This window comes from Amborella trichopoda, chromosome 6 (genome assembly GCF_054954075.1).
Source record: "Amborella trichopoda isolate Santa Cruz 75 chromosome 6, AtrichopodaSantaCruz75HAP2 v2.0, whole genome shotgun sequence".
Taxonomy (NCBI): Eukaryota; Viridiplantae; Streptophyta; class Magnoliopsida; order Amborellales; family Amborellaceae; genus Amborella; species Amborella trichopoda.
The window spans coordinates 52,826,837-52,969,833 of NC_142341.1; the positions used below are offsets into that span (position 1 = coordinate 52,826,837).

Consider the following 142,997-nt stretch of genomic DNA (forward strand, 5'->3'; position numbering starts at 1 on the left):
ATTAAACCGATTCAACTGAAAATCAAACTAGTTGTAATTTCATCTTACCCGTTACTAATTCGGTGGCTAATCCATAATTATTGCCCTAAGACAACAAAAAGGAGGACTTCAATCGACTTAAGGGAAGAGAGAGCGCGACCTCACTCAACGAGAGAGATGCGAGGGCTCATCTCATTCGTGCGACACCTAGCACGCAGCACGTGCGAAGGAGGGAGCTAAAAGAACGAAATAATCTCGGATTAAATACAGGAGCGTATATAGGAACTGGTCTCTCTCTCTAGACTTATACTCTCTTTCTCTCTCTAAACCTTGTCAACTGCTTTCCTTTCCTTCCCTTCCCTACCCCAAGCAAAGCATATCTTCCTTCCTCTCTCCCCTTCCGAATCCCCATTTCTCTCTCTCTAAATTCCATCTCTATCTCACTGCAAATTCCACCTTTTTATCTCTCTAAAAACCCCTCTCCACCTCTCTCTAACTTCATCAATTAGACGCGATGGATGAAGAGTATGACGTCATAGTGCTCGGAACTGGCCTCAAGGAATGCATTCTCAGTGGTCTTCTCTCTGTAGATCGACTCAAGGCAAGCTTCACTTCACCATTATTCATTTGCTTTCTCTCTCTATTTATTTGTATTAATTGATTGCTGTGGCATTCATAATTTTATTTCATCTGTTTATTTATTTTGTGTTTTCTATAGTCATTGAATCTCTCTCTGATCATCAAGCTAGCATGCAAATTTACATTGCGATATCTCTCTTACTCGACTGATTACGCATTTTTTTGCATCTGTTATCTGTTGTTTCTTCAAAAAATGAGCATTCCAGCTGTTTTAATGCCATGTTTGACCTCCATTTTTCATTTAGGGAAATATGTTTCAATCCTCAGCTTTGATTCGGTCTGGATCATGAAGTTTGGATTAGGATATCATGATGCTTGTTGCCCGAATCAATAGTGTTTTTTTGGGGTTTTATTGATGATTTCAAAATGGGTATTGCCTGGTTGCTTTCTTGTTCGATGCTTGATAGGGTTGGATTTGTTTTTTTTTTTCTGAAATGAAGAGAATGGAAGCAATAATGAATAATTTTGATCGGATTTTAGTGTCTTGCAGAGGTCCCATTTAACTAATTTCAGTTAAGAGTTTAATGCGTGCTAATGGATGTTAATTTGCAGTGGGGCTATATTACATGCTGCTTTGATGATCCATTATTAAATGCTCTAACAACGTTCATGATGACCTTTTTTAAATTGACTGAGATTTTCAATGTTAATTTGGTTGAAATACTGATGGTCATTGAGATCTGTAACTTTTTTAATTTGGGTTTCTCAAAAATTAGGTCACAATACTGATATAGTGATTCATTCCGATTCTTTAGTTGAATCACAAGTGGTTTAGTCATTTATGGATTGATAAAATCTTGCTCTCAACATTAATAGTTAGATGTCACAATGTCACTTGCATACAAAAAGGCAATGGGTAGATAAAATGGCTGCAATATCTAATTTATATACTCTTGTATCATATTATTTGTGATGACTGGTATGCTAAAAAAAAAGGGAATTATTCCTTGTTTAGGCTCAGCTTAGATTAGGAGTCTGTGTCTTTGCTATTGGTATATTTAATTATAATTGCCCTTTACGTCTGCTCAATGTATTTCACTATTTCGTTGTCTTTTTTTTTTTTTGTTGTTGTTTTGCTATGGGCGAATGTCCGTAGTATATGGACTTAGTTTTTATGAAAATTGTGGTTGATTGGGCATGAAACTTGGGTCAAGGGTGATAAGAAATGAGTCTCAGCGACTGATGCATGGCCTCTTCCAGTTTCTTGACTAAATGTGAACTTCTGTCTAATGAGTCTCAGCGACTGATGCATGGCTTCTTCTAGTTTCTTGACTAAATGTGAACTTCTGTCTTATGTGTCACATGCTTTCTCACTATGTGGTTTGGTCAAGCAGTTATTTTATGACGTTGAACTATTTCTTTGCCTAAAAAGTTTTGCTTTGATCTAATGGATCATGCTTACTGCTGAACCAGGTATTGCACATGGATAGAAATGAATATTACGGAGGAGAATCCACCTCATTAAATCTCAATCAGGTGATGTATTCTTGGATATGCTTTTACATGCACCTAATGTAGCTTGCAATTGTGGTCTTCATATTTATTGTTATGTTCCTTTGTAGCTTTGGAAAAGGTTTAGGGGGGATGAGAAGCCTCCTGTACATTTGGGCCCCAGCAGGGATTACAATGTTGACATGATCCCTAAGGTATTCTTCTTCAGTTGGTTTACCCCATGGTTTTGTTCTCTTTATTTATTCATTTGTCTCTTTTTTTTCGGTTGGTGGTGTGTATACGAATGAATGCAATCTAGCAGGCTAAAACAACCATTCTTCTTCCTATATAACTTATTGGACGGATATTGATGTTCAACTACTTTCATTGCGTTAATGATTAAACAAGTAACAATGATATCATAGAATGTGCACAGACTTATCCATTTATAATATTAAAATTGTGCTTCACATAAGGCATCCATGTTGAAGTGATTTGGTCTTGAGTTGATCTTGGTAGGGGTATTGAGTCATACAAGTAGCTTCTCGGTTCCTCTCTTTTGCTCCCTATCTGTTTCTATTTCGCTTTCTCTTGTGTTTGGCGTAATATGCACACACAAGCACACAAAGGACACCATAAAGTTTTTATGACTTTGGAAAGTCTCAACAGATCCAAATCTAAACTGCAGTTTTGTCTTGTATCATTTTTTTCCTTGGTAATTTATAGCATAATCAAATAGGATATGGTGTCCGATACTCCAAGCGGCATGGATCCCATGTTCCTAATGATGAAAAATGGAGTTAACCATGATGGGACCTACAGAGGCATTTGTCCATGTACAGTTACCATCCACTGTGCATCATCAGGAATTGGTGATTGATGCCCTTTGGGTATTGTGTACTCTGATCCTTTGAACTGAGGTATGCTTTTCTTTCCTTATTTGGATGTAAAGTTAATTTTGTGATTGGTATTTTGCCAGTTCATGATGGCAAATGGTACTCTTGTTCGTGTTCTCATCCACACAGAAGTTACAAAATATCTCTCCTTTAAGGCTGTTGATGGTAGCTATGTCTTCAATAAAGGAAAGGTATTTCTTCATTACCTGGTTCAGTGATTCAATCCTAAAGAATTCAGTGGGCTTCGTCATTTGATAATTCAAAGATAACAATTTTTTGCATTTTGTCAAATTGATTATTTGGTAATTCGTAAGTAACACTATCTATTTATCAGATTCACAAGGTTCCAGCCAATGACTTGGAGGCATTGAAATCCCCTTTGATGGGGATATTTGAGAAGCGTCGTGCTCGTAAGTTCTTCATGTATGTACAAGACTATGAGGAGACTGACCCAAAAACACATGATGGGATGAACCTTACCAGAGTAACAACAAGAGAACTTATTGCGTATACACCTTATCTCAACTTAATTTTTTTCATTCTATTAGTTAGTCATTGTTTGCGGGAATGTCATGAATAAAGGGTTCATCTATGGGCTCATAGTGAGTGTCTTCTTTGTTTGACATGATTAGATATTATTATACTGATTTCTTTTGATATTTTGTGGTACTCATGGTTAGAGAAATCAGGCCCTTTTTCTGGCTTTTTGAGTAGAATAATGTGACTTGTCTTATGGACTATGGTGAACATGTTACCAATTTGAAAAATTGGAAGTTCTATAATCTAATGGACTATGGGAAAACATTGTCTATTGGGGCCATCAATGCCCAACGGAATGATGGATGGTGACGGAGACAAAGTTTGACCTATTAGAACAGGATATGATCCCATGTCTGGGTCCTTTCTATCCCATGACCTTCCACCATTTCACTGGATGATACTGACCTCAAGGGACCATGCTTTTGTGTGGTCCATTGGACTTGGTATCTTCTCCTTCAAAAATTATGCACCTTCAATATTTCGAGGCAGTTCATGCCATACATCTCTATCCAGTTACTGCCTTACTCCATAGTGCGATCATTGGTTTTTGTGGTTATGTTTTGTTTATGGCCACATTTATCCTCGTTCTTTACAGTTCCTTGCTCCACTGACTATATTCGTCCATAAAGATATCTTATAATCAGACTCTGTGGTCCTTTCACCTTTGGCATTTGGAGGATGCAAAATTGTGTGTCTTATATATTGTGGGCAAGTTGGGTTGTTTTTCATTTTGAACGTATTAAGAAAGAAACTAGTGTTAGATTTATTTTAGCTTGTATCATACAGTCCATGCCATACATAAAATTATTGGCTAGGGAATTTTTTTTTATCTGTGGATCCAGGAAGTTTGGCCTTGATGACAACACAGTGGATGTTATTGGCCATGCTTTGGCACTCCATAGAGATGACTACTATTTAGATCAACCTGCTCTGGATACTGTAAAGCGAATGAAGGTAGGAGTTCCATAACTATATACAATCTCCGTTCTTGTTAATCTAATATGATTATTATGTTTTAGCCCCCAATCGTTTTAGCTTGTATTAAAAGGTTATCGTTATTGCTATTGTTCTTGTGTTATTGTTGTTATTACTATCATTATCATCGTTATTACTTTTTTTAAGAAAACATAATGTTTTTATTTGTCAAATGTACTTCTATATAGGGAAAATTACTAAACACTCCCAAGACGACACTTTCTATGCAACTTACCCCCAACCTTACTTTTTCTTGTTCTTTTTTCCTCAAAACAAATTTTCTATGCAAATACCTCCCAAGGGAAAAAGTTCAATTTTTTTAGACGGAAATGCCCTTCCCGTACATAAAAATCATTTTGGCTAGATTTGACATTGAATTTTGGACCCTAGTAGCACATTGCTGGAGCACATAAGTGCCGGACTGCCATAAGACAAACTACCTACCGGACCGAAATTGAGTACTGCTAGACCGTCCTTTACATAGTGCCGAAGCCCTGGAATCTAGTAATATCTACTGCTGGGCCGCCCTTTGCAACTGCCGGACTGCACTTTACACAATGCCGGAGCCCTACTACCGGACCGCACTTTACACAGTGCCGGAGCCCTATTGCTGGATTGCACTTACATAGTGTCGGAGCCCTATCACCGGATCGCACTTACATAGTGTCGTCCGTATTTTGGTGGGATAGAGGAGAGAGAGGCACGGTAAGGTAAACGTAAGGGAGGGTAGTTTAGGCATTTTTTTAAATTTTTTATTTGGTTGGGGGTATTTGCATAGAAAGTGTATTTTGGGGAAAAAAGTGTGAGAAAAAAATTAGGTTGGAGGTAAGTTGCATAGAAAGTGTAGTCTTAGATTTTTTTTTGTAATTTCCCCTTCTATTTATGTGTCATTACGTACACTTAATTCTTTTTGTACTTTTACCTAGCAAAAAATGGAAAATATTATCAGCAGTGTAACCGATATCTTATGGCTATTGTCCTATACAACGTGGTAGTAAATGAAATATTCTTAATCCTCTGAATGAACCATCATAACAGATTCATTGACTTGTTTCTTGTTTGCATGATCCTGAAGTTAATTGTCTGATGTAGTGCTTTTAAGTAGTAAATGCAATTTGTTGGAGGTCATGTGGTACTTTACTAGTAAATCATTAAGTGTCAATGTTCAAAAGAAAAAAATTCTTTATGTGTCCCTTAGAAATATTTCATATTTCATTTTGGTTAAATAAGTTGAATCATATCAAGTAGCTTCTCTAGGTATCAAGGAATTTTTGGTGGTTAGTTATTGTTTACGCACCTTGTTTAAATATCTAGAGTTTAGGATTTTCTTAAGGCAATAAGTCTTGTAAGAAGCAAGGCCCTTATGAATTCTATTGAAGGCATGTTTTAGATGCAAGAGTTAGAGATAGGGCTTGTAATTTATCCTATGGTACATATCTCCTTTACTTGAAACATTTCTTTTTACTTTTTGTGTAGAATGTTGGTTATAAGAAACCAGGTGCAACATTATAGATTGGGAGGTGCTGGTGATTTAGAATGCATCCTCTAACTCATTCTAGGATTATTGCTTATTTTTTTTATTAATGTGACCTTCTCTTCCAGAATTGTGAGATCACTGAACCTGTTCATTCTATTTAGTGGTTGGCCTTTGCTTCTTATTGTGCCTCCAATAGGTCTTATCTCATGGTTTTATGCCTGACGTATTACTTCCTATTGCAGGCAGTATTCTGGTTTTTGACATAATGTGCCATTTAAACATTTAACATGATGGCCACTTTAAGGAGTTTAAGTACATTAAAATGCATTGAACCATGGTAATATCATAGTCCATTAGGTCATCGGCATTCATTAAAATGGAAGGTTATGAAAAAGATAGTGAGAGTGCGAGACCCACTATTGGGGTAATCTCCTGCCATTCTCTTGATCACTCTTTGTTTTCCATTGCCTAAAATGACTAAACTTTAATTTGTCCTTAGGCCATTGTATTACAATGTAGTTTCCTACATAGAATTTGACAAGAACTTTGGTCTTTTTAATCTCCGAATTCCTTAGCCAATGAGAAAGACCCACCATTGGAGTCATGCCCTGCTACTCTATTGATCACTTCTCTTTCAATGGTGGGAGCAACTAAACTGACTTTGGTTTTTCCATCATATATTACAATATATTTTCCCTAACAAGAGTTTGACAAGAACTTTGGTCTCTTTAATCTCCAAATTTCTTAGCTGAATTGTTCATGGGAACATCTATGCTCTCGACTTACTGGATTTTCTTTTCTCATAGTTGTATTCAGAGTCTATAGCCCGCTTCCAAGGAGGTTCACCGTACATTTATCCACTTTATGGCTTGGGAGAACTTCCACAGGTATGTTTCACAATTTTAATATTTGAAGTCTGTACAAGTGGAACTTTCTTCACTTTTTCGTTTTTGGGGATCGACTAGGACCTTCTTTACCTTGAAATGTTTCTTGATGGATTTTTCAGGCATTTGCACGTCTCAGTGCCGTCTATGGGGGAACTTATATGCTTAACAAACCTGAGTGCAAGGTAACTTTTGTAGTATTTTGAATCATATATTTTAATTGATATTTTTGGGTTAGTAAGATACCTGGTGCTGAAACCTAGACCAAGTTATTTTTCTATCATCATGAAAGAAAAAGAAAAATAAAAAACTGAACCAACTTGCTCTTGCTGGATAGCTAGCCTATAGTGCAGTTTAGTACATGGTTTCCATGGGACCCATGTACAGGTGATGCCAAAAAAGCTTATAGAGAAGTAAATACAAGTTTATTTTCAGCATTTAAGCATAGCAACATGTACTATGTGTAAGAACCAGTTTGCATAGCCTCAAAAGTAAAGGCTGAATTGGTACATTCATCCATATCCTTCTGGATGTATCATACCTATCCTTGAGTTGCTCACAAACCTGGCAATCATGGGGAATAAATATTAGTCTTCCTGACTCCGGCTTACTGGTTCTAGTTCTCAAGTTTTCTGTTTTTCTTTCCTATTTAGTAGGGAAACTTTTACTGTTAAAAGTTGAGGCCTAGAATGGATCCTTCTAAGTTACAAACTTGAGTTTACTGAGCATGCCTTTCTTTTCTTGTTTGCACTTACAAATATTGTCTCGTTTGGTAGGTGGAGTTCAATGAAGAAGGTAAAGTATCTGGGGTGACATCAGAAGGAGAAACAGCTCGGTGCAAAAAAGTAGTCTGTGATCCTTCCTACTTGCCCAATAAGGTGAAGTTTATGTTTTATAACATATTTCTTCTCAAAAATGCTTTTATCCTTAGGATGGAAAGATAGATTTGATACTTTGATGTTTTTAAGTACATTGTTATACTATCTGATCACTGATTATATATGATTTTAAGGATTTGCTGCATGACTATCCAGTATTTCATAACCACTATTCATCATAAAAAAAGGTTATATAATATTCATAGAGCTTCACTGAATTTACGCACATTCAATGACGCAAAGTTGCCAACAAAAAAGAAAAAGGAAAAATACTTTTATTGAAGTGTTACATAAAGGGAATTAACAACTGATACGCATGGTTGCCATCCCCCCATCTGTCTGTTGTGATGGATGGTGGAGATCAATCACTGTTCTGCTTGAAGCCTGCCATTGTCCTTAAAAAGTGGAACCATGCTGATCTTCGTGATCTTCCTGCATTGTTGAAAAGTGGATGGTGTTTTGTGTAGAGATTGCTACACTTCATTTGTTTAATATACTGACCCTAAATAAAATGCTTCTATATGTTTTGACAAGTTTTTCAGTTTCAATGCAATTGCCCTTGAAAAGAAACTTCAAGGCTTTGATCATTTAAAAGAAAGATGTAATTTGATTCCTATAATTTGATCTTGTGTTCAAAACTCTTTTAAGATTTAGTATATTATTTTTATTTAATTCATTGGATTCGACATTATTTTCTACAATAATCATTGTCTGAAAAACTAGAAGCTCTTTTTATTTTGTTCTTCCTTTTTTTGGGATAATTAACTAGAAAGTTTCATCAAATGTAACAGGTGAGAAAAATTGGAAAAGTTGCGAGAGCTATTTGCATTATGAGCCATCCCATTCCAAACACGAATGACTCCCACTCGGTGCAAATTATTTTGCCTCAGAAGCAGCTGGGACGCAAATCGGACATGTAAGTGAATAAGCTGTTTGTTAATCTTATTTGTGAAGCTTTATTTACCTTCTTTTCTCCTCTTTCCATTATTTCTAAAAGTTAGTGTTTTGGAAATTTCCCCAGAAGGGTTGTTCAAGCTCCTGCATTTTCTGCAATGTAGTTATCATCGTAATATTGATTTTTTTTTACCTATTCTCATTTATATCAAGTATTTGTGTGTGTGTGTGTGTGTGTGTGTGTGAGAGAGAGAGAGAGAGAGAGAGAGAGAGAGAGAGAGAGAGAGAGAGAGAGAGAGAGAGAGAGAGAGAGATTTTTAAATCAATATGATATCTTATAATGTCTAAGGAGCATTCTATTACGATAATGGTTAAAATGGGCATAACATCTATTTGTCAAAATATTGGCCGGTATTGCTGTAATGACCTATGGCCTTTATGTTTTTTTTTTTGAGGAGGTTAACAGTTTGTATTAAAAAAGAAGTGTACATCAGTAAGAGTTGAGAGTACCCACCGACCGGGTCTCTCAACCAAAAAATGGCCACCTAGCAGTGGACCTGTACAAAACATGAAGGCTAATAAGATACCCCCAAATAGAAGAGATAAACTGTGCAAAAAGGAGGGCTTATAGGACACGCCCATTACAAGAGATAAACTGTGCAAAAGAAATAAAGACAGCGACTGTAGAGGTCCAGAGCAAAAAAGGAGATGGACTAACGACCAAACCACAGTCTAAGTAGCTCAACAAAAAGTCGCATCTATACGGTGGCTTCAGCTTGGGCCTGAGCGGCATCCTTAGCCAGAAGATCTGCGAAGTCGTTCGACGTCCTCCAGATAAGCGTCTAGTAGACGTCTATAATCTTGCAAATATGCTCAATTTCGTCAAAAAATATGGGCAAGGTACCACAGAAGAGTCGCCTTTCCAGAGGCCCAAGAAATAATGTTTTTGGCGTCCCCCTTGACATACAACTGCGAACCCCAGGTTAGGTCGAACTTCTTAATGCCCAACGAAAGGGCCGTATCCTCTGCAAACTGAGAATCTACATGACCTAGGTGATCTGAGTAAGGGGCCAAAATATTGCCATTATGGTTGCAAAAAACCCCATCGGCTCTAGCTGGGCCTGGGTTACCCAGGGAGCATCCATCGAAATTGAGCTTGATGATACCAACCGGGGGAGGCGACCAATTGTTGGCTCTTGATACCTGAGGGGGTACAAGGTGTATGAGATTCTCCCAGTCGTGAAGGAATGTAGTAGCCGAGATTCCAGCGAAAGCCCTATGGTTGGAAGCTCAAAAGATTACCAGCGAAGTAATCTTATGGAATAGAGCTGGGACGGAAAATCTTGGAATTTCTTTTGAGCCAAAGGACTCATAACGTTGCCGCTAAGGAAGCTTTCCATAGGATTCTGCCTGACTTCACTCAGTGAGAATCGAAGGAATAGTGAGCGTGGGGTAACTCAAGAAACTCCAAAAAGTTGGATAGTAAGGCTCCAAAGTTCAAGGGCTAGGTGGCAATGGATAAACAAATGAGAATTCGTTTCTTCCTCGCAAAGGCACATAACACACCTATTGGGGATTTGAATCCCTCTCCTTTGGAGGTGGTCTACGGTAAGAGCACGTTCAGAGCGGGCAATGCAGTTAAAAGCTTGCACTTTAGGTGGTGCGACGGTGGACCAAACTTTGGATAGAACAAGAGTCTCTTGTAGAAAGAAGCCACCAAAAAAGAGCCTGTGGGGGAAGGGGTCCAGACTAGGGTGTTAGTCCTCGAAAGGGCAAGGAAAGTAGAGTGGAGGGAGGCTGAAAGAGAAATGAAGTCTAAAGTTTCTTTCTCAGAGAGCGAACGCCTAAAGGAGGGGTTCCAGACCTTACGATTTTCGAAGATAATCATTTCCTCAAAGATTAAGGAGGATTTGTTAACTGCCAGAGAGTAAAGAGAAGGGAAGAGATCTCTTAGTGGGGTGTGGCCTAACCAAAGGTCGGACCAGAAATGCACCCTAGCTCCTCCTCGCACATGAAAGCGAATAAATTGCTTGAACGGATTAAGGGAGGTCAAGAATGATTTCCAGGCACCAGAGTCCCTGTTCGCAGGTTTGCCCTCAGGCAACCAAAGATCAGGCGAAATTCTGTATTTGTAGCGAAGTATTTGGGCCCATGGCGAGCTGTTTTGGGTGGCCAACCTCCACCAGACCAGAGGAAGTTCCTCATCAGTTGGTCGAGACGTTTAGCTACTGAGGCTGGCATGTGGAATAAGGACATGAGGTAGACTGGAGAGTTGCCCAGGGTAGCTTTGATGAGTGTAGTTCTCCCTGTGAAGGATAGGTATCTACCTTTCCATCCTACCAATTTCCTGACCACTGCCTCTTCTTTGGCTTCCCTAGACCCAGGGGCAAGCCCAGATATGACGTGGGGAGATCCTCTACTGTACATTCCTAGCAGGGGATAAGGTTCATGGTTTGAAGATTGGATAGGCCTACCCTTATCATTTTGGACTTTTCCATGTAAACTTTGAAGCCCCGTGGCATACTCAAAGCAAATAGAAAACAACCTAAGGTTATCAATATCCTCAGGAACTACATCTAGGAAGACTAATGTGTCATCTGCGTGCTGCAAGTGGGACATGCACGGGCCATGCATACTGGTTTTGAAGCTAGAGAGGATACCAGCTTGATACAAGCAAGAGATGGATTGACTGAAAACTTTCGTTGCAATAAAGAAGAGAAAAGGTGAGAGGGGGTCTCCTTGGCAGAGGCCCCTCGAGTACGAGAAGAAACCTTTCGGGGACCCGTTGATGAGTACTGAGAAGGATGGGTTGGAGTAGCAACCCCTCATCCACTTCCTCTAGCGCTCACCAAATCCCATCCTTGACAAGGTTTCGTCAAGGATTAACCAGTCCACGTGATCGTAAGCCTTCTCCGAATCAATCTTAAAAATCAAGCCCGGCTTTTTGCTGAGGTGTCGAGAGTGCAAACACTCATGTGCCACCAGCACTCCTTCAAGGATTTGATGAAGGCGGACTATGAGGGAGAAATGATGAGGGGAAGAACTTGTTTCAGCCTGGAGGCCAATACTTTGGAGAGGATCTTATAAGAGGAATTGACCGAACTGATTGGTCGGAAATCGTTCAATTCCTCTGCCCCTTCAATCTTGGGGACAAGCGCTAAGAAGGTGGCATTGATGGCTTCATGGAGGATATCACGGTGGAAGAATTTCTCAAAGAAATGCAGGATGTCTGTCATGAAGGTGTCTCAGAAGATCTTAAAAGGGGCAATCGGGAAGCCATCGGGGCCAGGGGCTTTGTCTTTGCCCAAGTCCTCGATAGTTTCTACAATCTCATCTTCAGAAACGGGGCATTCCAACCGATGGACCCGATCAGTGGGAAGCGTTTGGAATGGAAGATTGCCCATACTAGGTCTAGGGACCGAGGGGGTAGAGTAAAGAATCTGGAAGAAGGTGAGTATTGCTGATTCGATGTTTGGGCCTCGGTTCAGAATCGTACTTCCCTCCTTAATGGTGGAGATGGAGTTATCTCTTCTTCGGCAGTTTGCAATTATGTGGAAAAACCCGATATTATGGGCCCCAGATTTGAGTCAGGTAACTCTAGACCTTTGGTACCAGTACAACTCTTCTTTTTTCAGAGTTGAGAAGTACTCCAACTTCGTTTGAGATCTAAGACTGGCCTTTGAAGAAGATAACGACCTAGATTCCTTAGTTAGATTGAAAGCTTGGATAACATTCAATTGGGTTTGCTTAATTTGAGAGAAGTTCCCTGGGATAGATCTACTCCAGGTTTTAAGAGAGGCTTTAAGTAATTGGATATTTTTTTTGCAGCCTATAACCAGCTCTGCTTGAGACTTGGGATGAGAAGGAATCCCACCATGCAGGTATAGGCGAAGACAGGGTGTCTTCTTTGAGCCATGCAAGTTCCAACCTAAAAGGTTTAGGGCCCCTTGGGATCGCTAGAGTGTCTAGGAGGATGGGACAATCTCTTCCCCGGAGGAGGATATCAGGAACCTGTCCAATTTAGATAGGGTCGGTTGAGATGAGTGGTCAGACCACGTGAAGATGTTCCCTTGGAGAGGAATATCTATTAATTCATTACGAGAGATGAAATCCGAGAAGTCCAACATTCCCTAGGAAATATTGGAGTTGGAGTTTCTCTCGATTGACCATTTGGTAATGTTGAAGTCCCCGCCCAAGCACCAAGATGGTTGTGGAAGGGTAGCTAGTTGATCTAGTTTTAATCGAAGACGGGTTCGAAGCTGCACCGAGTTACGACCATAGATGGTCGAGAATTTCCAAGGAAAGCCATTGGAAATTCTGGAAAGGAGCACTGTAATTGAGAATTCCCCAACGTGGGAAGAGACAAGATCGTGCTCAGAAGGGTTCCAGATACCCATATGCCCCTGAGGGCCCTACGGCAGGTAGGGACAGCCACTGGCAAGGTTTTCTGCCCTAGACTTGACGAATCAATTGAAGAGTAGGGGCCGGTTTTTTGGTTTTAGTAAGAGCAAGGATAGTGGGGCAGTGTTAGCACACATGTCTCAAGCAGCATTCCATTTGAGAGACTGTCCCAAATCGCGGACATTCCAAGTAAGGATTGTCATGGCAACACTGGTGAGGGGAAAGGAGGAGGCTAGTCTAGGGGACCTCCTTGGAATAGATTCCCGAGGGGGAGAAGGAGAGGGGGACATTGAGGGGGGGCCATGAGAAGACTGTTTATCATAATTAACAAAGGAAAATAGGTTGAGGATCTCTCTTTGACCTCTGAAGCTCACCTTCAAGCGGCTCTCGGCATCCGAAATGAGAAATTGGTGGAAGAGTCCTTCTGGTCCATCATGGGGAAAACCCATGATTCTAAAAATGTCCTCATCCTGTCTAACTCTCTATCAACCTGGTCTCTTACTAAGCCCTTTGCTTGTTCTGGCGTTTGAGAATCACCCATCGGTTCTGATGGCGTAGAGTTAGAAAACTGTGGCTCCTCACAAGGAGGTGGTTCAGGGAGGTCGAAAGGATTGGACGGTTAAAGGTTGGGGGGTAGAGAGGGAAGAGGTTCAAGGGTCAAGGGGCTCAGAGCAGAGGGACAAACCACGGAGTTGTCTAGGTCAGAGGCAGGGATACTAGGGGTTGAGTTTGGGGGGCGATGAGGTGGTCGAGAAGGGTTGTGGGCTCAACCAAGGTGGAGCTAGAAGACAAGATGGTGGGCGAAGAAAAGAAGACCAGAGGTTGAGGAGAAGACGGGAAAGAAGGGGGAAAGTGAGGAGTGGCAGAGGGAATCTCGAAGGGGGAGAAGTGGGTATTATAAGGATGAGTCAGCCCAAGGATAGAGGGGTGGAAGGTGAGGTAGTGGTAGGGTTGAGGAGAGTCGAAAATAGGTTGTGCCGAGTAGGATAGATGGGGGTGTCCAAAGTGGTGGTAGAAAGGTAGGCGGAAAGTCCTAACGCGACAAATAGGAACCACGTGGGGGGGTGAAGGGGAAATACATGGCAAGAAGCGAAGAGAGGCATTCAGGGACAAGGGGTGAGGGGTCCAAAGAGTGCACAACTACCATCCCAAAGGGGTATTAGGTCCAATCCATAAGGTTAGGGTTCGGAACAGTGGAGGACGGTGAAGAAGGGGGGGTTTTGCTGTCGGGAGGGGCGGCCTGAAGAGGGAGGAGCAGAGAAGGGGGGAGGTCCGAGGAAATAGGAGTGCCAGAGGTAAGTGGTCCACTGGAGTCGATGATAGGAGCAGGTCAAATGAGGAGGAGGCTGGCAGAGGGTTAGTGTCCAAGGGGCGAAGAGAGGGTGGGGAGGGAGACAAAAGGGTTGTTGGAAAGGGAGTAGGCGGAAGGGTGGGTGGTCAAAAAATCAGGGGCCAGAGATAGGCAAGTGGGGGAGAGAGAGAGATGGGTAAAGGCAGGAAGGGGGCTTCAATGGGGGTGGGGATCTCAAGGCAAGGAGGACTCGGAGGAGGACAAGTGTCTCCAAAGGGATTCAGAGGGACCGTCGGTTCCACTTCACACTAGTGAGGAAAGGGGGCGGGTGAAGCTGGGATGATGAGAGAGGGCGGCGATGTGTCTGAGGTGGCTGCAACGGTCGCAGAGGTGCATGTGGGAAGGCGACTGGGCACGACAAGTGTCGAAGGGCACTCAGGCTCCCGACAGTGGGGAAGCCACTTATGCGGCAGGCTGGACGGAGGTAGGTGGCCGACATTAAATGGAGTCGATGCATGTGCAGAAGGCCCAGCAAAGACCGACTGAACCGACAACTGTGGCAGGGCACGTCGTTCGTCGGCAATGAGAACTCCTTTGCTGGGGTGAGAGGGAAAAGGGGCACCTTCCCCGGGTAGGCCCAATGAGAGATTGGCATCATCGAAACTCAGAGGACACACGCTAAACTAGGTGTGGCTACAGAAGACGATGACGGCTGGTTGGATACATGGCGACGGAGCAATGAATCTTGAGGAGGGGCAGTTTTACTCTGACAAGGAGTCCAGGTGGCAACGGGCCCCGGTTTCTGACTGGTCGATAGTTGACTTGACCACTTGGAGGGAGCAAGGGAGGAGGTTTCTGGCTGTTGGTGTCCCTGGAGTGGTGGCGTTTCCCAGAGACCTTAGTCTAGTCCAACGGGTTGGACCGTTGGGGTTGATTATCTGTGGGAGGGTTGAAGAAGAAGGGGGAGGGCGGAGATGCCAAAGCCCAAGAGATGGAAAGGGGAAAGAACAGACCCTCAACCTTCAGCCAAATGATGGGTGGGATGAGCTATGTGTCTAGAAGCTCAGTGAGGAGACGCATGGAACCAAGAGGGAGAAACTCTAGAGATTTCCAGTGGATAGCTACCAGCAAACCGCAGGCCTCAGCCACTTTGTTGAACGTAACGGGAGACCACGCGTGGAGGGGAATGTCTGCAACCATGACCCAAACCTTTTGCTTCTTGAAAAACCCATCCAGCGGCGACTATTCCCGAAACTTTAAGCTTGCTCCTCGGAAATTGTAGGGGACTCTCTTCGAGAATACGACGAGCACTCTCGCCAGAGGGAAGACTGAAGAGGATGCCCCCCTTCGACATGTGGCAGCATCCAAGCTGGGGTTCGCCCCAAATTAGTTGTGCCCATTTCTCTATCCCCTTGATGTCGTCCCTCCGAGGATAGAAAGTACCCACGAGCGAGGCTTGAAGTTTAGATTTTAGGGGACCAGAGATCTCAGCCGGGGTGGAGAGGACAAAGGGTAGGTATGGGGCCCCCAATCGCAAAGCAAAGGACGGCAAAAGAACGGTTACGGGTGGTTCAGTGGTAGCATGGGGAGAATGATACATGGGGGTGGACACCACCTGAGCGAAGGAAGGTGAAGGAGAAGGCAGTTTGCTTTCCCGTTCTACGGCGGGGGAGGGGTTACAAGATGAAGGCTTGGGGCAGAGGCTGGAGATCTTGTTCCAGTCAGGAGGAGGGGGTCGGGGAGGATGAGGAGGAGGAAGATGATGCAGTCTCCGTCTCCTCATGTCTTTTTTTAATGGCCATTATACGTGTTAATTTAAGTTTTTAACAGTTCTTAAAACCTTGTCTTTTATTGCTAGCTTTTCTACTTGGTGGCTATTCCAATTGTATGCGAAGGGTATAAATTCTTTATCTGAATGTAATTGGTGACATTAAGGAAAAGGAACAAGAAAAAAATTGAAGATGATTATTAAAAAAAAAGAAATTAAAAAAATTGGTTGGTTTGCAAATTACTGAATTTTTCTTGGGGGTAGTTTGGAGAATTTTGCTGATTTTAATTGGCCATTCAATGGTTGCAGGTATCTCTTTTGTTGCTCTTATTCACACATGGTTGCTCCTAAAGGGAAATTCATTGCATTTGTTGCGGCAGATGCGGAGACTAACAAACCTGAAATTGAACTAAAACCAGGGATTGATCTTTTGGGACCAGTTGATGAGATATTCTTTGATGTTTATGATAGATATGAGCCTGTCAACGAACCTTCTCTTGACAATTGCTTCATATCGACTGTAAGTCTATATGCCCGTCATCCCTTTTATCATTGTGAACCATGTTGTTAGATTCGCTTTGAAGTCTTCTTCGGTTTGGTGAGAAAAATGAAGAATTCAGTGCTTCGGCCGATTCATGGGAAAACTTCAGACTTTTTTTAAATTTAATATACAAAATATATAAAAATAATGGAAAAAATTAAAAATAAAATTTTAAAAATATGTTTATATAGATTTTTATTTTCTTCGGCCGCATCAGACCGAAACAGCCGAATCTGATCGAAGCGGCAACGCCAGTTTTCTCTTTGCTTCATTCTAGGCCTAAAATCTGGAGGCTTCAGCCTCTTTGGCTGAATCGAAACGAAATTGAGAGCACTGCTGTGAATCTTCCACTACTCTCTCTCTGTGCATCTTTTTCTCTCACACACATATGGATGATGGTTTTATACTGCATATAGGGGTGTGTTGGACCCCTAATTTTTGCATGTCTAGATTTCATTCAGACAATCAAAATAGAAAAAGGAATTATTCACACAGAAAAAGGGAAAAATGAATCCGATATTTTTGGTATATGCTAGCCATTGATTTGGTGGACTATGGATCCTGGCTTTCAAGTACTCAAATTTAATATTTTGAAATTTTTTATGTTTCTAATCAAAGATATGTGCAAAAGTTCAATGCAAAGAAATCCCTTTAGCTGCTTGTTTTGGAGCTTGGCTTATACTGTAGCTATTTGCCTATGGACTTAACAGAATCTTTTCCTTATATGTGCATATGTGATAACCTGCGAACAATTAGGGCTGGCAATGGGGCGGGGTGGCCCAGCCTGACCCATCCTGGATGGCTTGGCCCTAAAAAACTAGGGTTTGGGCCACATATGTCACAAGGGCTAGGGCGGGGCCACAGCATATCCGGCCTGGTTCGGCCCGGCCCGCCCCCCCCCCCGCCTGGCCATCCCTTTTTCTTTATTTTTCCTTGATTTATTTGCCTTTTTATCTAGCCCAACCCCACCGGACTAGGCCCAAAGCCAGCCCGGCCCATTGCCAGCCCTTTTGAACAATTTCTCTTGCTCCCTCTCTCTCTCTCTGTGTGATGACCTACAAACTGATCTCTCTCTTTCTCTGACGAGTTGTGAACAAAACTGTCCATACCATTTCAGAGTTATGATGCAACTACACACTTTGAATCAACTGTGCAAGACGTGCTCTCTATGTATACTATGATAACTGGAAAGGTATGTGATTGCCATTTGAGCTTTCTCTACTTTATTTCTTTAGGATTTCTTTTATGTGATATAGATAAGGCAACTACTGCTTGCAACTATTTACTCAGTCCGTTCTTAACCTTTACTCGCTCTCTTCTGCATTTTTCTTTTATCAAACTTCCTATTAGGAAACCTCTAGTTTTTCCTAAGGATTCTATACTATGAGATCATTACCTTTTGTACACAAAGGCCATAAACAACCCATATGCTTTGAGATGTAATATTGGATGGCTTGGTGTGTCATTTCTCGGCACTAATTTTTCTTGGACTTTAGAGTGTGGGTTAATGACATGATTTTATATATGGCGGCCAGGGGCGGTTGTGACAATTTTTGTACTAAACCATTTAATTGCAGTGAAAACAATTTGTCTACCTAAGGGCAGACTGCTACAATGATCCACTTTTCCCTATTTTGGGGTCCTAAGGGCATTTGTTTTGCCCCAAATTTGGTACACAAGTCTTTTGGACTCAGCTAGAAAGCCCATGGAAAAATTTATAGAAAAACCCAACTCAAGAGTGGCTAGAACTAGCTCTTTAAGAACTCAATTTTTTTTTTTGGAGATTATCCAATTGATGATGATAAGCAATTTACAAAATTTGTGGTTAAACAAATCTCTCTTAACTGTCTTGATCTCGCTCCATCTTTCCTTTCCTAAAATTGGCAGCCCATACTGTTGCAATTTCTCTCTCAATAAAAATCATTCCATGTTTTTTTGGAATTCTTTTTGCGATATTCTATGCAAGATCTAATAGAAAATGTGAACAAATTTCAGCTCAAACAAATGCACTTTAAGGCTCCAAAAAAGGGAAAAGGCATCGACTGCAGACAAAATATTTTCCCTTTATAGTGTACCTTCCCTGTTTCTTCCGTTATTTATTTGAGTGTGGTTTCTGCTGTATTGATTTTGTTCCTAACCAGGTGCTCGACTTAAGCGTGGATCTGAGCGCCGCAAGTGCTGCCGAGGAATGATACCGACCACTGAGAAACATGATTTGGTTTGCTGTTTGGTTTGATCTTTATTTGAGGTCTGTATTTTGTTAAGGATTGTCCATTTGCTTTGTAGTGTCCTTGTTATAGTTCTTGTGTAATTTGCTGACTCCATGACTTACCCCACATGCTATCTAAGAAATGGTAAGCATTAGTTACCCAATCCACCAACCATATTGAATGTTCATCTATTCGTATCTCGTGTGCGGTTTTTTCCTTTTTGGAGGCTCTAGAAATGTTTGGAAACATCTGCAACAACCCCATATAAGGGATTGTCTACAATGACACCATTACCTTTACTATAACTACACAAAGGTCACAAACACCTGAAGTTGTGAAATGAAAATTGGACTGCTGGTTGTGCCATCGCATTGTACAAACACTGCAAAAGGGAAAACAACTTCAGACTTTGAGGGTAGTCAAGGATATACCTTTAACTGCTCAATTTTACATTTGACGGCTTGAAGTGATTGTGATTTGTTTGTACCAAGAGTAATTGTAAATGGTCTTTCATTATTTCTTAGAACTAAATTGTGGCAGCTTTATTTTTGTTTGTGTTCCTGCTTTTGGGTGTGCGTGGGCATGCATCGCGTTGTAAATTTACTTGCCATTTACATGAGAGCAATGGTAGGAGCTTACCAATGTGGGGGTCACCTTGGTAATTATCATTTGAATATTTGTCAGTTTGGTTAAGGATTCACTCTCTATATGGTTTATGCAATAGTATTTTTTTTTATGAGAGAGTTCATAAAAATGTTAGATAACTTGGGTTGGGTTAAACCAACAAGTAGAGCTATAGGGAAATTTATCAAAATAACCATTAGAGATGGATGTCTATCATTTATCTTTTTTACAAGGAGGTTACAATCGTTATGAGCTGTTAGTAACTATGAAATGTCAAATTGGATGGCTTGGGTTGTGACAAATTTTGAGAATTTTTTTTGTATTTTTAGTCTAGTCAATGGCATGCAACCACCCGATTTGAAATGACATACAACTACTCGATTTGAAATCTGACAAACATATTGAATGTGATCTCCTTGTATTAAAAGTATATGGTCTTTTTGTATACATTTTCGGAAAATTTTAAACCTATAGTTTGATTTAATTTCAAAATACCCATAAAATGCATGATTACAAGAACTTAGGGCTATTTGTGTGATCTATTTTTTTTTATATACACTCTTTTCATTATGATGAACAATCATAAGAAAAAAAAAAATTGAAAATGTAAACTAAATATTTTAGTTTTTAACCTAATTAATATAGGCCGTCTATTTGATGAGATGTTTGGATTTAGGCCTTTAAAGGGATTTTGTGTCTTTTTTAAAATTTTATTAATAGGGAATTATCGAAATATATTTTAATTTTCGACTTATTGAAAAAAAAAATCCCATACTTATGTAAATGACGTCTATAATTTTTTTTTTCCTCTCAATTTCAGTGTTTTTCTTATTAAAATAGCTCGTATTACCGTGAAGGCCGTATGCATCAAGGTACTTAAATGTGCTGTAATGACTTTAAAAAATTATACATCATTTAAATGAGTACTTGAAGGTGTATCACCATACCCAAAAGATCCGTGTGTTGGTACTCTGTTTTTGTTTTTGCCAGATTTCTTCTCCGGTGTGGTTGGTGGAATAGTTGGGGTGGGCCTGATGTTCGAGATCACCTCTTCTTCTTCGAGGTCACGTAAAAGGTCAGAGGTTTCGAAATCTGTTAAAGATGGGTTTCTGGGTGCCTTGGATATTTCGTCTTCGTACAATGGGTGTGGATTGCAAGGTGGGTCTTTGGATTTCTTGAACACTTGTTGTTTACACAATGGGAGGGCATTGCAAGATGGGGGGTTTTTTGAAGAAGGGATCATCCCTCCTACTGCCATTCAACTGCAGCACCCACCCCTCTAACGATGTTTTTAGGGTTGTAACCACAATGATCGTCAGGAAGGCCCCCTCAAAGATTTGTAATCACCTTCGTTCCCTTCATATCAACAAGAGGGTGTAATTCTGAAAATTGTAGTCACCTTCGTTCCCTTCATATCAACAAGTGGGTGTAATTCTGAAAATTGTGCCTGGAATATGCTTCCTGGCTTTGCGTGTGCACTCACAGCAACGGAAGAGGCAACAACGCGAGGAAAGGGCAAGAAGAAAGATGTGGGAGTCCTCCGCTACTACCATCGCGGTCTTTTGAGTACGGTAATATACTTTTTAAGTCGTCACGGTATTTTGAGTGCCGTATAATTTTTGAAATTCATCACAACACTTTAAGTACCGTGATATGTGGGGGCGTTACGGTAATACGACTACTATTAAAGATATTTTGGTAAAAAAAAAATGTCAGAATAAGAAAAAAAAAGCGTATCGAGGAGGTTTACGAAATTTTGGGTTTTTTTTTTTAATAAATAAAAAATTAAGATACATTTTTTATAATTTCTCATTTATTATCATTAAATGAACAATATAAAAATAAAAAAAATGATTATGAATTTGTAAGGCCTAAGCCTCGGAGTTTACCAAATTGATTAGACAGTTTCCAAAAGTTATAGATCGAAAAAATACTCCCAAGTAAGCTTTATGATAGAGGAAGCATGTTATACATTCCAATACAATATATATATATACGCAAAAAAAAATTTCCAACTCCTATAAGCGAAAAAGAACAGTGATTTCGCCTATCTTCATCACCGTCAAAAGTTTATTACACGGTCACAATTGTCAGGTAGTGTTTTATTTTTTTATTTTTTTCTATAAATTAGAATGATCTGAAATTTGGAACATGTGTACATATCAGTGATGTGCACTTAATAAAAATGCAAAAAAAGTAATTCACGAAAACATTTTTTGGGGGTATTTTGATCAATTTATTTTATGTAAAATAGTATTTTGATATTTTTCATAATTTCGCCTATTTTTGATGAATAGAAAAGAAAAGAAAAATGAAACACTACTGGACAATCGTGACCGTACGATGAACTTTGGACGGTGATGAGGGTGGACGAAATCACTGTTCATTTTTTACCTATAGGCGTTTTGTAGTATCTTATATATATATATATATATATATAGGTGCTGTTCGATTTTTTCGAATGGTGTGGATTCAAGACCGTCACAAACTTAACATGTTCGTAGTGGTCTGTCACGGACTTGCTAAGTTTGTGACAGAGTTTTTTTCACATAAATTTGAAGTAAAAAATATGGAGGGATTGCCACGGCTTCATTTTAGGCAAAACTGTCACGAAAATACGACGAGAGGAAAAATTGTAGTACTTCACCTATAGGTGTATTAAGATTTATATATATATATATATATATATATATATATATATATATATATATATATAGATATATTTTTTTTTTTGAAAGAGAGATACCTCGCCTGAATAGGTTTTAAAACCCCATGAAAGGTGATTATCATGCAAGCGAAGGATTTGTTGTTTCTTTATCCGTGCCATTGATAGACATTTTAAGATATTTTGTAGCATATCCTCTATTTTAGTATTATATTTGAAAGGGGAATTTATTATTAAATTATCCACAAGAGATGAGGAATTTGACATTGTACGCGTGTTTCGATCTAATTTCAAAATACCCATAAAAACATACGATTTTGAGTTGGAATAATTATAATTTGGCAAAATATTAAATATGCCCTCTTACATGTATTTTGACAAGTTTTCATGTCTGAAACCAAGACAAATAAAAATAATTATCTTGAAATAGATTTGGTTGTTTAGTCTACTTCAAATGTGAGAGAGAAGAGTGCGCACTTAAAATCATGGGAAAGTAAATAATGAGGCCACATGCAATGACTGTTTATGTGAAGACTAGCCCTAGAGCATATAGCAACCTCCTCCAGGACCATACTGTCAACAACTCCTAGCCCTAGAGCATATAGCAAGCTCCTCCAGGAGCATACCGTCAACAACTCCCTCAGGCAAAGTATATAGCATTTGGGATTTAAGTATGAGAAAAGTTTATATAAGGTTGCAACTTTGAAATGTAGAATCATATATGCACCTCAAAAATCTATCGGATATATTGTTTTAATGTTGAAAAAGCCTTCTAATCAATCATCTCAACATCGAGATCTACGAATATGAAAGAACACAGTTTTTGGATATCGAAAATAGTGCATCTTACAACACATTATCTAGACCGTCCATTTTCAAGATTTTCATATATTTATAGATTTACTTGATTTTAACCATTTTTGAACTTTAAAATTTTCTAATTAGGTATGAAAATAGATTTTAAGATAATACCAATAATTTTAACCATGTTATGATAAAATTTTAAGATGCTCCTTGAAGGTTGCAACCTTATAGAAATTGCATCTAGTATTAAGTATTACTAGCTTATTATTTTAAGGAAAACATAATTGAATTTTGAGTTCTTGAAGATGTAAGGCTTTCTCTCTAAAAATTGGATCTCAGTTCAAACTTGGGGCGTCATCTTTTTTAGGCACATAAAGATCACAAATTAATTTTTTCCTTTGAAATTGATATTTCTTCTTTTTGTTCTCATAAATAAAATAAAAGAATTATGTAGATATGAAATCCACCATCTAAAACATGAATCAAGAAGGCTCTTTTCCATATTTTAGGGGCAGAACACCTTATTTTCTTTTTAATTTACCGATTTTAGGTTAGGATTCTGCTTACAAAGAAGTGATTTTGCCTTGAAAAATTGAGATTCCCATCTTTCATGTTTCACTAGGGAAGGAGTATTTTCTATGCGAGGGAGCAAAGGGACATATGCTCCTGCGGGCATTGTTGAAACGACCTAGTAACGGATCAGTTCTATATCACAGGATTTGCTTCCTCTGGCACAACCGTGAGAGTGACTGTATTATTGTTTGATCTCTTAACAACTGCCTTCATGGGCACCCCAACCTTGTCCTCCAGAACTTCTACAACCTGTTAAAAACCCATGAATCGTATTTTTCAGTTTAGGAATACATATATATGGAAAAAATTTATATAAAGGTGAGATCCTAAACAATCAAATTAAGCTGCATCTCAAAAATTCACTAAAAAAAGTTGTTTTGATGCTCAAAAATCTCAAATTGATCATCTTGACCTCAAGATGCATAAACATGAGAAAAAATGGATTTCAAATCTTGAAAATAGAGCATCTTAAAAAACGCATTTTCTAAACTATCAAAATTTTAAGATTTTTCAGTGTTCAAAGATCTGCTTGATCTACACTATTTTTGAAGCTTTAAATTTTATAATTAGAGATGAAAATAAAATTTTAGGCCATCATAAATTTTTCAAAACTGAAACAACATATTTCGATATCATCTAAAGGTGCACCTTACTTTGATTGGTTAGAGCTTCAGCCTTATACAAACCACAACCCATAGATATTACTTCAAGAGACAAAAGATTGATGCAGTTTCTACCTCCTCGACACTTCCCACTGGTTTTCCGTCAAGTTCGACAACCACATCTCCAGGGAGAAATCCAGCACGATCAGCCGGGGAGCCAGGAGTCACCTGTATCAGCAGTTTGTGATATGCAAACTCTCTCTCTTTTACACAAGCAGCAACATGGCTAGCAAGTAGATCTATTGAAGGTAATATATGATCCCAAATAGTTGGGATAATCCTCAGATGAGGATGATGATGTTGTGACACAACATGCATGCAACAACATACTTATATGTATTTATCAATTGGGAAATTGTAGTTCGGATTTCAAATAAAACCCCCATTTTTCTTTGTCTTTCCTGAATTGCATCCCAAATTAAAACTTAAAAGACCCCCTTCCATACAACTCAACCCAACTCCATTTTTCTTCTCAAAATATATCCATATAAAATATCTCAATTCCTCCCCTAAAACCATCAAATTTCTATGTCATTCTCCCACACTCACTCACAAAAATCCTCCCTTTCCCTCACTAAAACAACTCTTTACCACTTAGAGAAAAATAAAAAATAAGTAGAGAATCAAAAGCAATAAAAGTGAATTGTGGGTGTGAGAGAGAACCACGAGTTATGAAAATATAATTTAGGACACAAGGTTGCTGAGAGAGAGAGAGAGAGAGAGAGGGTTGGGGGGGGGATAAGTGAGGCGGAGGCAGAGATTTGTAAAGGAAGAAAAAAGGAGGAGGAAGGGGAAAAGAAAGGGGGGGGGGGGGGGTGTCTTATTTGTAATCCTGAAATTCGGGGGGTTTTACCAATTGAAAAACTATGAATCAAACCAATTGAACGAATAAGAATTAGATTCAAGGCCCTATGAGGTATGAAAATTTGAGGTTCAATATTTAGCAAAGCCATTATGGAAAACTTACCAGTGGCACAAGTACCCCTCTGTTCACATCAGGGAATGAGGTATCTCTTTCTTTAAGCTGAGCAACGATCATATTGTTAAGATCAAGCATTCTCAAACCAAGCCAAGGCCGAACAACTCTCCTGCAAAGCTAAAAACCTAGTTAGAATCTTAAAAGTTTGCAAAAGGCCGAACAACTCTCCTGCAAAGCTAAAAACCTAGCTAGAATCTTAAAAGCTTGCAATAAATAAAAATATTAAGATAAAAGATAAAAGGTGGATATCCCTAGAAGTTCCAAATAAATGGTGATATATCATAAATCCCCTTTTTTCTTTTTTCAGATGTGAAAAAGGTAGGATTAGAACCCTTGAAGTCATGTTGTGGCTTTACCACTCTGACCAACCAAGCCAAGGGTCATCCCTTCTATTTTAGAAGATTGCAAATAAACAAATTTAGAAATACAACAAAATTGGTAATCTTCAGGTTGAGACTTAAACGGGGCTTCACCTGCTGCTACGGTGTAAGGGTCACAACCTAGTGTCTAAGGTTCAAATCTCAGCCTACCCACCTGCAAAAGCAAAGAGAAAGGGAAAAAAGAGAGGAAAAAGACTGCCAAACGACAAAGTGATCTTAAGATAATAGGAGTGGCAATGGGTCAGGCGGCCTGGCACTAAAAAAACAAGGGTTGGGGCCACAAGGTGGTAGCCCGAGGGCTAGGGTAGGGTCCGGCAACCACTGCACGAGGGTAGGGCTGGGCCGGGCTTGGGCCAAGGCCATGATAAGGCGGCCCAAGCCCTTTTTTCCTTCTCTCTCTCTCTTGGTTTATATTTATTTCAGCCCGGCACTAACAAGGCTAGGACCGCCCTTGTAGATACTAGGGCCAAGGCTAGCCTAGACCAGGCCAGTTGCCAGCCCTAAAGATAAATACTGTCTAAAACAGCCAAGGACATTAGGGCTCAGCCGGGGGTGGGGAGAGATTATTGAATTGCTACAGTGCTTGAGCAAGATACTGTAGCAATTGGCCGGTTGGTGAAAGACCAAGTGCTCAGTCTGAGCTCGAGTTTGATAACATTTCAGAAGTGTAATAGGGGGTGGAAATCTGAGCACCCTTTTCTCATTTCTCCTCATCCAAGCATCTAATCGAGCAGAAATTTTTGGGTTATGCTTGTTTTTGTATGATCTATAAATTGAATAGATTGTTTGAGAAGGAAAAAAATAGACTTAACGGGTTCAAGATATCAAAAATTCGAGCTAAGTTTTCTCCATAAATGTTGCTCGATCTTGGATAAAAATGGCTCCCCAAGCCTATTTTTTATTCTTCATTGAATCATAGGCTGGTTTCTCACAAAAAAATACAATGAGTTTAGATTTTTGTTTCGGATACACTCGTCATCATCATCATCAGAGCCTTTTCCCAACTATTCGGGGTTGACTTTATTTTGGATACACTACGCACCTAAAAATTCAAGAGCTCGGATCATCTAGATCAGACTCAAATCACGAATCCAGTTTGGAATTACTGGTGTTTGAGGATGCTTTGACAAAGATTGGAGGCATTGATTACAGCTGAGTGTAAAGATTAGAGGATCGGCCTCAAAATTTTGAGGCAACTTCCATTGTTTTCAATTTAAATTCATATAATTAATTTTAATTTTATCATTTTCCATATTGTATATACTTCTTATGAGTTTTGTATTTTTTTTTTAATTTCTAAGATTTTTCCCAAACTTTTGGGGATTTTTTCCAACCTACACGGCCAACTCAGGGCAAACTTGGCAAGTCAACTCGGGACTTGTAGAGCTTACTTGCTCCAGGCAGGACCCAAGTTCAGATCAGAGTATTGAGTCTTCCAACCTTGATAAATACATCTGAAATCTGACCTGCCTGCCTCCAAAATAAACCATAGAGGTTACAGGAATGGCCACTTGGAACAGCATGAATTTATTCAAGTAGGTCCCTAACAGGAGTATAGTAAGTTCATGATTCATCTCTATGTCAAAAACAGATTTAACTAAACAGTCACTCTGTTACTTCATGGAGTCCAAAGATCTGTAGATCGTGGAAACCCAATATTAGTATTTCAGAGATAATTAACGAGTCATCAATGGGTGAAATCATTAAAACATCACAGCAAATATAAATACAACTCGACAGGTCTAAGTTGGCAACATCTCTGATTGTTCCCATTGTATGGGAGCATGCCTCTTGTCATGGTGTCTACAACAATAAGAGTATTTCTATTATCAAAGGGGTAATAGAACCATGGAAATCTTACTGAAGACTCTAAAACTTGCATTTATTCAAAAGTCCCACAAAAATAGAAATCGTTAAATAAGGGGTTAAACTCAACATTTGAGATAAAACATATGAAGGTCGTGTATGACTTTGTATGGGGATGAAGCCTGCTTCAACGCTATCTAATTTATTTACCTTAATATTAAGCAACAAATGGTAGGATAAGGTGTAAATGACACTACTCAAAATGCCTACAAAACGTGTACGAGCAAATGTGCAATAACTTGGTTGCACTTCTATAAGCCTTCTAACAGGCCTACACCCTGATAATCCAAACCCCCCTACTGCACATTACAAAATCAGATAGACCACTGACTCAACAGGGTTATAACTGCTATCATTGTATAAGTTAATTAGGAAGCAAATAATTAGACAGAGATCATGGCTTTCGGATGGAATAACCTACCTTTTGCATGCCTGTCACCTCTCTGCATATCAAAAGATTAAAAAAGGAGAAGCTAGCTTCCACCAGAGCAACACCAATAATGAATACTGACATAAAGATGCATGTAACATAATGTACTGGCATAACATTTTGTTTGTGTAAGTAATAATTTAATAAACCTTCATAAATAGCTTTGAAGAACAAAGAAGAAATGATAGAAAGAGGGAGAATGGCTACCCATTCTTCTTGAATTGTTCAATAATTTTTATGATCGAGTCTATTGGTACAGCGAAGCTCAAACCATCAGCATCCACAATCTTCATGATGTTAACTCCAATAACTTCTCCATCAAGATTGACAAGAGGCCCTCCCGAATTACCCTATTGCAGGAAAAGAAAAATGAGAAGATTAGCAATGATTACTAAATGTATGATAGCAAAACACCAGTATGAAACGCTTCTAATATGATTGAGTTCTACTAGCTATGTGCATTTCATTATGTTACCACAGAAAACTTATGTTTTCAAAAACTAATACAAACCTTGCATAGATTTCCAACAAATTTTAAAAATATGTAATATTAGAATACAATACTAACATCATGGGAAAAAAATACTGCCAATATAAAATGAAAGGAAAAGAATATTACCAAGAGGCATCACAACAGAGTCAAATAAAAATGATCGGAGAAATATTGCCCAACACCATTTAAAGGGAATATTACCTCATTAATCGCACAATCTGTTTGTAAATACTCCCTTCGAATTCCTGCAAGACCCAAATCACTGCTTTTGCGGTCGACGCAGCTAGATTACATGAGGAAGATAACGAGGAAAAATTAGCCCCATGAAATATAAGTATAACCGCAGAAACTGAAAGAATCAACAGAAACTATTCAACAATGGAAGATAAGCAAACGCCTGAAAAAAATTACAAGAACAGATGACAAGGGATATCAATTCATTTTGTGGCAAGAATACAGCCCTTAATAGAGTTTTGAGTTTTGAGATCAATTATGCACTTCGTTTCTGTCGGTATTATATACTTTAGTATGTGTTTTGTGACAAGGCTGCATGAGTTCCTATGACAAAAGAACCTCAATAAAACTATTATTAAATAAAGTCATTTCAATAAAAGAATATTGCATGGTTTCCTTGCCCTTTTGTAAAATACTATCAGGTGACCCATTTTATATCTCTAGGGAGCTATGAAAAGCATCTGGCCATCCAAACTTATGAATGCTAGTGAGGAGACAAAGAACTGTCATCATAGAAAACTAAAAGTCCTCAAATAAATGGAAAATGAACTTAGTTCCGTTATGCTCATGACTATAGAGGCAAAAAGGCAGGTAAAATGGCTGTAAGACTATTCCAGAACCTGGTTCAAGGCAAGCCTCTAAGCATCCATTCATCTATATAAAACATCTTGAGTTCCAATATTGTGCACCTTTGCATCATTGACAATTATCTTCAACACGTAATGATCCACTCTGGGTTGAGTAGACACTACTGCCATTCTCCCTTTGAAATTTTGGTTTTTCCTTTCTAAAATGAAAAATATATAGTTCAATTGTTGATTGAAATTTGATTTTGGGAAAGCATAGTAGATCCATAGGACCATTATAAATTGATTTGGGGAAAGCAAGGAAAGATAGCCTGTCTATGACATACACTAAATAATTCTCTTAGAACATGGCACATGCTTAAAAATCAGAATTTCAACAAAACCAGTAATCAATTGTTCCCATACTACTATGGAAAAAATCTCCGCAAGTAGTTAAGAAAAAAAAAAAAAAAACCCTCAATATTATCGTAAGAGTGGTAGCATGTAGAAGCTCGATTATTACTCTTAACAATTCCGCATACAGTTTATTGCAAAAAGCTGTGGAGCGTGACAATAATGAATCACACCTCTCGAAGGAAGAAAACTAAAAAAAATCAGTTCAACCTTTTGTGGCATTGAATTTGGAGGCAACTGAAAACTTACCTAACAATACCAGCTGTTATTGTATTTTGCAAGGAAAGAGGACAACCTAGAGCTACCACCCAGTCTCCAGGACGAAGCATGCCTGATGAACCAAGCTTCGCAGCTGGCAATGGAGTCTTAGATTTGATCTTCACAACAGCAATGTCAGAGTGAAAATCAGCGTTTACCACCTCGCCTTCAAATGTTCGGCCATCTTGCAGAGTTACATCGACCTGCTTTCCAATAACAAAACCACATGATATGTAAAAAGCAAACATATAATACACAATATAATGTACAGCAAGAGCCAAAATAATATATGGTCCAGCAGGTATAATGCTCCCTCAAGCCCTATTTAGAAGTAGGGTTAGAACCCTAAATCTCGCGGATGTGTCCTCCTCAACATAGCAATCATCCCGGAAAAAACACACACACAGACACAAAAAAAAGAGAGGCTATATGTATCTAAACAACATGTTCAAAAGATTGAACAGAAGTCATACAATTTTGGACAATCAGATTTAAGTGTTTAGGAGCTCAAAATCCCTTTTTTTTGGGAAAACACTCATTTGTTGATTCGAAGGTGGATCCCAAAATTTAGATCGAGAAAAGACCCTAAAGTAGGTCTTTTACCCAAGGAAGTAAGTGTACAATGTGCACCGGCGAGACTGCACCTTATGAGGTCATGAACAATATATACATTACGAAGAACAAACACACGATCTTGTATCCTTGTCACGTCAATCATGTTATTTTTAATGAGCATTTCCTATGTTGGTGTCCATTTTATTAGAACCTTTGAAAATTAACAGGCATTCTAGTAAAAGGACCAACATATTTTTATATTTCAATAAAAAAAAAGGAACAAAATATATATTTGAAGAAAGTGGCCTTCTCTAAAACAGAGAGCACCCTTTATGGATCAGTATACTCTTCAATTACAGGACTTAATGAAACTTCAGAGCTTGTTACAGAGCAATCCAATTCATTCCTACAGTTTTTTAGAAAGCCAAAAAGCCACCTCATCACTAAAGTCAACAGGGAATACTATTTTACAGAAGTTAAACTCAATATTTAGTAGATTACAACCAAGTATCAACTATCAAGGAATGAAATGCATCTCTGGCAAAAGAAAAAAAGGTTATCAAGCCAAATGCCAGAAACTATTGCATATTGATAAATTTGAAACACAAATATATAGTTTGATAGGGAAGAGTCTGACCTTTCTCTTGTATGGAGACCTAGCACTTTGGAAGCCTACCACAACATGGGCACAAGTTAAGATTGTGCCGTCTGGATCAATTATTGTTCCAGATCCTATATTCTTCCCCAGGGTCATGCCACTGAAACCTGCTATGAAGAAAATAACCTATTTCGGTTGAAATCTAATAATATCTTTATTAAAATTTACAAAATACAGATCAAATAAATAACTTTAGTACATTACGATACAAGATGTTTGCATGTTAAGACTTGAGTAAAAAAAATATGAGTTTTAAAAATTACTTGAGAAAAAATATTCATAACTAAAATAAATAACTTCCCAATATGTTTATTATGTATCTAATTATGATTTATAAATTTGAGTGTATGTTTTATTTTTTCTTAATTTTCATATTTCTTATATATTTATTGTGACAGCTCTGAGAAAGAGCAAACTTGTGCAAGAGAATAAAAGAAATCACTCATTTGCTTCTTTCTTGCAAATCTTTTGCTCCCAACTACTTATCTTTGTGCACTGAGCACAATCATAAACTTCTAATAACTAAGAAAGAGTACCAATCTTTCCAAGACTGATAGAAAATTGAGCTATGTGAGAAACACAAGAAATCACCTTGTGTAACTGAAAGATTGACAACAGCAGGTCCAACCAGAGCAGCCGCATTTGCGATGGAATTCCTACCCAAGCAGCCAGAACTGGAGTTGTTCTCATCTCCAACATCATCAGAACCTTTCTCCTTGACACCGATATAAGGAGGTGACGTTGAACCTTTCTTCTTAATACCGATAAAAGGAGGTGAATTTGAATTCAACGTATCAGTACCATCAGTTCTAGAAAAGTTTACTGGCAGATACCCTAAAAAACAAATGCAAAATATAATTGACGATCAATCACTTTCTCCAAAAACTATCCAATGAACGGGAAATGGAAATGAGTAACTCATAACAAGTATATAAGAATCATATTCTAACAAATACACAAGTTTCAAAGCTTTTGATATCAGCCCTCTAGTGACAACACAAACATTTGGTTGCTTGTCACCCAAGCACTGGAATGACATGGTGGATCCCAAGTTTTTTTACTACCCAGGCAAGGAATTCCATGTTAAGAACATAAGCCTGTTGGGCATAGTTAGAATAGAGTTTTTTTTTTTTTAATACTATATTTTTATAATTTTTTATAATTCTACAGGTTTGAATATTTCCCTTATTTCAACATCAAAAAGTGAAGTTAAGCCTACCCTTGTTTGTGGTATCCAACCATGGAGAAAGTTGATGGACTTCTCCCAATAAAGACTGCCACCACCTCAATGGAAAGTCATATGAAGACTGAGATATGTTGGTCTTAAATTTTTCATCTCCTGTTACCAACGCAATATACAATGTCTCATAAAAAGAACTTCGTACATGAGCTTTGTGGGCAATATAAACGTAAAAGTGGGAGGAATTGCATTATACAATGCACTTTAGCAAGTTTAACAATAAATTCTTTACTTACTAGAGATTGTGTTGTAAATGGAGAAAGCACTAACTCCAACAATAGCCAATCGAAAGAGTTGTCCTGTTGTCTTATGTCCTCCTCTAAAACATGTTTGGGAGCCAAAATATCTGCTGTGATTTCCAGTCTACAAAGAATAGAAGTGTAAAATTATCAAAAAAAGAAGAGAAAACAGAAAAAGAGATCAGAATAACAATACCAGTCAAATGACAAATTATGCAATGCATGCCATTCCCTCCACTTTTTTTCTAAATGAAAAAAGTTTGAGTTTAATCATTGGGCAATGATGTCCACCTATTTACAACAACGAGTAGACATAATTCAGATTCATGAGTACCCATTCAGGATTACCAGAGCACCCAATATAAACCATATAACTATGGAACATGGACATGTATCTATGGTTTTTGTGCATCAACACTCTAAGGATATGATACACATGTATGACAATTTAGAAATGGGTGAGGTTTGTATAGAGCCTAGGCTCTAAACAATCAAATTAGAGCCTACCTTCAAATAGTATCGAGAAATATGGTTTTAATACTGGAAATCTTTGTGATAGCCTTAAAATATATTTTCATATTTATTTATAAAATTTAAAGCTTCAAAAAATAGTGTAATTCGACAGATCTATGAACACTTGAAAATCTTGAAAATTGACGCTCCAAAAATATGTGACAAAACACACTACTTTCAAAAGTTGAAATCCATTTTTTTTCTCATATCCATGCATCTTGACGTCGAGATGATCAATTGAAGATATTTACGCATCACAACAACCTCTTCTAGTGAAAGTTTTGAGGTAGGCTCAAATTTGATTGTTTAGAGCCTCAGCTCTATATAAACTTTGCCCTTTAGAAATCTAGACACTTATTATTAATATTTCTCGTTGAAATTTTCATGGCAAAAAGAGTTAATGCTCCCTAAACTCCCGCCTCCTCCCACCTTTCAATAGTATAGAGGCATGTCTTGTCAGAAAGGCCAATATCAAGATTGGCGCATGTAACGCTCATATAAATGAAGACACTTGGACATGTATCCGTGTCTATGTAAAATATACACTATATTGACTTTTAGCTATGAAAGAAAATATAATTTTAGTACAAGGAGTAATTATAATGCTTTTGACTGGACAATCTTTGTACTGTCAAATTTCATTGAACCTAATTTTTTTTCCATATTTTGCAACCAGCTAAAATTGAAGTGCAGATATCACTCTGCTTGAGTTCTAGCTATGATTTAGTATCAAAATAAATCAGTATACATAAATTTAAGAGACTGGCAAATTTTAGAAAACCATTAGATTATAAGGGAGTCCTCTACAAATTTCACAAAACTAAAGAAATTAAATCCGGAACGAGATCGATTCATTAAAAATTTGAAACCAAAGATAAATAAATGATTGATAGAATGCTTCAATGAATCAATCCAAAAAATGTAACACAATAAGGTCCAATTTTAAGGTCCAATTTTATGAAATGGGAGAATTCAAAAAGAAAATAAACAGATAAACCATTGCATTTTAATATGAAAAATAAAAAATAAAAATTAACAGGATCACTAAACCAATAAAAGAAATTCAGAATTCAACACAAAATACTTACAGTTAATAACAGCGGATGTCCCTGCCTCTGAGCTCCGTAGATTCTGAAACCCCTCAACAAAGAAGAAAAAACTTTTGCCATGTATCCTCTCTCCAAAAATAAACAATGGCCGATTCTTAATGCAGGATCATTAACGTCGAAAATTGATCATTTCCTCCAAAAATAAGATCCCATGAGATTAAAACTAAATCGAAAGTGAAGTAAAATTCAAAGAGATTTACAGGGCCAAAATGAAGCAAATTTGTAGGGTTCCAGAATGTTTAAAAGAGATTTTCTGGGGTTTAGGATTTTTGAAAAATATGAAAAATGGCGGGGTTTAAAGTCTTGAACCCCGCCTTTAAACCAGATCAAATGGTGACTCAAATGCTTCAGAAGTGACGATATAGCTCTTTGTCTTTACCTTAAATCCTAAGGACTGGATCGATATGCAATACTAAAGGCACGTTCCAGAATCAACGGTATAAAGGTCATTACGAGAAATACTTGGGGTCAACAAATTTGGGCACGTCCCAGTGCGCTGGATATGAAATGTTGTCATGTTTGCTTTGGAGTTTGGAGCGAAGAATTCCGATTTTTTTTTTTAATTTAGTATAAATAAATTTGACATTTGTATATAAAATTCAGTCTTTTGCTGGTAGAAGATTTTCGAATTGGTCTAAACAAGGCGAATTTGATAACATTGGTTGAAACTAGAAGCGGCAATGAGTTGGGTCCAAGATATTCTAAAACAAAATTGTCCATAATTTCTTAGGTGCAATGCATCACTAACCTCAATAAAATGATATTCTGAAACAAAACTGTCAACTTGCTCTCTAGGCTTTGGGGTTCGGGACATAACCATTAGAACGTAAAAACTAACTTTGGAAAAATCAAATTGCAAACTTGGTGCCTCAAAAAAAATTAACTTTTCAAAATTGAACAAGGACCATCCAATCTTTGGATAGCAAACTCTAAGAGTTAAATACTTCAAATTGACTTAAAAAAAACTTCAAATTCTAGTGCTTCTAAAGTTGATCTTAAAATCTGATATCCACAAAATCTTCCCAAGTAAGTCTTTTAACCAATGGAACAAGTGCGCAGTATATGTTAATATGGGAGCATAGTATATGTACTACTATCTTTGGGCCTTCCCCTAACATCTACCATTTTAAGGGGTGTAATTTACATAAGGCGGCAACAGCGTCTTATGAAAAAATAGTAGGCCTACACCTCCTAACCCTACCTGAAAATGCTTTTTCGCATAAGAAATCCTTACCATTGTTTGAAAATTTATTTCCACCCTTTAGTATGATTTTCAAGCTATGATAATGATGCATGTATGGAAAATTGATAGTCAAGAAAATGTATTATGAGATGCATTATTTTTAAAGTTTTTTTTGTTTTTCAAAAATATAATTGTCAATGTCAAAATGATCAAGTGGAAGGTTCTATGGTACCAAAACAATTTATTTGACTCATTTTAGAGGTGCAACCATAACTGTTTTTTTTTTAAAAGGTGAAAGCCTTGTACAACGATTTTCCTTTAAAAATATGCTTTTAAGTAGTGCGTGTATATGTGCGCATGTACAAGAAAAACAATACCATATTGGCCAACCTTTTGCATGTCCCCATGCACAATTTATGTCATGGAAAGACACATTGTTATTTAAAATATGGTAAAAAGTGAATTAGCCGCAATGTTACATATTAATTATAGCTTGAAGCTAATCGTTTGTATACCAATCATAGTATTTTTGTGTATCCACTCCCAATAATATGATGAAAATTACCTTAAGATGTTTATTTTCCTTCTTCTATAAATTTTTTGAGATCACAATTGATAATTTTGGAAAAGCAAAATGGTCAAGCAATTTACGATTTATCAATGTAGTTGTAAGCTTAAATTGATCATTTGACTCTGTCAACTAATTTATTATTGAAAAAAGCTGGGATTAACCACTAGCTCATATGACCATATGAGCTCAACGGTCCATATTGAATCTGAACCGATCTGACAGTCACGACTTTATTTTATATTTGAATTTTAATTTTTTTTCTACAAATCCAAATTAAACATGTGTTATTCTCATCAAAGCACACCTAATAAAAATATATATAAAAAAATATTCACGAAAACAAATGACCAAAATACCTCCAAAACTTTTTCAAGATATTTTGATCAATTTATTTCATGTAAAACACTTTTTTGATATTTTTTAAAAATTCAACTATCTTTTATAAACACACTTAAAATTTCAAGTGATTAGACTTTATCGAAAAATAAATAAATTCAAACGTTACCAGACATCCGTGATCAACAGATCGACCCAGATTCAATTTAAACGTTGAGGTCATATGTTCATATGAACCAGAGGGCTAATCGTATCTTTTTCTTTTATTATTGGATTATATACAATGAGACTATTTACCTTTGATAAAGAGAAGTCACAATTGCTTACTACCATCCGATGTGAAATCTAATTGCTTAAATATACCAAGAATTTTAAAAAAATTTCTTTTGAACTTTGAGCTTGATCAAAGTAATAAATATAGCCACCTAATTTCACATCAAATGATTAAGCTTAATTGTGACCACCTTGTATCTAAAATAAATGACCCCATCATATACTTTCCCATTTATTATTTATATTACCCCATTCATTCAAGATTATGTTGACATTGATGAATAACAATACAAGATGAGATAGAATTCAAAATATATACATTCAAAAGAACTTAGAAGTGGCACCAATAGATGATTAGATTAAAGAAAATAGACTTAGATGGACTAATTGTACAGTGCCGACCCATACAACACTTATTAAAAAGTGCAAGTGCATTCAAATAGAATGCTAAAAAAAAGCAAAATGCAGACCCAAAATGACATTGTACTTGATAGAACAGAATGACAGACCATATATAGCTGACCATATATAGCTGACCCAAACAGTGGGGAAAAAGTTTAGAAGATGATTACTCAATACCCATGAGAGATGAGTTGCTTAGCATCCTACCCATATCTTTTCATTAATTTCAAAATACCCATCAAATTACACATCCTAGGGGTCTTTTGATAAATTTCTCAAAATAAACCATCCAGCAATGTACCCTAGCCAACGGATTTATACAGCAGCATAGAATCTTCTTCCTAAATTAATATCAAAACCTTTTTTTTAGATCAGTAAAATTAATATCAAAACTCAGTATTCACATATGATATTCCAATAACATTAGGGTAAGTAGTAAATACAAATACACTCTGATCAACAGAAGACAAAATTTGCATTTCCTTTTGACCTTTTCTTCAAGGACAAACCTGCCAAAACTTTTTTGCTCACCAATTTCTCAACAATTTGGAGTTGTGAGAGGCGGCCTTGCCACCCTTGTCTTTGTATGAATTTCGAGAAGAGAGGGGCTTCCTTCGACCATGTGCGGCAGCAACTGCCTGCCGCCTCTGCTTGTTCAGCCTTCTCACTAGCACAGGATCATCCTCATCTCCCTGGAGCAAGGAAGACTAACAATTTAAAATAGGACTTTGCCTCTTTTTCTTAAGTAGGATTTCGACTCTTTTTTAATGCAATAGGATTTTCTCTCTTTTTCAAGGGTGGATCCGGGTCCGAGTTCGGGTCCGGGCCCGGGTCTATACCCAACCCATTATCACCCCTACTCTTTTTTCAACAAACCCTCTCGCTCGCTCTCTCTCTCTCAACCCTACAAACAAATAATTTTGTGCTGTTCACGACCAGAAGATAGGGATGAATGTGACAAGGATGCTTTGATAACCGAATTTTTTATTGAAAAATAAAAATAAAAAACAGCCATCTTGCTTTTTTTTTTTTTTTTGAAATGTCATCTTGCTATTATGACTAACAAGGAACACAGCCATGATAACTTTTATCGATCATTTTTCTTTTTTGTTCTAACCTTGTTTAGGGTATCTTTGCTTTTAGAATTTCCCAACATCACTAACCCAAAAACACATCTGCTGAGGTTTTTTTCCCTCCATTTTTTTCCATTTTTTCGATTTCTATGAGAAGATGGGTTTTTGAACATAACGAGATATCTTTTGGGGGAGAAAATAATGGTTAAGAAAATAGGAAAGCTGAGTTCATGCAACAATATAGCTGCCACAACACCAAATGTCCCAAGTAGACCTGGAGCAAGGTTAAAATCGTAAAAATTATTTCCTTTTCTTTTTTTGGAAAAATTCAACTGTCCCATAACAAGAAAAAAAAAAACTTACATGGTGCATGCAAGTACCAAGCTTCCACGAGAGAGAGGGGAAACAAAACTAAATGAAAAAAACCAAGATCGCCAGCACATACCTCTTCGTCTTGTCGTAGAGACTCCTCATTATGAGCATCCGTGGTTCCGCCTACAGAAGCCTTATCCACATCATCATGACCGTCTCCTCTATGTGTGCTATTACCATCAGTGTGAGACTTCTCCAAATCATCCTCACCACTTCCACATATGCTAACCTCACGCTTTATAAAATCCCCACTAAACTGCGAAGAGCCCAATCAGTTAACAAGTAACCAACACAACTACTGATGCATAGACAAAAGCACTGAAGATCAATGGAAGCAAATGCATTCACCATCAATGCTAAAGAGTAATGGAGTTTAACCATTCAAAAAACAATAAACAAAAAAAGGTAACGAAATTAGAGTTTTAGACTCCTGACTTAGTGATTATAAGGCAACAAAGGCCAGAGCACTCACTTTCAAGATTTTCTTTTTCTTTTCTTTCTTTCCCCTCTTAACAATAGCTATTAACCTTCATGGTTTTTCACTCCAGCTCAACAGCACAAAAAAGGCTGAAAATTAAAAAATAATAAAATCGATGTTTGGTGAAGACTAATCATGGTATTTCTATCATTGCCATCAGCGAGTCTACCAAAGAAATAGTTGCTAGTTATCTCAATGCAGTCAAATATCTGCACATTTGTCATTAAATAGAACATGGTTTTTGTATGATAGAATAAAAAAAGAAAACACGGGGCTTTAATCAGTTGAAGAAAAAAAAACTTCTCCTGATTTTTTCAGTAGGGCATTTCTCCTTTCTATAATCAACATATTTCCTCAGGGAAGCATACCTCACTTCCTATATGCATTGAATCCAAGCTAGAAGCAGCTGCATCAACGTTTCCTAGAGAAAGGCATCTCACATCAGAAGTCTCTTCTTCCTCAGAACTTCCACAATCCACAGGCTCACTGGGGTTAATGACAAACTGGATTTTGGCCAAGGCAAATAAGTTTATGAGATCATGCATACATCCTATAAGAAGAAATGTGTTATCGTCCGAGCTTTATCCCAACTATTTGGAGTCGGCTATCTTATTAGAAGAAATTCAATCCAATAAATAAAGAATTACTTGGCCTCTGAATTTTGAAGTGAAGTTAAACACGAACAAGGCTTACACTGTACTATTCATTAAATGAACTTTACATTAGTAAAACAAAAATACCTTCTCCATCTCATCCTGGTCTGTTCTTGTAAAACCACTGGCGGCAAGCTCCTTATCCAAAGAACTCGTAGACTTCACTATAGAAGAAAAGCATGGCCGCACACTTTCTTCAGAATCCGAATCTGATCCCTCGCATTCATATGAAATATTAAACCTGCGACAGCAATAAATTTTATGGGTCTACTAAGAAAAAGTAAAGATGCGGTTCAAAACTTTTAGTTCATGGCATGAAATTTATAGAAAGAAGGTTGTTTTAAAAACCAGCTTTCTCCAGTCCAGACATGGCATCGAACCAGCAAGAGGACCAACCAGTCAAGGCCTAACATGGTGATCGGTAAAAATAGAAAAAATAAAATAAAAAGTTACCAAACAAACAAGAGATGTAAAAGTTATAAAACTTCAATGGGAGCGCCAGGTGCTAATGCATTAGCTGGTAATCCATAGGTGCAGCGCCCTATTGTGCACCCACGATCGTGATGAAACGGGGGGGGACACCTATGCAAATAGGATGCTAAAATGCCACCCTTAGCAATTTTTGCACGTTCCATCCAATGCAAACTGGCAAAATACAGGCCATTGACATCCAATACAATATAACCTAAACTGGTAGGAATGCATTGCCGGCATATTCCCATGAACAACAAAGCGATGAAGAATTTCTCCCATTATAGAGAATAATATGAAAATCCAGAACGAACAAGATGTACATCACACCTACTTGTAAATAATAAATATATTTGACATTATAAAGTTTTAATAGAGACACGTACACGTGCTCACACACACACACGCGCACCAAAAAAGAAAAGAAAAAAAGAAAGTGAAGTATAAAGATATGATTAATTTTCCATTATGCAACAAGAACTTGAGCCCCTTCAGCCACTGACCTCTTACGAAAAAATTTAAAAATGCACTCAACATCACGATCAAAGTACCTGAAAAGAAAAGGTTCCACAAATGATAATGAAATACGAGGAAATAATCCAAATATATGGAACAATTAAGACAGACCATACGTGGCTAATTAATCAAATCAAGATGAACTTAACCAGAACATAGTTTCTGGCTCGATCAATGATGATGGAAAAACAACAAATGTACTACCGACATGGTAAGGATGAAAATCACAGTGGCTAAAGTACAGACTATTAGAATTGTATCATAGGAGATTATATCACATACATCTGTGCATTTCTGTGGGAAACTGACACCATCTGAGGAAAATCAATCATGGTGACCTTCTCGTCATCATCAATCTGATCAAGAAAATAACAGGAACATAAGAAGCAGAAAAGATCCATTGGACATACAACAAACTTTATTACTACATTTCCCTAGGAATGCAAAATAAAGTAAATCAAGAAATAAATGATGCACCACTGGAGTCTACTCGTCAATCAACATATGCCAGGAACAATGATGTAACTGAGAAAAATCTTTTGTTTTTTTCTCTTTGGGTAGATTTTTTAAAAGTTTTCTTACAAGTAAACCATTCATTCATAGATGAAAGACGCATCAAATTGTACTCGAGTAGATTGTAGAAGCAAACAAAAGTATATAAAAAAGGGAACAAATGCAAGAGGAATAGAAAGAAGGCAAGAGGAGAGATTGCACAAGTCAGGAATAGAAATTCTTAGGAAAAGAAGTATTATCATTGGCACACAGGCCGGTAACAAAATTAGCTTCTATGAGTACATATCAGAGGTAGACTGAGATTTATGATCTCAATCAATGACTAAACGTTATAACCTCTGACATCTCAAACTACAATAGAGAGAAAAAAAGAAAATAAAAGAGATCAATTATCATTTAACAACAAGGGCGCAACTATATAATGATTGAAAGGAAAAGGACCCTTTGAGTCGACTTATTGATTTTCAATTAAAATATAAAGAACATGAGCAGCACAGGATAATATATTCCATTTACTTTTCTTTTTAGCCATTGCAATCAATCCCTTTACCAAAAGAATCCTAAGTAGCCCAAGACTTTACTTGCAGCAGCCACAAAAGAAAAGGGAAAGACAGCCTAGGCTGTTTGAAGGCATCAAAGTTGCATCAATAGGTAGGCTCTCTTGTGAAGATTTGGACAACCACACACTTTCACTGTGAGGCACAACCAAAAAAAAAAAAAAAGCATAAGGTTGCCAGAGATGTTTGTTCTATCTCTGATGAGCATCCCAATTTATTTTACCTAGATGTTTTGCCCGAGTTCTTCAATTATTACACATATTCATCATCTTTCCTAGATCTACCATTTTTCTCTCTTCTGCTTCGAAGCACTTAGACAAAATGCATATGAGGCTTAAACCTCAAGGCTGCAAAAAGCCTTGCATTTTTTAGGTTAATCCTTAACATTCTGCCCATTGAAGACCTCTTATTCGAAACTAGGTTATAGAATAACAACACTTAAAACTCTAATCAACAAATGTACGCAATGATTCATTGACAGACAAGAACACTTACCATAATGTTAAATTCATTGAAATCGCAATGGATCAGACCATGTTCTGCCAAACGCACAACAATACCAACGATAGTCTCAAAGATTGTCTCTGGGTTCTGCAATTGCTTCACCTGGACACTGCATGGAAACAAGAAAAAACAAGGTATGAATCAATGTGAAGTTTTTTATTAAGTAATACAAGCCTGAGTTACCGTTATTACTAGAGAAAAGAATGCAAGAACCAGAGCTAAATGCTGATTGATCAATCAGTCTGGGACAGGAGTCCTGCTAGCTGGTGGCAAAACCATCTAATGCTGATTGAACAATCAGTCTTGAACAGGAGTCTCGCTAGCTGGTGGCAATAGGTGTGCTTGACCACAAACGTCCTTCCAACATATCAGTTGAAAGGTTTTTTTTTTTGATAATGTTAACCCTAAATTGATAGTGAAGAAAGAAGAGTACAAAGGACCATGGCGATCCACAGAAAAGGATGCTCAAGGGAAGACAAAAAAAGAGGCAAGATCGCATCCTATTTTAGGAGGTTACAACTGGGTAACAACCAGTGTTTTAAAATGCGGGATGCGGCCCTGATGCGGTGGGGGGCCGATGCAGCTCGATGCGGCCCGGATGCAGGTGCATCGTGATGATGCGGTCAATAAATGTAAAAAAATTCAAAACAATCTAAAAAAATAAGTTAATGCATAGAAAAAAATATGAAGGTGATATATGCAATAGTAGGTATTTTAGTTTAATGATTAACTTCAAAACTATTAGCTGTCGGAGATTCTGTATCCAGTTATCCACTATCCCCTAACAGAAACTAGAAACTTGAAACCAGCTTCATAAAGCATTCAACAATCAACAACCATCAGCACAAATTTGCACTGTAAGCACAACTATAATTAATCACAACCATCAACAACCATAAGTACAACCATAAGCACAAAATAATGATATTACAAAATACAAATCAAAACTCAAGCTCAAGAAGAGTTAATAGTTAATAAATAATAACTTAATACAATCATCCATTTTCAGAGTCAATTTTGAAATGTAAACTTCATTTTTTCAAATATCAATCTGACAAGTCATCTTGAGAGTCGTCATGCGCACCATCAATATCATCCTCGACGGCCTCCATGTATTCTTCTTCATCAGTCTCCTTTGAGTCAACTTCCTCCTCCACCTCTAAAACTAATGTGCGAGTGCGACTAGACCCAGCAGCTCCTCTACTCCTTTGTGCTCTAGTGTTAGGTCAATCTTCTTCATTAACCCCTGTTGCTAGCTCGACATCAAGCCATGTAAGATCCTCACCCTCAAACACACGCTCTTGTCTTGGATAGACGGTCCACTCACTTATGGAATCACCATCAGCTTCATATGATTGAATAGGGTTGAGCTTCGTGCGATTTTCATACCTCTCCCTAAGCCACTCGAATTGCGCTCACAATCAGCTGAGCTACATGTGAGATTCAACACTCGAATAGCGAGACGTTGTAGATTTGGTGTCTTGCTTCCATATAATGCCCACCACGCAACTGTATAATATTTTATAATTTAGAATATAGTTAAAAATTATGGGTATAAAATAAACAATGGAACTATACATAAAGTAAGAGACAAGTAAGATTATTTTTGGGCTTTTGGCCTTTACCTGGATCTCTAGTGTCCCTATTTCAAGTGGCAATATCTCTCCCAAAGTTTCCCAAGGCTAACTTGAACTTAATCAATTCATGGCTCTGAATCTCATCCTGGAAATCTTTGTCTGACACCAACCTCTCCAGCACATCTAAGAACCCACCATTTATTACACGATCTGACTCAATGGATGAGTGCTTGTAGTGAAGAGATGGGTTTAGAAAATAACCGGCTGAATGGAGATGCCTGTTAAGCTGGGCATCCCATCTCCTATCAATAATTTCAAGTATAGCCTTGCGCATATTTTCATCATCCTTTAAAACATCTTTTATTTCAGTTCTTGCCCTAATCATTGCCTCATGTATGTAGCCCATGGCGGGCTTCGTATCACCATCAACCAGTCGAAGCACTCTCACCAAAGGGTGAGCCACCTCCAATGCAATAATTATTTGACTCCAAAAAGATGTATTCAGAATAATTTTGCAACCTTTCTTCCATCCTTATGCTTTGACCATATGCTTTGACTCCATTGCTCTGAAGCAAACATGGTCCTCAAGGCACTTTTTTGCTTGGCTAGGCTTCGAAGAGTGAGAAATGACGTGGCAAATCTAGTGATTCCCGGTCTCACTAATTCTCTCTTCTTTGTAAAAGACCTCATCATGCTTAAGACTATAGTGTGATTATAAATAAATCCAACAAACATAGCTCTTGAAATCACCCCACTAAATAAAGATGTTGTACCCATTTCCTCAAGCATAAGATTAACACAGTGAGCTGCACTAGGAGTCCAAAACATAAGCTTCCTTTTCAAAGTCAAGAAATACCCAGCTGCAGCATAGTTGGCACCATTGTCAATGATAATTTGTACCACATTTTGCTCTCCAACAAAATCGACAATCTCATCCATCAAGCCAGATAAGTATATACCATCATGTGACTTGTCTGATGCATCAATAGACTTAACAAAAAAAGTACCCGTTGGGCAGTTAACCAAAAAATTAATGAATGCCCTTGATTTTCCATCGGACCAACCATCACACATAACAGTGGCCCCATATTTCTCCCACCCTTCTCTCTAATAAATCAAAATTTCATTCACATCAAATACAGCATCCTTCAACAAGGGCTCCCTAACCTCATGTAGTGAAGGAGGAATAAGTCCTAGGCCATATTGCCCAATTCCCTGGACCATACATGCAAAACTATCCAGAGTTATAGTATTAAAAGGAATGTCAGCCATGTAAATCCACTTTGCAATCCACTTACATACCGACTTCCTTTGTTCTTTCTTATATTTATTGTCAAATGAGGTTTGTTTTGTTTTTTTCTTTCTCTCCTGAACCACAATTTCGGGACTAGGGGTGAAAAAGAATCCATTGGCCCCTTAGAGAGAGGTGTTCTTCTCTCAGCACTACCACCAATATTTATAACCCTCTCTCTTGAGGTTGGAGTATGAGTACCCTTTTGCCTCATGGCAACTTAAGACATATCATCATCATCAACAACAACAACATCATCAAATAATTGCATATCATCAAGTAATTCCTTTCTTTTCTTTTCATTTTTCTCTTTATCTTGTTCAATCTATCCAAATATTCTCTAATCTCCTTTTTTATATCATCTGTAGCTTGTGGGCATGCTCTTGCATTCCCAAAAATTCCAGCTAAAAGCTCTTTTTGTCGAAAAATACCACCCATATAAGTATTTCCACAGAGCAAGCATATTACACAATTTCTATCTTTCGGATTTTTTAGTTTAGCATATTCCCAAGCCGGATCCTTGTTACTAGAAGATTGGGAAGAAGACATTGCCCCAAAAATAAGTATAACAGTATTATTGTACAAGAAAGAATAAAAAGTTACCGACTCCGTGAAGTAGTGCTCGATTTCTTCACGGCCTCTGAAATCCCCAATTTCTGACCACAAATTCACTTTAACATCCCCAAATCAACAATCAAAAGCATCAAATGAACATCCAAGTATCAAACAACCGCCAAATCAAAGATTTGGATGAAAAAAAAATTTTCGCCAAATTTTTTTTTTGCTTCAATTTGATGCATAAAGAGCCACAAAAGTGGCTGGAAATCTTCGGTTAGGGGGTATAGTGACCACCCAAACAGTTTTCCTAAACTTTGGAACTACAAAAAGACCATTTTGCCCCTCCTCGAGGGGCAAAATAGAAAAAAAAATTCACGAAAACAGATGTTGCGAGATGCGATCTGATGCAGCCGCATCTGTCAAAAGCGCATATGCGCCAATTCGCGATGCAGATGCGAGCGCATCCCACATGATGCATCCGCATTTTAAAACACTGGTAACAACCAAATAAAAAAGGTCGGTCCGAAGAACAAAAAAGAACAGCCCAAAAAAGTAAAAACCAAAAAACCAGTTCTCCACCATCGTAGCTGCTTCTTTCGCGAGCAATCAGCTTCCTGGTTTCCTTCTCTCCAAGTATGCATCCATACGACGGACATATTCCTGCAAAGGTGATGAATCTCGACAAACACTTGCTCCAGGAACAAGGGGGGAGGCGAGCAAGAAAGTCTCTGAGCCCAAGAAATGGTGTTCTAGGAGTCACCTTCCACCACTAAAGAGTGTAGGTGGAAGGGTTGTATGAGTTTTAGGCCTTCCAAAAGTGCGAGGGCTTCAGCTTCCATAGAGTTGGTATGGCCTATATGTTTGGAAACTGTGGCCAGTGTAGAACCAAGGCGGTCTCTAAGAATGGCTCCTACACCTGATGGGCCCGGGTTTCCGATGGAACAGCCATCGAAATTCAGTTTCAGCTCTCCTACATTAGGGAGCTTCCACCCTGTGGACCTGGTCAGACGCACTCGGGTGAACTTGGAGGGCATTGCTCCAATCGTGACTGAAAGCCGATGCACGAATTCCTTTGAAGCTGCGATGGTTGGTTGCCCAAAAGGTGATACTGGTTTTGAGCTCATCGAACACTTTGTTCCAAGGGGAGTACTCCCCCAGGAAAGTTTTGTTGTTACGCTCGATCCAAAGGGCCCATAGAGCAGCTGCCACCAAGGATTTCCAGAGCAGTGTCACCGCGATTGGCCAGGGATAGGGTTTGATGGCCAAACAGATGGATGTTACCTCAGGCGGTAGCACCCACTGAACGTTGAAGAACTTGAGGATTGCCCCCCACAAATTGAATGCGAAGGGGTGGTGCAACAAAAGGTGATTGTTTGTTTCCTCAGCTGCTTGGCACAAGACACATCGGTTGGGTATCGAAATGCCCCTTCTCTGCAGTTGATCTACTGTGAGGACTCTCTGACAGAGAGCCAACCACATGAAGATCTGGATTTTTGAGGGGGCGAAGGAGTCCCAGGCTAGAGCAGCTAAGGCCATGGGTGCCAAAGGAAAAGTAGGGGGAGAGAGAGGCTGCAATAGAACGAGGACACCATGAATAGGCCTGTAGGTGCAGGTGTCCAAATCATGCGGTCAGATCCAGTAGGTAGAAGGAAGTAGGCGTGTAGATCTGCCGCTAAGGTTGTGAAGCTCACAATCTCCAAGTCATTAAGAGTTCTTCTGAATGCAGAGAGTTCCACGAGCAAGAGGACCCTATCGAAAGCATTTCATCTGCAATAGTAGCCCCTTGATCTCGGGTCAGAGAATAGAGATCAGGGAACCAATCCCTGAGAGGCCTACGGTTAGATAGCCACGGCGTGCTAGGGAGATGATATTTGGGCTTGAGAATATCTATCCATAGCTGATTCCTCAGGTTCGTCAAGCACCAGACCTAGTTACCAAGGAGGGCTAAATTATGAGTTCTGAGGTTTTTGATCCCTAGTCCTCCCCTTTGCCTCGATTGGCAAAGTTTGTCCCACGCTATTAAGTGGAATTTGTTGTTGGCTCTGTCACCCGACCAAAAAAACCTCCTCATTAGCTGTTCGATCTTGGAGCTTACTACCACGGGCATGCAAACTAAAGACATTTGATAGACCGGGATGTTAGCCAAGGTGGCCTTGATGAGAGTCAGCCTTCCTTCCGGGGAGAGGAATCAACCCTTCCATTCTGCAAGTCTGCAGTCCACTTTGTCAATGATACGAGACCACAATCTCAGTTTTGGTTTGCTTAAACGGAGTGGCAGACCTAGGTATTTGGAAGGCAAAGCTTCGGCCTAGCAACCCCAACATTCGACAAAGGCGGATAGGGTTGTTGTATCAACGTTTACCTCCATCATCTTGGTTTTGTCGAAATTGACTTTGAAGCCGGTTGCATATTGGAAGTACCGGAGAAACAGGAAAAGACTGTGAATTTCTTCTGTTGTAGCATTGCAGAATACCAATGTACCGTCTGCGTACTGGAGGTGGGATACAGTGGGGGCTCAATTACCACCGAGAAGCCATGCAATCGTCCAACCGAGAACGTTCAGGATATGGACCTGCTGAATACCTCAGCCGCGATGGCAAATAGAAAGGGGGAGGGGATCCCCCTGTATGAGGCCTCTGGTAGAGGGGAAGTATCCTTCTGGTGAACCATTAATGAGGATGGAGAAATGGGGATGAGAGTAACACGCTCTCATCCATCCTCTACATCTGAAGTCGAATCCCATCCTAGACTGAGTTTCTTCAAGGATATCCCAATCTACATGATCTTAGGCCTTCTCCCAGTCCAGCTTTACAACAATTCCAAGGGCTTTGGCCAGATGTCTTTAATGCATACATTCATGGACCACTAGGGCCCCATTTAGGATTTGTCAATCCTTGATGAAAGCACTTTGGGAAGTAGAAATGACTAAAGGGAGGACCCCTTTGAGGCGGGCTGCGAGGACCTTGACTAGGATTTTGTAGGTGGAGTTCACCAAACTTATGGGACGGAATCCTTCAGTTGGGTTGCCCCTTCAACTTTGGGAATAAGAGTGATGAAAGTGGCATTCATGACCCTATTAATGATACCACTTGAGTAGCATTCCTCAAACAATTTGAGGGAGTCCTCTCTGAAAGATCCCCAAAACAGTTTGAACAGAGCAATAGGATAGCCATCGAGTCCAAGGGCCCTATCAGAGTCTAGGTCTAAGATGGCAGCTAGGATTTCAGGTTCAAAGAAAGGTCTCTCTAACCAGTTTGCTTTGTCTTGGGGTAGAATTAGAAATTCAATGTCCCCCATTTGAGGGCGAGGAACAAGGGGGCCAGAGAAGAGGTTCTGAAGATAGCCAAGGATGGCTTGCTCAATACCGAGAGGTTGGTCCAGAAGGTTGTCGCCTACCGAAAGGTGTGTGATTGAATTGTCTTTGCACCTACAATTGGTGGTCTTATGGAAGAATCCAGTGTTGATGTCCCAGACCTTAAGCCACTTAATCCTGGATCATTGACACTAGAAGATTTCCTCTTTCTTTAAGATGGCTTGATATTGGAGCTTCAGATCAACTCTGAGCGTGGATTCCTGGGCCGAGAGGGGTATGGATTCTTCTAGCGAGTCAAGAGTTTGAATGGCTTGCAGAGCGGCAGATTTCTGAGGTCCTAAAAACCCCCGTAGACCCCTACTCCAGGATTTTAAGTAGGGCTTCAATAATTGCAACTTTCGTTGAAGTTTGAAGCCAGCCCAGCCATCTACCATATTCGAGAGAGAGCGGTCCACCATTCTGGAAATAGGTTGAGAATTGACTGTTCTTCTAACCAAGCCAGTTCGAATCTGAAAGGTTTGGGTCCAGACTCTGCTGGTTTGGAGTCCACAAGTATGGTACAGTGGTCGGAGGTAGGTTTAGGGAGTGCCAAAGAGTGGGTCCCAAGAAAGTTTGAATCCCAGTCTGTGGAGATTAGGAATCGGTCAAGCTTTGAGAGGGTGGGGTTGGAAGAGTGGCTGGACCAGGTGAACTAGGCTCCTTGACATGGAAAATCAAACAAGTTGTTGAGGGCAACAAAATCGGAGAAGGCTAACATAGCTGGGGTGACTCTGGTTGAAGTGTTTCTCTCATGGGACCACCTCGTGACATTGAAACCCCCCCTATGCACCAAATGGGATTGGGTGACGTGGCAACCTGGTTTAGTTCTTCCCACAAAAGGAGATGGTCAATGTCTGAATTGGGTCCATATACCGCGGTAAATTTCCAGGGTAGGCCATCAGGGATCCAAGAGAGTAGGATGGTAACAGGCAATTTGGAAGCTTGGTGGGACGATAAGGAGTGTTCAGTGGGGTCCCAAATGACCCATATTCCTCCCGATGCCCCTTCAGCTGGGAATGCGACCCATTGGCAGGGCCTGCACCCCCAAACTTGTCTCACCTGAATCAAAGTAGGTCAAGGAAGTTTCATCTCTATAAGAGCCAAAATGGTAGGTTTAAGCCTAAAGCAATGGTCCCTGATTGCCTGCTTTTTCTGTGGCAGTCCAAGCCCTCTGATATTCCATGAGAGTATCAGCATTGCGGTGAGAAGGCAAGGGGAGAGTTCCTGAGGGACTGCCTTACCAAAAGACTTGTAGGGTGATCTTTAGCCAGGATGGAGGAGAGGGAGAGATTGGACGAGGAAGGTATGTCATAGTTGACAGAACAAGCCAAATTTGCTAACTACCAAGTGCCCTTCTTGCTTACCCGAACTCATGACTGCAGGTTGTCCTTGAAGAAATCAAGAAATTGTCCATCGGGTCCAAATTGTGGGAAGCCTATCACTCTCAAGACATCCTGGATCTGTCCTTGGCCCTCGTCGACGCCATTGACATAGTTTGAGTCCACCGAGGGGGGGGGGGGGGGGGAAGAGGATCTCCCATGGTGTCCACTAAATGGGGCAGTCCTGATGAGTCCATGGTGGAAGGAACAGGTGATGGTAGGGCTGGTAGCACCAGAAACTGAAGCCCGTCTGCATCAATGGGTCTGAAAATACCTGTGGACAAACCAAAAAGGTCCTCAGTCAAGGTGGAGGGCTTTTTATCAAGAGAATAAACAAGTGGCCTTAAAGGAGGATGGGGGAACATAAGAGGAGGCGGGGAGGTTTTCGAAAGTGGGGTTAAGGCAAGGAGAGAGTGAGGGTAGAGGCACCGAGGGTGGGTCGGTCCCAAGGATAGAGATGGGGGAAAGAGTGGAAGGTTGAGGGTCCAATGAAGGCCAAGAGGAGCAGGGGTCAAATAGCTTCCGTGTTGAGGAAAGTTGGGATGGGGAGTGGGTGGGTCAGATGGAGGCCTGGATTGATAAGGGAAGACGTTGGTTGAGAAATTGGGAAGAAGATGGCCATCAAAAGGGTAAAAAAGGGTTGGGGGACAGGTTCAGGTGGTGGGTGAATGAGGTTTGGGATAAACACGAGAATGGGGGAAGGATGAACACATAGGACAGAAATGATGATGGGATCACCACTAAGAGGATCAACAAGGAGGCCCACTAGGACAGGTGGGAGCAAGGTGAAAGGCAAGAGGTTGGGGTCCATGGAGTCAGTCGTAATATCCTCGCGCATAGGGTCTGAGCTTCTGAGAGAGGAAGGTTATTCTTCTGCGAGTCGTCAGGTCCAACTGGGTCCAGAACAGCCGAAGGAAAGTGGTCGTGTTGTTGTGGTTCGTCTTCCCCGTCTGAACCTAAGTCAATGAGAAGGGGGGAAGGAGGTGGTGCCAGTGCCAGAGAGGTCCTTGATGAAAGGAAGACAGGAAGGGAGCCATGCGCTTGACCAGGTTGGGCAGGGAGTGTCGAAGTCGCCTTGGGATATTGCAAAAGCAATGATGGCGGAGCCGCTATAGGATACCAGTGTGTGAGAGGTGACATCATCGAGATGGGGGGCTTGGGAGAATGTGATGGCAGGCCAGGAAAAGGTAGGCAGAGCGTCTCAGGTAGGGAGCCGAATAGAATCTGCGTCTGATGAGACGATGGAGGGTAGATAGAGGTTTGGGTGAGAACAGCCTCGGGATGAGGGTCAAGGGAGTTGGTGGTGTCAGGAAAGGGGGGCGACGACTTACAGGTGTCAACAGAGGACATCGACGGGAGGGGGAACGAGGGGGCATGCGTACGTACTACCGAAGGTACCTGAACAGTCATCCATACAGATGTGTCATCAGCATTGGGCGGCGTTGTCAGGGCACTGTTAGGAAAAAGTAGGTCGTCTAACCGAGATAGGTCGGCTATGACCCAGCCCAAAAGCCCAGGGGGGCATGGTGGCGGTCAAGGTCAACTCTAAGGTTGCAGGAGGCGGTAGGGGAGGAGGGTTGGAGGTGGTGGTTGGGGCGAGAGTGGAGGCGGAGGAGGAGGTGGTGGTGGCAGGGTGGGCTTGAATGTAGGGGAGGAGGCGTAGGCGGGGTAGGGAGGGTGACTGAGATGGATGAGGAGCCTATGGTGGTAAGGTAAGTTGAAGAGTTGAGAGATTAATCGAGAAGAAGATGTTTTGGTAAACGAAGCAGCAAAAAGGAGCTGATACTTGATGTATGGTTGTCGAGTCTCATGTACATAGACTCAGTTTCAATTCTTTCAAATTGTTTGTACTCTTGACTTAATTTTGTAGAAGTGCATCATTTTACACGTAACGAAATTTGGATATCAAATAGAAAAAAAGTCCCACGAAATGATCTTGCACTAACATAAACCAAAAATCAAATACTCCCTCCTCTTCACTCACTCTCCTCTCCTCTCCTCTTTATCCCTTAACCCTACACCTATCTGCTTCTTATATCCCTTATCCCCGCCACCCCCCTTTCCCCCGGACTCTTCCCCCCTTCCCAAGGGTTGTGCTCTGCGCTTCCCCTTGGGACTACTCCTTTGCCTCTCGCTGGTGCAGTTTCCCTGTGTTCTCGCTCTTCTTTCGAGAATCAATCCTCTAAAAACTCGTCTGCAGCTCAATTGACTCCACTTTTGTAGATGCAGTGGACCTTGTACAAACTGATCGCCACAAAGTGGTCAAAGTTATGGGTTTTAAATTTAACGGATCGAGGAAAGCATTGGAAGAATTCATCGACGCTGAACTCCACCCACTACCCAAGCAACAGCCTTTGACAAGAGAGGTGTCCAATCTCCTATCCTTCAATGTTAACTATGACTCTAAACTGCTTGCAACTCCTCCATCTCCGCCGGTGGCCTTCGATCCCGGGGATAGGTCAGGTAGCAATCACTAGTCGAGGCTTAAGAACCGCCTTTCTCTCCCCTGATGTAGATAATAGTGTGGAATGTTCGCGGTTTGGGCCAATCACAAAAGTGTAATGTGGTCCGAGACCTATGTCAAGCACTCTCCTTCTCTCCTTGCCCTGTTTGACACTAAACAACCGGCCCCTAAACTTCCAGCCATTCGAAGTATCTGGGGACCTAGACCTTGTCAATGGCTTGCCCTTGAAGCAATTGGAGCATCAGGGGGCATTTGGGTCCTCTGGGATCCTACCCTTCACTCCCAGCAGGACTCCTCGATCGGCTATTTCTCCGTCACTGTGTTTTTATCAAGATTATTCGATGGAATGCAGTGGAAAATGCACAGCGGTGTATGGCCCCAATTGTGATGAGTTGAGACCTTATTTTTTGTCAGAATTGCAAATCATTGCCAATCAGAGCCTGCATCAGGGGGCATTTTGGGTCCTCTGGGATCCTACCCTTCACTCCCAGCAGGACTCCTCTATCGGCTATTTCTCCGTCACTGTGTTTTTATCGAGATTATCCGATGGAATGCAGTGGAAATGACAGCGGTGTATGGCCCCAATTGTGATGGGTTGAGACCTTCATTTTGGTCAGAATTGCAAATCATTCCCAATCAGAGCCCTGCATCCTGGTGTCTAGGCGCGGATTTTAACATAACCTGTTGGCCTCACGATCACAACTCCAACCCCTCACAATCTCTCAAGCTATGAATCTTTTTTCGGACTTTATCTTACTCAATCATCTCCTTGACATTCCATTTGAGGGAGCCTAATTCACTTGGTCCAATAATTCCTCTACCCGAACACTTTCCAAACTTGATAGATTTCTCACCTCTTTGGAGTGGGATCATTCTTTTCCGGGTACTCATTCTTCTGTGTTGCCAAAACCCACCTATAACCACCCCCCCATTTGCCTTGATACCCAACCTTCCCTTCGGGGCCCCAAACCTTTTATGCTCGAAACTTGGTGGCTTGAAGAACCAAATTTCAAGCAGCTCGTGACCGACTCATGGAGCTCTTTGGGGGTCAGTGGTTGGGTAGGGTACTGGGTCCAAAAAAAGCTTAAATTGCTGAAGACAGCATTAAAAACCTGGAAATTTCAACACCTAAGTAACTTTCAGCCCAAGAAGGAGGCTTTGCTACACTCCGTTGTGGTGTGGGATACCTAGGAGGAATCTAGGCCCTTACTTCCAGCAAAAATGGCAGAGCGATCCAAGGCCAAAATAGATTACCAGTCCACACTCCGTTAGGAGGAGATTTAACCGGTCTCAAAGGGCTAAGGTCAAGTGGTTGAAGCTAGGAGACCTTAATACAGGTTATTTCCACAAAATAGCAAACTGTAGGAGGCAGGAAAACTCAATAACCAACTTGAAAGTCGGGAATTCAGTAATGGACAACCCTAACTCTATCGAGAATGCAGCAGAGGACTATTTCACAGACCTCTTCTCACCCCCTTCTAGGCCAAGACCCATCATGCATGATATCGCTTTCCACACCCTTTCTCCTGAGCAAGCCAGGAGGTTAGAACGCCCATTTGCAAAACCCGAAATCCTCAAAGCCTTGAATGATCTCAACCCTGACCGAGCCCCTGGCCCTGACGGATACCCCCCATGGCATTTTTCAAACAATTATGGATGTTATCCATCCTGATATCCTCAACTTATTGGCCGAATTCCATGCCTATGAAGTGATCAATAAGGCCATGAACGCTACATTCATAGCTCTTGTCCCAAAAATAGAAGGAACCGAAGAATTGAGGGATTTCAGACCAATTAGCTTGATCAACAGCTTCTATAAATTGCTCTCTAAGGATCTTGCCTCTAGACTGAGGACTGTCCTCTCCTCGGTAATCTCCCCCCACTCAGGAGACATATGTTAAGGGCCAACAGATCTTGGATGGGGCCGTAGTAGCGCATGAGTGCATCCATTCTCATTATCATTCAAAGAACCCCGGTCTGGCCATTAAACTTGATTGGGAGAAAGCCTATGACCACGTCGAATGGTCACTCCTCGACGAAACCCTTAGAAGAATGGCGTTCAGTCCGAAGTGGAGAAGCTAGATTAAAGGGTGCATTACAAATCCTACCTTCTCAATCCTCATCAATGGAACACCGAAAGGATTCTTTGAGGCTAGTAGGGGCTTACGACAAGGCGATCCACACTCTCCATTCTTGTTCACTGTTATAGCTAAGGTCTTCAGTACTGCCGTCTCGAGACTCTATCAATCAAGCCTAGTGAGAGGATTCCAATCTAGAAGCCTAGGTCCTGTCGTCTCCCACCTTCAGTACGCAGATGATACACTTGTCTTCTGCAACTCTTCACCTAGTCAAGTGGACACTCTTTGGACATTCCTCAAGTGCTTTGAAATGGCAACTGGGTTTATGGCTAATCTCGCTAAATCCCAAATGATGGGAGTTTGCACAAGCCCATCCTTAGTCCAAACGCTTGCCAGTACCTGGGGTTGTGCAATGGATCACCTACCTTCTAGCTACCTTAGCCTTCCCTCAAACTCGAATTACCTAGGATATCTCCCTGAGTAATATACTTGATAAATTTGATAGGAGGTTTGCGGGTTGGAACTTGTCCAAGGCTGGAAGACTTACGCTTATCAAAGTCACCATTGCGAATACTCCAATATTTCAGATGTCCCTCTTCCGCATCCCCGCCTCTGTGGCAGACCATCTAGAGCGTTTGAAGTGGAATTTCTTTTGGGCCGGGGAGCAAGGACACAAATATCATCTTATAGCTTGAGATAAGTTGTCTCCCTAAATCTTTGTGGGGTTTGGGTATTCGCAGCCTTAGAAACCATAATATGGCCTTCTTGGCTAAATGGTGGTGGAGATTTGCCACCCAATCGAATCATCTCTGGAGGGCGGTTATCAACTTCAAATACTATTATGGTGTCAACCATTGGACGCCTGAATGCAAAACCAGCGGTAATATTTCTGGCTTCGGGAGGTATATCCTGAGAAGTAGTGACTTTTTCCTTCAAAATATTCGGTTCCGGCCAAGAGACGGAACGCAAGTGAAAATTTGGATAGATGTTTGGTATGGCCATGCCCCTCTCAAGGAGCAATATCCCAACCTCTTCATTCTAGCCCGCAATCCTCTCTTCGGTGGCAGATAACTTTTCTATTTTTGGATTACATCGTCACCTAATTTTAGGAGACCCCTCTTTGAGTACGAGCTAAAGGAGTTCTAGTCTATGGCTGGTATAATGCACACGGTGTTCCTCCCACTCTCTGGTGCCAATAGGATCATATGGGCCCCTTCCCCCTCAGGCTTATTTTCGGTCTCCTCTTTCTTTCGAACTTCACCTCCTCCACCTACCCCTCTGGCCCCCTCAAAGGACAGGACCAGCTTCAAAGGAGAGGAGTTCAAACCCCCAACAGATTTGCACTGTGTTTCGAGGATGAAGAATCCAACAAACATCTACTCCTTCACTGCAAGTTATCAAGAGCAGTTTGGAGATCCATTCTGACTTGGTTCAACTGGGCTTGGGTCACTCTGAGATCTATGCCCCACCTCTTTCAAGCCCTTACCCAAACACCTTGGCCAAAGGCAAGGAAACTCCTGTGTACAGCTTCCATTTCTCCCACTGTGTTGGTTCTTTGGATTGAAAGAAACCACAGAATTTTCAGGGGAGATAGATCCACGGCCAAACAATTGCCCGAGAAGGTCAGGAATCTTTTGGCTTTCTGGGCCATCAATCACCCTTTGTTCAAGAACCTATCTTTCACTGACTTCCATAGTAACTGGTCCAATTTATTGGGCCTCACCCCCCCTGATATCTCAAGGGTTTCCCTTTGGAGATCACCGGAAATGGGAGTTTTTAAGCAATGGGTGCTCCCTTGGCAACCCAAGATCCTCAGGTATAGGGGGCTTCTACGCACCAGTGAAGGATGTACTCTGATGTCTTTTTCCCGCCCTATCGGCATCGAGGACTCCACTCTTGCTGAGGCCCTCGCCCACTTGGAGGGCCTTCGCAAGTGCGACCCCTCATGGAGTCACAATCTGACTATGGAAGGAGACGCCAAGAACATCATCACCTGGGCCCCTAATCGTTCTTCTTGGCCTTGGCGTCTTGATGACATTTTTTAGGAGACTTTGTACATCACCAGAGATTTCAGCATTGTCTAGCGATCCGTGTATAGAGAAGCATTATGACACTGACAGGGCTGGCTAAGGAGGGGGCATCCAGTTCCACTTTGGGGACCTAAATCCTTTACCTCCCTCTGCCTCTATGTGTGGCCATATTCCTTTTCTTTTTTGTACACTGCTTCAACCTTGATTGGGCCTGTATAGTGCGACCCCACAGGTTCGCCATACCTCTTGTAAGTTTGTTCTCTTTTGCCAATTGTTCTCTTTTGCCAATGAAATACAATAAACTTTACTCAAAAAAAAAAAATGCCTAAAAGGATGGAAGGTTTTTCAGTAACTTACCTACTGAAAAATGGACGATAATCCAGACAAAATTCAATGTTTTCTAAACGGTGAGTTGCTAGGAGAGAAGGATTAAAATTATAAAAGGAAGGCAATTTTGATATACAAAAAATAATTACCACCATGGTCATCATCATCATCATTAAAGCCTTTTCCCAACTATTTGGGTCGGCTATACAAATCTTAATCCGCCATTCTAATCTATGACCATACCCTCAGTGAGGCCATAAGTCCATAATTGCCATCATAGTCAAGAACTATAATATAGTTTACTAAGAAATGTTAGCAAAACAAGCACTAGACACAAGCTCAATATGGCTCGCTTAAAAAATTATTCAGTTCATAAGATCGGAAGACAAGACTTTTAATTTTAAATCGGGAAATTTATCAAAATATCGTGAAATTTGAACTATTTAACATTGCATCCTAGTGGTGTTTTGATAATTTTGAAAACCCATTTTGATGTGTCATTTGATGGGTGATTTGAAATTTGATTGAAAGAATAATGGTCAATTTGAAATTAGATCAAAACAAGCGGTTAAGACACTAAATAGTTCAAATCTGAGGCGTAGTTTAATAAATTTCCCTTAAATTAATCATGCCAGATGCTGTATGGCTTAGAATAACAAAACGAATTCTTACAGTGGGTAACCAGGGACAAGTGACATCACCACACAGTGCCTGTTGCAGTCCACAGCTTTGGGAACAGGAAATCCATGCTCTTCCAAAGCCTGCAAGAACACATGGATGGGTAGGTTTTCAATAATAAGAGATGCAAATTGGTACGGTAGTAAAAAGAAGGCCTTAGCCAAGAGATGAATATGGGTGTGTGGTAGTAAAAAAGCGGTTAAAGCCAAGAAAAGAAGCAAGAAAACCTAAGTGCACCTTATGCAAGTTAGGGTGTCAGTTACAGGTTGCAATGTTGAGCTAAACGTTGGCATGCGAGTACGCATTATTGCACAATACATACTACTTTTCTAATTTTAAAGCTTTACTACCACACATAAAATCACTCATAAAGATGAATAAACAACCTTCATAAATGCAAATTCTTTCTTAGCAGCAAGCCTGGACAAATAGAGCCAATTATAACTGCTTCTATGCAGCAAATAATCCCGCTTCGATTTAACTGCCCTGAAAGAGATTCTACCAAGCCTGTGTAGCTTCATAGCCATAATGGTGCCATCTTCTGCAGCAACCTCAAATATATCTGGACATGAAAAGAAGTTTGTTAAAAAAAATAAAAATGACGAACCTATCATATTCAAACAGTTGTTCACCAATTATTGGTAAACCAGACCAAACTTCCCCATTTTTTCACAAGAAAAATACTTATGGTGGATTTCACTTTTTATCTAATAATTAAAAAAACACACACATATGAGCAGGAACAATATCAGAGCCAAATACCTTCTGCTCAATTTAGAAAATGCTTCACCTTGAAATCCACTACCATATTAAAAGCTCTTGGACTTCTAGAATAACAACATGAGTAATTAAATAGGAACAGCTGACAAGAATGGAATCAACTGAGCAGTGAAGCACCCATAAGAAGGACCTAATAAGGCATCTAATTCATCACAACAATAAGTATCCATGATGCTCATTTCGTAATCAATAGAAATTTGAAAGGAGTTCACCGTAGGATGATATCTGAGGTAACAACATTAAACACCACTATTAGTAGCAAATAATAACTACGATCTTCCAATAATGTGAGGAAGGATGCACTCAATACCAAGTGACATTTTTTTCAATGCAATTGAGTTTTAAAAGTATAACAAATATACAACTCACACATGGAAGCACTCTTTACAAAATATTGACTCACGGGATCTATTTACAAAATAGCAATTTATCAAATTGTGACATCCAATCAATTTAGAGGTAACGAGCAACTGATGAGAGACAAAAGAGAAGGGGGGGGGGGGGGGGGGACAGTTCAGTAACCAAGGAGAGGAGAAGGGATGCAACCCTCAAATGCAGGTACACAAGATAAACCTCAATGACAAGCACTTTCTCAAAGGGATACAACCAAGCAACATGTCTGCAGTAGTCGCCAATGCGAAACAAAAAGCTCGCTGCCTTATCTGCTTGGCCTATAACGGTACTGTACTTTCATCGAAGAGAACATTCACCCATACTCAAGAGGACTGCTTCCCCTGATCGAGTTTGCAACCCACTCCAAGGAGCCAAGTACAATAGGGATTTCCCTCTCCAATAGAAATGTTATCAAAAGAGAGGATGAGCCGTTTTTCAGCGGATTTGCTCTACTAATCCATTTCCCGTCAAGCAACAAAAATCTGAATGGTTGGCTCCAGCACGATCCTGGTGCCGGCTCCCTTCCGGTATGAGAAAGAAAAGAGACAAACAGCCCTTAAGGAGGGGATACTATCCGTGCCAAAAGCACTTCCCCCTTGTGGTGTCTTGCATTTCTTAGGATCCACCTATCACTCTCTTGAGATCCCACGGCTCTTTGTCCTCGGCACTGCCAGCTCGAATGGCAATATGAGGGATTTTTTGTACTACAACCTGGGTTAGGGGGGACAGGGATGAGGTGGATACATGCCCTACCAACTTTCCTTATACACAGAGGGGACACCATGTTAGACAGTCACAACCTGTGATTAGGCACCTTCCTTAGCTAGTGTATCGAACATAGCATCTGCTTCCTCCAAGAGTGCTTGAGGGCAACATGCAGCAGCCTGATAGTATAAAAATCGATGAACAAAAACTGGCTCAAGTCTCATTGGCATGGCGAAAGTTCTAAGGAACTCATCTTATAACATTCTGGTATCACCTTCCACGAGAAGATTGTGCCCCCAATTGGCGTAGAGTTTCAACCTCTCCAGCAGGACCAAAGCTCCTCTGTCAAGTCAGCAACTCCTATAGAGCTTGAGAAAGACCGCATTGCCTGACACAACTCGTCTCAAAAAAAAGCCCCTGATAACTGTCGGGCCAAGGTTGCTCCGAGAACAACCATCAAGTTGAGTTTTAAAAGTCCATTTTGTGGTGGGAGCCAGAGTTTGGTAGTTGAGATTCATTATCAACCTTGATCTAATAATTATTTTCCAATTGAGGGCAAAATCCCTTGCTGACCAGGCCATGAATAGACTAAGCAACATCTTGCCACAGATTTCCCCACAATATCAGCAAAACCTGGACACCTAAAGAAGTTTCTCACTAGGATTACAAGGACAACCTACTTTTTCAATGTTGAACCTCTTTCCAATGTGACACATGTAGGTCCATCAAACAGTGGATGAGGAACAAGATTTCCTTGTCAAATGTACAATCATGACACCATGCACTTCCCTGTTCAAGTCGATAGAAATCAATAGATGGAGCCCCTACCACCGAAGCATCTGACATATAGCAGTCATTTACCTATTGCGTATTATCTCAAGCCTTAGAAAAATAAGTCGGATACCAAGAACATCAGCAAATGACTGTAAAGAGTTTGTTTATGTTTCTTTGGATAAGGAGAGTTAGATCATTTACATCATACATGGGCGGTAGAACACAGTAATAAAAGGGAAAACTTGCTGATTAAGGCTTTAGCTTAAAAAGTAGATCTTGTACGTGGATGTTTTGAGTACATGGACAAATATCATGAAAGATTCCTAGTAATGTTTGAATCTTCATTAAGAAGCCTACCATTATGGCCATTGTCATAAAACAAAGAACAAAGTGGGCAAAGCGATAATGGAATGCGTTCAGAGTTATGCGAACATGTACTTTAGAGCTTGGACGATAGAGAGTACATGACTGAAAGTGTAAAGCAATACAAGACTGAAAAATGTAAAGCAACCTTTTGTACATTATAATATACGATAGAGTTCAGTCAAGTACCTGATTCTTTTCCAACACCTAGCTGTCGACCAACAGCCACAAATACACCACGGTTTAGGAGAGCTTTTATGGCAAGAAAGTCATAGCCAAGATATGTAAGACGGAAGCCATCATCTGCGCACAAGAAACAACTATCAATTCCATGCATGCCCTCCACTGAAAGCAGCTCCTGAGAATCAAGAATTCACGCTTACATTTTGAGGAATCATGATGCACCAATTTGTGTTTAAGTAAATTCCTCAAGACTTTATATGTCCCACCATGCCTGTTCCAACAAACGCTTCATAAGAATATGCAAGATGTTCAATATAATTTGAGTCAATCTTTACCAAGTGCCCATATTTCAAAACCCTATGACCTTTTAAGAAAGAGTATGTGCTCAAAAAAATGTCAATGCCTACTAAAAGGCATTTCAGTGACTTACTTGAGACCAGCTATTGGGTTGATAAGGTCCGCTGGAACAATCTCATGCTGAAAGCCGATCAAAGAATAACAAATCATTTACCACTCAATGCAAGAAACAGACTACCAAAGTAGAAGGAAATCAGAACGGGCTCCAAGGTTACCCACAACCGAACAGAACAAATAACACTCTTGCAGAAAATATAACACTCCAATAGTCCAGTAATTAATTAATTACAGCCATTGTGCCCTGTAAGTACTTATGAATTGCCCTTAGATATCCAAATTCTCCCATTTTCTCACTAAAACTACAAGAAAAAAATGAAAATATAAACGAATTAGAGAAATTCTTTTGTCCATTTCCTTCAAGCGCATTCCTTTTTGAAAGCCAAAGCTTGTCAATGTGGCACTTCAGCGAATATTGAAATTCAAATTCCCGCAACAACTAGCGGGCAGTAGTCTCAAATGTTTGAAAACTGGGGCATTTTTGCGTAAACGGAAGTATGGAACTTCCGTGACATAGAAAGCACATATGGAGTGTTATAGCCATCTTAGTTAAATGATGAAAATATTGTAAATGGAAAAATCATTTCAGTAACCACCAAAACACCAATACGCATCATGTTCCTGGCTATGTTACCATTCCAAATCATAAATTTTCCCGTTCATGTAAATTCCTCCTAGTATCAGATCACATACATAAATTTCAATAAAATTTTCACTTTTACCACCTCACTAAAGGTACTTCGATATAAAATAGGAGGTCTCAGATTGTTCACATATGGTCATATGGTGCAGGAAAAGTGCATCTTTGGAACACGGGGAAGCTTTGGGTAGCTGAGAAGAGTTTGAGGCACTTCAATAACTCCAAACAAGTTCCAGATGCCTTAGCTTTTTGTTTAAAGTCTCTTAGTATTTGACAACTCGGTTCAACTGAAGAACTCGGGCCCTGGCTGGAATGAGTCTGAGTCAACTCACCAAGTCTGCTCCAAGCAGCTAATCACCTAAAAAACCTCCCACCCCCACAAAAAAAAAAAAAAGGAAAAATCCTTAAAAAAAGGAGATATTAGGAAAAACAAAAATGATACACACCAGCAAAACACCTAAAATATGAGAAAAAGCTTCGTTAAAAAACTTAGAAAACTCGTTCAAAAACATAGTTTCAAAAAAATGAGAAAAATTAGAAAAATATTAAAAGACAAACTATAAAAATGTATAAAAAAAATGAAATATAAGTCAATCACTTTATCTGATCAAAGATTAAATCAAAATTTTAATTGATTATATGTTAATTATATTCACCGAGTTTGGGATTTTCCAAGAGGACTCGCCTGAGTAGTCAATCACTTGCTCTTAGACATTCTCTTTGGTTAGTTTCTTCAATCAGTGCCTCTTAGACATCTCCAAAATGAAAATTAACAACATTTTACACGTAAAATAGCAGGCATTTGGGTATGAAATAGGGGAGTCTCACACCGTCCACATATGCTCTAAATTGATATGGGGTGATTAATAATGGAAATAAAAATACCCTTTCTTAGCTAGATAATAAGGAGTACTTTAATAAGTTCATAATGGGTCATGGTACTAATATGTTCATAATAGGTATGGTACTTTAAAAACTCTAAAATATCAATATAACTCAGTTTATTTATTTCTTTAACTTCTACATAACCTTTTTTTTTTTTCTTCTCGCCTCTTTCTTTTCTTAACCTTTACTTTACACAGTTTCTTAGACATTTTTAATACAATAACACTAACAAAACCACAATACACTACTCAACAACCACATTCGCTCAATCACCAAACAGAACCGCCAAAGATCTCCAAAGATTAAGAACCAGTGACTGACACGGGTGTCATCCAAATTACTCAGGCTCGGCAAGCTGCCAAAGCCTAAAACGAGAAGGTGGGAACTGGCCAAGTCTTGCCAATTTTGAATATTTTATCATTTTCTTTCTCTGACAGACTCAGCTGAGTCGGTCAAATGTAACGATACCCTAGCAGGTCCTAACCGATACCGGTAACAACCCATGTGAAATCCTAAATTATTCTTTCTTTAGTAATTCATAGAGAATTGTGGTTCTTTGATCAATTAACAGACATGTACGATAGGTGTAAAAATTAACCCATTGCACTTATCATTTATCAAAAAAAACAATTTAATTCGAATAGAAATCACACTGATGCTTATTCATCAACTCATAAACTAGAAAACCATGTATGATAGAGATACTAAAAGAAAGAGAAAAACCAAACATCGAATTCACGGTTAGAGATAAAAAACAAAAAATTAGTAATAAAACATCAACACAAACAGAAATTTTCAAGGAACAGATATAAAATCCAGAAAGACATAATCATAAATAATACATAAAATGAAGTAAAACAAAGTAATAAAAAACCCAAACCAGAATACGACTTTCAGTAACGACCAAAATAGGAGAGCAAACGCAAAATAACTTACGTTTCGCATACCCAACTCAACAGCAGTGAGCACACGAAAGTCATCGTCTGATAGATACCTTAGGGCATTGACATCAAGCTTCATGACTGAAACCAAATAAGGGGAAATAAGAAAAAGACTCACAACAGTAAAGTAGATATTAGGGTTTTGTGGCAGTTAGGGTTTTTGTCACGCAAAACCAATTTAGCCGTGAAATCCAGAAACATGAGAGAGAGAGAGAGAGAGAGAGAGAGTGAGAATAAATTGGTAAACAAATTTCATGATGCTAGCGGGGTCGGCTTTCAAGTTGTAGAGCGTTCTTATTTTTTTGATCGTATAGTAGGCTACCGCGGGGGCACACTGTATGTATGTTGACACCTTCAGGGAAACGAGTTATTGGCGGGATTTTTTTTTTTTTTTTTTTGGGCCGTTTGCATACTCGGAAATATATTATTTGTGAAGTGAAATACATTACAAGTGTAAGGTATTACTCGCATAATGCATTATCTACTGTTTGTGTGCCATTCAGGCACAATCTGGAAATACATTGTTGGTGTTTGGCTATGTCCGAAAGAAATCGAAGAAATGCATTACCCTCATTTTAGCTTTAACATATTGCATAGATTTTTTTTGGGTAAATAACCAAGGTGATAAAAAAGAAATCAATAGGGATTTGGCCCTATCTTTTTTTGTGAGAATGGATTCTAAGACAATATTGCATAGATTTTATCTTTTTATATAGTTTTTAATATTTTATAGTAAGAGCTATATAAATTTGTAGATAATACTTGCAAAAGGAATGCATACTCATACATCACATTAGCCAAAAAAAAAAAAAGTAAAGTAAAATATAGGTAATTTGCAACAACAAATTCCATGCCTCCTAACAAAAATTTCAAAAAAATCAGATATATGCTTTAAATAAATCTGATAATTGTTACTGCCCAATAGGTACTATGCAAATTTGAATTTTCCCATAAAAAATAACAACAATGCAAACCTGTAATAACCTAATAAAATTCCTATCCGACTATTATTACATTTTACTCAAGAATTAGATTCGAAAAAAAAAAATAAGCCAATAAAAATCCTAATCCCAATCGAACTCAACGCACACCATATCACTGAGTAAGCACTACATAAATTCCACCCCAAAAAAAAAAAAGCACACACTATACTGAGAGATACTTCATATTAGGGTTTAATCATATATATCTAAAATTACAGTGCTTATGAATATTTTAAGATAAATATGTGTGTGTGTGTGTATGTATGTATGTGTGTGGGAGTGGACTCTGTCAGCCCATGGGTTGACTGCTACAGTATCAGCCAATGGTCCAGATTCAATTTTGGTTAATCTAACGGTTACAATCTCATTTTGTATTTGAATTTTTATTTTTTTTCTACAAATTCAAATCACTTGAATTTGGAGTGTCTATTCTTCAAAAATATAAGAATCTAATAAAAATATAAAAATAATAATTCACATCATATAAATTGACTATAATACCCTCGAAACATTTCAGATATATTTTGGTCAATTTACATTTTTCGAATTATTTTTTTTATATTTTTATTATCTGCACCTTTATGAGAAGAATGAATGCCTAAAATTTCAAGTAATTTGAATTTGTAGAAAAAAAAATGAAAATTCAAATATGAAATGAGATTGTAACTGTCAAATCAACCCAAATTGAATCTGGGTCATTGGCTGAAATTATAGCAGTCAACCTGTAGGCCAATAGAATCCACTAAATATTCCATAATTGAGATGGCATTAAACCCTAACATTGTGTTTTTTTTCCCCAATGGCGATTCCAAATCCATGCTAATTCGATAGTTCAAGTCCAACTACAAGGAATCAGACTTAGAGTGAGGTTCCCAGTAGAAATTGAAGATATGGAAAGGAGTGTATTATTAGAGAGAGAAAAGGGCAGAGGTACACCTGTGTGGAGTAAACAAGGTTGCACGTCCAAAGAGAGCGAAGAACATCTTCAAAGAGAGAGCGGGGGAAAGAGATGAGATAATTACTCTTTTAGGTAGCGCTCGATAATTTTCACTATAGTGTATCCGGGAATCACCCTGTTGTTGACTTTTATAGATTCTGGAGTACATGTGAAATTGGTAGGGTGAAAGCTGAAACCTTGTTTGATAAACTGTAGTGATGGTAATTTCACTTGTTTGGCAATAGGAAAGCTCGAAACTTACCAATACTATTCATTATGTATTTGATTGATATGACGTGTTTGGCAATGGGAAAGCTCGAAACTGACTAATACTATTTATTATGTATTCATTGATATGATGTGTGAAATGCAATTTTTTAAAACATTTTGTAATTAAATAAGGTTCCTTCCATTCATCCAACATATTACCAAACATGTAAATAGATTCAAGGAATGCCAATACTTACATAAATATTAAAGAAAATTGATTTTCTTAATATCAGAATTTCACTCCATGCAAAGGCAGCCCTCAAGACCAAACATATATATTTTATCTAAAAAATAAATATTTAAAAGTTTGAAAGCTAATCATCCGATATTGCCACCACACTAGTACATTACAAAAGATAAATTTGTTTCATTTGAAGTAGTAACACGAAAGCAATCACTTGAATCGGGAGATATTGAGAGAGAGAGAGAGAGAAATATATATAGATAAATGACAATCTTATAGCACGCGTATCTTAATGGTACCTAAATGTACATTCAGTTTTAGTTTAAAGTTGATTCATACAAAATTATTGATTATTGATTCATGCAATAAATTTCATCGATAAGCATTGATTCATGCATGAAAAAATTCCAATTGGAAATGTGACATGAAATGCAAGGGAAATAGAGCTAGCAAGTAGGGTTCAAGATGTCCATTTCATTGGAAGCAAAATCAAGCACTCGATATTAAATACACAGTCGTGGGACTCATCTCCCTTCATGTAGGGTTCCAGATGTCTATTGCATTGGAAGCTAACATTTATGATAGAGTGTTGCCCCCACAATTTGCAGCATAATGAATAAAACCTTCGCAATAACTCAACAATAATTTTCTAGAGTGCATTGAAAAGATTGATGGATGAAGTGGACTGTCAACCCGAGCAATTTCTGAAATAAGGATGTGACATGGATTAGTTAAACATAAATATATACAAAATAACAAACAACTCCCAAGCCCCATAACCATGAGGCACTAGATATTCAAAAAAATTGCTTAGAAGTGTAATACAAAAGAATGCATGGAACACAGTCTATTTGTATAGAATGTTATCAAGCCATTCAAAAAATATTAGAAGTTCGGTAAACCAGTTAAAAAAATGGTGCCCTTGATAGTTAATGCGACAAGAGATAGAGACTACATTGTGAATACTAAGGTGGAGAAGGGAGATTATTCAATGATTATCGAACCCATAAACTAGTAAGAGATATAGAGAAAATGTGAGACAGAGAGAGAGAGGCCAATCCTTCACTGCAGTTTTTGCAAGAAAGAAGATATAGAGAGATTGCCACAATGACGAACCATAAGAAAACTCCATTGCAGTTTTTGCAATAAATAAGATATAGAGAGATTGCCACAATGAGAAAGCATAAGAAAACCCTAAAAAACATTATGGTGATACTCCTTCACTTCAATTTTGTCAATACCTTAAATAAGAGATCTACAAAAAAAACCCTAATTTACAAGTCCATTCATCAACAAATGAATAAATACTTGAGCACATTTATCACACCATAACAAATAAAGAGCCTAAATAAAAAAAAGAAAGCAAACATCAGAAAAAAAAAATTTAAAAAAAATAGAAAAGTAAAATGAGAACAAAAAATCACCCAAAAATGGAAAACATGGACATTTTGAGATTTAACATAGTAAAAAAGAAAATTAAATCAGAAAAAAAAAATCACCTTTCTATATTTGGGGATTATCATAAGGTGATTGTTCTTAAGCGAAAAAAAAAAAAGAACAAAGCGAAAAAACCTAAATCATTTAACATGAATCCCTACATTGAGAATAATCATAAAAAAAAAAAAAAAAAAAATTAACAGTTAACAGAAAATGAAAATTGTGGTTACTGTTTTTATGCTTAATAAACAGTAACGACTTGCTGGTTTTCTGCTTCATAAATAGTTAACAAATTATGGATTTATCTGCTTAATAATCAGTAGAAAAGGTAAAAACTCACTAATTTTTGCGGATTATCTCTTCATGATGCTTTTCAGCACCGGTACAGCTCTGTTATGGAGTGAGCAGAAGAGGAGCGCGTGGCACATAAACTCTAGGAATATGGTCCCTTGTGGACCAAGATAGGCAAATGTTATTTGTCGATACTCAAACTTGGCTTTGACGTGTTAGGCTAGTCAGGTTGGAAAACTCGTATTGCATGGGCATGAAACAAAACTCACGAGAGTTTCAAGGGTAGTCCCTTGATGAGGTTGAAATTGCCCAGGTATGTGAGCCAAAGGATTGTGTGACCTTTGTGTGTGATGATTGGCTTCTATAGACAATTGTTTAGGACTCCTAACCACTTTTGATTATTTATTTGTTTATTTCAAGAGTTTTATTGTACTTAGACCTTTTATAAGTATTTTTGTCGGTGAAATAAAATAAAATAAAAACTATATACACCATGCTTTATCACCATGTCCAACTTTTACCCTTGATGCTTTATTTGCATTCATGTGTGTTCTATTAAACTTTTGAATTCATTGGGATAGTAACTTTCTCAATTTTCTCCCTTTTGCTTTTGCTTTCTTTTCATTATTCGTTGACATTTGGCTTAAGATTATCTATTTTGGTTGTAATTCAAAAGTTCTTGCATTTTTACTCTTTGAGAGGCACATCTAGATTTTTATGGCTGTGAATAAGGATAAATGTGATAATTGACATCAACCTATTTAGTATTGATTGTTTCTTTCAATGTGGCAGGAACATCAATTTGTATTATAATACATAGGTTCATGTGAAGCCGACTCTAATTAATTGGAAAAAGGCTATGATGATGTTAATGATAGGTTCATGTGTGCAATAGGACGAGAAGTTTAATGGTTTATCGACCTATTTAGTATTAATTGTTTCTTTCAATGTGACAAGAACATCAATTTGTATTACAATACATAGGTTCATGTGAAGCCTACTCTAATTAATTGGGAAAAGGCTATGATGATGTTAATGATAGGCTCATGGGTGTAATAGGACGAGAAGTTTAATGGTTTCCTTGAGTTTATAACTTGCTTTCTTGGCAACCTTTCCTTATTTGTTCTTAATTGTGTAGCATAAAACTTGGAAATTTGACCTATTAAAGAAACTGCAAACTCTTATGTCTTTATCAAATGGCCCTTCCTACTTACAACTTTCAAAGGGATGTATCAATGCCCGTAACTATTTGGTTTCTTGATCATGTCCTGTTTTGCTTCGTTCTCTTGAAATTTCCTTGACTGATAATTTTTTTTTATAGTTTGATTGGGACTTGATATGAGATAAGGTTTCCTTCTCACCTCCTGTCTAAGTTCATGTTCTCCTTCTCTTTAATATTCTATGTGGCGTCGATCAAGTACAACACATCTTGGGAGGTACGAATTAATTCAAGTGGATAGACTAAAAAGGGCAAAAGGTAGGCCCAAAAGGATGTAGTTGGAAGTAATCCAAAAAGATGTGGGAACTTATGGCCTCACTGAGGATATGACCTTTAATAGAGTAGAACCACGATTCATGTAGCCGACCCCAATTACTTGAAAAAATGCTAAAATGATGATGATGAAATAATAATACAGAGTTTCTATAAATAGTATCAAATGATTTTTCTTTGAGGCAATAACATTTTGGAAATATCATGCAAATTAAAAGGGCACACACACGAATGGGAATACTGGAAGAGAACCTAAACGAAGAAAACACCATTACAACAACACGCTAACAAAGATTATAGGACATGACATGTAAGGGGAGACTAGTGTGTGTATGGAGCCATGCTATGGAGCACGACAGCCTCGATGCTGAACCTAAGTCCGAACCCGAGGAGCACACCCAAGTGGAGCCCATCTCCGATCATGGACGCCCCTCACTCCTATGATGACTTTTGAATCTCGTCCAACACGACGAACATAGTCGCGCTCCACATGTTCTCGTACTCCCTCAACACGTGACATGCAGCCCTAAGCTTCTCAGGCTTCAGCTTGAGGTCATCCTCCATCTTGTCTAAAATCCGTGGCCCACCAGGATGCACAACGTAGAATAAAGTGTTCCAGTATGTGATGCCTAGTGGTTATAGTGCATGGCTCAAGCAATCCCAAACACACCCGGCAAGAAACTCTAGTATTTTCTTGCTCATCATGATGGCCATGCCCGCCTCATGGATGGGGCCCTTGAGCGCGTGCATGCTGTTTGGCACGATGCTTTGGCAAGCCCGGAAGAGTTGGTTGAGCCCCCGCTCAGTTGACATGGGGTCAGCACCAATGACCACAGTCGCTGCGCCATCTCCAAACAGGGCAGGGACCACAAGGCTCTCCGGGTCCATCCTGATAGGCCCATGAAAGTACATTGACATCATCTCTGGGCAAACTATAAGGACGCAAGCACCACAATTGTTCTCTGCGAGGTCCTTTGCGCTGCGGAGGGTAGTGCCACCTGCGAAGCAACCTTGCATATAAATCATGACACGATTGACAAAAGGGGAGAGATTGAGGAGTTTGAGGTGCAGGTCGATCCCTATCATGTCGATGCAGATGGAGGTGCAAAAGACGAGGTGGATGATGCGCGACACTGGCTGTCCCCCACTCCTTGATGGCACGGAGGGCAACCTATTTACTAAGGCACGGGATCTCCTCGAGTGCGATATCTTGTCGTGCAGCGAGGGATGGGGCCATGTAGGTGTAGAGGCTTGGGTTGGCTTTGAGCCTCTCCTTAGTGAGGAAGGAACATGTGGCGCTTCTTGAACCCAATCTTGGCGCCTATAAGAATGCTCAATAAGACACTATTTAGTGATAATTATTGTTATCGAGATATTATTGAAAAAGCTAACTTTCAATCTACTTGAAAAAATGGGTAGGCACCCAACATAAGTTATCGTTATTGATATATTATTGATAATAGAAATATAATAGATTATCTCTTGACAGTTATTTTTAGATCTTTTTTCCCCATGATTTTGCATTTTGGAACTTGGAACACAACCAATTTTGAAGCAGTTTTGTGCCAATTAAACTATAGAAAATCTACTTGAACTTTTAAGATTGAGTATGTGCCTTTTTTTATAGAAAATGAAGATAGGGATTAGTGTGTTTGTCGATGTAGGGTTGGCCCGGCCCAGATTGGGCCAAAGTGGCCATGGCCCAAAGACAATTCAAGAGGGATTATGCCCTCAAATGGAGTAGAAGGGACAAAAACAGTAAAGTGAGGCCAGCCCTGTTGAGCCCTAGCCCTGGTCGGGCCCAATCCAGCCCTCAGGCTATTGTGGCCCAAGCTCTAGTTTTACAGGGCCGAGCCACCTGGCCCACTACAAGCATTATTGCTGCCATATAATGGGTATATATCAGCACCAGAAAAGCCAGATGCATCAAAAGTGGCTGTTACATTCAAAATTCAAAATTTAATATAAATAAATTAGATATTTATATATATAATATATTAAAATAATGAAATAAAATATTAAAAAAATTAATACTTGTATATAGATATTTTTTTGCTTTGGCCGAAGATCAGGTCAAAACAGACCAGGAGTTGACCGAAGCAACCCCAAGGGGATCGAATCTACCGAAGCTACAGCACCTGGCTTCACTTCGTTTGGGTCTAGGCCTAAAATCCAAAGGGTGAAACGAAGCAACTTTGACGACAAAAAGCAAATGAGAATATCTAGAGAGTTAAGACACATACAAATGATAGTGAATTTCTGGCTAAGATCAGGGTCTTGGAGGTGGGTGGTGTTGAAAAAATGTCAGGAAAGTGGGCTTGCTCCACCACATTGGGGGGAGGGGGGGGGGTTGGCTGTTCCTATGGCTAGCACTGTGGCTGCCCCATCTGCCCTCTGTGCCTTTCTATGCTCCTCCACATTGACCATTATCTCTCTCTCTCTCTCTGGCTTTGTTATTGTATATATTGGTTTTTGCATGGTAGCTCTCATAGCACTGAAGCAAGGCTCTCATGGTTATGTTATTTGGGTTGAACCACTTTTGTCCAGTTGCAAGATTCAATTATATAGAAGGGGAATGTTTTATCATTAAAAGGGAATTATTTGAAGTGTACATAAGATATGAACTGTTAAATGTTTCATTCATATTTTTTTATTTTATTTCTAAAATTCATCAAAATACACATGATCAGGAATTGAAATGGCTGAAAATGATTATAATGTTATTTAGAAGGTGGTGTTTCGAAAACTTGCATGCCCTTTTGTTTGTTATTTGGAACAAGCATGAATCGTATTTGTGTTCATTTTTGTAGCAATTTTTTCTTTAAATGTCAACTAAAATAATATTTTTGAATGCTAGATATTTTTATTTTTATTTTTATTTTTGGAATGTTAACTAAGTTTATTTTTGTTGCAGGGATTGGGGGTTTAGGTTTCACACCATGAAATTATCTGGGCAAGCTTGATCTTTGACCTAGGCACCTGAAAATATGCAAAGGAAAGCCAACCATTAGAGAGCAAGCTCCAGGCAGAAATGGTCATAGTGGGGGGATGCCATAATCAAAACATCTTTGATTAGAACATCTTCCTCCAAAGTGAAAACATTAACCAGAAATTATTATAACACATTGCTATTTTGTTTTATATTAACATAAATAACTGACTTGGTGCTTGTGGCTTGAAATTTGGGAAGTGAGGCATTAATGTACCCAAAATAGGTTCCCCATTGTTCTCAATGCTTTTCTTTTTTGTGACAATGTAAAGAAACTCTATGGATTACCCCACACACTTTTAATCAAGGATGACGGTTCTATAAGGCATTGGCTTTATGAAACAAACTAGACCCTCATCGCAAATCCTCAGCCAGAAAGCACTTTCGGTAACGGAAGTCTTTATGATGACTCTAAAATCAATTTCCAACACTGACAATAAAATTTGAAATTCAAAAAATGGTACAGATCTTATAGATCAATGAACACTTATTTTTAGGGTTGTTATAATATATACTATTCTTAAAAGCGTGAAATCTTTTTTTTTTTTTTACCACCATAATGTTCAGGCCAAGATAATTGATTTTAAAGTTTTCTGATGCTTGAATTGCAATTTTTGATGAATTATGAGTTAAACCTTTTAGTAGGGTCGGTCAAAGTCGCACCGGACCAGCACGTACTATAAATTCAAAGTATCATGAATAGTAATTAGTAGGGCATGCCCAGGCTGAACTTTAGGGGCATAGATTTTAGGCATGCCTTGACCCAGCCCGGACACCAAGCCTTGATTTCCTGCCTAGTCCTTGGCCAAATTTAGTAACCTCATAAATTCAGTGGCCTAGCCAGAGGCCGTTCTTGGCCGGGTCGTACTTCCCATTGCCACCCCCAGACTATTTCTATCTCCAACCACAATCGATCTAATCAATGATATCAAATTCACTTAGCTTCAGCTGAAGCCTTCAGATTTTAAGCATAAATCGAAGAGAAACAAGACCTAGTGTTGTCGTTTTGGTCAGATTCGAACCGCTTTGGGCTGCTTCGGGTCTACTTCAGCCAACAAATAAATAGTTATATAAATTTATTTTTATTTAAATTTTAATTTTTATCTTTTAATTTTTAATTTTTTTCATTATTTGTATATATTTTATATATAAATATCTAATTTATTTATACTAAATAAAAAAAAGTTTGAAGTCTTCCCCCAAATCGATTGAATCACCGAATTGTTTCATTTTTCTCACCAAACCGAATAAGACTCTGAAGCGAATCTGACAACATTGGATCTAATTCCTTTTGAATACGGAATTTGTTCTCTCTCTCCTTTTGGCCAGCAAAATTGTTGCTTCATCACTCTCATTTAAATAGGGGTGGTAACAGTTGGGTCTGGTCCAGGTCTGAGACCTGGACCAGATTGGATCGGACTTGACCTAAAAATTAAAAGAAAAATATTTAAATGATATATATATATATAAATGTGTATTATTTAAATATTATTTTTTATATTAAATATTATTAATATAATAACACTATTTGTGGACTTGGACCCGAATAGTATTAGAGTCCAATATTTGGACCCCATACCTAACTTGCCAAGTCCAATTCTTGGACTCATACTCGAACCATCCGGACGTCGGTTCCCGGGTCCATTGCCAACCGTACATAACGTGTTAAGGGACCGCATTCATTAGTGATCAAAATTGATATCCGGATACCAGGTTTGCATAAAAAATTGAGTCCCTATAAAAGTGCACTCCACAAAATTTGGAGCTAGATGACAGTGAGTTTTCAACCTCTATTTTGCAAAAACTCATTCTCTCTCCTCTCTTTTTTTAAGGTAATTCAGTGGTAGGAATCGATTCAGATGTAACACTGCTGACCACTCAAAACCAAACCGTACTTTGCACATCCTTCCATTAAATTGTCCTATCATAAAATTTGTTACATATCTTGCATTAATTAATCATTAATCAATTTAAGTTGGTGGAATGATTTTTGCATACTAATAAGTGTGGTAGCTAATTAATATTGGTGTGTATTTTCATTGCTTACATTGCAATAATTTGTGTCCTTGCAATTATTCTTTTGAGAAGTGTGGAAGAAAGAAGTAAAGAGTTAGATTGTCCACCAAAAAAAAAAAAGGTCAGAATAGGCTTAGAAATAGGGGTGGCAATGGGTCCTGGACCTAACTTTTGGGTTCAAAATTTGAACCCATACCTAAATCCGTTGGGCTCAAGTATGGTCCGGTCCATTGCCAGCCAATGACTATGACTCCATAAGTTTTTTTTTTTGCCAATTTGCTTACCATCATATACCTGTATTATTGATAATATTTACAATATTGCACAACATTTATGAATACCCACATTCTTTAATGTTTTACGTAATGAAAATATTAATTCTCGGGTCTGGTCGAATCCATTGCCACCTCTACCTCAAATAAGGTTAGTTACACAATGAAAAGTATGACATCCACATTTTTTATATGCTAACACCGCTCCACTAATACCTTAAAAAAAATTAACTCTTAATCTACTTGAAAAACAAATAGGGTCAGTCTTCCCTCATTAAATTACCCCAACAAAAAAAAAAAAAGAGAGTATGACACCCACATTGTTGATTTTCTTCCACAATATAAAATATTTAAAAAATACCAATAACGCAAAAGTCATGTAATTATTGCAAAAGCTTGTATTTTTCGCTCTTGGTCAAGTAATATAAAATATTTAAAGTGATAAAAAACACACCCACAAGTTATGTAATTATTAAGATGTAACACTACTAACCATTCAAAACCAAACCTTACTTTGCACATCCTTCCATTAAATTGTCCTATCATAAAATTTGTTACTCATCTTGCATTACTTAATCATTAATCAATTTGAGTTGGTGGAATGATTTTTGCTTGCTAATAAGTGTGGTAGCTAATTAATATTGGTGTGTATTTTGATTGCTTACATTTGCAATAATTTTTGTCCTTGCAATTATTCTTTTGAGAAGTGTAGAAGGAAGAAGTAAAGAGTAAGATTGTCCACCAAAAAAAAAAAGTCAGAATAAGCTTAGAAATAGGGGTGGCAATGGGTCTTGGACCCAACTTTTTGGGTTCAAAATTTGAACCCATACCTAAATCCGTTGGGCTCGAGTTTGGTCTGGTCCATTGTCACCCAATGACTATGACTCCATGAGTTATTTTTTTTACAATATTGCACAATATTTACGAATACCGACATTCCTTAATGTTTTACGTAATGGAAATCTCTAAGAAACAAACATATTGGCAACATTTATAAAATCCACACAGCATATACCATAATATTCAGGTCGGGTTCTGCTGGACCCAGACACAAATAATATTCAGGTCCAAGTTTTGGACCCGGACCCGAAGTCGGGTCTACCCATCAAGTCCTGGGTCTGGTCGAATCCATTGCCACCCCTACCTAAAATAAGGTTAGTTACACAATGAAAAGTATGACATCCACATTTTTTATATCCTAACACCACCCCACTAATACCTTAAAAAAAAATTAACTCTTAATCTACTTGAAAAGAGAGTATGACACCCACATTGTTGATTTTCTCCCACAATATAAAATATTTTAAAAAGACCAATAACGCAAAAGCCATGTAATTATTGCACAAGCTTATATTTCTCGCTCTTGGTCAAGTAATATAAAATATTTAAAATGATAAAAAACACACCCACAAGTTATGTAATTATTCAGATGTAACACTGCTAACCACGCAAAACCAAACCTTACTTTGCACATCCTTCCATTAAATTGTCCTATTATAAAATTTGTCACTCATCTTGCATTAATTAGTCATTAATCAATTTGAGTTAGTGGAATGATTCTTGCTTGCCAATAAGTGTGGTAGCTAATTAATATTGGTGTGTATTTTGATTGCTTACATTTGCAATAATTTCTGTCCTTGCCATTGTTCTTTTGAGAAGTGTGGAAGGAAGAAGTAAAGAGTTAGATTGTCCACCAAAAAAAAGAAAAGTCAGAATAAGCTTAGAAATAGGGGTGGCAATGGGTCCTGGACCCAACTTTTTGGATTCAAAATTTGAACCCATACCTAAATCTGTTGGGTTCGAGTCAGGTCCGGTCCATTGCCACCCAATGACTATGACTCCATGAGTTTTTTTTTTTTTGCCAATTTGCTTAGTATCATATACCCGTGTTATTGATAATATTTACAATATTGCACAACATTTATGAATACCCACATTCCTTAATGTTTTACGTAATGAAAATCTCTAAGAAACAAACGTATTGGCAACATTTATAAAATCCACATAGCATATACCATGACAGACCCAAATAATATTCGGATCCAGGTTTTGGACCCGGACCCGAGGTCGAGTCCGGGTCTGGTCGAGTCCATTGCCACCCCTACCTAAAATAAGGTTAGTTACATAATGAAAAGTATGACGTCCACATTTTTTATATCCTAACACCACCCCGCTAATACCTTAAAAAAAAATTAACTCTTAATCTACTTGAAAAACAAATAGGGTCAGTCTTCCCCCATTAAATTACCCCAACAAAAAAAAAAAAAGAGTATGACACCCACATTGTTGATTTTCTCCCACAATATAAAATATTTAAAAAAGACCAATAACGCAAAAGTCATGTAATTATTGCAAAAGCTTATATTTCTTGCTCTTGGTCAAGTAATATAAAATATTTAAAATGATAAAAAACACACCCACAAGTTATGTAATTATTACAAATATATATATATATATATAACACTACGCAATTCTTATAGGAGAAAATAAACAGTGATTTCGCCTACCTTCATCACCGTCCAAAGTTCATCGTGCGGTCACGATAGTCTGATAGTTTTTTTATTTTTCATTTTTTTTCTACAAATTATAATGATCTAAAATTTGGAAAGTGTATTCATAAAAAATAGGGGAATCTTTGAAAATTATATAAATAAATATTTTACATGAAAACAATTGACCAAAATACCCCTAAAAAGTTTCAGGGGTATTTTAGTCAAAAAAAATTTACGGATAATTTTTTTTTATATTTTTATTAGATGCATTTCAGTAATATGTACATTTTTATTAGATGCATTTCAGTAATTACATACTCTCCAAATTTCAGGTCATTCCGATTTGTTAAAAAAAATAAAAAATAAAATACTTTCAAACAATCGTGATCACGCGATGAAATTTGGACGATAATGAGGGTAGGCGAAATCACGATTCATTTTTGCTTATATGCGTTGGAAAAACTTTTTAATATATATATATATATATTTTTTTTTTTTTTCCTTTGTAGGATGGGTTATAACCTGCCTTGGTTAGTGATTCCTATAGATTGTTCCTAAGCTTTTTGTCGACTGATTGGTGGATAATTTGTCAATTTAGATTGGTCAACAGAAACAAAATTGGATTGGCATCTGATTAAGACTTGTAACATTTTCTTTTTCAAAAGGTTATTTTATTCTACGACTTAAAAATTGAATAAAATATTTTTCCACCAAATTTCGAGAAAAATACGATGATAATTGTTGTAGCACCATAAATTCAGTTGGTTTTTTTATTAACATAAATATATTGGTTTTGTGATCGGACAGTATTTCGTTGAATATGTAGAGGGAAAGGTTAGGAAAATGTTAAAACAAGTAAAGCATCACCTCAAAATGTACAAAAAATTGAAGTTCCAGCATAAAAAAACCTTCAAATGGATTATCATGAACATGACCTTTATGGTTGCGAACTAAATGAACGTTACAAGCTCTAAAAGGGAAAGTTTTATATGGGCTCTAAACAATCAAATTAGAGCCTCCCTCAAAACTTTCACTATAATAGGTTGTTTTGATGCCTAAATATCATCCAATTGATCATCTCGACATCAAAATGCATGGACATGAGAAAAAAAATGGATTTTCAGTTTTGAAAATAGTGCTTCTTGTAACGTATTTTTTGACCGTCAATTTTCAAGTTTTCATAGATCTGCTCGATCTACACTATTTTTTAAAGGTCAAATTTTATAACTAATTATGAAAATATAATTTAAGGTTATCACAAGACTTTTCAATATGGAAACCATATTTCTCAATACTATTTGAAGGTGGGCTCTAATTTGATTGTTTATAACCTCGGCTCTATACAAACCACACTCACCCTCAAAATAGTAGGTAGTATAGTACATCATGGAGACTGGCCATTTTCAAGTGTTCATGGATTTGCAACATCTGTACCATTTTTTGAGCTACAAATCTTATAATAGGCGGTGAAAATTGATTTTAAGGCCATCATGGAGATTTTCTAAACAGTTTCCCGATGGATTTACTTTTTCCAATAAACCAAAATTATATGCCCTGCAAAATATGTGTTACCTTGGGTCTAGGAGGACTTTTTAGTACCTCACGGCGTAACCTTCTCAACCTAGAGTCCTATAACACCCCGTCACACCAAATTAAAAATATGTGGTACCTCGGGTCTAGGAGGACTTTTTAGTACCTCACGACGTAACCTTCTCAACCTAGCGTCCTATCACACCAAATTTAAAAAATAGTAAAAAATAAATAAATTAAGTAGATAACTCTAAAAGGGTAAAGGTAACCAAAAGGAAATGGTTGGAAGTAACGAGAGAGCAATTGTAGAACAAGATTCGTGTAGTGATAGTATAGTGATAGTGATAGTGATGAAATCTGTAAGTACTAGAAAAATAATAATGCCCTAAATTTAAACAGTGATCACCCAAAGTCGGGGAAATAGGCAACTTTGGAATATGTTTCGAGTTTAAATCCCATAATAAGTATGAGTATTTCATATTTTGGCCTGGTCTAAAATTACCAAACACATATACTTGCCTAATATCCCAAATCCAAAATGTTGATTTTTTCTAATAAAATAATTAAAGAGGCACCTGAGTGTTATTATGCTTTCAAAGTAATCAATTTATTGAAAATTAGTTGATTATTTTTTACACGGTTTGACTATTTTTATTTATATTTTCTATGATTTAATTGAAACCTTCCCACATGCAAGTATAATTATTACGTTTTCATGTGTTGCTCATTTTGTTATGGAATTGTATAATATAAGATCATTTCATTTAGTACAAAGAGGTCATAATCATCCATGACCATCAAATGTAACATACAAAAGCTTAGATTGTATATTTCCAAAAAAACTAAAGAAATATGGACTTTTAGCCTAGTCAATAGGACATTTCCTAGTCATCTAATTTTACGTCAAATGACTGAGGTTGCTTGCGACCTCCTTGTACCAAACATAATTTCTCTTATTGCATATTTTATTTCATCCATGCCCATCACATGTAACATACAAAAGCTTAGATTTTATGTTTCTAAATAAAACAAAAAGCGGACTTTGAGCCTAGTCAATAGTACATCCCCTGGCCATCCAAATATACATTCTCTTATTGGATACTTCATTTTTGCTATCTTGTATTTTTCTTCTATGTTGTTCTAAACTTACATATCATAACCATTTTTTACTTTTGTATAAATATTTTCAAGCTGGTGGAAATAGGCAACTTTGGAATATCAACATGACCCACAATATTTTATTTGCCAAAACATAATGTGCTCCTACATGAGCACATTCACTCCCTCTGGCAAAACCATCACGAGTATTTTTAGGACCCTAAATTTGAGGATATAACCTAGTCAACCTAGCAACCAACCTAAAATCTAAAAATAAAATAATATATCATATGCTTTCAAAAATAATATCCTGAGATTGATTAGAGACCGTTAAATTTTTTAACTTCAAAGTCAATGTTAAGAACTCATAATTTATTTTTATTTTCAAATACTCATGTGGTGATTCTAAAATGGAGGCCAAAATTTCAAATCAAGAAAAATCACCTAAGCATGAATTTTGCATGTGGGAGCAAATGTACAATGTGCTCACTCGTGAATACTCTATTTTTCCCTCTTTTTGAAGATCCTTCCCATGATACTATTAGTTTTGGATTTATATTTTCTGACTTCCAATTTTATTAGTTATGTCATGGATTGCTTGTAAATAAATAAAGTATCTTGGTATATTTGACATAGTCAAAGAGCATAACTTTTTTCTTTACTTTTTCAAACTTTGGTGCTCTCTTTCCTTTTCTTTATTTGACCGTTCTCAAATTGAGATGTATTCTAAAGTCTAAAGTCTAAACCATATTCTTAAGTGTAATCCATCGTGTCTTTTCTTGTATGGTGGGTTAGCATGGATTCTAAGCCCCATGTTCCCACCCCCTAATTACTTAGCTCTTAAGTATCTCACTCTTAAACATATAATCTCTCTCTCAAATGTCATATCTCTCTCTTTCACTCTTAATATGTCAACTTTTTTTCTTTATTTTTCAAATTTTGGTGCTCTTTTTCCTTTTCTTTGTTTGCCCCTTTTAAGTGGTTTGTTTTACCTTATCTACTTTTTCTTGTCTTGCAAGTATCATGTCCCCCCTCTCTCTCTCTCTTCCCCCTTCTCTCTCTAACATATCATCTCTTAAGTATCTCACTCTTAAACAAACAACATCTATTTCTTATATCATTTATCTCTCTCATTCTTAAATATATCCTCTCTTTTTCCCAAACATATCATCTCTTAATTATCTCAATCTTAAACATATCATCTCTCTCTAAAACATCATTTATCTCTCTGTCATTCTTAATATATCAAATCTCTCTCTAAGATACCATTTCTCTCTCTTAATATATTAAATCTCTCTCTTAATATGTCAAATATCTCTATCTAAACTATCATTTCTCTCTCAATATATAAAATCCCTTTTTCTCTCTATCTATCTATGACATTTTCAACAAGAAGAGGGACTTCAACACATAAAATGAGGCATCCCACCTGCCCAATCTTTGTTTTGTTTGCTTGACTCAATATTTTAATTAGATTGTCGTTTCAACTTGGTTAGGTGACGGGGGGCAGGAAGTAGTACTAAACCAATTCAATAAATAACAATATGAAATTATTTTACTATATTAAAGACTTAGGGCATGGATGGTTTAATAGTCGTACCTTTGTTTTAAAACCTAGATCGGCCAGGTGAACCGGTCTGGAAATTCGTTCAAGACCAGCAATTCACCTATTTGGTTAGGCGAATTGGACCGAATCTCATGTGTGTGAATGTAATTTAAAAAATAAAAAATAAAATAAAAAAATAAACTTTTAAATAAGTGATGGTTCAAAAGCTTTGACCTGTTTTAAGCTCTTGTTCGCTGCCTTGCCACGTCCTTTTAGTGGACAAGGTTTTGATACGTTGAAAGCGGACTTTTAACGCGACGCCCCATATATGAGGTGGAGGTGTTTAGAGTAAATTAAATAGGACGATAGGTCGCTTAGTAACTTTTTTTTCGCTCTCCGTCTTACAAATACAGTGAGCTCCTCTCTCTAGCCGAATTTTTATCGGAAGTTTCTTCTTAAATATTTTAAGTAAGTGACTTCATTATCTGAAAAAATAATCCGTTATTTTTAAAAATAAAATGAAATAATTACTTCTACTTATTATCATGAATTTTAGGCTCGATAAATTTTATGCGCAAGTGACCTCATTATTTTGAAAAATAATATTTTTAATAAAATTGTGATATTTTATCTATATTATAAATCTTAAATACTGTAAATTCTTAGAAAAATAAATTTATTTATTTTTCTTGCCTATTGTTAGAAAATTTTAGATACTATAAAATTATTAGAAATAACTGTGATAGTTTTGCTTTTAATAAAATTGTGAGATTTATTTCTATTGTTTTTTAATATTTAGACATTGTAAACTTCATGTGCAAATAACTGCCTTATTATTTGAAAACTGATATTTTTGCATTTGATTATAGCATTGTCTGTGAAATGTTCATTTGCGAATTGACATCTCATAAATTGTGATAATTTTGTCTTCGTGAATTTCTATAAGAGTTTTTCTGTCCATATTAGATTGGCAATTATGCTATAATGTCTTTACGAACTGCTACCTTTGTTCATTTGAGCCCAAAATATTTGACTGGTTATTTTATAAACGTTATTGAAAGCGATTGTTATTAATGGTTTCAGTGAAATTCATATTAATAATTTCAGTGATATGTTGAGTACATGATATTGTTGCTTTCGAATGTTTAAAGAGATTTAGAAATACTTTAAGTATGCAAGTGGACTCATCCGGCTCGTCGGTGAAGTATAAGTGAACCTATATGGGACGTCGGTAGGGATTAAGTTGACTCATCCGATACGCCGGTGAGGTATAAGTGGACCTGCAAGGATTAAGTATACCTATATGGGACGCCGATAGGGATTAAGTAGACCCATCAGGACGCTGATGGGGTATATAGGTGACCTACTTGGGACGCCAGTAGGGTAATTTGTAAAATCCTTCGGATTATGTATTGTCGTTAAAATGTTATACGCATTTCAATTATTCGAATTATACTTAATTATGCATTTTTTTTTAAAAGTGAAAATGTTATACGCATTTCTGTTAATAGATCTCCTTTTTAAAAATATTGATATCTTTCAATCATGATTATTTTTATGATTATGATGATCACTTACTGAGTAGCCAAACTCATCAAATTATGGTGAACATTTTTTTCAGGATAACTGCGATTTCATTTTGAGTGCTCGTCAAGATCAACTTTGAAAGATACTGTAGTTGTGCTTAAGCTTTATTTTGTTACTTTGTAAGAATTCGCCACTGTAAATTTGTCCTATCAAGAGATGTATATATGTTTTGACTGTCACGTCTCATGAATATCTGTATTGTAAATTCATGGGGTGTGACAGTGAATCATTCCAAAAGGAAATAAAAAAAATGAAAAACAAAATGTGTGGGAACCAGGCAATCTGGCAGGTCTGAACCATATGATTCTTTGATAGACTCGATCAATTTTTTGATGGAACTGGGTGAGTTCAAGGCATCTGAATTGATTCCCAATTTCAACAAAGAACGAGGTTGTGAACCACCTCTCAGTTCCGACAAGGAACCGAATAGGTCTGGACTAGTTCCTTGTCCAGATTCATTTATTCCCGATACGAACTGCCAGTTTTTAAAGAAATTTTTTCTAACAATAATCTTTAATTACCTTAGGGCAATCACGTCTAACAATCATCTTTAATTACCTGAAGGCAATCATGTCTAACAATCATCTTTAATTATGTCTAACAATCATCTTTAATAGCTTGGCACATTATTATTATTCTTCTTTTTTTTTTTTGAGAAAACAAGGTTTTTTTTTCTCTTTTTCTATTTATTTATTGATTTTTGTCCTTTAGTCTTAGGGCTCCAAGGCCTAAGAGAGATTTGGTCATAAGGAGGCTTTAGAAATAGCTAAGTATAGTTGTTAATAATAGTGTGCCAAGCTAAAAATGGCTTGGCACAGGCACTCGCTCATTAGTAAGTATAGGACAGAATAAGTGCAGGGCCAAAATCTAATGAGTCTAAATCATTGTTTGGATAATTGGTTAATTTTATATAGAATGTACTATTCTTTTTAAAAGTAATATACTTTTCATAATAGTATTTTGTTAGTTGTTTGATTATTATGTACAATCTATTATTTAATTATTTAACATTTTTTGGTGATTTATGTTATTTTTGGTTAAAACTTTCAAAAATATAAATTTATATATAGAACTGCGTATAAGTTTGTATCCTGTAAGTACAAACAATTATTATCAAAATTAATTTTACTAAAGCATTGAATTATTAATATAAACTACAAAAAAAAAAAACATCGCGTTATTAGTGGTAATAGGTACATCCAAACACATGCCTTGGAGTTTTGTTGTACTCAATTTCCATCATTCCCACTTAAATTAGGAAAAAAAAATCCATCAAATATGTGTTAGCTATTGACCTACCTTGGTAGGTCCCAACGAATATTGGCTAATATTCAAACATTAGATTATAATATTTACTTTTTTATCTTTCTTCAATGAAAAGCATGAGACTAAATTGCCACCAATTAGGGGCCTAATTGGTGGTGGCAATGGACCCGGGCCCGACATGGGTCCGGGTGTGCATTCGAGAATTGGACACAGTAGGTCAGGTCCAAATCCATATGGACCCGACCTGAATAGTGTTATTCATGTATATATTTTGAAAATAACATTTAAATATATATATATAATATTTTTAGAATCGAGCCCATGTCTTCAGGTTCTGTTAGGTCCTGGTCCTTTATTTTGGGGTTCGGGTCAACCCGTTGCCACCCCTACCACCCATCTTGGTGGAACATGAAAAATTTAGCTGGCCGAACTAGTCCAATGGTTAATGAGATTTAAACCATTGATGTATCTAATTGGTGGGAAATATCCTTCAACACTATCCGTTATTGTTTGAATTTGTAAAAAAGATTAAATACTCGCACTAGTGCACAATGTACATTTGCTCCCTCTATCAAAGTCTCAGCTAAAAGTATTTTGAGGATTTTAAGTAACTTACTCAACCTAGCGAACAACCTACGGAGGAAATGAATAAAATAAATGGAAAATTGTTATATGTGGGCTGGACATTTTTACAATATGTGGCCCCAAGGTATAAAGCATCCATCGATAATTCATATAAAAAAATTTAAAACTAGTGGTCTAAATGTTATTTTAATAGAATATTATTTATATTTTTAAAATTTTATTTATTTCATCATATTCATGATCTCCGTGTTAGAGATTACATATCCATAAAAGATAATTTTAAAAATCCATCTCAAAAATATTTTTTTAAGATGTGACTCGTTTCTACGTAGACTCATAAAATTTGTGTTAAAAAAAATACCCCTAAGAAGTTTCTACACGAAAAATAATTAACGCTATGCAATTTTTAGACGGTTAGTTGGCAAGACCGCAAGAGCACTCAAAACTCTTTTAAAAATAAATACCAAAATTTCATATCAAAACAATTCCTTTGTGGAGCTCATGCTCTTTTGAGTTTTTTGTGCTATTACTTTTACTTTTTATTTTATTCTTTAGTTGGATCTCTATTTCGGGAGATTGGGATCGCTCATATGAGTTACTATAGTGGACTACAATTATAAAAAATGGATAGAACTGGTGATCCAACCGATGTTTTGGCTAGCTTGGCCCAAGGTAAAAGCTGTATCCAGTCAAAAATTGGTCAAAACTAATGTCTAAAATTGGCATTAGCTAGTCCGACAGGTTGGTTTTAACCAGTTCAACCAGATAAATGAAGTTAGACAATTTTAAAATTTATATATGTATATATTTTATTTTATTTATTTTTTAAAAATTCAATCCAATTGGTTGAATTGATAGTCAGTTCAATTTTGACTACACTAAATCCCTCATAGTTTAATAGTCGATACAAACAATTAATTTTGACCATTGGATGTGATATTAGGTGCCTGCATTTATTTATTAACAAAAATTCATAATAATTTTTCTTGAACTTTATAACTTACCTCTTTGTGCTAAAAATAAATAGTCTACATCGAACAACTACTTGAAGAATACCAATCCGCCCAAATAATCCTTATTTTAAAGAAAATATATATAAGAGCGACGCCTTAAACAATCAAATTAAGAGGCATCTCCAAATAGTGTTGAAACCACACTGAGCCTATACAAGTCTTTTACAGTTTACTACTGCAGGACCACGCTATGTACCCTCATTTAGATATCTTCAAATAGTGTTGAAACCACACTGGGCCTATATAAGTCTTTTACAGTTTACTACTGGAGGACCACGTTATGTACCCTCATTTAGAGATCTTCAAATAGTGTTGAAACCACACTACGACTATATAAGTCTTTTACAGTTTACTACTGCAGGACCACGCTATGTACCCTCATTTAGAGAGAGCGCCCTAAAAATCACCTCCCAAATGCCGCCGAAATGCGCAGCGAAAAAGCGCCGTGAAACGCGCCTCGATTTTGGCGCTCAGTGTTTTGGCTTTCCTTTTTGTTCTCTCTCTACTTTCTCTCTCTAAATTTTACACCACACGCCCTCCCTCTCTCTAAAATTTAAACTACACGCCAAATGACTTTCATTTTCAACAGCTATGTAAGAGCTGTTAGAAACGTGTACACGCTCTCGCTCTCTAAAATATTTTCTCTTGAGAAATATTATTCGAACTATTATTAATATATTTTTTTAAAAATTATCTTATAGGACCCACCTCTATCCATGTGGGTAGGACTCCAACTATTAAATTTGTCATCAATTTACAAAAAAAGTCAAATTCTACATTCATGTGATAACTTTTTTAAAGATACGCGTTAATTTTAAAAGTGATCCTTTAAGGTGCTACACATATATGTAGTGAGTGTCCTATAAAATCATTATTTTTATTTTTATTTTAAAAATATTTTCTCTCTCTATTTTTTTATTTTAAAGATATGGCAATTGCCTAGGTGGCATGGTTGGCCAGCAAGCGACTATCCAAGTTGAGAACTGGACAAGTCTAATGGAGCACGACTAACAATAGGCTGGGCGCCCTGGTCCGGCACACTGGATGTAGAAAAAAGTAGAGCCTAGCCTCAAATTGTGGCACGTGGGGCGAGCTAGAGTCAATGCTGGCTGGACTCGGCCCAGCCCAACCCTGTTATTTATTGGATCTGGGCCAAGCCCGCATATATAGAAATGTTTTAAGACTTAATTTTAAGGATCTGTACTCGCTAATGTGGAGATCATGAATATGAAAATATGAATTAATTTAAAAAATTAAAAATAATAATTGTAGTAAGAAAACATTTGGACCGTTACTTTCTATTGTTTTTAGATGGAACACCTACTTACATCCATCTTTAAGATGGATGCTTTACACTTTTTGGATCGCATATGTAAAAATGCGGTCCGGCCCAATTTTTACATGATTTTTTGCAGTTAATATACACATAAATTAATTTTTTGTGATAATAAAATACTAATAATTTATCAAAATACATCTAACAAATTAACTAATGCACATTTTACATATTATTTTATTTGATTTCGGAAAGCCCATCAAAAGCCCCATGATCAGAGTGAGTTCGATGTAATTTGAAATGGTCCGGGCCAGGGCTGATGCACACTCTTTCTGCAGGACTTGTAAGGATTTACTCCTGATCGCGGATGGTTTATTTTTCTATTAAAAGAAAAACTTATAGGCAGTTTTATATATAAATTTATATTTCTTAAAAATAGTTTTGACTTTATTTACAATAGCATGCTGGAAATCGCATTTTTTTGATATCCAATTACTAAATATCTTATTCATCTCCCTCTCTCTCCCCTTCCTTTTGTAGGCATGGGGACCAATTCTCTACGAGACAGATTTGGGCCCCAAATAACATTAATGGCTTGAAGATTTTGTAGCTCTTTATCTATACATACATTACTTATACGTCATATGGTATTTATTAGATGAATGAGATTGAGCCGACAATAATATCATAGTTTATATTAAAAAAAAATAATGCTATACATCCATTGCAACTTGGCAAGGATGATCATTTTTTTTTTAACCAAAAATAAAAAACAATAAGAAAAAAGTTGGCTATTTCCCGACTTACTAAGACTCAAAGAGTAAACCAAACTATATTTTACACTATAGATCATTATCAAACACATGTCGACAACTATCTAATCTTGATTAAATCGTCGAGAGTGAAAAAATAACAATTCACCCCTCTTATGACTCATCGAGCAGGGGTCGCAACAGGTGGGTCTTGAGCCGGGTCTACCCCTAGCCTAGTCTTTGCAGGGCTGGTCTTAGCGCAACCCGGCCCTAACGGGGCATAAAAGGTCATGGTCAGGCTTGGCCTTGACTCTATCAGGGCCGTGTTGGCCCGTGCTGAATACAATAAGAATAAATAGGAAACAGTAAGAAAAAATTGGCCATTCCTTGACTAAGACTCAAAGACTTAAACCAAACCGCGTTTTACATGTTAAAATGGGAAAGAGAGACAAAGAAAAAAAAAAAAAAAAAAAACAGTAGAAGGGTATTTTAGTCATTATTTATTTGAAATATGGTCCCCCGGAACTCACACAACGTAATATAAAAATTGGAACATACGCCTACTGCTCCCGCATCCCCTGAGCACTGCCTTTAGAGAGAGAGAGGGATGGGGAGAGAGAGAGGCTATGTTATTTTAGAGAGATAAAGTAGGGATACGATTAGAGAGTTGTTTTTAGAGAGAAGAGAGCATTATTTTTTTAGAGAGATAGAGATTGTGATATTCCCTTTAGAGAGAGAAAGCAAGTCGTGTGATATTTTAAAAAGGGGGAGAGAGCTGCGTTATTTTAGAGAGAGAAAGTAGGGAATTCGATTAGCGATGTGTTTTTAGAGAGAGAAGTTAGCATTATTTTTTCTACAGAGAGTTAGAGGGGAGAGGCCCTCTTTATAGAGAGAGTTAGAGGGGAGAGGCCCTCTTTTAGAGAGAGAAAGAGGAGAGAGGTCCTCTTTTTGAGAGAGAAGAGGAGAGAGATACTATTTAGAGTGGGAGAGTTACACCCGAAAGAGAGAGAAAGAGGAGAGAGGTCCTTTTTTGAGAGAGAAAGAGGAGAGAGATACTATTTAGAGTGAGAGCGATATACCCGTTGATGGCTTTAAATTTCGTTATTAATTTTTTGAGAGAGGCAGATAAGAGAGGTCCTCTTTTTGCTAGAGAAATCCCGTTGATGGCTCTAAATTTAGTTATCATAAACAAAGAAAAAGAGTGATGAGGAGATGCGTAGAGAGAGAGGGAAATACCTGAGAGAGGAACGTGTCCTCATTTCCTAGAGAGAGAGAGGGATAAATCCCTATCATCTAAAGTGAGAATTTGAGTGAGAGATAGAAGCCTGGTTCAGATCAGAGGCACAAGAGGAGGGGAGCCCATAGAGTGACATCCAAAGAACAAGTGAGAGAAAGTTTTAGAGAGAGAAATTTCAAAAGAGCGTTTTAGAGAGATAAAAATGGCAGGTGGAGAAGGAGCAGAGGCGGGGTTGTCACTGGAGTATACTCCGACTTGGGTGGTGGCAGCTGTGTGCTCCGTTTTCGTCTTCATCTCTCTCTTCCTTGAGCGTTTCCTCCATTTCCTCGGAAAGGTGGGTAACCTCTCTCTCTCTCTCTTCATTTCTCTCTTTCATTTCTATTACCATATTTCAACAGCATTTTTACTGGTACTTCCATAAAAATTGAGGCAATTTTTTTTCTTTCTCTAGTTTTTGAAGCGGAAAAACCAAAAGCCGCTGTTTGAAGCTCTACAGAAAGTAAAAGAAGGTAATTTCTCTGTCCCCCTGTCTTCTTTCAATATTCTCTCAATATCACTAATGAAAATTATAGAAATTAACCTCTCTTTCTCCCCTCTAAGCCCAGAAAAGGAAATGACAAATCCCATCTAACAGATCATCAGTACACATTTATAATTTGAATGGAACTCAAAAAAAAAAAAAAAAAACTAGGACAATAGTCTCTCTCTCAAGTCTTAAAGAAACACTGATCAGCATATTGGGCTTGTAGTCAAATTGTACTGAAAGGGATTATATTCTCTCTTTCTCTCTCTAACAATCCACTTGGATGAATATATTGGTCTTCCACTGAAATTATACCAGTTTTTATGTTGGATCAATCTGACCCATTTCTATTATTTGATTTTGAAGCATGGGATTTGTTTTTCAAATCCATTAAATTGATGGAAAATGTAAACGCTGACTTCAATTTTTATTTTTATTTTTGACAATTACAATAATACTAATACTGGCTTCACTTAATCCTGAGTTGTAATCTGTCTGTCAAAAAATTGTTCTGAGTTGGCTCCCCCCACCCTCTCCCTCTCTCTCTCTCTAATGGATTCGTGGATTTTTTGTTTATTTGATTCTGAATGATGCAAATTGTATGTGCAGAATTGATGCTTTTGGGTTTCATCTCCCTTATATTGACCGTTCACCCTCTCTCTCTCTCTCACACCTTGGCCCCCCTCAAATGCATACATGGATATGGGTCTTTTCAATTCTGAGTGATGCACTTTCATATATTGCAGATTTGATGCTTTTGGGATTCATTTCCATTATATTGACTGTTCCCTCTCTTTTTCTTTTTTTGGGGGGGGGAGAGGGGATGTTGGGTTCATTCTAACTTATGCACTTTTTAAGTGTAGAGTTTCCATTATATACACTTTTTGTATGCAGAGCTGATGCTTCTGGGGTTTGTCTCTGTTCTATTGACAGTTCACCTTATCTCTCTCTACCCCGCCAAAAGAAAAACAAAAAACCTAAAAAGAAGGATAGTGGGTTTATTTCAATTCTAAATTACACTTTTTATGTGTAGAGTTGATGCCTTTGGAAGTTTCTATTCTGTTACTGCATCTCTCTCTTTCTCAAATGAATACCTGGTTGTTGGGTATTCTGTTTTTCCAATTCTGAATATTACTCCTTGTATGTGCAGAGTTGATGCTTTTGGGTTTCATTTCCCTTCTATTGACTGTTTTCCAAGGATTGATTGGCCGTATATGCATTCCTGAGAGTTTCGTACGCCACATGCTCCCGTGTGAGAAAGAGGGGGCTCCTTCTTCTTCAGAGACAAAGCACTTCCAATCTTTCTTCTCATCTGATATCACAGGAAACAAGCGACGGCTTTTAGCAGAAGCAGCATCAACGGAGTTAGGTCATTGTGCAAAACAGGTAGTTGTCAATTGTATTTGTTGGAAATAACATTTAGGCAATGCAAATGTAGCTTTGATGCCAATTATTGAAATTTGAGCAACGGAAACAAACCGCCATGAGCAGAAATATTCTATTCTTCGGAGAAGGAACAACCATCTGTTAATGTTCTAACGATGAAATAATTATGAAAAGATGTTCTAAACTTTCACATATTTTGAATTAGATTGCATGTCGTTCTTTATATCGTGGTTGGGGACTCTCCTACTCCACATGAACTCTGGCACTTTCATTCCACATCTTTAGTTATGATTCATTTGATTCGTATGTATGAGATGATGATCATATACATATATATTGGTAGACTCCTTAGTATATGAAATTACCCATCCATGAAATAGAAATAAGGGAAATTTATCAAATACCCATTAGAGATAAAGTAACATTTTGCCTTTGCCCATTTTGCAGCTATTCCAACTCAAGACCATGTGTTTTACTATCGGTGTTTTGAAATTAAATCAAAAGATACGGATAAATTGTTATTTTTTTTGAGATAAGGATAAATTCTTAAATTGTTTATTTCTTATGGGTAATTTGATAAATTTTCCTAAAAATAAAAAAGATCAAATAAGTGAACACAGTGTATTGCATTGCTCACAAATTTCGAAAATCTGTGCTTAAGATAGGATTGTTTTTTAGAATGTTATTCTTTATTTCCCTTTGATTATTTGGTCGTTTGCCTGCTGGTTTCATAGATGGTATATTGCTTTTTGTCAGGGGAAGGTTCCACTGCTATCTCTTGAAGCTCTACATCACCTGCACATTTTTATATTTGTGCTGGCCATTGTCCATGTGACCTTTTGTGTTATCACTGTGATATTGGGAGGATTAAAGGTACATGTGGAGACACCAAGTCATCTGGTAAAGTTGTTTTGTAATGAGTATCATGGATATCTTATATTTAGTTCTTAAAAGAAACATGGGCTCTCTATCTTAAGTTTCAGGGGAAATTGACTGATATTGTGAGATTGTCTTTATTTGACAAATCCACCAGTGAGCACTGTTGCTTTATGAATTATTAAGTAGGCGAAACTGTAGTTTTAGTACTCTATATAGTGGTCATTATATATTCTACTATGCATGATTCAGATACGCCAATGGGAACACTGGGAGAAATCCATCGCACAAGAGAAGTATGATACGGATGAGGGTATGATATTCTTTGTTTTTAGATGTTTATGCGTTTTGCTGGTGTGTGAATCAATTAATCTTCAAAAGATTTTGCTTCGAAATCTGACAAAGCTCTATTCTTTTTGTTGTGTTCTTGCCTAACAATTATACGTATTAATTTTTTTTTTGAAATATTTTACTATATATGTGCAGTTCTAAAAACAAAAGTCACACATGTTCAGCATCATTCTTTTATAAGGGAGCATTCTCTTGGTCTGGCAAAAGACTCAGCTCTTTTGAGTTGGCTGGTTAGTTATCACATCACTAATGCAACTTATCATCATTAGGAATGCATGTTATATGGAGTCAGCTGTTACTTTTGGAACTTGAATTCTTCTCCTTTTCATTGAACACTTGCGTGCACATGCATGTTTGCTCACCAAATATTATGAAAACATTGATATTTAGTCTGAGGTTACCTGAGCTGTAAAACTTTTTTTTTTTTACCATTTTCTCTCTTTTTGGAGATAAGCCTGTGGAACTAATTTATTTTTTCCTGCAATTAAAGAGATTGGATTTCAAAATTTTCTTGCATGTTAGTTTTGAGATTTAAAAGAAGAAAAGAAAGAAAATCATAATTCACTAATGATGCAGGAAAATAAATAAATAAAATAAAATAATAAAATTAAAAAGGTTGAGAGATTATGTCCTCTCTTTGGGTTTGCAAGAGAGTGCACCCCAAGATCTTTTCACAAGATCAAACTCCCTCTTTATTTTCCAATTACTCTCCTAATAAAGAAGGGGTATCTTCCTTTTAAATACAAACTAAAAAGAATTATAAATAAAAATAAAATAAATATAGAAAACTAAACTCTATCTCTCTCTTAAGAGATAAGAGAGAGATAGAGTTTAGTTTTCTATATTTATTTTATTTTTATTTATAATACTTTTATTATGGATAATAATCCCTATCCATATCCATATCCATCTTTTTTTAAAAAGCTAGACTTCCAATTCTACCCCATAAATCTCTACAACTGAAAAAGACAAGAATAACCCTAAAGAAACTAAAAATCCAAATAATATATTTTCTAAGTCCTAAAGAAATGTAAAAATTTTAAAAATAAAAATCATTTTTTTAGTTGCAACATTCTCCCGGGGTTGGGAGAAGCTTGACATCGAGCTTGTTGAACTTAAATCTTTAGAGGCTTTCTCAAAAGTTGATATGCAGTACAACACTGGGATCTCAAGCTTAATCTTAATTTCTCATTTAGATCCACACGGTTGGATTTCAAATGTTGCATCATACATATCTTCTTCTTCATAATTGATTTAAAATTTCTTGCACATTTGGGTTATCAACATGCATCGAGATCGACCTCTTCATATTCATGTTCCTTCTACTACAATCTACTAAATAGATCTTGTAGGCTTTGTTGTATTACTTTGATGATACGTTCTATCAAGCCTTTTTTGAGTCTCTCAAATTTTTTATCTTATCGCTCAAATATTTGATCTATGCGCTCCATAATTTGATCAACAGTTGGTTTTAATTAGTAGAGATCGCAAGTGGACTGATTCAGGGAGAAAAATAATAAAGTAAAAAAATAAAAATGAAAATAAAGGTTTGAGAGATTATACCCTCTCTTTGGGTCTGTAAGAGAGTCTACCTGAGGATTTTTTGAAACTCTTTCTTTATTCTCCAATCACTCTCCTTACAAACAAGAGATATCTTCCTTTTAAATACAAACTAAAAGGAATAATAAATAAATATAAAATAAATATAGACAACTAAACTCTATCTCTCCCTTATTTCTTAAAAAAAAAAGTCTAACATATCCTAACTGACCCAACCATACTAGTCCTTGTCCATATCCATCTTTTCGAAAGAAAATAAAGGTCCAATTCTACCCTATAAATCTCTACAACTAAAAAAGATGAATAACCCTCAAGAAACTAAAAATCCAAATAATATATTTTATAAATCTTAGAAAAATATAAAAATTTAAAAATGAAACAGCTTTTTTTATTTATTTGCATTTACTACCCACGTAATTGTTCCTCATTGACTAATGAGGTTTGGTCATTTATTTCTCTTTTGATAAAGTGATTTTTGTATTAAATGAAGTGTAAAAGAATGTACATTATATGACTAGTAGTCAGAAATTATTTCTTCATTTATTTTAGTGAGTAACAAACTTCTTTTCCATTTCTTGTTTCTTTCATTCTGTCCATATTCCCTATGTTCAATTCAAACTTCTATGTTCTTGTTGTAACATCATACTTCCTTATGTTTGACTCAGATGTCTTTCATCAAACAATTTTATCCTGCTGTGACGAGATCAGATTACATTACTTTACGACTCGGTTTCATTATGGTAAGCTTTAGTTTCTGTGTTACATCGTATCCATATAGTTGTCTTGCATGATTGGGAGCTTCGTGCCAAGGTGCTTTATTTTCTTAGCTTGCTAATTATCCTTGCTGTATCTGCACAGACTCATTGCAAGTCGAACCCAAAATTTGATTTTCACAAGTACATGATACGGGCACTTGAAGCGGATTTTAAGAAAGTTGTTGGTATAAGGTAATCTTGGAAGGATTTGATTGTGGTTGAAGTTTTTGAGTGATTAATTTTGATTTTTTACCTAATTTCTATTTCCATTCGATCTTTTTGGTACTGAGCTTCCCTTGTTTGTGTTTCTTCGCTTACATTGTGCCTATGTTGCAGTTGGTACCTCTGGATTTTTGTGGTTCTCTTCCTATTGCTGAATGTTGATGGTATGCTTGTCTTGCAAGCATCTTAATCTGTTATTTTTATATGAGAGATCTTTGTTTCCATGTTATTAAATAATACTAAAGAGCGAAAGTATACTACAATCCAATGAACTATTGGAAAACCACAGCCTATGGGGGTTATCACCATCCATTCAAATGATGGTCAGTAATGGAGAATGAGATCCAGTGCAACACAACATCGCCCTAATACCTGTATACTCTCCAGCACTGTTCGACATTTCATTGGGCATGGGCCTATGGCTTTTCTGTTGTCCATGTTTTTGTAATCTGCTTCCCTTTAGACTATAAGTTGATGGGATTTCATCTTTCACTAATAATCTTGTTGATGCAGGATGGCACACATATTTCTGGATTGCCTTTATTCCCTTATTTGTAAGTATAAATGAACTATCCTAATTATCTTATATTGTTAGAGCAGGCAGTTGATCAGATGTGTGTACAGAACTTCAGATATCCCCTCTGGATGTGTCTCCTTTTTCCCCGATTTTTGTTTTCCTTATAAACTCCTCTTGAATGCAATGCCTCTGCACGATGAAGCTTATTGTGATTCTGCACTTCTTTTTGTCTCTATTCATTGTGCCTTTGTTCTCCTTAGCGCATATTTTAGGGAAAAAATTAGTTGAATCTCATAACATACCTCCCTGATGCATACACAAACATGTGTGTATGACATGCTCTTGCATTCACATGATGTGGATGAAGTAGTTGAAGCATAATTCTTGTCGCATGGCTGAGCATGTGCATAACATACATGCTATGTGCATGCATAAATCCATGCAACATGCAATTTATTTACATGTATCTTCATGCATGAATGTAGGAGTGTGTATGTTGAGTTTTCCTTGTAAGTTTCTTTGATTCATGAGTTTTTGGATATGACGTACGGATTCAATTCATTATGCAGCTTCTACTCGCTGTTGGCACGAAGCTTGAGCATATTATAACTCAGTTGGCTCAGGAAGTTGCAGAAAAACACACGGCCATTGAAGGAGATTTAGTAGTTCGGCCATCGGATGATCATTTCTGGTTTCATAGTCCCCGAATTGTCCTATACTTGATCCATTTCATCCTCTTTCAAAATGCCTTTGAGATTGCATTCTTCTTCTGGATACTGGTAAGAGTCACTATGAGAACCTTACAATTGCACACATGTGAGCATAAGCTTGTATGACTGATAATGGATTTCTTGTTGAGGATAGACTACTTTTGGCTGGGATTCCTGCATCATGGGACAAGTGCGCTATATCATTCCCCGACTTATAATTGGGTACTCTCTCTCTCTCTCTCTCTTTCTTACATGTCATATGTAAAGCCAATACTCTCCCTAGCACCTTTGATTTGTAGTATTATTCTCGATCCCTTCCATATTTTTACTCAATCTCTTATTCTATGATATACCCTCTCTCTCTCTCTCACTCTCTCTCTCTCGTTGTATGTCTCTGCCACTAACTCAAGATTGGATGCTCACAGGGTGATAATACAAGTTGTGTGCAGTTATAGCACACTTCCTCTCTATGCAATTGTTACCCAGGTGAGCCACTGATTGACTCTTGAATTCATGAGTAATGTTACTTGGCAGGAGTTATTTCTGACATGAATATTTGCTATTTTTGAAGATGGGCACCACATTCAAGAAGGCAATATTCGATGAGCATGTGCAACAAGGCCTGCTTGGTTGGGCTCAGAAGGTAAAGAACAGAAAAATCAAGCCTTCCAAAGGGAACAGTAGGGAAGGCTCTGTTGCAGGGGCAGCAAGCTGCAGTCGACGGGCACAGGCTAATGTCTCTGTGGAGGGGATTCAGTTGTTGAAGAAGGATGATAAAAAACAAGAAGTAGATACAATCTCTCCATCTTAAGTTTCAAAAAATTGCTGGTAGCCCCATGTGTTAACATGGAAAGTCCACTGCATATGTAGATCTATAGTTCACTGGGGTCATCACCATGGAATGAAAAGGTGGACGGTCATGGTGTCATGTCCTGCTCTGGTGGTTCCCAGCCTCCCCATCACCATCAATGGCCATGGACGTTAACGGCCCCATTGAAATATGCCTTTACATTATATATTGGAGTTCCGTTCAATATATTCGAGGTGTGTTCTTATAGTCTGTTGTAGCTATTGTGCGTCTCTTATCTTAGTCCCTGTTCAAGTTTTTGTGATGATGCCAAAGAATAGAGAGGGTTGTTTATTGGAAATGGGAAGTAACATATAGAAAAGTGTGATGAGCTTCCCTGTTTTGATATGTATACTTGATCATCTCATGTAATGAGTGTTGAGAGTGCAGGTGCATAATTATAAGCCTTTCAGTTGGCTGGTGTATACTTGAAGTCAAAGTATTTTGGGAACCAAATTTTAAATTTTGTGTCCCTGTGCTACACAATATGAGATTCAAACCATGTATTATTTACAGTTGCAAAGATTGTTCTTCTTGTTCTTTTTTTTTTTGTTTTTTTTGGAAAAGTTGACGTTGAAGTGCACAGATTACTATGAATCCACCATCAACTTTGGGGCTTCAACACAGAAGCTTCTCATTCAACCTCAATCAAGCTCCACCCTGGGGTCGTTGAAAGACTCTTCATTCCTCTTCTCACTTCAGCTACCTTGTCCCAAAAGCCTGCCTCTGCAAAGAGATTGGAAAGCATCACTTTGCATCCAACATGGTTCAGATCAAGCTTTAAAAGGTGCTTAGGTACTCTCTCCCCTAATTTCACATCTCCATGAATTTTACAAGCAGCCAATAATGCACCCCAAGTTGAAACTTGGGGCCTTATGGTCATCTTTGCTGTCAGATCCTCAGCCTCTGATAAGCGCCCAAGTCGACTTATGAGGTCCACCATGCACCCATAGTGCTCAAACCCAGGCTCGATTCCGTAGACCCTATTCATTTTATCATAAATATGCCATGCCTCATCTATGAGCCCACCATGCCGACATGCACTTAGAACTCCTACAAATGTAATCTCATCAGGCTTGATATTGGTTCTTTCCATCTCTGAGAAAAGCCCCAAGGCTTCTTTACTACGACCATTCATTGCGAGCCCCCCTATCATAGCGTTCCATATAGACACATTCTTATTGTCATTTAGCGATTGAAAGAGCTTTAGAGCATATTCTATGTTCCCACACTTAACATACATATCTATTAAGGCAGTGGAAGGATTGCTACTCGGTGAGATCTTTGTCTTTTTGATGTAATTGTGAACCTTTGTCGCTTGTTCTAGACTGGCCAACCGAGCACAAGCAGTGCATAAGCTCACCATGGATGCCTCCTCAGGCTCGATTTGTGAGCATTCCAACTCTTTGAAGAGATTTAAGGCTTCATTGAGCCGTTCACCATTAGTGTAACTCGATATCATGGTACCCCAAGCAATGGCATCTCTATGAGGCATTTTATCAAAGAGCCGGCGAGAAAAGTCGACAAAACCAGACCTTGCAAAACCCACAATCAGAGCACACCAAGCCACCACATCTTGATCGGGTTCTCGGAAAAGCTCCAATGCACAGTCCATTCTTCGACACCCTGCATACAAATAGACCACACCATTTTTGAGCTTAGCGTCCAGACCTTTCAATCCACTCTTAATCATGTGGGCATGGACCTTTTCCCCTTCTTTGAATTCTTGCAACTTAGGGCGAGAAGAAAGCACACTAACAATTGTGATTTCATTCACTTCAACCCCCACAATTCTCATGTCTAAGTACAGTTTCAACGCATCAGTGTGAAACCCACTCTGCGAATAACCCGATATCATTGTAAACCATGACACATCTCTTTGGGGCATCTCTGTGAAGAGTTCATATGCATTTGATATGAGGCGGTGCCTTAAATAGCCGTGGATCATAGCATTCCATGCGATTAAATCTCTTCGAGGGAGCCTATCAAACAGAAGGCATGCATTCTCCATGCACCCACATTTCGCATACATGTTGACATTAAAGTGCACAGATTACTATGAATCCACCATCAACTTTGGGGCTTCAACAAAGAAGCTTCTCATTCAACCTCAATCAAGCTCCACCCTGGGGTCTTTGAAAGACTCTTCATTCCTCTTCTCACTTCAGCTACCTTGTCCCAAAAGCCTGCCTCTGCATAGAGATTGGAAAGCATCACTCTGCATCCAACATGGTTCGGATCAAGCTTTAAAAGGTGCTTAGCTACTCTCTCCCCTAATTTCACATCTCCATGAATTTTACAAGCAGCCAATAATGCACTCCAAGTTGAAACTTGGGGCCTCATGGTCATCTTTGCTGTCATATCCTCAGCCTCTGATAAGCGCCCAAGTCGACTTATGAGGTCCACCGTGCATCCATAGTGCTCAACCCCAGGCTCGATTCCATAGACCCTATTCATTTTATCATAAATATGCCATGCCTCATCTATGAGCCCACCATGCCGACATGCACTTAGAACTCCTACAAATGTAATCTCATCAGGCTTGATATTGGTTCTTTCCATCTCTGAAAAAAGCCCCAAGGCTTCTTTACTACGACCATTCATGGTGAGCCCCCCTGTCATAGCGTTCCATATAGACACATTCTTATTGTCATTTAGCGATTGAAAGAGCTTTAGAGTATATTCTATGTTCCCACACTTAACATACATATCTATTAAGGCAGTGGAAAGATTGCTACTCGGTGAGATCTTTGTCTTTTTGATGTAATTGTGAACCTTTGTCGCTTGTTCTAGACTGGCCAACCGAGCACAAGCAGTGCATAAGCTCACCATGGATGCCTCCTCAGGCTCGATTTTTGTGAGCATTCCAACTCTTTGAAGAGATTTAAGGCTTCATTGAGCCGTTCACAATTAGTGTAACTCGATATCATGGTACCCCAAGCAATGGCATCTCTATGAGGCATTTTATCAAAGAGCCGGCGAGAAAAGTCGACAAAACCAGACCTTGCAAAACCCACAATCAGAGCACACCAAGCCACCACATCTTGATCGGATTCTCTGAAAAGCTGCAATGCAGAGTCCATTCTTCGACACCCTGCATACAAATAGACCAACCCATTTTTAAGCTTAGCGTTCAGACCCTTCAATCCACTCTTAATCATGTGGGCATGGACCTTTTCCCCTTCATTGAATTCTTGCAACTTAGTGCAAGAAGAAAGCACACTAACAATTGTGATTTCATTCACTTCAACCCCCACAATTCTCATGTCTAAGTACAGTTTCAACGCATCAGTGTGAAACCCACTCTGCGAATAACCCGATATCATTGTGGACCATGACACAACATCTCTTTGGGGCATCTCTGTGAAGAGTTCATATGCATTCGATATGAGGCGGTGCCTTAAATAGCCGTGGATCATAGCATTCCATGCGATTAAATCTCTTCGAGGGAGCCTATCAAACAGAAGGCATGCATTCTCCATGCACCCACATTTCGCATACATGTTGACATTAAAGTGCACAGATTACTATGAATCCACCATCAACTTTGGGGCTTCAACAAAGAAGCTTCTTATTCAACCTCAATCAAGCTCCACCCTGGGGTCTTTGAAAGACTCTTCATTCCTCTTCTCACTTCAGCTACCTTGTCCCAAAAGCCTGCCTCTGCATAGAGATTGGAAAGCATCACTCTGCATCCAACATGGTTCGGATCAAGCTTTAAAAGGTGCTTAGCTACTCTCTCCCCTAATTTCACATCTCCATGAATTTTACAAGCAGCCAATAATGCACCCCAAGTTGAAACCTGGGGCCTCATGGTCATCTTTGCTGTCAGATCCTCAGCCTCTGATAAGCGCCCAAGTCGACTTATGAGGTCCACCATGCACCCATAGTGCTCAACCCCAGGCTCGATTCCATAGACCCTATTCATTTTATCATAAATATGCCATGCCTCATCTATGAGCCCACCATGCCGACATGCACTTAGAACTCCTACAAATGTAATCTCATCAGGCTTGATATTGGTTCTTTCCATCTCTGAGAAAAGCCCCAAGGCTTCTTTACTACGACCATTCATTGCGAGCCCCCCTATCATAGCGTTCCATATAGACACATTCTTATTGTCATTTAGCGATTGAAAGAGCTTTAGAGCATATTCTATGTTCCCACACTTAACATACATATCTATTAAGGCAGTGGAAAGATTGCTACTCGGTGAGATCTTTGTCTTTTTGATGTAATTGTGAACCTTTGTCGCTTGTTCTAGACTGGCCAACCGAGCACAAGCAGTGCATAAGCTCACCATGGATGCCTCCTCAGGCTCGATTTGTGAGCATTCCAACTCTTTGAAGAGATTTAAGGCTTCATTGAGCCGTTCACAATTAGTGTAACTCGATATCATGGTACCCCAAGCAATGGCATCTCTATGAGGCATTTTATCAAAGAGTCGGCGAGAAAAGTCGACAAAACCAGACCTTGCAAAACCCACAATCAGAGCACACCAAGCCACCACATCTTGATCGGATTCTCGGAAAAGCTCCAATGCAGAGTCCATTCTTCGACACCCTGCATACAAATAGACCAACCCATTTTTGAGTTTAGTGTCCAGACCCTTCAATCCACTCTTAATCATGTGGGCATGGACCTTTTCCCCTTCTTTGAATTCTTGTAACTTAGTGCAAGAAGAAAGCACACTAACAATTGTGATTTCATTCACTTCAAACCCCACAATTCTCATGTCTAAGTACAGTTTCAAGGCATCAGTGTGAAACCCACTCTGCGAATAACCCGATATCATTGTGGACCATGACACAACATCTCTTTGGGGCATCTCTGTGAAGAGTTCATATGCATTCGATATGAGGCGGTGCCTTAAATAGCCGTGGATCATAGCATTCCATGTGATTAAATCTCTTCGAGGGAGCCTATCAAACAGAAGGCATGCATTCTCCATGCACCCACATTTCGCATACATGTTGACAAAGCCATTCAGCAAGAACTCATCTTTTTGCAGAGGGAGCTTCTTTATGGCATAACAATGGAGTCTCTTACCTTCTTCTAGCAAACCTGAATTCGCACAGGCTGAAACCACAATTGCCATTAAAACCCCATCAATCTCTTCTCTTTTAACAATCATGTCACTGAAAAACCTCATTGCCTCTCCATGAAGACCCATGCGCTCAAACCCACTGATCATAATGCTCCAAGAAACCAAATTTTTATCAGGCATCTCACCAAACAGCCACATTGCAATTTCAACAAATCCATTTTCAAGATACCCACTAATGAGTGAATTCCACATAGGTGGATCCGAACTATTATGGCTTTCATCAAACAATCTCTGTGCACATTCCATCTGTCTAGAACTAGCATACATATAAATCAGATTGTTAGTGACAAAGGTTTCTCTCTCTAAGCCATTCTTCACAACCTGCCCATGTACTTGTTTGCCTGTCCTGAACTGGGAAAAGCCCATGCAGGCTTTGAGGAGAAATGGGTACGTATAGTTATCTGGTTTGAATGACTTTTGGAGCATGAGAGAGTAGAGAGAGAAAGCTCTTTCAGGTAAATGCTCTGCTGTGTAACCTTTTATCATGGTGTTCCATATGAAGGTGTTGAGATTATCGGAATGATAAAAAAGCAATTCGGCATAGCCTAAGTTTCTGAACTTCGATTCGATGAATAAATAAACGATGCGGCCAAGGTTATTCGGGTCACCGGTTTCGCCCCTTGTGACCATTTGGCCATGGACCTGCAATATCTCTCTCATGGTGTTACAAGAATTGATGAGAGTGGTGGCGGTGAAATCGATGAGACGACTGAATTGGTAATATGGTTTCCTGATTGTGTTCATATTCATGCTTTTTTCTCAGGTAACTTTTCAAAATCTCTATGATGTCTAGATAAAACATGCTCACAAGCATCTGGAAATTTACCCAAAGAACAAGTGTCATTTAGACTATGGGGATGTGATTGTAAGAGGCTTATGTACAAAAAGCATCAGTTGTTCGCATCAGGGATCGATCTCTCTCTGCATCAAAGCATCAGTTGTTCGCATCAGGGAGCGATCTCTCTGCATCAGGCACGTATAGCACTCTCTCTCCCTCTCTCTCTCTCTATAAAAATGTGGAATCTTCCCCCTCTGACCCTCTCTCTCTCTGTATAAAAATGTGGAATCTCCCCCCTCTGACCCTCTCTCGTGTTTACAGAGAGAGGGAAGTAAAAATTATTCACTGTTTCAGATTTGTACATCAGAATTTCTACGATAAATAAATAAATAAAGCAGGTCAAGTTGAATTGTTGGAGGAAGTCTGTGTAAGGCTGCAACGTTATACTATTGAAGTAAGTAGCACCTCGTCGAAAATTAAGTAGAAAAAAATATTCTAAATTGGAGAACTTCCCAATTGAACTTCAGAATGCATGGATATAAAGACGAAAAATAATTTAAAGTCCAATCGTGCATTTTGTAAAAAGTTGTTTGAACAGCTTTTTTTTTTTATTTTAAGATTTTTAGGTATTTATAGATATGCTAGACGAACATTGTTTTTGGGATCTTAAATTTTATAATGGAACTAGATTCTATGTGGCCAAGCTTGTATATGTAGAAATCCACGTCTACTAATAAATGTATTTTTTAGATGGATTTTTTGACTGAGTTTTTAAGGACATAATTTCTAACATGGAGATCATGAATACGAATAAATAAATAAATATTAAAAATAAGAAATAATAATTCTAGTAAGAAAACATTTGGATCGGTAGATTCCTTTGTTTTTAAATGGAACACCTACTTGCATCCATCTTTAAGATGGATGCTTCACATTTTTTTGACCGCATATGTAGTTATACGGTCCAGCCCGTATGAGACAATTTTCCTTTTATAATCAAGGATGAATAAAGTTTCAAGCTATTGTAGAGTTTCCAACATTGAAACTACATTTTTTGACAAAATGGGAAAGGTTTATATGCTTTCTCTACAACATAGAAGTTCTATCCTCCTCCTATCATCTAGCAGTCCAATTTTGATCAAGAGAGTCACTCAGCGTTTGTTCTTAGATTCGATGTCTCAAAGTATTTTATTTTTAGCATTTTTTATACAATTTGTATGAATATGAAATTTGATACATGTCATCTTTTCATTGGGGCGCACCTATAAAAAGTATTAAAAATATTTTTTCAATAAAATATAATGATCAAAATACCCTTTAAAACTTTTAGGGGTATTTTGGTCATTCTATTTTAATATTTTTTTATTTTTTTCACTAGTGCGAGTTTCATAGAGGAATGGACGCCCAAAATTTGGTGTCAAAATAGTTCATAAAAAAAAAATTAAAAATAAAATAATATAGAGATGTGACATTGTGATTGAGATGATCTTAACCCTCCATTCAGAATAGACAGTTAGATAAAGGGGGGATAGAATTACGATATTATAGAGGAAGCATATAAAGCTTGCCCAAATTTAGAGGTAAAAGTGAACACCATATACAAACCTCACCCATCAAAAATTTACTAAGGTGGTCAAATTCAGTTCATCATGGGTACCTTATTTTGAATTAAATCCCCAACATGAGTATATAGATAAAATAAGAAACTTATACAAAATATACCTTCCTTTACAACTATTTAACATTTTCTTTATTTTTTTCAACTATTCTAATTTGTATATTTTGGTTTGAAATTAAAAAATACATGTTAAATAGTTTTTCAGATTTATTTTGATAAATTCCTCAAAAAGTCTGATTTGGGGTTTATGAATTTTTAAAAAAATAATAAGAAAAATAAAATAAGTTTTGAGGTCTTAAAAGCAATTGGATCATCCATCAAATGGGACGCACTATTTATTAGAAAACTGGAATCGGGCTCAAACTTAACAGGGTCTAACTCGGGTAATTCTTGGTCATACCAAACCACATCTTAAAAATAAAAAAATCCCGCGAATATATGTTTCCTTTGATGGGCGCCTTGTAATCCTTCAATTCAGAGGATGCAACATCCTCAACCTAACCATCAATTTAAAGCAATTATAATTATACTTGCATGTTTTACTCAAAAAAAAAAAAAAAAAAAAAATTACAAAAGGAATGGATAAGTATAAGGTGGTTACCATTAATCTTGACATTCCGATGTGAAATTAGGTGATTATATTTATTCCAATGACCAAACACAAAGTTTTAAAAAAAAATTATCGAACTGTGTGACATCATCAAACTATCAAATTTCACATCGGATGGTTTTAAGCAATTGTGACCTCTTTGTACAACAGGTAAATGGTATCTTCATATACAATCCCAAAAAAGTTATTTTCCATTTTCAAAACTTACGGGTAGAATAGTGCGGTTCATAGTTGAAAAAATTTATTTTCCATTTTCAAAACTTACAGGTAGAACACTGCGTTTCATAGTTGATACAAGCCCCGCCTTTTAAGGGTGTGTGGTTGTAGTTTACTTCTACTCAGGGATTGTTTTTTTTAATTTGAAATTTTAGGAACTATTAAGAATTACTAGATGATTATTCTATAAAAAAATATTAAAATTTGAGTATCTAATACTCATATCTCACTATTTAAAAATTGGATGGTCACTATCTAATCTCGAGGCATTATTTTTTTCCTTCACATAGAGGGTATAAGTTGGATTTTTGTTTTTTTAACTAAAGTTAATCTATAGGTTGAAGATGGTACATCCCCAAATTTTGAGGCCTTACAAATAATTCCAAATAAGGTTTTATTCGAGGGAGTAAATGAACATTCTACTCTATTGTTTTGCTGAGTTTTTTCTACATATGAGAGCTCAAATTTGGGACATATACACTTCTCATCTATACAAAATATAAAAAAATTTAATAACAAAAATAGCAAATTTTTTTTTAGGGAAGTTATAAAAAATATACCATAACTTTTAGATTATTGAAAATAAACCCAAAACTTTCCAAAGCCACTTCCATACTCCTTTTTTGGTGGAGAAGATGAGAGTAACCTTCGTGGTAGTCTCAGAGTCGTGAAGGCATCACATACTAGTGAAAACCGTGATGGTCTTGGCGTGTGTGTAAATTTGATGCATCACAACACTTCAAGAACCATGATGGTTTATTGGACTGTCGATTCTAATTTAACCGTTATACTTTCATCCAAGTATCATGGCTTTTTTTGAGTGCCGTGTTGCCTTAACAACCATCACAGGTTTTTAAATGCCATGATGCTTCTTAACAATGGCTGTTTAAGGGCGGTGATGTCTCAAAATATTAAACCACCCATGATCATACCGTGATGTCTTCAAGATTCTTAAGACTACCGTGAATGCTATTTTGGTAAAAAAAAAAAGTAAAAAGTAAAAAAAAATGGCATGGATGAGGTCTTAAAAAATTGGAAGTTTATTTTTAATAATCCAAAAATTAAACTATATTTTTTTTGGGAATGGGGTTGAGGTCGTGATAGAAACACTACTTGAGCCTCAGTTACCGATCTAGGTTATCATTCCTATTGGCGCATTCGAAAACTGCTAATTATTCCTAAAAACGGGTAAGGGCTTGTATTCCCCATTGATCTACCAAAAAACAAGGTATATTTTTTATAATTTCTTTAAAATTAATTATACCACACGATCTCAAAATTGCAACTTAAGCATAAAACATGAAATATAAGAGACTATTTTTAAATTTTAAAAATAAATTGAAATGTCTTGTAAATTTCCAAAAAAGCAAAGATCTTAAAATTGAAAAAGGAAATTTCAATTTTTGAACGGTGAGATTTATTTCTCTTGAAAAAACTCATTTTGATTCTAAAGCAAGCCCCCTAAACTAGAAAATGCAAGAGGGAGAAATAATACAACCTGCTCCCGCAGGGAGCACAAAGCACCCCAAAAAGTAAAAGCTATGCATACTGTGTCCTTTGCTGTCATTCGCCTATATGCCGGGGGCTGTCTTCTAGCTGAATTCAATTCATTTTTCATGGCTTTGCCTCTGTGTTTGCTCTCTTCTGGGGTTTAGGGTTTAGAGCAACCTAGCGTCAGGGTTTCGGGCTTTTTTCTTGCTACGAAATATGGTGGTGCGCATTTGAAGATTAGGGGTCAGAATACTTTTGGTTCTCCTGATTCTAAGGTGTGGATTTAGGAAAGCTATGATAATAAAACTCAAATTTTGTTTTTGTTTTTTAGTTTTTCCTTTTAGTTAGAAATTAGAATTCAAAGTTTCCATTTCTAGTTTATTTTAGATTTTTTCTGGATCTTTTGGTAATAGAGAAGGTTAAGAGCTCATAATGGAGAATCAGCGCTAGCTTTTGCAGGTTATTTGCCTTTTGAAATGGAAAAATTGTTGGATAAGTATATTTTAGGTCACAGTTTGGATGATAAATGCATTTTTTTTTTTACCGTTTGGAGCTTACAATTGCTTGTTGAATTTTTTATGTGAGGTTTTTATAATTGCAGTTTTCTTTTTTTGCAGAATTTCCTTTGAGATAAATCCGTCATGATATCATCTGCAATGAGGAAAGTTCCCATTATAACCAGCTATGCCCTAGGTAGTTTCTTGGCTTTCATGAAACTGTATATTTGGGATTTATCCTCCTCTACTATGTATCATCTCCATTTTTCCTTTTGATGCAAATTAGGGTTTGATTCTTCATTAACCAGCACTTTTAATTCATTAAAACTCAATAAAATAACAAGACTTGAGGGGAAAGGGAGTAAAAGAAACAAGAAAATTAGCAAAGCAGCGAGGAATCCACGTACAAATTTTATTAACTCAAAATTTCTCTAGGAAAATAATAATGGATCTCTGCTAAAACCCTTTAGTAACATGCATTGAAGCAAACTCAAAATCCTAAAAAGCTCATGAGAAATCCTACCCATTCATTCTATTTAATCCTAGCCATCTATTAATAACTGAAAAATAATATATTATTAACTGAAAAATAAATGACTAAGCCTGCCCCTAACAACATGAAAAATAACCCAAAATAAATTTCTTAATTACAATGTTTGTCGTCCCCTTTTGGCTCCCATGGTCATACAACCTTTCTTTGCCTAGCCACGAACTATTGGTTGTGGCTGGGGAATGGCTACATCATTCACCCCCAGTTGAAAGGAACTCGACTCCGACGAGTTGTCTTCAGCATATAGGGGATATGGATTTGGATTTGGATCCACCCTCTTGAAATCTTCCTTAGAAATCCACATGCTATTGAGATATGGCCTTCCCTTCCATTTGACTAGAATCTAGATATTGGCTAAATGAACCCTTTCGAGTTTGAAAGCTTTCAACTTTCTCAATTTCTTCTTCCTTTTTTCATCAGTTGTTGTTTGATCATACCAACAACTAATTCTTCTCGGGCTTCTAAAGGGCCTCCATGAAATTCAAATAAATTTGCAACATTAAACACCGATGAGATAACTAATGCCTTTGGTACTTCCACCTCATATGCATTATTCTTATATTTCTTTAAAATTCGGTTGGAGCTCACCTTTTTGGACTTGAGCTTATTGTAGGTTCTCATTGGAAACCTCTCTTTTTGCAAGTACACAATTACTAAGTCACATTCTTTGAAAATCTTCTTTCTCTGATGCCCATTTGAAGCTTCTCGATACTTTGCATTACTGTCTTCAATTTTCTTCTTGATTTGGGCTTTGAGTCTCGTATATGCTCAACAAAAGTATCAACATCATCAGTTGCCTTGCCTTGTACTAGTAATGGCATTAGGTCGAGCACATAATTAAGAGTCCTCCCATTAACAATCTCAACTGGTGATTTTCCCATTGACAGATTCACCGAACTCTTGTAAACAAATTCGACCTGGGGTAAAACGATGTTCCACTGATATATATTATCACCAACAATACTCCTCAAGAGATTACCGAGGCTCCTATTCACCACCTTAGTTTTTTAATTTGTTTTAGGGTGATTAGTGCGAGAAAATTGAAGCTTAGTTCCCAAGTGCTTCCACAAAGTGCACCAAAAATGACTCAAGAACTTCGTATTTCAATAAATGTAATGGACAAGGGGATACTATGTAGCCTCATGATCTCTTTGAATAAGATATTGGCGTAACATCCATTAGTTTTCCCACAAGGAATAGAATGTGCAATTTTTGGAAAATCGATCAACTTCAACAAATATAGGGTCTGTACCTCATATGGTTTGCAGGAGTGCAAGTATGAAGTACATAGAGGTATCAACCCTTGGGGCATCTGGAATAGGGAGGGGAGTACAAACATCCATATTTTGTGTGTGACCTTTTAATACGGCAAATTGAACATTCAACCACAAATCTGTCAACATCCCTTCGCATGCATGGCCAAAAATATGTTTCTTCCCTCACATACGTAGCTTTGTTGTGTCCTAAGTGTCCACCTAAGCCTCCATTGCGAAGCTCCATAATTATCTTCTCCCTTAAATAAATAACAAACATACGTTATGCATAAACGTACACCCTTAAATAAATAACAAACATACGTTAGGTACTCTTCCATGGGGTCTCGCCCTTCAACACATTTTTTTAGGACCTTGCTGTAAATTGGATAATCCTTATATTGGTATTTTATCATTTCAAACCCCATGCAAAGCCACCCTTCTATTTAAAGCATTGACTAACTTCTTTTGAGAACTCAAGTGCCGAAGTGCTTCATGATTTGAGTATAGAGTAAACTCCCTATGGATCAAGTATTGCCTCTAGTTGTGGAAGTCTTGCGCCACTACATAAAACTCAAGGTCATAGATCGAATACTTCTTATGTTCATCATTCAACTTCTCACTAAAGAAAGGCATTGGTCGCTCCTCTTGACTTAGAACTGCTCCTATGCCAACGTTTGATGCATCGGTTTCAACTTCGAACACCTCGGATAAATCTAGTAATGCGGGTATTGGTGCTTGCATCGTCTTAGGTTGAATTAAAGTGAAGCTCTTATCAGTAGCGGGACTCCATGAAAACTTTCCGTCCCTCATACAAATGGTCATTGGTGCCATTAGTGTGCTTAAATTTCTAATAAAGCCGCAATAAGGTCTCTAGGTCATGAAAAGAGCACATTTCACAAGTGAATTTGGCACATGCCACTCAGCTATGGCCTTCACCTTTTCTTGGTTCACCTTGATGCCCTCGGATGAAATGACATACCCCAAAAAGATACCATTGTCCTAGATAAAGGAGCTTTTTTAAAAAAAAATTCACAAAAAATATTCCTTATTTAATACATCAAATACTTGTTCTAAGTGGTTAAGATTATCATGATCATTTGGGTTGGCACTGAAAACGAAGATATCATCAAATTAAACCACAACAAATTTACCAATAAAGGAATGAAATACCATAGTCATTAGGTGCATGAAGGTGCTTAGTGCATTAGAAAGCCCAAATGGCATCATCAACCGCTCGTAGAGTCCATGTTGAGTTTTGAATGCAGTCTTCCGTTCATCCCTTGGACGAATCCATATTTGATGGTAACCACTCTTTAAATTGATCTTTAAGAAAACTTTGGCCCCATGAAGCAAATCTAACATGTCATCGAGCCTAGGTATGTAATCGGTATTTGATTGTAATTTTCTTAATCACTTGACCATCCATGCGTCTCCTTCATGAACCATCCTTTTTGAGAGTTAGGCATATGGTGATATGCTTTTTGGAATCAAACCCTTTTTAAGAAAATCAACAACTTGTCTATGTAACTCCTCATGTTTCATAGGGGCTCATTCAGTAATAGGCAAAATTTGGTAGGCTGGAAACACTAAATCAATGTGATGTTCAATCTGTATCCATCAGGCATTTCTTCCAGCATCAAGTCTTTGTACTTCTTAGGTAGAGGCTCTAGAGACTTAGGAATTAAAGTAGGTACATAATTTTCTTTTGCTAGCAACACATAAATCACATACATATTGTTGTTGTCCTCTTCGAATTTTCCCACATGAAGCAATTTTGGATCCGCTTCTTTAGTAGATTTGGGTGTAAGAAGTTTCTTCATAGAGTGGAGTGTATTGTTGTTAATGCTATCCTTGACAAAGGAATAAGTATGTGGTCTAGTCTTATACACCATATCCTGATCAAAATGTTGTAGCCTACCAAGTAAGATGTGGCATGCATCTATGGGTGCTATATCACACCATACTTCATCTTTATAATTAGCACCAATAGAAGACGATACGAAATATCGAGTAAGAATTGGTAGCTGACCTCCTTTTTTGAACTATTGAATTTGATATGAACGTGGATATTTGTGCTCCTTCAATTTATGTTTTCTCACCATCTCCATAGACACAATATTTTCACTACTCCCACTATCATTTAATATTGTGCCTGACTGACTTCCTAATGTGGAAGTGGTTTGAAGAATATTGTGTTGAAGCCACTTCTCTTCATCAAATGGTCTTGCAGTTGAGAGCATGGTTTGTTGGACGACTATGGTTTCACCTCGTTCATCTCCGTGCTAATTCTCATTGATACTCATGAGAGAGCCAGTCACTTCATAAGAGTGGCTTGTCCCAATATCACCCTCTACCTCATAGGTTATTTTCAGCAACTTTAACTCCATATTTTTCTTCTGCCAAATTGACTTTGATACCAAGTTGATGTGAAGGGCAACTATATGCTCTATGCCCTGGTTGTTGGCACCTCAAACACACAATTTGATATCTTCACAACGTGTTTAGGTATTATTACCCCCCTCCCAACACGTACTCCCCCCAAAGTTAAGGTTTTACCTAGTTAGGAAACGCTTAGAGACTTGGTTCCCACGCTTTTAGGTGGTCTTCTAAAGGTCAAAACTTACTACCCTGATGTAGAAGTAGAGCCTCCCAGGACTATAGAGCCTCTCGGGACTAAAACCTTCCTCACAATGCCTAGATTGATAAGTTCCTCTTCCTTGAGGCCCAATGTGTAGGCATCAAATACCTTAAACATATTTGAAAGCCAGTACATTCAAGATATCCTGATTTAGCCCATTCAAGTAACGACTTATCTTTTGATCCTCAAAACTCTTGTAAACTTGCCCTAGATATCAAAGTATAACATTCTTTAGTGTGCTCACTCGCTGATTTTTCCCTTTGCCTAAGATTTTGACACCTTGTATTCAATCGGAAATCTCAACGAATTTTTGTGGGGCCAAGGATTCAAGCATAATTCACTGGTAAGAAGAACTTTTGACATAACTTTGTCTTCATCTTCTCCCATGAATTAATTTTCTCCTTGCCTTCTTGAAGACATTCTTGTTGTAAATCAGCCCACCATGCCAAAGGATGACCGATTTATTTAGTTGCTACTAATTTCACCTTTTTGTGATTGGCAATATCCTTATTTTCAAATACTATCTCAACGTCACTTAACTAATCAAGAAAAGCATCCACATGAAGTAAGCCATGGAACTCGGGAATATCAATTTTGATTCTAGGTTCCCTTTCCCCTTCCAAAAATCAAAGATTTCGATTGGGGCTGTGCGAGGATAGTTAGGAACGAGATGCAAGTTGCCTCTTTCATCACATGGCCTTGAACTCCAACATTCGTCTCTGGATACCTTCTACACCAAAGTTTACCAACTTCCTACGTTGGTTATCTACCCTCTCTGCTAGGGCTTGAACTACTTGAGTCAACACGCTTAATTTTTCGTGGCTTATGTCCTTTTGAAGGCTTCATAAACTTGCTCTGGTAGCACTTGATGCAAATTAGGATTTGATTCTTTACAAATCCGCACTTTAATTTGCAAAAACTCAATAAAATAAGAAGTGTTAAAGGGCAAAGGGAGTAGAGAAGGAAGAAAATTAGTAAAGCCATGGGGAATCCACCTCCAAATTTTGTGGGGATCTCTCCTAAAACCTTTCAATAACAAGTATTTAAGCAAACTCAAAACCCTAAAAAGCTCCTAAGAAATCCTAGCTATTAATTCTATTTAATCGTATCCATCTATTATTAACTTGAAAATAAATGACCGACCCTGCACCTAACAATATCAGAAATAGCAACTAAATTAAAAATAAAAACCCAAAATAACTTTCTTAATTACAATTTTTGCCCCCTTTTGCCCCCTTTTGCCCCCCCTGGTCCTATGACCTTTCTTTGCCCAACCATGAACCATTGGTTTTGGCTGGGGAGTAGCTGCATCACCTTTTTAGTCGCTCTCTCCCTCTTCCCTCTCTATCTCTCTCTCAACATTTATATTAAAAAAGGGCTGCTATTGGTCAGGTACAACCGTACAAGTTATACATGTAAAAGGTCTATATAGCTCTATGTTCTTTGATAGCATGTCGAGTGTTTCTTTCAGTCATTTGAGAGTGGAATCCCACACCAACTCGGCATGGTCTGATTCCGATTCCCTCACTCTTAACTCTGGCAGTTCATGAATCCGACTAGGTTATGTTTAACATGAAAAATAGAAGATCGGTAGACTTGAGCAGTCCGGGGTTTTTTGCCCCCGAATTGCCAGCCATCCTTTTACACCCTGCGTCGGACATGAAATTTTGAATCACTGGTTGCTTTTATAGTGAGTTTGAATTTTTTTAATCATTGTCAAAGGGTGCACATACAAAGTGTTACTTAGAATACAAATATTAGGGGATGCAAAGCTTATGATACACCTTCTATTACAAATATTAGGGGATGCAAATGGTTGTTCTGGTGCCTCAAGTGCAATTTGGTTGGTCTTTCAAGTAAGTGATCAATTGATAAATACTTAAGAAGGAATTAATTGGTGTTTTTTAGATCTATATTCTTGCTTATGCCTTGTTCTTTCTTTTTCTTCTCTGAAAGAAAGGATGAGGAAATGGTTTATTTCGTTGGTACCTATTTCGTAGTATTGTTAGTCATAGTTTGCCACTAGTGTGTCTTAGTACATATTGGGAGGCATTTAAGTATGCAACTAAGCATATGCAGTACTTCAGTTAGCTTTGTGCCTTCAAGTAATTCATTCACCATCCAATCTCAGATTGCTCCTCCAAAATTCTCAAGTATTTTTCATTTTGATCTATTCCATGTGATCTAGCTTATTATTGTCTGGAAAACCATTAACCTGTCTCCGGTTTTTCCATGCAATTGATAATGCTTCATTCAGAAGCCTTTCATTCTTATTTGAAGTTAAGAAAAGCGTTAGGATTGTTTTCTGTAGCTCTACTACAGGAAAATTTAATAGCTTATAGCATTGTACAACTATGGTTGGTTTCTCGAGTGTTAGGCTTACTTTGTATATCACCGTGATGCCAAATTAATATTATTGCTTCTAGAGATGTATGCTTGAACGGTTTTGCATATATTCACATTCAAGAGAAGTGAACCCTTTTCTTGTTTGTTAGAAAATTTCCCAATAACCGTATTTTTTTCCTGTCATTATTCAACTTTCACACTCCTTTATGCACAGTAGTTTCTGAAAATGTAAGCAATTGTCATTTTTCTTTTTCTGAAAATGTCAGAAGATTGTGAATAATACCTTCATTGGTTCTGCCGATGTAGGCTCATGTAGAAGATCAGTATTATGGCATTCGACTATGTCATTTGATGAGTATGAAAATAGCCATGGAGATTTGAAGGATGAGGATTTTATCCCCAACAAAGGAGAATTACAACCACAAGGTGTAGACCCTAAAAGGGGCTGGGCTTTTAGAGGAGTGCACAAGGTATTAGCTCTTTTACCTGTTCATCCTACTGTGAATTATTTAACCCTTCACGTAAAGTTTTGGGTAAAAAAAATGCCCCTACCTTCGACTACATATCAGTTTCAGGTGGCATACTTGTGATTTGATAATCAGCAATGATGAAAATACACCATAGGTTAACTCAAAAAGAACAGTAGAGGTAAAATTCTTCATGGGGATCGAACTGTCAAGAGGACAATAGTATTTACATGTATGTGGTATGCAATGCCTTTTCGTGGTAAATAATAACGGTTCATGGTATTTCTTGATGAAAAGTACCACTACCCAAAAATGATTTTTGAACAATGGCTTTAGGTTACTTTGTGTCTACAATTTTTCGGTGAAGGATTTCATATTCCAGCCTACCTTATGAAGTTTAATAAATCATACACACACAATTGATGGATGGATAGTATTTTTCCTTAAAAGGCAAAAGATGCACATACATTGATTTTCTTTGATTTGTTAGAATTGATTAATATGTGTCTTGCTAGTAGGCAATCATTTGTGGGAAGATTGGGCAGCCTCCAGTGCAGAAAATATTACGAAATGGCCGGACTGTGACCATATTCACTGTTGGAACGGGTGGTATGTTTGACCAGAGGATTTTGGGATCTGAGCACTTGCCAAGACCGGCTCAATGGCACAGAATTGCTGTGCATAACGAGCAGCTTGGAGCTTATGCTGTTCAGCAACTTGTTAAGAAGTATGAATTTGCTTTTTCTTTACTGAATTTCTTATCCATGAGTAAGATGTGTTAGAATGGACATTTGACATAAAGAAAAGAGACTAGCATACATACTATCACTCACATAGAGATTGTTCTTCTTCATTTGATTAAGTGTTACCACTGGAAGAAATCCAATCAATGTTGTTGCCCTTAAGTTTTTTTCTTTTTTGATGATAAATCATTTAGCTGCCATAAGGGAGAGTTTCCACTAGAAGGTTGCCAGACTAAGTTTGCTGAAGTAATTTCATCAAAATATTGAAGTTTGTTTTCTTCTGCCTTTAGATCCATTTATTTATGTTTCAACATTTACTTTCTTGCGTGCCTTTGCTTTGTTCAAATTAGTGCTTATTAGAATTATCTTTCTGTCGTATTTCTTATCAGCGCGTCGGTTTTTGTTGAGGGGGACATTGAAACCAGAGTTTACAATGACACCATTAATGGACAAGTTAGAAATGTTCCAGAAATTTGTGTGAGGCGTGATGGTATGTGAACCAAGCTTTTCTCTTTGATGTTTACAAATCTTTCATTTCCTTTGCTGAAATAAAAACTGATTAAAAAATTCAAGTTGCAATGGGATACTTAAACTGAAGATATATGCAGATATTCTTAATATATTCAAAACCATGGAAATATCAGTTAGCTGCTCATTTCATGATAAATTTGGCTGATAACTAGTTTTACCAAAATTTCTCTTGTAGATGATAAATGATAATGGTTGTTCTTAACAATTATTATTCAGAAAGACTCATCCATATGCCAACTCTGTGTCTGCCTTGGTTTTCAAGGGTTTTAGGACCCCCTCCCAGATCACTAGAAAACTATTACCACCTCAGATCCATGAATTTGGAGCTCCAGAAACAATGTATATCCGATGAACTTTTTCAAAAAAAAAATGTGATGGACCATTTTTAAGGCTCAAAATTATTGTTATTATTTTTAATTTCGGATAGAGGATTTCAAGCTGATATACCTGTAGAATTTTGGATCCAAAATCCATCTCCAAGATGGATTTTGTAATGGTGGACTTGCTACAAAAGGTGAATTCCTAGATGCACCTTTTTTCTTTTTGCAAGTTTTTCAACATGGTAATGGAACCATTGACATCGTGCTGTGGTTCCACCGCCCCAACCACCCAGGCCAAGGGTTCATTTCTATAGAGGTGGGTGGGCAGTGGCCTTGAACCCTACTCTTGTTATTAATACGAAAGCTGTTAATTTTTTTTGGCAACATATAATTTGCATTTGTCTAAATTAACTTTAGCTGGATACAAAATTTCATCACATCCTTTTGGTGCACATAAACCTAGTGACCCACAAGCGAGGTGCTCCATCACTACAAGAAAAATAAAGAAGGTTACCCACAGCCAGGTGCTCATCTCTAAAAGGAAAATAAAGAAGGTTCAAGGCACACATTATAAAAAAACTTAGGTGGCCTCCCCTGCGATTCAGCATATCAAAAAATAGCTAGCTGCAACACAAACTACCCCATAATACTATTAGGTGCGTCCTCCTTGGCCGTAATCTACATAGACCTTGTGGTAGTACCATTGTTGTTATTCCTAATCGTTATTTCTTTTGGTAGTTACTGATCACTATTATTCGGTGTGATTCAAATTGTGGGTTGAGCTTTGTATATGATGAGATTTTCTATCAATTTATGTTCATCATCATCATCCACGTCTTATCGCAACCAGTTGGGGTCGGCTATTCATGATAGGAATGGGGCAAAAGTTCTGCTCCTTTAGCTATTATCAGTTTATGTAACCGACCCCCAAATAAAAGGGATAAGGTTCGGATGATGATGATGTGTGGCATGTCCTTACGAGGTTCTCCATGGAATGCTGTTGCAGGTAAACTACAGTTGATTAAAGCAGTTGCAGATGCCAGCAATATTTCTTTAGATGAACTAAGTATGACAATCAGATCATATTTGCAGCTTCATTGAATCTCTCTCTCTCTCTCTCTCTCGCTCTCTCTCTCTCTCTCGTTTTGAAATATTTCAGTTTGGCCAAATGATTATACACTCCCTTGGGTGAAACCCTGCCTAGAAGATTTTTTGGGCCTCAAATTTTGGGGATGTAACATCCTCAACTTAATGGCCATCCTCAACAAGAAAAGAAAACAATAATAGAACACTTCTATACATATGAATAAAATGATGTCCTTAAATTGAGTATAGACTGTCCAATTTTTGGATCTCAGATCCAAGTGTTTAGGAAATACTCATCTGATGATTGTGATGTAGATTCCAAAAATTTTAAATAAAAAAACTAGAGGTCTTTTGCCTGAGGGAGTAAGTGTAGGTTGTACTCCCATGAGAGCACGCGACACGCACTCTTTAGTTTCCATGCATTTTTGTGATGTGTTGTTGGGGTAATGGCTCTACCATTGTTTGCAGGGGAAGGCTTATTCTAAAGGGAGGTGCAATCTTGTATCATTACATGCTGGTAAGAAGGGATTGTCCCTCTCTTTCTTTTTTGTTTGTATGGGTCACAAAGCCCAGACCCCTCTCTGTCTCTCTCTTGGGAGGACTGTTCTGCAAATTTGTATCTTTTTTCCTTGTATTTTTTCGGCAGGAAATGTCAAGCTTTGTAAGAGTACCAAATTTTCTAATAGTTGGGGCTTGATTTTCATGTGAGCATATAGTGATCTTCCCTTGTCTACACTCATTACTTATGGCCCAGTTTTCTTGGCCTTATTTTCCTTTATTCATGTGAGCATACAGTGATCTTCCCTTGTCTGCACTCATTACTTAAGGCCCAGTTTTATTGGCCTTATTTTCCTTGGTAGCAATAAAGCTGCCCTGGAGTTGCACCCAAATGGGCCACATCGGCGGGTGCAACTTTAAAAATGAACCCTAGTATCAGCAAAATGTTGCCAATAGCTGAATTCTGGCTTTAGTATTAACAAGGAAGACTGAAAAAAGAGAAATGGTTAAATATAACTGTAAACTATCTTTCCACCAGAGAAAAATATTTTTTAGAAATATTGATGCAGGATACACCATTTTTATCATTCCATTTTTGGTGGGGGATGATGATGAAGAGCAATACCTGGGTGAGTTCTTGTGAAGTATTGTTAATCTCCACAGTTTCTCATCGGGATGTGGAAGCAGGCAATGGTAACACAGTTATGTGTTGAATCATCCAGAAAATATATAAAGGGAAAATGCTTAAGGCCTCTCAATGGGTAAAACCCACTCTAGGAATAGCAGGCTGATCTTAAGATTCCGCATCAGAAAAGTTGGGCACCTTGATGTGGGTTTGACAAAGGTTTGGCACCTCAATAAGGGCTCTTTGCAACTTGAGGCAAATGTGATGCAGCTAGTGAGAAGCAACATGGAGAGTAGTGTGGCCATCATTACAACATCTCGAGGGACAGATCATCAAGGGATGGATCGTAATAGCTCCTTTTAACTCGGAGGCTGGAATGATACATGCAGAAGCATGGCTTGATATGTGAGATCCTCACAAACCGACCTTTGTTGAACAGCCAGTGGTTCCTTCTGATCTATGGGTGATTGGTCTATATGTTGGGTTCACAGTTTCAGTGAAAAGAATTTCATCTTCTTCCTTCAGGAAGGGAAGATTACAGAAATCTTATTAATTGTTGCTTTCTCATGACCTTTGACAAAAGTTCAAGACAAAAAAGGTTTGAATGGGATGATCCCTCCATCACCGCAGAATGAAAAAGGTTATCTTGTAGTTCATAGTAAGTGAACATGCATAGATTGGACAAGTGATTAGAAAGTTAACGCCACTTCTCCATGAGATGCTGGTGAACACATTGAGCTATCCATATGCTAGGAGCCCTTGCAATCAAGGCACATCGATGCAAATTATCAAGGCTGAATTCAATGCACATCCATAAACCTTGTCCGATGATATTCCTCTTGTTATTGAAGGCTTTTAAGGATGAGGATGAGAAACTGTAAGCAGACTAAAAATTCAAAATTTTCCTTTTGAATATAACCATCATCAAGTGATTTTTAGGTGGTTCCCAAGATTTCATATTAAAAAAAAAAAAAAAAAAAAAAACTTCCCAAGCTAGTCCTCTACCAAAGGAGCAAGTGTACATTGTACTCCTGCAGGAGCATAGTACATGCGCTCTTTTTATGAAAGGAGAGCAGCAGGGCAGAACGAGCTGTTTTCCTTTGTGCGCTCCGAAATGTTCACAATCAGTCTAATCCGAAAGGCCACTAAAACAAGTGCACGATCCTCATTCAGGTCACAGCTTGAATCTTCATGAGAACGTTCTCAACATGCAGCAGCTTCAATGTTCGCAAGAACCTCTCTCTTCACATGCAGCTTGAAAGTCTGCACCCCCACACTTCTCTCTCAAACCGCTCAACATTTGGAAGAACCTCCTCTTTTTATTTTTTGGGATATGTTATCAGTTCATCCACGGCTTTAACCACGATGATGATGTGCTAACCGTCTTTTTTTTAAAATGTTTACAGTAGGGAGTGGGTGGGACGGTATGGTGAAGCATCACCCCAACCCCAGTCCCATGAGAATCTCTCTTCCAAACAACTGTATGCAGCTTGAATCTTCATGGGAATCTCCCTCTTATATACAGCTCGAATCTTTATGACCTCCCTCTCTTATATACAGCTCATCATGACCTCTCTCTCTCTCTCTCTCTCGAACGACCACACGAAGCTAGAATCTTTATGAAAACTACTCTCTCGAACATACACTTTGAATCTTCATGAGGGTATATGCAGCTTGAATCTTCACAAGAATCTCTCTCATACAGCATCAGTCTTCATGACAACCCGGCGCCTACCACGTCTTATACGGATTGAATCTTCATGAGAACCTGTCCCTCTCTCTCTCTTCCCATCCTTCATATTCCAATAAAACTCCACATCCCACATCCTCCAAATACCCAACAGTTTTACCTTAACTTAGAAAAACAAATTACAAACACTAGCCGCAAGCCAGACTGAAATATCGCCTCAATGAATGAATTCACCCAGGAAAATATAAATCCCGAGACCCAAGTTTTTCAAAGATAAAGCACAATCATTATTTCACTAAATTATACGGAGAAAAAACATAATTCTTTGAGGATACAAGTTAAATCTAATCTAAAATTAATTACAATATGACCTGAGAATGATCGGATGAACACTGGAACAAACACTCACTTGAACAGACAAGCCTCTCAGCAAATACACTTCAGTCCATAATGCCAATTTCAATGCTTTTAACGCTCCAGATTCAATCTGTAAATGCCACAGGACCAAATCCAGACCATCCAATAACTCAGTATCATTATAAAATCAAACCCCAATAGCAGGAGAAGGTTCATTTCTAGGACATCTCCCTGAACCTTGCAATAGCCTTCTTCTGGATCACAGTTCGATACGTGTCCCCGGACTGAGGCTCGAAGCGTGGGTCAAGAGGCTTCCTTTGTTGGCTGCCGAGCCCGGCTCTTTCACCCGTACCCTGAGCCTGGACTGGCTCTATTATCCCACTCCCATCCTTCCCTAATCCCTGTAAAACAAAAAGCCCATAATACATGTAAGTGTTTGCACTTCTTTTGCTCAAGTAAAATTTTTACATTGTCTTAGTGTTGAAAAAATCTTGGACTTGGCTGGGGACTCGCCTGCGTTGGCCTAAGGTCAGGGAGCTTGGGAAGCCAGAGTCAGAACCCCGGTACCTGCCCCCAGTAGGCCCCTAAACCTTATTTTTTATTTAAAATTCACCAGTTCGACTCGGGACTCATCCATACGGCACTGGGTAACTTTGGGACCGGAAAGAGCAGATGTCCACATTTTCAAACACTGCTTTCTCCCGAGCACTAGCCCTAAATTCACAAAACAAAGCTTCGTCCAGAAAGCATTAGGCCGAAAAGTCCGCCTCTCCAAAAAGTACACATGCAAATGCTTCATTACTGTACCACTAAAACCGTCCTATTTTTGCTTTGACGCACCAAGTACAGTTGATTTAAAGATTTGTTGGAGGTCAAATCTCAGTCAGATCCATAATCAATTTTGGAATAAACTAAGAGATGCCAAAGCATAGAAATTTTAGTCAGATCCTAATAGGGCAGTATTCCTTTCTTAATTGTTAATGTTTTTCAATACAAATAATGTTGTGCTACTTCCATAGTTTTGCATCAACAAGACCTTTCCAGTATCTCCATTTGATTTGATGAATTTATTAACACCCCCTCTCCCCCCTGTTCTGCAAAAGAAAAAAATACAACACCAAACCAGTCCCCCGAACCCACTTTCAAGAGAAGAGGAAAAGAGAAAAGTCAGCACCTCAAAAACTCACACGGCTAAAACCGCCAAAAAGGTACAAAGAGATCCAATATCCGACAGATAAAAGTTATTCAATCTTCACAGTTCATATTTTTGTCAGCAATCCTTTTGTTTCAAATTCTTCCTGGGATATTTCAGTGGTACCTCACTGAGAAGTTGTTCATATTCCATAATTCCAAAAGCATCATGCACATTTCCCTAAGCAAGCATGATTTGTCAGAGTCTGTGCTAACATGATCAGGAGCACTAGTTCAAAATGCAAATATGCAACACTAATTTGAGCAACTGACTATTTCTACAGAGAAAGGCATGTCTCAACCATTTCTCCTTGCAAAGAATCCTTGAAGTGAAACCACAACAGAGGAAATAAAAGCATTTTGCAATAAGGATAAAATAAATGAGAAGATTTTTAAGGTACACGCACCGAACCCTCTTGCCAGCCCATGTTTCGCAACATGCGTTTGCCCACATTGGTGCCATCAATGGCCCTATCTGCTGTGATCACATCATAACTCGGGCCCTCAGGCATGGCAGCCGGCCGCCCTCCCACACCAGGAGGGAATGGCATCTCACGACCTATGAGCACACATTGACAGTTAAACCAGCAGGGATGCAAAATAAAATAAAATATTTCCATCAGTTGCAATAAAATATCCTGCATCTTACAGAGTCAGATAAATCCATTAAAACTGAGATATTCATGGATCCTATCAAAGGCTTCATGCACGGCTTCATGCACAACTATAGGCGACATAAAATATCAGAACTACAGATGAAGTTGATAACTAAAAGCGAACACGCTAAATTTGTTAAATTTGTAAGGCCACTTCGTTGATTTGAAGAGTAAAGGATAGATGCATCTTCTGACACAGACATGTGCACCCAGAACAATATCTCTCCCACCCCCTTCCATACAAGATTTAATGGGCAAAGCATAGATGCCCCTTCTGGTACATACAGGCATGCCCAAAACAATATATCCATGCACCTAACAATAGGACCAATGCCTGTGCAAGTCCTTATATACATACAAACACTCCTCATACAAGAGGGAGGGAGAAAAAGTATGTACATGCATACACATAAATGTACAAGTGCAATATTGGATGTCTATCATTGCAAGTTATAGTCGATGTAAGAGAGGACACAGACGAATAAATGCACATGTAAAAACATATTAAGAAAGACTGCACATGCAAATTATAGAAAATATAAATGTATAGAGAGGGACAAGTATATATTAGCCAACCACAAAAGATGAAAGACCTTACTTCTATCTCCAATATCAAGGTCAGCCAAATCATCCACCGTTCCCAAGGACGACCCATATAGGCTCCTCCTCTCTGCAGCCCGATCCCTATACCCCGTAACTGTAGGCTGTCCTTGTTCTCTAGTCCCAGGCTGAGGCATCTCCGAAAACCTTCGCTTTGTGTTCCCTCCAACAATTGGAGCATAAGAACCCAAAGCCGAAGCATCAGTTCTAAATGGAGTTGCCACATTAGTAGTAGTAGGCACTTCATTGTCAATAGAACGATTTGGAGTAGAAACTCCACCAACACTAGGAGAAGAAGAAGAACCGGCTATATATACTGTATCTGACTTCACTACTCCTCTACCTGAGCCCCTGATAACCCCCATCAAGGTGCCCCCTGAGCTATTACTCACAGGTACAGGCTTCGCTGATAAATCTCCTGTAGCACTAGAATTGGCTGCATTATTATTAATGTTTGACCCTCGGCCCACAGATGTGAATCCAGGACCTGATCCTGTGCCCTCCTTTATGGTTTCAGGCTTGGGCTTGGGCTTGTTATCATTGGTTGATGATTGGTCATTATCAAGGACTACACGAGCTGCTTGACCCTCGTGGTTCCGTTGCTTCCACATCGACAATACATTATTCATTTTCTTCTTATTAGCTAAAATGCTACTCTTTGAAGCCAACTTTATCTCCTTTTGCTTCTCCTTCTCTTTCTTTTCAGCAGCCAGTGCAGCTGTTGCAGCAGCGTGCACTGCATCAGGTAATGAGGCTTTTTTGTTGTCATTTGAAGTTATGGTAGCAGCAGGGGCAGATATAACAACTTTTCGGTCTGATGGCTTTGACGGTTCAGTTGTGGATTTTTCAGATGCCTTGTTTTCACTCTGGTTGGCACAGGGGATGTATTGTTGCGTTTGGTTATCATATGAATACCACAACCCATTATTGCCATCATAATAGAGGCCTGCAAACAGAAACAAAGTTACATTCTATTTTTTGATAAATTATAATGCAAACTACATTCTATAGAGTGAAATATGCTTAACTGCAAGAATATCACTTTCTATCATGCATTATCTATACATATGAATGACTTACCTGTGTTCCCATCATAGTAGAATCCTGAAGCTGCATCATAGTAATAGCCAGATGCTTCATCCCATACGAAACCAGATTGGGGAGCTGATCCACCTTCAGGCATTCGGGGGGTTGAGTTCCCACCTTCTGCATGTCCCTCAGCCTGTTTATCAGGTCCTCCCCCGGCAGATTGCTTTTCATCCGGATTGTATTCTTTTGGAGCCCATCCAACAGCATCATACTATAGGAACACCAATAACAGTAGACTGTTAACAATGGCACTCCAATCATTGATTTTCTGAAGTTCTGAAATGGTTTTGAAGTTATAAATCACTGGGTCAATTCAATTCCAAAGATACGAAATGTCCCATGTTAGAGACATACACATGCATATGTTTATCTATTTCATTGTTTATTTATTTTGAAGGTCTACTCCCATACTACAAAATTATATTGCTTCACAAAGAAAGAAAAAGAAACAATGACAAGTATACAAAATTCATGCAAAAACCTGTTGGGCAAATGTAGCTGCCTCAATTGCAGCAGCTGCAAGACTGCTTGATTGAGAACCAGCAGCTGATCCAGAACCTGGTCCATGAATGCTTTTTGCATATGCGACTCTTAAAAGCTGCCCATTCTTTTCGAGTGTTGTGCCATTTGTTGCTTCCAATGCCTTTGTAGCATCATCTACCTAAAAGGGTGGCATAATACACAACATTAAAGTAATACAATGACCATTGTTGCTTAATTGAGAATTCCAAATGATGCCAGCCACTACACGTACCGAATGAAAATGAACAAAAGCAAATCCCCTGGATACATGGGTGAACTTGTCACGTACAAGGCGAAGGTCCTGCAGGTACCATATGCAACAGATTGCATAACCAAAGAACTCTCATTTCAGAAATTTCAACCAGCAAGACATTTTCATTACCATGTACATATATAATTATCATGCACTACATACCTTAATTGGAGCATGTTTAGAGAATTCATATCGAAGCATTTCCTCATCAGCATTTTCATCCAAGCCTCGAACAACTAACACATGTGTAGGTCCTGATAAACCAAAATTCCAGGTAATTACTTCCCTAGCACAGAGAATAGATGAATGCTAGGAACTGGACATGAACTACAACTCTACCAGCCTCTGAACCCTTCTTTCCTACTGGTGTGGGATTGGATGATGCTACATCAGCTGCAGGAGCATCATCAGTCCTGGGTTCATTACACTGCACTCAAACAAATCAAATGTGTTAGGATTATAAGCCATTAAAGTTTTAATAGACCTGCAGAAATTATTGAAGTATTCAGTAGCCAACCCAAAGATAGTAGAGGATTGAATCCAACGAGAGAACTAAACCAGACTCTACGCCGCATGTAGCTCCACTCTTTAGTGTACCATCCAACAAAACAATCCATTGTCTTTTTTTGGTGAGTGGAGAAAACAATCCTACATTGATTCTGTTTTTAGCTCTTTTTTTTTTGTGTTTTTTGTTTTAATGGTACATCATTTATCCATTAAACAATCCATTGTCTTAATTTAAAAAAAAACAGTCCATTCAGATTACATAGCAGCTAAGATGAGCCATATAGGCTTCTAGGATTGAATTTCCTATAAGCGAAGGGAAAAGTATCTATAAGTAACAATAAGCTCAGGAGAGGCCAATATTAATCCAAGAAAAGGCTAGTAAATCCCATTAGACCCACAGGCCAAGGCCAAGCCTGGCCTAGCTTAAATTATTTGGGACAGGGCCTGGATTTAAAACAAAGGGCCAGGTCGGCAAAGCCTAGCCACCCAGAACCCACTTATTGGCAGATCAGTTCGGGCCAGGCCGCAACAGACACCCTGACAAGCTTAAGTAATTGGCGATTGACCCGGCCTAACATTAGAAGTTCATGCAATAAGTATTCGTGCAACTAACTAACATCTGCATCTATTCACAAAACCAAACTAAATGGCCAAATTCATTATGAAAAGGCCAGTACTCAGAATTATTTATACCACAAACATATGGATTTAGCGAGATAGTTTAAAGTGGAAGGCTTAAAAAGGGCAAGGGGTAAGCCCAAAGGGACATGGTTAGAAACAGCGAGAAAAGGTATGGAGACTTCATGGCATCACTAAAGATATGGCCCTTGATAGAACAGAATGGCGAACCAGGATTCGTGTAGCCGACCCCAATTAATTGGGAAAAGGCTCTAATGATGATGACAAACATATACATTTGTGTCAACCAAACACCATGCATGAAGCACTACATTGCCAACCCATTACTGATGTTTCTACCAGACAAGGTTACAGAGTCTCCTATAAAGAAACCTGAAAGCTGGACAAACTTTCAATTCCAACTGCTGAACTACCCCAAAAAAAAAAAAACAGGACCTTTTTTTTTTGCTATTTACCTGAAAACAGGACGTTCGACGAGCAAAATTCACACAGCCACAGACAACACACATCCAATCAGATGGCATAGAGCTGCTTTTATAATTTCCTGCCTTCGGAGAAGAATGTCCACCTGTGCTTCCAGTTGGCTTACTACTGTAACACAATATAAAAATGAGATCAGATCATTGTCTAAGTATGGCAAGTACAAGGATCAAGAGATTAGATCAACGCAACAGACATCCAAATTTTAGAGAAACACTAATTGTGTATGTAAAAGACCACACTGACAGATGACCATAATAAAAAACAATGGACGTAAACCTAAAAAAATGCGCTCAGAATTAATGTGTAGGGAATGACAAGAAAAGTGTGGCTATATATAAGTAATGACAATATAAGTCCTTGAAATTGCCAAAAAATAAATAGTGGTGGTACTTCAAGAATATTGGAAAACTACTCACCAGAATGCATCGTATTCAAATCAAAATGACTTATAAATACATAAGCCTGGAAGTACTTAAAGAACCAAAAAAACATGATATTAATAGGAGAGGATCCCAAGCCCGCAAAGTGATATGCAGAGACTGTTTTCTAATGTGAAGTTTATCTGCAAGACTGCAACTAAAGGTGGTGTTTTATCTTTGACAGCCAAGTTTCATTTAAAGGAAGAAGAAAGTTACACTATAGCTATAACACAAGTGATAAACATGAAGAGGTGTCGAGGAGACATATAAAAGGGAAACAAAGATAAAATTCCTGAGCCAAAGCTCCAAGGAACCAACACCAACTCAACTAACATTGGGAAGTTAATTTATCTGTGTCAAGGAATTGCAGTGTAAGAGTATTGCAGTTGTACCAAGAAGTTCAGAACCACTGTTAGTCTGAGCTTAATCTACAAGGTCATTAGATTAAATTTCCAATTGAATTTTCATTTCCTATAAGGAATGTCTATCAAGGGAACTACTTTAAAGAAAACAACTTTACCTGTACTCAAAAAAGAGTCTCCTACCATCAACAACCAAACCATCATCTCCAACTCCATCCATCATGCTACGTGCCGCTTCCTGTGAAAAAAAATAAAAATATACCTGTGAACTAGTCATCATTAACAAGAAAATCGACATATCTACCAATTTTCAGCGAGATCTATACATACCACAGATGGAAAATCAATAAAAGCAAATCCACGAGATAAACCCGAATTCCTCTCTTTAATTATACGTACATGACGCAGAGGTCCCCACTCAGCCTGAAAACAAAAAAGCATGAGCTCATTGATGGATATGAAAGGTCACAACAAGATAATTGACATGAGATTAAAACAATGAAGTAAAATAGGTGTATTACAAGAATTTGATACAAATCTTCCTCTGTTGTCTTCTGTGATAAACCCTTCACAACAAGCGTGGCTGAGGGAGCCTACAGAAAATTGAAATACGGATTAGATTAGAAACTACTCTGGGATGCATAGAGTTCAAACATATGCATGAATATTAGACACATCAAAGGCATACCACTGACAAATTCTCATGATGTCGTCTATCATCCCGATCCCTTCGTCTCTCACTCCTATCATAGCGACCATCATCATGGCTTCCTTCTCGATAACTTCTACCACGGCTGCGGCCACGAGGAGATCTTGACCTATCTCGATCATCATACCCATAAGACCGAGACCGCTCACGCTGCCTCCTTGGTGGGCTTTGATACCTCTCTCGACTCAAACCCCTTCTATCTCTTTCACGATCACGACGTCTCCAGCTACTGTTTCTCCCATCTCTCTCAAGATCAGAATCATATTCATGCCTTCGGTAATCATAATCCCTTTCACGACTACCGTCCCTGGCTTGGTGTGGGGTACGGTGCCTAGAGTCATAATCATCAGAACCAAAATCATCACGTTCACGGCCCCCAAACCTCGCAGGCCTATCAAAATCATAATCACGGTAGCCATCGGTATCCCGATAATTACTGTGGTAGCTCTCAATGTCCTGGTATTTATCAGCATCATGGTATGAATCGATGTCACGGTACTTGTCCACATCACGGTAAGCATCGACATCACGGAACGAATCAAGGTATGGTGCCTTTTCATGCCTTCGAGGGTCCCTAATGTATCCAATATCTTCTTCAAAATCTCTTCTTCTCTGTGGAGGCCAACCACCAACAACAGGAGGTGGAGGTGGAGGTGGGTAGCTATCCCTCTCAAGTATGTCTCGATGAAAGCCACCATTCGGATAGAGGGCATCTCTTGAGTAACCATCATCAGGAAATCTCCTCCCCCCATAAGAACCACCAACCCTATCGAAACAGGTGAGCGGAAGGAATAAAGAGAAGATAATTGTGCAATGAGGCAGAAAATAAACAAAGTATGAAGGCACGCAAATCAAATACCCAATAGAGTTCGATACCACAACAATTTGAACAAAAACGAAAGAACAATATTCATTCATTGGAGAAGTAAAGGGGGTGAATGAGATACAGTTACACAATCAAACTAAAATTAGGAACTGAATTGAGCAATCAAAAGCCAGATAATATGTTTTAAGCATAGACATGAGAATATTCCATGTAACGTACTCCTAGAACACTAGTGAATATGATATCGGGTTTGGGGTACTCACCTGAAATCCGGCTCGTGGACAGAACCATACCCCTCCAAAGCCTGTGCATTAAAAAGAATAACTCAAGTCAGTGACTCATAATCAATGAAGGGGTAGACAAATCCAGTCCATATCGTCACTGGCCATGGGCTTTTCTTGATCATGTGTTTAAACGATGTTGCCAGTAAACATTTAGAACAATCACAAGAGCGACAATTCTTGTTTATCATCCTGCATAGGTGATTAAGGAGAAAACCACAATTACGCTGTTAGTTTCCCATCCTTGAGGAGGAAGAACATAGCGTCCTGGATCCATTACTTGTAGGCCCCCCTTTGGTAACCCCCGCAAAGGAACTTGATCTCCCAGGTGTTTCGAGTTCAGGTTGTTTCAATCCTATCCTGTAACGGATGCACAAACACATACGGTTACACCAATGTCAATAAAGAATCAACGAGTGCGACTCTGCCAATCCCTTGCATTGGATCCTCAAAGCCAAATCCTCAAACAAATTTGGCATCTCCAAAACCCTCAGTATGCATTCAGACATTTATCTCACGAACCAACATAGACTAAACTAACCGGGCCTTCCAATATGAAGTCGTACTATTAACCAACTGTCAAGGAGAAAATCTTATTTGTATGCATTCCGCTCAATGACATAGTTTACCAAGCTAAATACCCAAGGAGAGTATATTATCAAGCACATAAGCACCATGTAACATAAATGCAAGTGAAATAAAAACATGCAAACATCAAACAAATAAAGTAACAAAAGGAAAAGAAAAACAGAGAACCATTTAACCTTCCTCTTCCAGACATCCATAACCCATCCACAAAAAAAGATTCCCAAGAAACCCAAAAAAAAAAATTGACAGAAATTCTGAGATAATACTCCACTTTTCAAAGGACAAAATATAAATAAAAATTGAACTCCAAATCATCTTTAGTGCACAAAGCCAATGATGTTGGATGAATGGTGATGTTCTAATCAACTTAATGTGCATTTGGGTTTCCCACCCAATCTAGATTTTGATAAACATGCATTGTGTTTTTCTGTCAAATGTGGGTCTTGTAGATTATACACGCAAAATAACATCCAAAAAATGGAAGCAATGAAAATCAAAAAGTAAAAATATATCTTCACAAAAAAAGACAAATAGAAAGAGAGAGACAGAGACCATTCGTGCAGGACATCAAAAAATACAAAAAACAGAGATTTACATTTTGAGATACCTATCACGAATGGAATATAATGAGCTACTCTTGAGAAACATTATTCATTACAAAGTATTGTGTTCATTTAAATGTTCTCTGTTTATAAATTACTCGAGGTTTGTCACTGAATGAATCAAGGAAAATACTGAACCATAAAATAAATATCTTGTATGACTACTTTTTTCATTAATGCACACACATGAAAAAAGATAATTATCTTTGTTATAAGACATTTTTTAAACCATACTATAAATGCCTCCAGACATCATGATCAGTTGGTCATAAACACAATAATAGCCAGTCATTTCGCTGTCATGATAATGTCAGGACTACATTATGATCTGAGGTTAGATTTTTATTTCATTTGCATAACCAGAACCTTAAAAAGAAAAATGCTACAAACACAACCAGGCAGTCAAAATGGATGGTTGTGTGCTCATAAAAGATAAAATCCAATCTGAAAACTATAAAAAATAGAACGACCCAATGACCTGATATTATATAAGACAAGTCTCGAAGAACAAGCTCCACTCATCCAAGCAAGCACTCCTGAAACTTACCGATGGTGGGTGATACTCCATTAAATGCACTGGTAGTTGTAATTGGAACCTGCATTGATCTTTATGGGGTAGCTCTAGAGATCCCTATGAGAAATTGTACAAAATAGCCCAGAAGAAGGTTCCTCGGAATTTCAGAATACTATAAGCCAATAAATCAGATACTGGGCAATTTGTTTGGTGAAGCTGGGAAGGAGAGAACCCATTGTAGCAAGCTCATGTGTGTGTGTGTACGGGGGTGGTGGGTTTGGGGGCAACATACATACACGCAGAGACATTCGTAATGCCCATGTACTAAAAGTTACATTCTGTGTAAAATTAGCAAAACCATATGCTTCAAATGCTCAAATAAATACCACACCAGTCTTAATAAACAAGGACTTGGATTGGGACGTGAGAGGATCGCGAGCCCGAGTGAGCTCACAGACATCCACATCTGTCAGAGTCCATCAGAGAGCAACCTAGTCCAAACAAAAACTAATAAAATACTGGAAATTGGCCAAGCCAGGTGTTTGGTTCCAGACCAAGCAGTCTGCCAAGTCCAAGTAACTCACGCAAATCCAAGACATACTACCTAAGTTTTCCAACTCTGTTACATATAATGCACAACGCATACCCGGCTATAAATATCACCCTACTGCATAACAGATATACATAGTAGAACCCCAAGTCAATGGATACAAGAAAATGGAGTATCTGACATTTCAGTCACCCATCTGAAAATGGATTTACTCAAAAGACAAGCATTGGTTTTAAACAGAACTCTCACCCAAAAGCCCCCAAGTTTAACTAAGCAAAACCCATGCTGAAAATGGATTCACTCCTATGTGATGATGGATTCACTCCTATGTGACTAAAGAACCACCCCATGTGATGAAGATGGATTCACCCCAATCTTGAACGCCCTTGCAAAAAACTAGCTCCAATAACTATATAAAAAAACTCTATCAATCATGTTAGGTTTAAATCAATAACTAACAAGAATAACAAATCAATCTACTAAAATTTAATTCAACGGCAAATAATTAATAACAAAAACATATCAAGAAAACAGAGCATCAATATGGAAACCATTAATCCAAAGTTAAAAGACGATCAGAGAAGCTTCAAATTAGAAAAAAAAGCCCCGGAAAACAACAAACAAAACCCATTTCCTAAATAACTACAGTCAACAAAGATAACAACAATGGAAGTAAAACAAGGTCACATTGGACGAGAACTTACTGCTTTCGGTCGATCCTAAATTCTTCTCTGCAACGGATCTCATAGACTTATGCGACGATGGAAAATTAGGCTTAGAGCAAAAATGATTTGATAAATTAGGGCAAAAAGATGGAAAGTAGAAACATCAAAATTAGGACACAAGGAAAAATATCAAAATCTAGGGCAGAAATGAGTGCTCTTATTGCACCAGAATGCACCGATTGTACCGTAGAGTACTCTAGATATATAGAGGGTGCAATGACCTAAATAACCCCAAACAACTGAACTAATAACATATGAAATTTGTTGAGCTAGTATGCTATGCTCCGTCGGGAGCATTCTATTACTTTACTCGCTCGAGTAAAACACTTGCTTGCGAAATCCTTTTTTTAATTATTTGAAATTTTGGGATCAAATTATTTATAAGCATATGATTCTTTCTAATAAAATTTGAATTTTTAGTTCTTGAATATCTATATCATTCCCTCCAATAATTGGATGTTTTTTTTATGCTAATTTTTTGAGGATAGTACGGGTTTTCTTTTTCTTTGTTCTTTTTTCTTTTTTTTGAGGGTGGTTTTGGTTTTTAGATCACATCTCCAAATTTTGAGAGCTAAAAGATATTTATAAGGGATTATCGACAAATATATCATTTATCTTTTGAATATGGATGTCGCAATCATTCTTATCCCTTAAATTTCACAATCATTCTTATCTCTTAAATTTTAAATTTCAAAATGGGTGGTTGTAATAGCATCATTGAATTGACACAAAGTTCCAGATAAATATTTCTCGGACTTGTGACTCACCCCAAGAGACCCTATTTAGCATCTAATGAGTAGGAATAATAATGACCTCCATGTACATAAGATAAAAGACGTGGTTTCTATAAGGTTGCAACCTTAAACAATCAAATTAAAGCGCACCTCCAAAATTTATCATAACATGTAATTTTTGTGTAAAAAACTCTTAGGATTATCTAAAAATCTATTTTTATATCTAATTATAAATTTTTAAACTCTAAAAATGGCTAAAATCAAGTAGATCTATAAATATATGAAAATCTTGAAAATAAACGGTCTAGATAATGTGTTGCATGATGCACTATTTCTGGGACTAAAAATATTTTTTAAAAATATTCATACATCTCGATGTTGAGACGATTAAATAGATGGTTTTTCAACATTAAAAGAACATTTTCCGATGGATTTTTGAGGTACATATGTAATTCTACATTTTAATGTTGCAACCTTATATAATTTTTTTTCAAAACTAAATGGTCTATTTGTATATAATCCCTATTTATAGTATAAGCTTTGCCCGAGATAGTAAATGGATTATATAATCCCATGGAGCATAAAGGTTAGAGACATTTCAAGCCATGTGAAATCTAACAGCTAGAGATTAAAATAAGATAGCCAGGGTGAACAATAACATGAGAAACCACAAACACTTCAATAAATTGATATTGGATTATTTATTATGAGATAGTTACATTTCGTACAAAGATGTCACAATCACCCCAAACAATCACATAATAATCTCTAAAGGTTGGGATATATCATTTCAGTGAATGGAGATGGAAATTTTTCCTTTGAGTTCGAGTGCAAGTAAATGGTACACCACCACTTGGAGGTCTAAGTTCACATTTGCTCGGTGTGATTGTGACCTTTTCATATCAAATATATAAGATGAATAAACACCTGCGTATTTTTCCATTAGAAATGTAAAATATAATCACATATGTTCCATTAGAAAACTCATCAAAATGCACAAAAAGATGAAGTATTTAGCATTTGAACTGTTTTTATTTATTTTAAACCAATCGCATTAAACTACTTATTATCCATCAAAATACACATTATCACGAGTTAATTATTAAATCCAAATGTTTGTTATTGTGGGAGCATAGTGTTCATTTGCTCCCTTAAGTAAATCTAAAGATAGGAACACAGATTCCAAAGGGGATGGGACCTCATGGGTGCAGCGATCAACCTCAAAAAAAAAAAAATTTCAATATTCTATGTGCTTCAAGAAAATAACGTCCCAATAATGCAAGAGGAATGAATAATTTTAAGAGGGTAAGATCTAGGTGTTGAAAAACTCAAAATCCACATTTTCTTTCACTCGGAAATCATCCTCTATTTATTCTTAGTTGAATCCCAAAAACTAAAAAAAAAAAAAAAGTAACTGATCTTTCTTTTTCTTTGTTTATCTCAGGGAGTTAATGTACAATACGCTCCTACGGAGCTTGCTGTATGCTGTCATAATTGGAATATATAAAATGATAAATCCTTGAAAAATTTCTCAGTTGATAGAGAAACAAATTACCACCCTTATATTTGTTTCTTTTGGATATTGAGGTCCTTTCTGGGTGGGAGTAGGACAGTCTCATATGTGGAAATATTGTGGTCACTGATGCATCATCACTGTTCCCTCAATGAATTGGATGGTGAAGGTGTAACATGTTTGGTGGATCCCACTCAATACCCACAATTGGGGTGGCCTTCACATGACCATGATATATTTCAAGTCTAATGTAGACAAATACATATCAAACTGAAGATATTACGCATAACAAGTATTCTTTTCTTGGAGATAATTTCATTTTTATTGATTTTTTGATACAAGGGAAAAAAGAAAATAAAGATAAAACCACGGTACTATATGTGAAAATATTGTGATCACTGATTCATCATCATTGTTCCCTTGATGAATTGGATGGTGAAGGTGTGACATGTTTAGTGGAACCCACTCTATATCTACAACTGGGGTGGCCTTTATGACTATGATATATTTTAAGTCATGGATCGTGAAATGTTTTCCAAAAAATAGGCAAAATTATCAAATAGCTCTCAAGAAAGTTACTATTTAACATTTTAGTCATTATAACTATTTAGCATTTCACCGATTAAGAATGGAAAATGGTTTGCCCCGTCCAAATAAATAAAGCCTCACCTCATATCTCATTGAAAATTATAATTCAACCATTGGAAAACCTTTATATGGATCATCTCGGCTTGAACATTATGGTTGTGAAAAAAATTAGGATTTTAAGTTCTAAAAATAATGTATATTGTAACAAATTATCTATACCATCCACTTCACTCTAAAAGTAAGTGTTCAAAGATCCACAAAATCTATACCATTTTTTTAGTTTCAAAATTTTTTATTGGTGTTAGAAATTGATTTTAGATTCATCTTAGAGATTTTTGTTACCAAAAGTGCTTTCCAAAGGATTTACAGTGGGCCTTTATTTTGTTTCATAAAGCCCAGGCCTTATAGAAACTTCATTTATTAAGAATATGGATTATTGCCACTCATGCTTATGTGCCTCCTGATGGCTTGTCGGAATTAAATTTACCTTAATGGATGAGAAGCTAATAATTTATCTCTTGAGCATTATTTTTAAGAACTTTCCCTTTTTAATTTCAAAAAGGGAATATTTCGTACTGGATCAATATTGGGCTAGGAATGATATGGATGTGTAGATAGTAATTCTCCCCCGTCAAAAATAAAAATAAGAGTAGTTTTTGGTATTTCACATACAATATCTCATTCTAGATACTATCATAGTATTTTTGAACACCAATATCTTACAAGAGGCATGTTTAGTTCCCGGAGTTATTTACCTTGGAACGTTTATTTCTATGGAAAGTAGTAGTTGTAGCAATTGGGGAAAACTTCCGCAGCCTTTCCTAACACTTTCCCATGCCGACGAGAATGCTCCCTCACGTTTGGGACAAAAATACTTATGTGAAAGTCTTTTCACATGAAAAACTTCATTTAAGTGTATGAATTTGTTCACATCAATTAGTTTCTAATTAGTATAAAAAATGTGTTAGGGCTAATTGGTGTAAAAAAACTCCCACACCTAATCACAAAAAGAGTTTGTTCACTCGAAAATATTTTCACGTATACCAAACAAGCCTCAAATGAATGAGCTTTTGTAAAGTGCTTAAATGTGTCTTGATTATTGCTGCATGCTACACACAAACACATGTTTTATCATATATGCTACCATCGTCCAAGCCTTATACCAACAATTTGGGTTTGGCCATATATATATATATATATATATATATATATATATATATAAAGAGAGAGAGAGGCACGTGGCACAAAGAGGGGCCCATTTTGGGGTTAAGGCATAAAAGTCCTCCAAACAAGTTGGGGTTAAGGGATAAAAGCCAACTCGAAGTGGCCCCTTCACCGATTGAAATTGGAGTCCAGCCTCCTCCAGAACAAGCATTTTTCTATGGTGCGGTTTGCATAGGTCTAAGGGCCCCAAATAATCAAAATAAGGCGCACCTTTAAACAGTATAAAAATATGTTTTTCGATACTGCAAATCTCTTTTTTCAATACGGGAAATGTTCGTGATATCTTTGTCATGGCTTGAAACTTTATATCCACATCTAATTATAAAATTTAGAGCTTTAAATAGTATAGATAAATTTATCTATGAATACTAAAAAAATCTTAAAAATTGACTGTCCATAAATACATTATAAGATGGACTATTTTCAATACTTGAAATCCATTTTTTCTCTTGTTCATACAACTTAAGGTTTAGATGATCAATTTGAGGGCTTTTGTGCTTCGAAATAACCATTTCTAGTGGACTTTTGAAGTGCGCCTTAATTTAATTGTTTAGAGCCTCGCCCTTATATAAACTTTTTCCTTTTTCTATGATGGAATAAATGAATTTGAAAAGATTTGAGCACCAAACTTTATGTAAATTCTGCATCAGCAAACAAATGATTTCACTTCCCATAACTGATACAATACTTAATAAGTAAAATCATATTCAGTAAGCAAAAAACTAATGCAAGCATCATAAGAATGCTACAGCCACTTTTTCTGTTTTTTTTCCCCTTCCCCTTCCTCTTTCTCATTAACTAGCAAAACTCAAGTTCAATGAACAAAATCGACGCGCCACCTGAATCACAAGAAGAAACTAGCAATCTTTTTCTTTTTCTTTTAAGAGGTTCGGCACCAAACAAGAATAACTCAAGCAATAGGTATATGAATGTCAAAACTTCTCGGCCATTCTGGCACTGATAGCTCTGAGCTTAGAATAAACCTTACCTGCAGGTGATCCTAAGATGAGACTGCAAAGAGAATCCCTAGCTACTTTAATGTTCAAGAATGAACCCAATATGTGAATCTTTGAGTCGGCTATAACAATCCTTGTTCGAGTAGAATTCTCAATTGCAAACTTGGTCTTGCCACCTTTACCAGAGAGCCTTCCAATTGCCCTAGAGAGGTGCTCGCCTCGCAAAGTCTTGACATCTTTAATCTCAAACGAATCGACATAGAGGTCATCAAGGCGCAAAAGGGCAATGGCATCAGGTAAATCAAACCCGAGCATAAATGCATGCACAAAATCCACACATTTCTGAAGGTTGCTGATATCGGGAGTGTCCGTTCGTGTCTTCAATTCCACCTTTCTAGCCTGAACACGAGAAACAAACGGATTTTAGCAAACTCAAAGCACAAGCTCAAATTTTATAATTCAAAACTTGTTCCCCAAAAATAAAAATAAAAAGAAACAGATTTTCAAAACAATGTAACCTGTACACCTTAGGCGTATGTTGGTTTTCAAATTATAGATAAAGCTGATTTTTTTATAATTGAATGGTTAATTGTTTGCAAATAACACTGCTTAAAGCCTAAATAAAAAATTCAAAGGGTGACATTACAGATGGTGCTGTGAGGAGAAAAAACATCGGAGGGTAACATAAGAACCATGTCATATGACAAGGGAGATAAAAAGAGAGTGGTATTTAGAGAATAGCTGCAGCAACCACATGATGGGAAGACAAAATACTCCTACTTTATTTGACAGTAATGTGGTCCCTTAAGTTCATCCCTTTGTCTGGACACAGCAGAATAAAGGACAAAGCTTACTTATGTGAACATGAACTCAGGCCCTGATAAGTGGAAGACCAGTTCATGGTGGACTTATGAGAGGTTTTCTCATAAGTGAACTTTGAGTTGATAGACAATAAAGGCTTGAAGTTGTTCATATGCAACAACCTCAAGGACATCAAGTGGCAGAACAAAGAACCAAATTTAGAAGTTTTAGGGTCTGTTAGATGAGTTATTAAACATATCTTTATCAGCAAATTAATTCAACACTCAACTAATGCTTCACACCACTTCCTATTATTGCAATGCCTTCCAATTCTTCCATTAGAATGACCATATGTTGTGGTACACCAACTTCTGAGTCTTGCACAAATTTTAAACCAGCATGAAACTAGTGAACATGTAAAGGCTTGTGTCCTTAAGACAGTTCCGAAACAAAAACAAAGATGAAAACACACAAGAAAATATGCTTCAAAACAACCTACACATGGAAAACAAGTGGTTCTTGAGATTGAAACACATGTACCATATGGAAAACTAAAAAAAAAAACAAAATAACTTGAACTCTCCATAAAGTGTGAAAATATTTGGGAGTTGGAATTAAATGGGTGAATTTTGCTACAGAAGACGGAACATATTTACCATATGTGGGACCCTGATTGGACCAACACCCATGGCATAGTAGCCAAAACTTCAACCTAATCCAAAGCTAGGTCACAATAATGACAAGCAAACTAATACCACTTCAAAAACAACACTTCGAATCAAACTCATCAGAAAATTAGGTTAAAAAAAAAACTTCCAAAATGATTTATTCCCCAGAAAGGAAAGACAATTTTCAAAACCCTAAAACCAATTCCCTCAACCAAGATCGCCACTGTCAATGACTGAATAGGGCCCAGGCAGGGCACTATTCGGGCTAGTATGCGGCTAGACGAAACACCCTTGGCTGACGTTGAAAAAACGCCCTTGGCAAATAGCACAATTTGACATTTCCCCCGTTTTAAGGATAAAAAAAATTCAAACTTTTTGATTTCTAGCAAAATTGGATAAGCATTCAATCCAAAACTTTTTGAGACTTTGAGGTCTTGCAAGAGAGGTCTTTTGGCAACCCAAAGGTCACCAATTCGAGTCAAGTTCAATTGGGTTTTAACAGGTTAGTGTATTCCATTTCTAGGTTTAGGGTTTGGCAATATTTATGAATGTTGGGTATTGATTTTTTTTTTTTTTTTTTTCAATTTTCTTATGGTTTATGTGGATTTCTTTTTCATTTTTGGCTTTCAATTATTGGCCCATTGCAGTGTAAGTTTTATTTTGAGTTTTTTAACATTTATTAAGATCCGGTAACTCAATCCTAAAAGAATGTCAATAAACTCAAACATGCTAGTTCATTTTCTTCCTCGGATTGACGAAATATTGAAAAGGAGAAAAAAATCAGATGTTCGTTCGTAACTATGAAACAATGTTCTTTTAAAAAAATAGATGTTCTATGTACTCAATCAGGGATTTAATAACCAACAGTAACCCCCAAATATCATCATAAAGGACCTAGAGGGCCCCTTTTTCTCCAGGTTGCCAGGTATCTGTGCCCTGCCTAGGCAGCCGAATCCGCCTTCTTAAACATTGGCCACTGCCTAGTAGCATCTAGATGTGTGCTAATAATTAAAGCGGTAATTCAATTAAAACGATTCAGCAAAGAACATAAATGATCTAAGACTGCATCAGCAACAAATTCATGGACCATGTCACATAAAGCAGAGAACTGCAACAAAACCCCAATTGTTGGATCCGAATGGATTTAACAAAATCAAACCACGGTAATAGTAACATTGTAATATAAAGAAACACCAAAGACGGGACCTAAATATACAAATATAGGAATTACTCTTCGTGGGAATAAGATTGATCAAGTTGACCAGATCCAGAACCAACTCTTCCAAGATACAAAATGAGACTAAAGTCTAAATCCAAATCCCCGAATTTAATGTCCATGAAAAACACTACCAAACCACACAAAAAAGAGCAACTCTCTAAGAACTTGCTGTACCTTGAGGTTCATCCGGATGTCAATCTTCATTTGCTCGTACACAGGAGTGTAAATTTCCATCCATGCCTTCTTCAAAGGACTGAACCTATGCGCAGGCACCGAGACCTTCCGAAACTGGACCCTCCCATCGTTCATCTCATGGGCCTTTAGGGGCTCGAACCTCAGCCTGGTTTGAGCTTGAGCCTGGTCTACGGCCATGGAATCTGGAGCTTCGGAGCCCTGCATGCCTGAAAAACACTAGAGCCAATGAAGTTTCAGGCACTACGGAAAGCCCAAAAAATTTGCATGCATTGAACGATGAAGAGAGAGAGATTCAGGCCTCAAGAATCAGCCTATTTGATTGCTGGAAAGTAAACATTCCCTAGAAACAAGTCTTCTTTCCTGGGAACTGGAAAATAATCCTTTTGGAAGTATTAGGAATTGTGTTTGATAACATGTCTGAAATAGTAAGGAAACCCACTTGATTGACCCAGGGAACGTTAGGCTTCTGGAGAGTTGTGAATAAGCTAGTTTTAACTGTTCATTCATTTTTTAGTGATATGAGACTGATATGTCTTCTATGAAGAAGACGTTTAAGACGCCCACAATCTTCACCAGATCTAATTATAATGCTCACATTCAAAACAAAATAATGCTCCAATTCTTCATACCATATTATGCCCCCACAAAAAAAACATAACAGTGAAAGCAAGTAGCTTCACATTGTGATAAAATCAACCCATGTAACTTTGAATAGGGGACACAACAGAAATACTTCCATCATGTAAATACAAAACTTGCAAGGGTGAAGGGCAGAAACGAGCCAGTTCTTTTGTTTATATCATCGACAAGCTCGTTCCAATTACACCAACATAGTAATTCAACTAGAGCAACTCTATGCATATATTTAGAGATATAAAGACAAGTTCCAATTACACCAACATAGTAATTCAACTAGAGCAACTCTATGCATATATTTAGCGAAATAAAGATAACTTCTTTAATTTGAACATTGGAGTGTCAATCGGGTATGCATCCCCTGCCAAAATATAGGAGATTGGAAATCAATAGGTTGCTTATAAAGGACCTAGTTCCCGAACTCTTTCTAATATAATCAAACTTGAACCTTGATTTGTGTTTTGCTTTGTGGTTTCTCTGGTTAACATCAATTGGAGTCTGAGATCCGATTTTCCAAAAAGATCAATGCTCCATTATGCGGACTTTGTAAGTTCCAGGTAACCAGATTGTAACCACATCTTCGAAGCTCATGCATCAAATAAGATCGGGTTCTGAGCCTTTGGAGGTGTCATATGAGGGGCATGGGAATATAGATCGAAGTTATCATAAGTGAATCTTCGAATGCTAGATGAAGCTAATACCAAAAATTAAAGAGATAAGAGAACAGGAAACAACAAAGATTTTTGAAGAGATAAGAGAACAAGAATGAGACAAGAACAAACGCAGGGGATTGGATTGGATAAGTTTAAATAGTAATTTAAGAGAGAAAAACAATTGTACCAATGCTTATTTGCCTGAGAAAGTCTCTCAAACTCTCTGTTTGATACCCCATACCCAATATGATAGGTGAAAACAAAAGATCAAGAGAAGATGATAGAGAGAAAAAGAAAAACTAGGTAGCTGAAAAATCCAAAAGTCCTACACATGAAAGAAAAAGAAAAAGGAAGAGATCAATCAAAATAAGAAGACAAAATGAAATATTTTATCCAAATACTTAACAAAAAGCACTAATACATACTATCACCACACACACACAGAGATGATAAAGGAAAGAAGGCAAAAAAAGAAGAAAAAGCGTACGAATGTCATATTTCAATGGTTAGACAGCCCTCAATATTCTAATTCTCATAGAACTTAAATACTTCATGAAACTTCGAAAAATCCATTAAGACTCATGGGGAGGTCTTCTAAAATTAAAGGGTAGTGTATCACCATTCTGCTAAGAATCCCATAAATCATCCATAAGAAAGAAGGACAATCATTTTAAAAACTCTGAAAATAAGAAATTCTTTTGTGAACTTTGACAACCAAAAACTCAAAATATTCTAATTGTTCCATTGAGTTTTGATGGGAGTATTTCAAATCTACAAAGTAATCTGACAAGATAAGCCAACAGCTCGCAATAAAATAAACTTCTTCGACAGTTTCAACAAATAGAAATATAGGAATAAGCAACTAGTTCAAATTACAACAAAGTTCATGTAAATTTAGGAATTTCATCCCAAACACCTAAAAAAGAAAAAGTTTTATATTGCAACATCTAGAGAGAAAAAACTGAAGAAGGAATGAGAAAAGTAGTTTTACTGGAATGATAAACATCTAAGAGTTTCAGAAAAAAATCAGCCCAATAAATAGGGGAAAACCAACAAAGATTTATAGAAATATTAGTTTAAAAATCTACCTTTCCGGTTATTCTTAAAAAATAAGAAACACTGATCATCTGGCTTACTGAACGTGCCCTTGAATTCACATATAAAACTCTGCAGTTTCAGAATGGACATCCAATAGTGCTATAATTTTTTAAATAATTATTAAATATGCATAATCTGAATTTCCTCCATCTCAATTAAAAAACCCCTGAAAGTCCTTCATCCATTAAAATCCCTTATCATTCTCTAGTTCTGGTCAATATCAGAAGCCAAAATAGCACAAGTTCTACACGTTTCTGGAATTGAAACCCAAATAAAATTAGAAAACATTACAGGATAAAAAAATAAAACAGAGAAAATAGCTAATAAAAAAAAAAAAGGTAACAAGACCCCATAACATACATTAATAGGTTAACACAATTACATTCACAATTGCAAGAAGCAAAATAAAATTAGGCAAAAAGGAAAAAAATAAAGAGCGAGGGAAACCAGTAAAAGAACCATATATAAAAACCCTGCATAAATAAGTGACCAAAAATGTCACGCCCCAAGCCTTATCTCTCTCTTCCTTCATGGAGAGAGAGAGATGCGTGGCCAGACCCAAGCTCCCCTGTGCTGCCTAGCTCTAGAGAGAGAGAGAGAGAGAGAGAGAGGGAGCTATGAAATGGCTTTTACCCATTGACTAAGAGAGATAGAGATAGAAAGATTTGGGGTAGAGGTATTTGCAGAGAGAGAGAGAGCAGTGGTGTGAGAGCTCTAGAGAGATGAGGTCGGGGATGCGAGAGATAGACAGAGAGAGAGGGATGAGAAAGTACCTGTTATACGAGGGAAGGGTGCGCGGCGCGAACAGACCTTGGCTTGCGCAAAGCAGATGAGAACAGAGGCGCGTAAGAGGGAGAACAGGAGAGGGCAATGTTAAAGACATGAAAACATTCGGAATGTTTGACAAGAGCTGGAAAAGGCCCGGACTTGTCATTCTCTGGCTCTAGTGCCCGTAGACCCGGCCCGGACACCGACGATGCCAATTAATATAA

At 37.7% G+C, this 142,997-nt stretch overlaps 9 protein-coding genes, 1 long non-coding RNA gene and 3 pseudogenes across 26 annotated transcripts; 4 read left to right on the forward strand and 9 right to left on the reverse strand.

The window, feature by feature from the left end:
• Window positions 1-265: 265 nt before the first annotated feature.
• On the forward strand, window positions 266-18,967 carry LOC18448571 (guanosine nucleotide diphosphate dissociation inhibitor 2). The gene is made up of 13 exons (XM_006858632.4): window positions 266-580; window positions 2,032-2,094; window positions 2,181-2,264; window positions 3,029-3,136; window positions 3,280-3,452; window positions 4,328-4,439; window positions 6,744-6,824; window positions 6,944-7,006; window positions 7,598-7,699; window positions 8,491-8,615; window positions 16,363-16,573; window positions 17,712-17,786; window positions 18,736-18,967. Exons 1-13 carry the CDS (start codon window positions 494-496, stop codon window positions 18,784-18,786), a joined length of 1,335 nt encoding a protein of 444 aa, XP_006858694.1. The 5' UTR covers window positions 266-493; the 3' UTR covers window positions 18,787-18,967.
• Window positions 18,968-20,231: 1,264 nt separating this feature from the next.
• Window positions 20,232-21,075, forward strand: LOC110008519 (uncharacterized). Its single transcript, XR_016057438.1, has 2 exons — window positions 20,232-20,300; window positions 20,419-21,075. It is a non-coding gene; the product is annotated as an uncharacterized LOC110008519 (long non-coding RNA).
• Window positions 21,076-23,400: 2,325 nt separating this feature from the next.
• On the reverse strand, window positions 23,401-34,421 carry DEG14 (Trypsin family protein with PDZ domain-containing protein). 3 transcript variants are annotated; one of them, XR_016057434.1, is made up of 11 exons: window positions 34,046-34,421; window positions 32,442-32,568; window positions 32,185-32,304; window positions 31,557-31,799; window positions 30,945-31,072; window positions 29,744-29,955; window positions 28,482-28,563; window positions 27,995-28,137; window positions 25,100-25,279; window positions 24,208-24,300; window positions 23,401-23,719 (listed from the first exon to the last, which is right to left on the reverse strand). XR_016057434.1 is itself a non-coding variant. In XM_011630381.3 (11 exons), exons 1-11 carry the CDS (start codon window positions 34,124-34,126, stop codon window positions 23,603-23,605), a joined length of 1,467 nt encoding a protein of 488 aa, XP_011628683.1. In that variant the 5' UTR covers window positions 34,127-34,421; the 3' UTR covers window positions 23,401-23,602. The 3 variants fall into 3 exon arrangements, 2 of the variants coding, with proteins under 2 accessions (XP_011628683.1, XP_088725498.1); XM_011630381.3 differs by having other exon boundaries at window positions 25,100-25,220; XM_088869372.1 differs by having other exon boundaries at window positions 24,124-24,300; window positions 25,100-25,220.
• Window positions 34,422-37,022: 2,601 nt separating this feature from the next.
• Window positions 37,023-64,095, reverse strand: LOC18448568 (protein serine/threonine kinase). Of its 6 annotated transcripts, none has more exons than XR_016057435.1 (13): window positions 63,776-64,095; window positions 61,331-61,377; window positions 61,101-61,171; window positions 60,907-61,020; window positions 58,089-58,264; window positions 57,697-57,785; window positions 41,960-42,077; window positions 40,677-40,750; window positions 40,382-40,429; window positions 39,495-39,648; window positions 39,123-39,257; window positions 38,350-38,527; window positions 37,023-37,523 (listed from the first exon to the last, which is right to left on the reverse strand). XR_016057435.1 is itself a non-coding variant. In XM_006858629.4 (13 exons), the coding sequence occupies exons 1-13, from the start codon at window positions 63,857-63,859 to the stop codon at window positions 37,359-37,361; spliced, it is 1,458 nt and encodes a 485-aa protein (XP_006858691.2). In that variant the 5' UTR covers window positions 63,860-64,095; the 3' UTR covers window positions 37,023-37,358. The 6 variants fall into 6 exon arrangements, 3 of the variants coding, with proteins under 3 accessions (XP_006858691.2, XP_088725500.1, XP_088725499.1); XR_016057436.1 differs by having other exon boundaries at window positions 38,350-38,532; window positions 39,123-39,304; XM_006858629.4 differs by having other exon boundaries at window positions 38,350-38,532.
• A 5,439-nt stretch (window positions 64,096-69,534) lies between these two features.
• Window positions 69,535-71,801, reverse strand: LOC105421766 (chalcone synthase DII). Its single transcript, XM_088870917.1, is given in 8 exon segments — window positions 69,535-70,023; window positions 70,129-70,517; window positions 70,519-70,659; window positions 70,661-70,695; window positions 71,233-71,310; window positions 71,459-71,567; window positions 71,618-71,713; window positions 71,715-71,801. Coding segments are annotated over 8 exon segments (1,146 nt in total). The 3' UTR covers window positions 69,535-69,812.
• Window positions 71,802-89,099: 17,298 nt separating this feature from the next.
• MLO1 (Seven transmembrane MLO family protein) lies at window positions 89,100-97,303 on the forward strand. 2 transcript variants are annotated; one of them, XM_088869376.1, is made up of 14 exons: window positions 89,100-89,367; window positions 89,485-89,542; window positions 90,707-90,942; window positions 91,699-91,842; window positions 92,071-92,131; window positions 92,305-92,399; window positions 94,395-94,469; window positions 94,588-94,676; window positions 94,821-94,870; window positions 95,220-95,260; window positions 95,793-96,002; window positions 96,088-96,155; window positions 96,359-96,419; window positions 96,505-97,303. In XM_088869376.1, exons 1-14 carry the CDS (start codon window positions 89,236-89,238, stop codon window positions 96,742-96,744), a joined length of 1,560 nt encoding a protein of 519 aa, XP_088725502.1. In that variant the 5' UTR covers window positions 89,100-89,235; the 3' UTR covers window positions 96,745-97,303. The 2 variants fall into 2 exon arrangements, with proteins under 2 accessions (XP_088725502.1, XP_006858689.2); XM_006858627.4 differs by having other exon boundaries at window positions 91,699-91,815.
• Window positions 97,304-97,414: 111 nt separating this feature from the next.
• Window positions 97,415-98,812, reverse strand: LOC105421765 (pentatricopeptide repeat-containing protein At5g19020, mitochondrial pseudogene; annotated as a pseudogene).
• Window positions 98,813-98,880: 68 nt separating this feature from the next.
• LOC105421764 (pentatricopeptide repeat-containing protein At1g08070, chloroplastic pseudogene) lies at window positions 98,881-99,489 on the reverse strand (annotated as a pseudogene).
• A 116-nt stretch (window positions 99,490-99,605) lies between these two features.
• Window positions 99,606-100,283, reverse strand: LOC105421763 (pentatricopeptide repeat-containing protein At1g05750, chloroplastic-like). Its single transcript, XM_011630459.1, has one exon. It carries the CDS (start codon window positions 100,281-100,283, stop codon window positions 99,606-99,608), a length of 678 nt encoding a protein of 225 aa, XP_011628761.1.
• A 68-nt stretch (window positions 100,284-100,351) lies between these two features.
• On the reverse strand, window positions 100,352-102,637 carry LOC18448565 (pentatricopeptide repeat-containing protein At5g19020, mitochondrial pseudogene; annotated as a pseudogene).
• A 3,971-nt stretch (window positions 102,638-106,608) lies between these two features.
• MTSSB (mitochondrially targeted single-stranded DNA binding protein) lies at window positions 106,609-117,745 on the forward strand. Its single transcript, XM_011630379.3, has 7 exons — window positions 106,609-106,875; window positions 107,218-107,293; window positions 114,194-114,357; window positions 114,873-115,081; window positions 115,487-115,587; window positions 116,955-117,014; window positions 117,503-117,745. The coding sequence occupies exons 2-7, from the start codon at window positions 107,242-107,244 to the stop codon at window positions 117,517-117,519; spliced, it is 603 nt and encodes a 200-aa protein (XP_011628681.1). The 5' UTR covers window positions 106,609-106,875; window positions 107,218-107,241; the 3' UTR covers window positions 117,520-117,745.
• A 2,365-nt stretch (window positions 117,746-120,110) lies between these two features.
• On the reverse strand, window positions 120,111-129,074 carry SUA (suppressor of abi3-5). Of its 6 annotated transcripts, none has more exons than XR_016057440.1 (15): window positions 128,968-129,074; window positions 128,724-128,764; window positions 127,614-128,400; window positions 127,447-127,518; window positions 127,256-127,348; window positions 127,084-127,163; window positions 126,117-126,252; window positions 124,855-124,942; window positions 124,678-124,769; window positions 124,495-124,563; window positions 124,222-124,401; window positions 123,732-123,951; window positions 122,650-123,597; window positions 120,718-121,954; window positions 120,111-120,605 (listed from the first exon to the last, which is right to left on the reverse strand). XR_016057440.1 is itself a non-coding variant. In XM_088869377.1 (15 exons), the coding sequence occupies exons 1-15, from the start codon at window positions 129,016-129,018 to the stop codon at window positions 120,423-120,425; spliced, it is 3,189 nt and encodes a 1,062-aa protein (XP_088725503.1). In that variant the 5' UTR covers window positions 129,019-129,074; the 3' UTR covers window positions 120,111-120,422. The 6 variants fall into 6 exon arrangements, 4 of the variants coding, with proteins under 4 accessions (XP_088725503.1, XP_011628680.1, XP_020532017.1 ...); XM_088869377.1 differs by having other exon boundaries at window positions 121,803-121,954; window positions 126,117-126,249; XM_011630378.3 differs by having other exon boundaries at window positions 121,803-121,954.
• Window positions 129,075-136,408: 7,334 nt separating this feature from the next.
• Window positions 136,409-142,850, reverse strand: LOC18448562 (uncharacterized). Of its 4 annotated transcripts, none has more exons than XM_006858623.4 (3): window positions 142,779-142,850; window positions 139,598-139,824; window positions 136,409-137,134 (listed from the first exon to the last, which is right to left on the reverse strand). In XM_006858623.4, exons 2-3 carry the CDS (start codon window positions 139,820-139,822, stop codon window positions 136,712-136,714), a joined length of 648 nt encoding a protein of 215 aa, XP_006858685.1. In that variant the 5' UTR covers window positions 139,823-139,824; window positions 142,779-142,850; the 3' UTR covers window positions 136,409-136,711. The 4 variants fall into 4 exon arrangements, with proteins under 4 accessions (XP_006858685.1, XP_020531851.1, XP_088725505.1 ...); XM_020676192.2 differs by having other exon boundaries at window positions 139,598-139,834; XM_088869379.1 differs by having other exon boundaries at window positions 140,703-142,850.
• Between the last annotated feature and the right edge of the window lie 147 nt (window positions 142,851-142,997).

What these genes read in the sequence shown, in the direction of transcription:
- DEG14 (XM_011630381.3), bottom strand. Translation starts at nt 34,126, where the DNA reads ATGGCAAAAGTTTTTTCTTCTTTGTTGAGGGGTTTCAGAATCTACGGA. An exon ending in CATTTACAACACAATCTCTA is followed by an intron (nt 32,305 to 32,441) that starts GTAAGTAAAGAA and finishes CGTTGGTAACAG; the next exon opens with GAGATGAAAAATTTAAGACC. An exon ending in GAACAATTCAAGAAGAATGG is followed by an intron (nt 25,221 to 27,994) that starts GTAGCCATTCTC and finishes TTAGCTTTGCAG; the next exon opens with GAGAGTTGTTCGGCCTTGGC.
- LOC18448571 (XM_006858632.4), top strand. Translation starts at nt 494, where the DNA reads ATGGATGAAGAGTATGACGTCATAGTGCTCGGAACTGGCCTCAAGGAA. An exon ending in ACAACAAGAGAACTTATTGC is followed by an intron (nt 3,453 to 4,327) that starts GTATACACCTTA and finishes CTGTGGATCCAG; the next exon opens with GAAGTTTGGCCTTGATGACA. An exon ending in ATACTGTAAAGCGAATGAAG is followed by an intron (nt 4,440 to 6,743) that starts GTAGGAGTTCCA and finishes CTTTTCTCATAG; the next exon opens with TTGTATTCAGAGTCTATAGC.
- LOC105421763 (XM_011630459.1), bottom strand. Translation starts at nt 100,283, where the DNA reads ATGTATGCGAAATGTGGGTGCATGGAGAATGCATGCCTTCTGTTTGAT.
- MLO1 (XM_088869376.1), top strand. Translation starts at nt 89,236, where the DNA reads ATGGCAGGTGGAGAAGGAGCAGAGGCGGGGTTGTCACTGGAGTATACT. An exon ending in GAAGTATGATACGGATGAGG is followed by an intron (nt 92,132 to 92,304) that starts GTATGATATTCT and finishes ATATATGTGCAG; the next exon opens with TTCTAAAAACAAAAGTCACA. An exon ending in AAGAAAGTTGTTGGTATAAG is followed by an intron (nt 94,677 to 94,820) that starts GTAATCTTGGAA and finishes CCTATGTTGCAG; the next exon opens with TTGGTACCTCTGGATTTTTG.
- MTSSB (XM_011630379.3), top strand. Translation starts at nt 107,242, where the DNA reads ATGATATCATCTGCAATGAGGAAAGTTCCCATTATAACCAGCTATGCC. An exon ending in GTTCAGCAACTTGTTAAGAA is followed by an intron (nt 115,082 to 115,486) that starts GTATGAATTTGC and finishes ATTTCTTATCAG; the next exon opens with CGCGTCGGTTTTTGTTGAGG. An exon ending in AATTTGTGTGAGGCGTGATG is followed by an intron (nt 115,588 to 116,954) that starts GTATGTGAACCA and finishes ATGCTGTTGCAG; the next exon opens with GTAAACTACAGTTGATTAAA.
- SUA (XM_020676357.2), bottom strand. Translation starts at nt 128,552, where the DNA reads ATGAATGAATATTGTTCTTTCGTTTTTGTTCAAATTGTTGTGGTATCG. An exon ending in CTTTTGTTCATTTTCATTCG is followed by an intron (nt 124,402 to 124,494) that starts GTACGTGTAGTG and finishes CCACCCTTTTAG; the next exon opens with GTAGATGATGCTACAAAGGC. An exon ending in CTACTATGATGGGAACACAG is followed by an intron (nt 123,598 to 123,731) that starts GTAAGTCATTCA and finishes TTCTGTTTGCAG; the next exon opens with GCCTCTATTATGATGGCAAT.
- LOC18448562 (XM_088869379.1), bottom strand. Translation starts at nt 140,742, where the DNA reads ATGTTAACCAGAGAAACCACAAAGCAAAACACAAATCAAG. An exon ending in AAAGCAAAACACAAATCAAG is followed by an intron (nt 139,825 to 140,702) that starts GTTCAAGTTTGA and finishes AGTGTTTTTCAG; the next exon opens with GCATGCAGGGCTCCGAAGCT. An exon ending in ACATCCGGATGAACCTCAAG is followed by an intron (nt 137,135 to 139,597) that starts GTACAGCAAGTT and finishes TCTCGTGTTCAG; the next exon opens with GCTAGAAAGGTGGAATTGAA.
- LOC18448568 (XM_006858629.4), bottom strand. Translation starts at nt 63,859, where the DNA reads ATGAAGCTTGATGTCAATGCCCTAAGGTATCTATCAGACGATGACTTT. An exon ending in AACCCAATAGCTGGTCTCAA is followed by an intron (nt 61,172 to 61,330) that starts GTAAGTCACTGA and finishes TTGTTGGAACAG; the next exon opens with GCATGGTGGGACATATAAAG. An exon ending in TCAATGAATTTAACATTATG is followed by an intron (nt 40,751 to 41,959) that starts GTAAGTGTTCTT and finishes TTTCTTGATCAG; the next exon opens with ATTGATGATGACGAGAAGGT.